Here is a 144,179-nt window from a genome sequence, read left to right on the forward strand (position 1 = left end):
AACTGACTCCAGCTCCCAAGGGCTACCCCATTTCTGCCTCCAACAGGGGCAACTTGCTGCCAGTCATGTCATGTCTTGGCTCTTGGAGGTGCAGCATCTTTTGGCTGCCTCTGCATTTGACTCATCTCTGGTCTGGGGAAGTCGTCATATGTACTCTTGTGTTAGCGGGTCTCCAGTCCTCCCTAAGGCAATGCCTGGACTTTCCACAAAAACAACCGGTGCAATGCGATGACTGACTTCTGTTAGTTCAACTAACTTGTTTTGTGATGCTTCTATGTATTTTTCACAAAAAAACACTACAGGAAGGGACATGTCCTAATAGCTGCCTGAAACAAACCCATGTTTGAGCATATCTGAATGTTTTTACTGTGCTTATGTTTTTAATGGTTTTAACCATTAAGCACAGGATGCTGCTTTGCTGGCTTATTTCTCAGATGGCTTTGTAACTCTCCAGAGATTTCACGGTTAGATCCCAGCCTTGCCCGAGAGTGACGGTGGACTCCAGCAGGAGCCGAGATGGCCACTGCACCAAAAGAGGCAGAAAATGCTATTGGCTTGGAGGAAATCCACGCAGAGAAACAGGAACCCCCAAAAGGTGGGTTTGTATTGGCAGGACTAGAAATTTGGGTCCCCATTTAGCCAGGGTAGAGGGAGGGTCCCCAGTCCTGTCACTCCAGCTACCTAAAACCTCTGTGCATGGAGCCACAAGCATCAGCTTCATACTGCTCCTCTCTCATCACAGCTACCAGACTGGTGGCTGCTACCTATGGCGGTGGGGAGAGCTGGCTGGCTTGGTTTTACTTAGGCCTCCGCTTTGTATAAACATTTTATTATACCTGTATTCAAGGATGCTTTCATTTTGTATAATTTATTTTTGAAAAGAAAAATGTATGCTATTTCAAAAGCATTTTAATGTGAAAGAAAATGTAGAAAAGCATAAAATGAAAAATTCTGCATCTGGAAAAAAAAAAATTCTCCTGAAATTCTGCATTTCTGTTCCATTTCAGATGTAATGCTGACAGGTTTGAGATTACTTAGTTGGGAGATAAATGGCCTGACAGAAAAATTTGTGCAGCTATGACTTTACCTAAATAAGAGCTTAAAAGTATACATATACTGAAAGCTTTCTGCCAGGTCTGTTTATAAAGCCACCCCAGCCCTGATCTTGAAATGCTTTGTTTGCTCCTGAAATGGGAGGAAAAGTCAGGAATAAAGGCTTAAGAGATGAAACTGAGCCCAGAGTCCCTGGTTGTGCCTGTCTTGAAGGGCTCAGACCTGGGACACCCCCCAGCTCACGCCGCCCATGCCGGGAACGGGTCCATACCCCTGGGGTGCAGAGGGGCTGAGCCTCACGGCAGTTTGTGCAGGAGAAGGGAGTAGACCATTGCCCAGACCACGGGTTTCTGAAGCAGCTGGGGTGACGCAGTACAAGGCTGCCCTTCCTCTATGCCCAGCCTTCCCCACTGGCTGCTGTTTCAGCAATCCCCTGGCATGTCCAGGGTCTGGTCAGTGGACACACAACTGGTAGATGTTTCCAGCCTTTTTCCTGGTGCAGTCCCACAGTAGCATGAAAAATGTTGACACTTCATAAAGAGGAGGCACAACTGACTGTTGACGTGTTTTTTGTCTCTGTCTTTCTTTCCCTTCGGTGTTCAGGGCAGAAGACATTTACAGTGGCAGAAGCTGTGGAAACCATTGGATTTGGGAGGTTCCACATCTTGCTTTTCCTGATCATGGGCAGCACTGGAGTAGGTGTCTGCAGCTATCTGGACTGGCCTAAAAAACCAGTCTTCTTATTTTCTTTATTACTGTGCAATAACAACCATTAAGCATCCTGGGCACATATTGCAGCCCATTTTTTTTGCATGTAACGTCTCAAGCAGGATTTCTGCTGTTGTCATCTTTGGCCAAAATCAATTATCAGCTAAAATTGATATCAGACTTATTTCAGGGCAAAGCTCAGCATGTTGGCCCAGAGCATCCTGGCCTGGCCCCTGCCCTGGTGCACTGATGGGGCACGTCTTCAATAGTGCCTGAGGGTTAGATTCAGCCTCCCAACTGCATTTTTCATGCCATGCCTGGGGCACCCAAACCCTGTGCAATCTGGCATGGGCAGGCTGATCTCCTCTCACCCTTGGCTACCTGAAAAATTTCCTAACTGCCAGGGTCTTGGGTTAATGGCGTATCATCTGGTCTGGGAACTGGGGCAAAAGCCTGAGGCCAAGCTGGGGTAAAGATGTGATGTGGACAAAGCCATGAGGATCACTGCAGCTGAGGGGTAAAAGCCTCTAGCTATGTGTGAGTGATAGGCTCATTTCTTAACTGAAGCCAGCTGCTGGGGCAAACAGCCAATGGAGCAATTAAGTTTGTAATCAAAAACAGCTTTAAGAGGTCATCTTTGTGTTAGATGCCCACATTCACAGCTGGGTACCTAACAAAGCAGCTTGGTTTCCAGAGATAGTTGAAGACCTTCCACTAGCACAGCTGGGTAAGAGTATGCTCTGCAAAAATGTCTTTCCAGCCTTTCTAGATACACAGTGTACCTAGATACCTGCTTTCTAGGTGTACCTTTTCCCCCTCCTCTCCTTGTTTCCAAATACTCACGTCTTCCAGATCAGGCACAGGGCTCAGACCACCATGGAGGCACCATGGCTTCACAGGGCTGTTTTGACATGGTGGGACTGCCATGGCTGCAGGCTTGGTAGAACTGAGGGACTTTCCCCTGTGGGCTCCTTGTGGCTTCCGTTCTTGCTAATGTGCATGCTCGTTCCCAAAGGTGGCTGAAGCCATGGAGATCATGCTAATAGCTGTTGTGTCCCCTCTCATCCGATGCGAGTGGCAGCTTCAAGACTGGCAGGTGGCTTTAGTGACCACGGTGAGTGACTTGTGTTCCCCCCATGCAGGTCACCCACTATGTGAGCATTGTCCAGGACACCACCATGAACTTTGTAAAGTATATTTCCCAGGGGACCAAATAAATTTCTAGGGCCTCCTCTCAGGGACAAGAACAGTACCACAACTGTTGAAAACCAGAAAGCAAGCTGATGTGAGCACATCCATGCCGAGAGCTGTAATGCCAGAACAAGCCCTCACTTCCCTATTTGTCTTTTGAAGTCCTTGCCATCCAGCTCTCAGCTTTGAGGGTTGAAGCAATGAGTGCCTACATGGAGGAAGACAGCCCCTGAAATCCACCTTGGTTATGGCTCTGGGCACTGCAGATCATCGTGCTGCTCGGAAAACATTCAACCCACCCACAGTTCAAAGAGCAGAGCTGCCTGCTGCTGCCGGGAGTGAGCCCTCCACAGCTGTGTTTCAATTCCCCTTAGATGGTGTTTTTTGGCTACATGGTGTTCAGCGTAGTGCTTGGGCTCCTGGCTGACAGGTATGGCCGCTGGAAGGTGAGTGAGTGCTGGGAGCTGCACGTCCTTTCCCTGAGTCCCACAGGAGCCATGCACCTGGTTGAGCCCTTGGTTTTATGACCCTAATTTTGACCCTTTTTCAGATTCTGCTGCTCTCATTCCTCTGGGCAGCCTATTTCTCCCTGCTGACCTCGTTTGCCCCATCCTACCCCTGGTTCGTGTTCCTGCGGGCCATGGTCGGCGGTGGCGTGTCAGGCCACGCACAAGGGTAAGGCCCATGCTTTGTGCCTCGTGGCACGGGCGGCGTCAAACCAACCTTCACGGGGAGGTTAGTGGAGGCACCCCTGGACATGGCGGGGCTGAGTGCCCGGGTTTACAGCAAGAAAGGAGCTTCAGCTCATTTTGGCTGACCCTGGCAGAGCGCCCTGTTTCCCTTGCGCGGGGCCTGATAAGCCATGGCCGTGCTGAGCTGGAGGAGACTGCGAGGAAGGGGCCTCTGCGAGGGCTGGAAGAAGAAAGGGGAGCAAATTCCCACATCGCCTTAAAACAAAATGCCGTTCTGTAATTTCACTGAATCCTGGTCGATCGACCTAAATTGCAGTTCCCAAGGACTCTCGAGCCCAGGAATAGAGGAGGCAGCTGGTTTACATTAAGCCAGTGACAGAGGGATTATTAAGCATATATATTATAAAAACAATTGGACAGGTAACAGATGAGCAAAGGCTGCTTCCTCGTAAAAAAGTCACAACAATTCTGCTTAAGTAGCAAATTCTTCTTGAACTGATGTAAAACATTCCCACTTAAATTAAACTTCTTGCCTTGTTGAGGCAGAAAGGGGGACGTGGAAGGGGAGAGGAGAAATTCACAATATTAATAACCACCTTACTAGGAACCTGGCAAAATAAATTATTTCTTGTGACTCAGGGAAACAAATGCAACATTTCAGCATCATAGAATCATAGAACCTTTGGGTTGGAAGGGACCTTTTAAGGCCATCTAGTCCAACCCCCCTGCAATGAGCAGGGACATCTTCAACCAGATCAGGTTGCTAAGAGCTGACCTTGAAGGTTTCCAGGGGTGGGGCATCTTCCACCTCTCTGGGCAACCTGGGCCAGTGTTTCACCACCCTCGTGAAAAATTTCTTCCTTATATCTAGTCTAAATCTACCCTCTTTTAGTTTAAAACCATTACCCCTTGTCCTATCACTACAGGCCCTGCTAAAAAGTCTATCCCCATCTCTCTTATAAGCCCCTTTAAGTACTGGAAGGCTGCAACAAGGTCTCCCTGGAGCCTTCTCTTCTCCAGGCTGAACAACCCCAACTCTCTCAGCCTGTCCTCACAGGAGAGGAGTTCCGTCGCTCTGAACATTTTGGTGGCCTCCTCTGGACCCTCTCCAACAAGTCCTTCCTGTGCTGAGGGCTCCAGAGCTGGATGCAGGACTCCAGGTGGAGTCTCAGCAGAGTGGAGGAGAGGGTCAAATCACCTCCCTCGACCTGCTGGGCACGCTGCTTTGGATGCAGCCCAGGATACGGTTGGCCTTCTGGGCTGCGAGCACACATTGCCAGCTCATGTCCAGCTTTTCATCCACCAGTACCCCTGAGTCCTTCTCAGCAGGGCTGCTCTCGATCCGTTCATCCCCCAGCCTGTACTGATACTGGGGGTTGCCCTGACCCAGGTGCATGGAGGCTGTCCATGGAGGCTGCTAATGAGCCTAATGAGGATGGAGGGAAGTTGCGCATTTTATAAAACACTTCAATAGCATAGATAGATAGATAGATAGATAGATAGATAGATAGATAGATAGATAGATAGATAGATAGATAGATAGAATGAGCCCATGTGGGTCTATCCCCACCACCCTCTCTTTCCAGCCAAGGAAGCACAATTCACACTTGTAAGCTTGAGAGATGCCAGTGCCAGGTCGTCCCCCAGGGGCTATCCAACCATTTGATAAAAAGTGGAACAGATCCTTTTCTTTATTTAATGAAAAAAAAATGATTCACTAGAAGTTGGTCATTTCTACAAACATACTCTATGCCTGTGCTGACACCTCAGTGACCCCATAGGACCTTCCCATAGGTTTCCTGCTGCACAGACTGCAGTGTTTACCTGCCTGTATCCTACAAGCTGTGGCCTGGAAAGGATTCATCTCCCTTGCATGTAATTTGGTGCCTGCTCGAGTGGAAGGCATACTGAGCAGGGATCCCCCACCTCTGGGTGCTCAGTGGTGGAGGAGGGACGGTCACTCTGTATACAGGCTGCAACATCCACCACTGACTGACTGAGCTGAGCTGAACTGCTACTTGATTAGTACAGAAATTCTCATTGTTGCTCTATTTCTGCATTTTCCCCCCTTTTTTGCCAGGCTTATCATAAAAACGGAATTTTTGCCCACCAAATACCGCGGATACATGTTGCCCTTATCTCAGGTGAGCATGTTACTGTTTCTTCTAGCCCCGAGTCCAGGGAGATTTGTCCTGCTGCTGTTTGGAAGCTGGATCCCCAGCTATTCACACTTGTCTGGGTCCAAGCGAGTGCCTCCTGCATGATGTACACAGGCAGCCCTTCTGCAGGAGAGCAGCAATTTCTTCTCAAACAATTGGACGCTCCAAACATTGCACTGGGACTTTGAGTGGTGGCTGACATCCAGTCTCTCGGTTGCCCTATCGATAACGGTGCTACCTGCTCTAATGGGGATGGTGCCAATGGGTCAGCAGGCACGGGGACTAGTGGCTCCACTGGCCCTCTCCGGGCCTGGGCTGTTCCCCTCCTCTCTTTGGACCCCCGGTGATAACAAGTGGTTAATGAGGTGATTCCCAGATGAGGTCCTAAATCTGTGCGTCTCTCTGTCCCTGCTCAGGGACAGCACAGGGCTTTGCACAGGGTAGGGCTAGCATAGATGGTCCCAAATTTGGCCTGAGACGTGCTGGGAGGGTTGTGACCACTTGCTGGGCAAAGACCACAGCAAGTGTGTCTGGGGTTGTTGCTTACACCAGATTTCTGCAATGGGCACTTGCTGCCTGTGCGAATGATCTGTGGAGGCCTCATCGAGCACACGAATTCATCTGTGTTGAATGAATTCATCTGACTGTCGAACGAAAAGTGTTTGTATATGGTCTGGGTGGCAGGGATAATTTGCTTTTCATTACTGCCTGTTTGATCCCAGGGCTTCATTACCAAAGTGTCATCAGAAACACAAAGGTTTATAAAAAAAGAACACTTGTATTTCTCCTCAGAAATTTGGTATTTCTGCCCACAGATTACTCATGAACTCGCTGTGGCTTTTATGTATTTGTGTTTTGTGTTGGCTGAGCTCCCTTGGGTGGTCCCCTGGAAAGGGATGTGTCTCCTCATGGCAACAAGTGAACTTTGAGGAGGAATGTACTTGTAGATCAGGGGCCAGATTCTCCATTGGTATAACTTGGCATTGAGTCTCCTGGAGACCAACCAACTTCCACCAGTGGAAATTTGGCCTGGTTTTGCCTTCAGTGCTTGTAAATCTGCTGCTTCCCTGCAGAGATTTAGACAAGAGGAAAATTCAAGGCTATGATCATTAGCAGAGAAGTGACTGGAAGGACAAAAGAAGTGGCTTTAAGTACAATGGTGGCCACAACAAGTTATCTGTTTTCATCTGGAGCTAATTAAGACTATCTTCAGCTCCCCAAATCCTTGTCTGTCTTTCCCTCTTCCTTCAACACAAGCTCAGCTTCTCAAACAGCCATGGCTCAGTTTGAACCACAGCACTCCCCAGCACAGATCCCCACCTATCCATGGAACCAGACCAGAAGAGAAGAAAATAAACAAATCATTGCCATGTGTTCATGTTTTAACCCCTTCCTTTCCCATGGAAAGGTGTTTTGGTTGGCAGGATCCTTGTTAATCATTGGCCTGGCGTCAGTGGTGAACCCAACCATCGGCTGGCGGTGGCTGATCAGAATCGCCTCCATCCCCGGCATCCTTCTCATCCTGGTGTTCAAGGTAGGAAGTGCTTCTCTCCCCACTCCCTGCCGCACTGTCTCCCTAGACATCAGGAGGCATCACCCTCCACCACCCACAAGCCTGGGGCTGTCCTTGTGTCCTCCTTTCACCACTGCAGCCCTCTCACCTGGGGCTCTTGGGAAAGTCCTGATGGCCTAGAGGGGGCTGCAGACCAGCTGCTGGAGAGGTGTCACCCTGCAGGACATGGCTTGGCTTTGCTTTGCTTTGCAAAGGATCTGGCTTTGCTGCCTTGCTGTAGCCCTCCAGCACCCCAGGCTCCAGTGTACAGGCTGCCAGCAGTTTCCCAGGAACCATGGTGATGGGCCACGCATCGAGAGGAAGACAGGTTAGGCACAGTATGCAAAAAGTTACAAGTAATGTCTTCAGTCTGGTGATGGCCACAACGCACCATCATCTTCAGTCTTTACATTTGCTAGGGCTGAGGATAGAAGCCTCAGTGAAGTGTTCACACAGCAAATCAGTGTCAGGGTCAACTGTGGTTTCCCCAGGTTGCCTCGTGCTTCAGAAAGATCAACCTTGGACATGAGGACCATCTTATTTGTGGGGAGTGATATGGAAAATCCTACTTACAGTGTTCGTGGGCACTGCAGTGCTAAGTTGTGGCTGATGCAAGTCGTGCAGATTTGAAATCCCTTCCTGCAGCTGAACAAATGCACAAGTCCACCTGGGGTGATACCTGGGCAGTAAAATAAAAGATTGCTGTGAATGCCCACTCGTATATCTTTGATGTTTGGTTTCCCTGATTAGTTTTGTCAGAAAAAAAAAGGTAGCAAAAGTTTTTAGTCCAGAAGAAAAAAAGACACAGTCAGCACACATACCTTTAAAAAAGAATGAGTCATTAATTCATATTTCAGTGATACACAGGTAGTTGTTTAGACCCATCATTTAATAAAACGGTATTTTGTTTTGGAAAGAGCACCAGGTATGGGTGAATGTTGCAAATACTAGTGATGAGTGAGTTTGTTCCTAAATTTCATCTATGTCTTCCTTTTTTTTAATGGACTTCTTGAGTCTTCCAAGACTTTCGCTCAAGTAAGTGACACATGCCTAATCCTGTTTTAGAATTTCAATTAATTAAGGGTTGTTTTTGTTAAACCTGTGTCTTTGGCTTCCACCTCTCATGAGCGCTTGCCACAGACTGCTCAGTAGCAGACCACTGGGAGCTGGACCAAGAAACAGGTTTGTTGAGTGAGCCCCCCAACATGGGATATGGGGAGCTGGGACACACAGGGGTGCCCCAGGGCACGGCTAGGGAGGAGAACAGGCAAAAGGCTGCTCCAGCACAGGCAGTGCCCTGTGCTAACCTGGCCGGGCTCCTGGGCACGGCGGGAAGCTGTGAGTAGGGTTGCATGGACAGAGCGGTGCGGAAAGGCTTTCTGACGCCGCTCCGCTTTCAGTTCATCCCAGAGTCAGCGCGGTACAACGTCTCCATGGGAAACATGGCGGCTGCCCTGGCCACGCTGAGGAGGATAGCCAAGACGAACGGGGCCGCGATGCCCGAGGGGGTGCTGAAGGAGTCCGCCAAGGTAAGCTGAGTCCGCGCCGCTGCCCAGCCCCTCTGTCCCAGGCCGGGCTGCCGGCATCTGGGGCTCGGGGAGGGAGCGGGACTGCCAAGCACCTCTCGCCCTTCCTCTCTCCCCCTCCAGGCCTGGTTTCTTTCCAAATGACTGTTGAATGTGATGATGAAGATGCCATTTTTCTTTTGGAGAGACAGTAATCTTGGCCTTCAAAACGGAATTGGGTTTCTTGCTTTTTTTCACATTCTTCCTGTACGGTCCGAAACATACAGTGCTGAGAAAAGATTTGCTTCTTTTACCACAAAAAGGCCTCCCAGCAAAGCACGTTCTTCCTTATTGCCCATCCACCCCCCAGGGGTGTCCCCTGTGCTGTGAGACCTGGGATCTGGCCCTCAGGGGGCTGAGGCCATTCAGGCTGTACGGGTCCTTGCCATGAGGTCACCCACTGCTCCCAGAGGCTTCTCCCAGGCCCTGGCCAGGCTTGTCTGCTGGGCCCCAGCACCCCAGGTCCTTGCGTGTGGAGCCACGGACCAGCAGAAGAGGGCCATAGCAGGAGAGCCATTTCAGAGCTACTGATGTTTCTACCTCTAAGCGGCTGAGCAGCTCAGGGGTCCATCACTGCTGGACCGAAGTGCCCAAAAGCATGTGTGGGTGCCGGAGAGGACCCCCAGTCGGGGCCCTGCTGACTGCAGGGTGGGAGGACTTATTCAGGTGGCTCCTTTGACTCTCAAGAGAGGAAGATTGGACAAAATTATTGTCCAAGGCCTCAAAATTATTATCCAGCTCCTTTAAGTCCCTTTCCTGGACCTCTTTGCTGCTTACTCAATCCCACAGGCACCAAGCATTGTCCTTAGCAATTCATGCAAGATGGTGCTATTGTATTGGAATTAATTAGGATTAAAGCTTCCCCGTAGTTTAATTGAATTTATGTAATGGACCCGCATTGGCTGTGGGAAGGGTTTTTGTTTGTTGTGCACCCTCTCAGGCTTAACCAATATTGAGGAAAATAAAAATCAAGGCAACCCAAACCATCCCTGTGAACTCGTCTCCCCTCAGTGGTGGGACATTGGGGCAGCTGCCGGCTCTTGGGGACCAGCGGGGTGGGCAGGGCCCCCAGTGCCCGCTTGTGTCTCTGCTCACTGGCATTTCAGGCCTCCTGGCAAGACACGTGTGGCCACAAACTTGCTCCACATGCAGAACTGTGGGCGCTGGGCCCCTCTCCCCAGCACGTGGGGCGACCGGAGCTGCCAGCAGCCCCAGCAGCGCTGGCCCCCAGCAGCAACCAGGTCCCCCTCCGGCACCGCGATGGTCGTGCTGGGCCCAGACTGCCAGGAGCTGTGGGGGGCCTGCGGGGGCCAGGAGTGCTCTTCTCTTTCCCCTCCATCCTTTGCAGCATGTCCTCCTGTGGGCATCCTTTGGGAAGAGGGGCTTTCCTCTCCGGAGGGCTGAGGAGGCTCTGTGCTGCATTGTCTGTCAGTCTGTCCGTGCCACCAGCAGCCTGGGGCGAGGGCAGGCGGGCCTGGGGTGCCAGCTGCTGCTGCAGAGCACTCACCCCTGCGTAAAGAAATGCCTTTTAAAAAACTCCTATTTCTATCAAACAATTTGCAGGAAAGGAGAGGAAGATTCAAGGACCTCATCCACCCAAAATACCTCAGAACCACTCTGCAGATATGGATCATATGGTAAAAAAAGTTGTGGGTTTTTTTTTTTCTTGCTTATCATCAGCTCAGTTGAACATGTGCAGGGAGCAGAAGTCTTGCGTTGACTCTGCCATCACAAGGCACCACTTCTGCCTCAGGAGGTGGCTGCAGATCCTTGGCAGCTGGAAGGGGGGGTATGTGGGCATGGGTCACCCCAGGCATGTCCTGATCTCAGACCATGCCTCAGACACCCTGTGTCAGTCGGTGATAACAGGCAGAAAAAGGCTGGACATCCAGGATGGTGCAGGGGGCCATGAGTCCTTCCTCGGGACAGGGCGGCTCAGGGGAGGTGGGGTGGGAGCCAGACGAGAGCCGCAGGAGAGAGCCCAGACCTGCCTGCTGCGTGCACCAGCAACGTGCCCCCGGCTCCGCTTCCCTTCTTGGTGTAAACTTGTTCTTCCCGAGAGGAGGAGAAATGCACCACCTTCGCAGGCCAGCCAAGGTATCGCCAGTGGTATCACGGTTGTATCACAGTTGGACTTGATGTTCTTAGAGGTCTTTTCCAACCTTAACGATTCTATGATTCGATGAAATAGGACTCCAGCAGAAACCCATTACCTCTTAGCAGTGCCACTGGCTGAGGAAAATTAAGATTGAAGAAAGACGGATTTCATATGTAAGGTTCCCAGTAGCTGTGTGCAAGGGTAATATATGTTTCCTTGACTTTGCTGTCTAGAATGGAAATGTATAAATAATGAGTCCGCGGGAACTCATTGACCCAAAATGATGCTAAGTCAGGCCTTGAATTTTTTATGTTTTTTCTCCTCAACTTGTATGAGTGTTATGAAATGTCTTCCTTTTTGTTTTTTAATCCTCCTTTCTCTCCTAGTCCCCCCAGCAGTCACTGGCGTGCTCTCAGGTTTGCATTCCCGCCCCCCCGTGCCCTGAGCATCCCCCGCCTCTCCAGGCAGCTTGTTTCCTAGCCCAGATTCTGCTGCTCGTTTCTGAAACTGCCAGGAGGGATAAAAAAGTGAAAATTACTTCTCGGCCTGCTTATGATTAGGCATATACTGAATTACTTGATAATGACACAGCCAGGCTGCCATCACCAACGCTGTGCTCTTGACAGCCAGCCAGGCTGCGATGTGAGCCTCTCCAGCCAGCTAATGAAAACTCCTTTTGAAAACCCCTGGGCAGAAAGTATAAGGACTAAAAAAAACCTGGACAGTTGCTTCATGTGAGCCGTGAACACCGGGGCCTGATGTTGAGACTCCCTGGTGCCCTGGGAAGGGGTGGTTTGGAAACGTCCCCACCTACAGCCCTGCGTGAGGAAAAGGACCGAAGGGGCATGCTCTCCCCAGCGTGACCACAGCAGATCATCTGCTGCAGAGCAAGAAACAGCACTAAGGGGCAAACAAAAAGACAAGCTATGAGCTGGGATGAGGTCCTCCAAGAAAGAGAGGTGCATGGACGTAGGTGGTAGTGGTGTGCTGTGGATGGGGTGACCAGTGAACTGGTGGGTGCCCAAGGCACTGCTAGGCTCAGGCTAAGGGGATCCATCATGCAGAGCTGGTGCAGGCAGCGGGTGTCCCAGGGCACCCAAAACCTGTTGCATTTCAGTTTTCTCGCCTTCCCTGTTGTGGCTGCTGCTCATTGCAGTGTTTTCCACCACAGGCTTGGCATAGCTTTTGCTTATTATGGCGTCATCTTGGCCAGCGCCGAGTTACTGGAGCGGGACCTCATCTGTGGCTCCGCGGCACCACCGGTGCAGGACCCTGGCGATGACTCTGAGGAGAGCCACAGCCCCTGCCACTGCCGCTTGTTTGGACCTGCTGCCTACCAGACCATGATCATCAGCACAGTTGGAGAGATCACACGTAACCTCTTCTTCCCTCCCTGCCCTGCCGTTCCCTTTTTACAGCCAGCCAATACTCGCTGCAAAGCTTTTAGCTTTGCAAGCATTTAGTGATGTACCAGAGGCCAAAATGTCCTCAGCATTGCTGGCAAATGCCAGGCACAGGCTCTTCAAATGAAGGGCTGGGACACAGCCCATGAGCTGGTGGCAAGGGGCAGGCAAGGGCATTGCTCCCCAGGTGAATTATTCAGCTTCAGCATGGGTCCTTCCAACAGCAGAGCCAAAGACCTCCTTTGTAGTTAGTACGTACTGGTAGCCTTAGTTTTCGATTCCAGAGGAAATTGCTCCTAGCTTACCAGAACCAGCCCTGGCTTCCCAAATTCTCAGACGTGTAGTTTTTGGAAAATTATAAATAGGCAAGGATTTCCCATAGCTGCATTGATGTAACTGAATGCACCACGCAAGTGCCCTACTTTCAAAGAGATGGTGACCTCAGGAGCAGGTCCTGTGCTCAGCGCTACGGTGAAGGACAGCTAAATGCCCGGGGATTCTGTAGCAAACCGAAATGCTTCCTGGTGCAGCCTGCCGGGGAACGCTGGGGGATGGCAGGACAGCCCAAAGGCACCCACACAGCACCCTTGGAAGAACTTGGCACTGTGTGTGGGACTACTGTTGCAACACTCCTGGGGGGTGAACTTTTTCCCTGGTTCAGCAACTGAGCTACACAGCGACCGGCTGTTGGATCCTGCAGGTGCAGCCAGGCTGGGACCAGTCCAGTGATGCATTCAGGTGCCTGCTTGGCTCCTGGCTCATGGGGGGACTCAATGGGCCACTCTCTGGGCCCCTGTGTTTGGCTGGGCTGTGACCAGAGGGAGCAAAACCACCCAGGCCAGCAGTGTTCACCCAGCGGGTGCCTTCCTTGTCAGTGCTACTCATGGCTCAGCACCAGCACTGCTGTCCTGCTGTAGTACAGCAAGGCAATTTCAGAGGACACGCTCCATCCTCTGAGAGGATGAACAAACAAGAAGGGGCATGGGGGCAAACTACAGGGTTTGGGTACAGGAAGGGCATTATAGGGTTTGTAGGGCGTTTGGTAGGTGCTGGAGAGGCAGAGGGGTATTTTTGATGCACACTGCGTAAGGTCTATCAAGACAGGCAATCATTGCAGTTATGTCATCTAATATTTTCTGGTTTTCCTTTTTATCTCCAGTAAACCCTTTAAACATTCTCGGCATCAATTTCCTCGGAAGACGCCTGAGCCTGTGTATCACCATGGGATGTACGGCGCTCTTCTTTCTTCTCCTTAACATCTGCACCTCGAGGTAGTCTCGCTCAGCGTGTGGGTGTTGTTGGGGGGGGTGCAATGCTGTGGGCAGAGGGCAGTACCTGTGGTAATCTCAGGTCACCAGTCAGGCCACTGATTCTTGTACACCTGAAAAACTCCTCTGACTGGTTCCCTGCACTTCCCGGGAAAGCTGTGGCAGCAGATCCTGTGGTGCAGGGGTATGCAGAGTCACTTGTGTCACTGAGCCCACATGACTTCCCCTAAGAGTACAACTGGTGCTTTCTAGCGCAGTCTGGAAAATTAAAAATTATGTGAAGAACATCCACTAGAAAGAAGTAGTATTTTTCTTTCAGTCTCTCTTTTTCCCCCCTTTCTATAATTTTTGGCAATGCTACATATATGTCTCCTGTAGTTTGTAGTTGGGCACTTCAAGAGGAGCTCAAGGCATCAAGGGAAAGGCTGCCATGAGTGCTGCCAGGTTGATTTGTCAGGATGTATAAGAAAGACCCCTCTCAAGCTGGCAGAGGTTAATGGTTACCGAAAATAAGATTGGCTTCAAGCTGAAGTCTCCTCTAAACTGGCTGGTAGCCTGATGGCTGCTCGCCAGCTATGTATTCCCTGCTGCCTGCCCCATGGGCCACTGGCCTCGGAGGCTGGCTGAAATACTTGGCAGCTGGTGTGGGGTGCTGCAAATAGTCATTAAGCCAAAATAAGTCCCTGGCAGAGGAAGCTTATGGTCAGGCATTCAGTAAGGCATTGGCCTCTCTATTGCTAGTATTATTTTCAGTCTTCCCTGAAACTGAGCCTGGCCATCATATTTGCTTGCAACAGTTTTATACAGGAACCAAAAGTGAGGGCTAGGCTGGAAGTCAGACTTGACCGTAATGCTGAAGGCACCAGCTGAGCCTTCTACGGTCCTGTTCAGATCATTCCCTCTAACACTGGCCTAAAGAAAATGTAATGTGCATAGCCTGTTGTCAAACATGCCTGGCCAGTGAACTAAAGAAAGATTATACTTGCCAGCAATCAAGCAACTTTTCCTTATGCTTCCCCTTATATTAAGCTGGTATAAAAGCCTTAGCACAGTGCACATATTAGGTTGCATCTCTGCTGATCACTGTTCAGTGATACTAACTTTGCTCCATGCAACTTTCTCTCTAGCACAGGCATGATTGCGTTTCTCTTCATGCTGCGTGCCTTGGTTTCGGCAAACTTCAACACCATCTACATTTACACAGCAGAGGTGGGTCCTTCCTGAAAGTATGTTAAGCTGCTCTGGGACATAAAAGACCATTTGCCTGTACTCAGGAATGCTGCCATATTTACTGACTAGTTAGAGTCATCTTCCTTGAACTAAGTATCTCTGGCTTCCCAGCCACACTGTTTTCATATGCAAGATCAGAAAAGGCATCAGAAAACTAGCTGGAGATGACAAGAGCAGGTGGAAGAGGAATGCCCTACTGAGCCACCTGTGGGTCAGCTACTACTAAATGTTATTTTTGAGGCTGTTGTATACCACCATCTTCCAAAACCCACAATCTTTTCCCTCACCAACCCCTGCAAAGTTAGAAAATAGCCTAACACTAAAAGGAACATTTTCCAGCATTTAAGGGACAGATGTAGCAGTATATGAGGTTATATATATGCTTATTTTTTCTTAATGGAAATTGCTGTGTTCTGTCTGCAAATAGTTTTAATCCTTCAGAGAGCTTGTCCTTTATACAACTTTGCAGCCATGAGTTCTGTGGGTTAAATATGCATTGTTGGGGTTTTTTGTTGTTCTTTTTTAAACAATTGTGTGGTTAAATGTATTGCCTTGCAGCTCAAGTGACAAAAAGCAAACAGAAGTATGTCCCTGTGTTGGCTTGATACTTCTTTTAATAGTACACTATATTATTTAAGCACACACCAGGCTTGAATAAATACTGACATTTTAATAGTCCTGAATTGGATGCTGTTGATGTAAAGACCGTTGCTGCAACAGCTGTATCATAAACCAATACTACTCACAATTTGATCAATCATCAAAACCAATCTTGGAGATCCCCTTTCCAGACACATGACTGGACTCTTCTTGAATTAACTTACTTACTTACCTCCATTCCCTTGGCCCAGTAAAGTATTTAAACAAAATCTTCCATGAGTATACTTCTTAAAATCTATCGGTATTAACAGGACTTAATTAAAGTCAAGCAAAATACATGCTGAAGTGTTTTATTGGCACAGGTTTTTGGGAGATGTGAAAAAGAAAATACATAAAGCACATTCATCTAAGCCTGGATGTTTCTTATTGGAATGTTTTTCTTCTCCTTCTAAACAGAGTCATTTTGATACAAATAAATAGGTAGCCTTGAAGGCTGCAGGCAATATCCTTTCTTCTTGCTTTCCTGATACTGGGCCTGGCAATATAAATTGAATTCTTCCTTTAGCACCCAGCCTTTCCTCTGTGACTTTGACTGACTTGCCCTAAAACTTCGCTTGGGGCAGAAGAATGGCGGATTCGTAATAGCACAAAAAAGACCCAAAGGAGCCTTTATTTCTTGTCATATCTTAACCCACTAGCTGCCCTTGATAACATAATGGGTCTCTCTGAAGAAAAATTTAAAAAAAGGGGGGGGGGGAATAAGGACACATGTCACAGATCACTGTTGCACTAATCCACTTTCTGGCCTGTTTTAGGTTTATCCAACCACAATGCGAGCCGTGGGGATGGGAACAAGTGGGTCATTGTGCCGTGTGGGAGCTATGGTGGCCCCATTTATATCACAAGTAAGAGCACGCTTGATCATGTTGGTAAACATTGTGCCAATCATTGCACCAATCATGGCTGTCAAATATACATCGAGATGCCCTTGAAGTTCACACACACACAAAAAAGATGTATTCTATTCCCCCCAGCTCACTAGTTCTTTATCTGATGTTTATACAGAGTACTTCTGTGATGTATGCCAGATGCAGATCTGCACAAAAATCTCTTCTCAGAGCTTGGCTTGCTAGTATTTCTTACTTTCTGAAAGCTTTTGGATTCACAAGACATTGTTTTTCTGTTATCAAGTCTCTCACATGTTGGTGACCCTTTGTCCACTCTTTAATTACTAATTAACTGCCAGCTCCACCCCGACCACTGAGCTGATGTTTGAACTGTTCATTTACCTGCAGGTTCTTATGAGTGCTTCTTTCCTTGGGGCCCTGTGTCTTTTCTCATCGGTGTGCGCCGTGTGTGCAATCTCTGCGTTCACACTGCCCATCGAGACCAAGGGCAGGGCACTGCAGGTTTGTGTTACTGCTCCAGGAGCTCCCGCGTATCCAAAAGCTATTTAGAAACTGGTAGATTACGATTCATCCAGAACCCAAACCAAACTGCCCTGAGGGTTCGTAAGCCAAAATAAGGCCTGACAGGCAAGCACAGGAACGTGCTGTTGCAGCAGCTTCACCCCAGCTGCCTAAAGCTCATTTCTCGTAAAAGAACAAACCAGAAGGCCTGCCCTAGCCCCAGCTCCCTCATGCCAGGATGCTAGCCTCAGCTAGTGGAAGCCCCTCTTTGCTAGTATCTCCAGTCCTGACTTGAAGTTGCTGCTTCACAGGCACATATGCTGTCCTGCCTGCGCTGTAGGAGGAGAGGACAGCAGATAAAAGTAATATCTTTAACTACTAAAGCCATTTCTTCATCAAATTCAAGTCATAGAATCCCAGAATCTTTGGGCTAGAAGGAACCTTTAACGGACATCTAGTCCAACCCCCCTGCAGTGAGCAGGGACATCTTCAACTAGATCAGGTTGCTCGGAGCCCCGTCCAACCTGACCTTGGAAACATCCCTCATGTTTCCAGGGATGGGGCATCTACCACCTCTCTGGGAAACATGTGCCAGTGTTTCACCACCCTCATTGTGAAAAATTTCTTCCTTAGACCTAAATCTGCCCTCTTTTAGTTCAAAACCGTTACCCCTTGTCCTATCACTACAGGTCCTGCTAGTCAAAAGCACCGACTGCATCAGTCTGTTAGCTAAGCCCTTGCTACTGTTTCCTATAAAGCCATCAGCAAAACCACTAAGTACAAAGATTAAGGGGGGGAGAAGTTTAAATTCAGACAGCCTCCCATGCACAAGTCGCACCAGTTTAATTACAGGAGGTGGTGAGCAGTTCTGTGACTCCAGTCAATTCAGCTATACCAGCATGGAAATTTTCACATCACGCATGCAGCATGCCCACATCACACTGCCTGTTATTCTGCAGTCTCACCTGTATAAACCAGAAGACCGTGGACTAAATAACCCACATTCTTTCACAGGCTAAAGCAAGACAGATGTTTGATCAAACTCTTTTATATGGGCTTCAGAACCAGACTTCAAAAAACCCCATATATACAAACACACATGTATTACATATATGCACACACTTAACTTCATTGGGTCACATCTTCTAAGTTTTCCCCAAGGTGCATGGGATAGTTAACCTTACAGTTTTCAGAAAAACAATATATTAATCATTGCCTGTTTCTTTAAATGCTTGCCTTTTGGAAATGTTTGCCTGTCTTTTGTGGTTTTATGCCATTTAAAATATCTATTATGATATTCTGTAAAAGACTGGGGGGAAAAAATAACCAAAGTTTAAGTAAGGAAGTGGACAAAACAACTTATTCTTTCCTTGTGGGTGAAATTCAACCCCATGCACAGAGAGCAGAGGCCACTTAGGTCCTCAAATCATTGGATTTACAATAATTACTAGGCCAAACACTTCATTAAAACTGCTTTAGACCTAAAAGGAAAGCTTTGATTCAGGTACAGTTGGATTAACTTTGGCTAACAGTGGCTGAGAGAAATTGGAGTGTAATGATTCCTTAACAGGATCCCCCCTTTTCCTGGGGATTTAACTCAATAGCATTATTATCCTCCTCGCCAAAATAAGAGTTATAAGCGCCAGCTGCTGGCCTTTACATGCACAAGTCAAAAGGACAGAAAAATAAAAATCTGCACAAAAAACTAGATTTGTACTCAGAGAAGCCACCATTAGATCTTAAATTCAACTTGCTAACTTGTATCTCATGGTCATTTCAGAGATTACATTTGTGTACGTAGTCGTTCAGGGATTGATGAATCATGACTGTTGAATGTATTGTCCAAGGGCCTCACACAGTACAGTGATCCAGTCCATACAAGAATTTAAATACATGATGTAAAAACTCTTTTAACATGTCAATATTTGGGCCTAAGGCTCCAGGCAATAGATGTGCTGCTTAAAGCTAGGTCTAAATGAATCAACTAAATAAAAAAAAAGTAACATTTTTTTGAAATCTAGACAATGACATTTAAAAAGCATATCTACTCTTGTTTCAGTTTATTAGGACAGCATTAGTCCATTCTTGAAGCAGTCATGGAGACTGCCTATCAATCAGAGGCGAGACCTTTTGAACATAACCAAATGCGTATTATTTTCCCCTGTATCCGTTTCTGTTGGTCTTCATGTGCATTTTATTAATTTTATGTGTTTTTTTTCTTTCTCCTTTTTAGCAAGTAAAATGAAAGCAAGTGTTTGATGTTGAATTGGGTAGGAAAGAGAAAATAAACCTTTGGAATCTGTCATTTCCTCTGAGCTGCATTTGATGTTGATTGCTTCTCCATGCCATTTCCATTATTAAAAATTGCAACTGAACAGTGTAAGAGCTATGATTTGTATAAACAAATGGCAAATTTCTCAAGGAATTTCCCTCTCTTATGATTCAATAAATAGATGCTTTCTACCTGTCCTGTGAAGTGAGATGAAGACTCTTTACTACTAGGGCTAAAAAAACAAAAAAAAACAAACAAAAAAAGAAAACAGCCACCTTTCAGGATTGAGCAAAGGGGGTAAAATACACAAAGTAGATACGGTCTTTGCCATAGCATCTTGAAAGAACACAGTACTTTCCTTTAAAAACAAAATAGCATTCCTCAACTATTTGTGTGTATACCATCTGCATTAAAGTAGTTAAATTTAACATCTCAAACCTCATTGCAGTGACAATTTCTGAAGATTCTTAGGGTGACGTTCAAAGCCACAAAATTACAGTTGAGTCAGAGTATTTAAACACAGACATTTTCAAACAGTTTACAGCAGACAGGGAAGTAACTGGACTGTAGGAGTACGCTCTTCACCCCAGTATTTTCCACTGGGAGAACAACTTAAGTGTGAAGCTGTGTTGGTGTCTAACTTCACCTCTAAATGCACTGAGCCTCCTAATAAACCTGTGCTTGCAACTTACAGTGCACAGAAACACACAGCACCTTCCTCTGGAAGCACTGTTATACTTGCTGACAGAATATCAAGAACTTCAAGGCATTGCTAGATCTTTACAACTTCAAATGTTGCAATGGCAGTGCCTCTTAATTTCCTAAGTCTGTGCTACCATAGTGTTGCACTGATCACACCTGTTTTGTTAGAATGATCTCCCTCACCTCCTGTTCTGCTCCTTCACCTCTCTTCCATTTTTTTATGGTACTCTGGGATGGTAAAACTCCTGCTAAAAGCAACTCTCTTCAGGCAATATAAACTTTCCACACACACACAAAAAACCCCAGACAAAAACCAAAAACGAAACAAAAAAATAAAAGAAGGAAAAAGGCAAATGGTTACTCCAGGTGGTTTAAAACTCAACCACATGATCATGGCATTTCAAAAGCTATGTCAAAGCCCTGCTGCAAACCTAACTGACTGTTCTTTTGAAGTGCCCACTACATTTAAGTGTGCAGTGCCACCCTATGACAAAGGCAGGTGGGCAGTATCTCACCTGGTGAGTGGCAAAGAAAGGACCTTTTTCTGAATGCCTACGTGTACGTGGCAGGGAGGCACAAGCAGCACTTGTATCTAGTCTCTTCAATGATCTGCCCACAGCACCACATCAGCGCTACACAGCAAGTCAAAAGCAGGCTTGTGTATGCTCGGATGTCTTCACAATTCCATCTGCAAAATTCTGGCACAATCTGAGCTCAGTTAATCCAAAAGACTGCCTGCTCTCCTGAACACTCAGTTTTCATTTAAGATGACATAAATGAAGAGTATAAACCAATAGCTGGAGCAACCATAGACAAATACTTCTCTAACTCTGCAATCTCTGAGGGCAGAAACAACCATCTACATTGTTGTCAGTGCTTCTGGAAAGTAGACAGGACAAAAAAAGGTAATTTGTCCTCATCTTCTGGTGATTTAAACAGGGACAGATGAAGAGTTGAAGGGCAGTACCTTTTTTTTTCTCTGCCTCTTCAAACTTGTGTATTTCCAAGTGAGTAACAATGCTGGTTGCATTCTGACAACAACCTATTTAGAAATTTGGAAAAACAACATGAGCTTGTGGACAGAAAGGATGCTTTTTTCCCCTCACTAAACATAAACAAAGACTGACTCACAGCTGCAAGCAAACGTGTTTCCCCTTGAGACTTTTCCATTGACTTCATTAAGCAGAGGTATGTCAAACTTGAGACACCTATTAAACAAAATAGCACAGGAATACCATTGTTTCTTGCTGGCAGTGAGAAAAATGGCGCAATACTAAGTATTTTGTCCTTTACTTCCTCCATTAAAAACTCTCAAACAAATTCTTTTTTTTTTGTTTAAGTTATTTTTAATACACTCTCCCTTACATTTTAAAATTACCAATAACTTCTTTGGGGGCAACTACGCTTTCATTGTACCAGTCAGTATTGCAGGACAATAATATTACACCATCTGTTTTCATGGCTTGTGTTAAATACAGTACAAAGAAATCAAATTATGGCCAGCCACATGCCTTTGGTAAAATTAAAAGTCTGGTGAGATCACATTTTCTTCAAACTCAGAAAGCCACATGTTGAACCCATGTAATGTTTTAAAGTTCAATCCTATACAAACTTCTTTTCTTCCTCAAAGTAAAGTTAAACAGCTGTCACTCCATGCAAATGGTAATTCCTGTGCTGTTCCAGAAGTACTATGAAAGTTTGGAACTTCAGAGCTCTCCACATGTCTTGACCTCCGTTAGATTTGTGTTTCAGAGAAGGGGTAGAAAGTCTAGTAAATATCCACAAACCTACAAGTCAAAGTAGTCATGATTTTTCCTCTTTTCACAATTAACAGTGATAAATATTCTTAGTTTTTAAAAAACGTTCCGTAGTAACACATGCAGCTCATTTAAGCAACTGACGGTCCTCTCCTTTGAGGCGTTTTTTCCGGGGCTGTACGAAGTCATCATCCGAGTCATCAGTAAGTTCTGGATTATCTTTTTCACTCTGGCAGTTGGGTTGTACAGGGAACTTTCTCTCAGGATAAAGGTTCCTTAGAAGTTCTTCAAAGTATGCTTCAAGTTTCATGCCAGCATCAGCCACTTCTGAATCAGGCTGTTGGGTGAATTAACAGAATTAACAACATCAGTGCATCATGAAATAGCTTTATACTTTGATCACATTAGGTCTTTTAGGTGCTTTTACAAGCTACACCAAAAAAAAAAAAAAAAAAAAATATCAATCAGCACTAAGAATGGCACCTGTGGGACACATGGTCCCAAAAAGCACAAACCTGCAAAACAGAGGGCTAAGATAGATCTTTTAGCCAACACTCCCAGTGACTTTTTTCTCTGATGGCAATTACAAAAGCTGTACTACCTGGGTTCTGAAAGCTATATATATTCTAAAAACTCTTTAATCCTGACTGAAAAAAAAAGTTGGGTTATGCTGTGAAATATATAGGTATGCCTTCAAGGTGTTGAGCTGTTTTGGAACAACTGCTTGAAATGGTAGAACTTCTCTAGCTTCTAGACCTTTTTTAATTACAGTGAAAATATTACTGGGATAGATGATGATCGTGACCTGGAAAACTAGGCAGTGCTAAAGTCATTCATATCCACCATAGCCAAGCAGTTTCCTGAAGCGGAGGTCACCATGGCAGTAAGTATTCCAAGCTACCAAGGGTGACTGGATGAGAACCCCACTGAGGCCACTTAAGAGAAGCCTTATTTCCAGTCTAATTCCCTCTCATTTTGTGGTCCACTCAGTACCTGCATCCCTTTTTCACCAAGTCTTCCTTTATGTGCAGTGAGGGATAATAACAATCACTCAACATGCAACTAGAAATCATAAAGGTGAGTACAGACCTCCCAGAATAAGAATCCCACTGAATTTAAGATTTGAGGCAAGGAGGATTAAACCAAATTTTAAATCAGATGTTCACCATTAACTTCTATGATAAACTGTGCTATTCTTTACCTGCTGTCCTGCCATTCAGCAAGCATGTTTGTTACAATCCTCTTTCCTTCTATGGAAGGATCTACACTGCATGCTCATCTAACACTGCAGTAGTTTCAAATGTGATCTGTATTTTCACTGCATTCTCATCATCAAAATACAATAAATTCTTGTGTTGTAAGATTTAACCCCACCACAGTTTTCCTGAAAGCAACTAAGCCTACAAAACCAGGTAAAGTATCTGCTTTTCTGACCTCATTAAATTCAGCACAGTTTTGGAAAATCAGTCTGAAATCAGCCACAAAATCTTCTGGTTTTGTGTAGAAGGAATTGGTCACTTCAAGTCTTTTCTTGATGGTTGACAAGTCCATAGGCTTTTTGATTATTTTGTAGTAATCAGGAACCTAAATGGAAAATAAAATTTTTTATTGAATACACTCATGTTCATTACTCATTGTTTTATAAACCTTTAGCTCTGAGGGAGAGGGCAAGATTTAGTCTCATCTTCAAAATACAATTCTAAGATATAAGAATTGTACTTTTAATATATATGCAGACAGTATGCTAGTTTTGCTGGCTAAAATACACTCCTCCCAATGCCTATTTTAAAAGAAAAGAAAAAAAAGTAAAACCCCACCTACATTGACTACATATGACAGAGCAAATGACTTAGACATTATTTTTGTATGTAGTCAAATGAGCCATCTATTTAGTTTCACTCTCAAGACCACCACATGATAACTTTGGCAACCCACTCAAATGGAGGCAGTACATGGGTTGCTTAAAATGAATTTTGGTTATGAAATAAGTCTTTGGAAATGGTGGCAAATAGCAGAGATATCAATAATTTTAGCATCTCAAACTGTGGTTGTAGCATTAAGATTTATTCTTTCTTTTAAAAATAAGATATGAAATCTAATGATAGTATTTTCATATTTTTCCTAACTAGATTCACATTTTAAGAGAAATACTATAATACCTGAATTTAGTAATACATGACCATCATATGATTAATCAATTAATCTCTTTTGCCCTTTCTTATTATTAAATTCTATGGAATGTTCTTCAAAAGAAGAATTCTTACTCAAATAGAATAGAAAGGGTGCATAGGAGCATATTACTTATTGATGAATTCTCTTCCCACTGACTTGTCTTGAACATAAAAGAGGTACTTTTCATCTGATTATGCTGGTAGCTCTTTTGTATATCCTTGGACTACAGTTTGATAGTTTTTGTTTTGTTTTTTTAAATGGTTACAGCACACAAGTAACTTTGTCCTCCTTCCATTGTCTCATGCACCCAGGTATTGTTTACCTTTTAAAACTACTAAACTTCAAGTTAATAATAAACAAGAAATTCAATTTCACATTAATACTGTGGAGTAGTCTAATTCTCAAAATCAGGTAGTTTTTTTAAAAAACATATCCCAATTCATCTTTTTAGTTAGTGACACCACTCAGCATTGTGAAACCAGCAGGCAGTGTTAGTACTTACTTTTTCTGTCTCTTTTTGAAATATTAAGTAAAATCAGTTCTCAGGGAATTCCCTGGAAATCCCCTTCCAACCCAATGCTTCAACTTTTAACTCCCCTTCAGACAGTTTTAATAAAATTAAACACTGTTAATACACTCAATGTCTGGGAAATTTGACTTCTGATAATGGACTGTAATTGAACGTAAAAACATCCTTAGAAACACACCAATTATAAAATGGAAAGAAGTGCAATACATACTGTGGGAGGAACTGGATCTTGAAAAGCAAGACTCATTTCATGACAGTAGAGGTATAGCAGCAGCCTTTCACACTTCTGTGTCAAGAAAAATAGATACTCAAGTAATTAGAGAATCTTATATAATTTGTTCTAAAATTACAAACTACAGAAAATACCAAACAGATGCTCAATACTCCCGGGCCCCTAAGCAGAAAAGTGAGCACAGAAACTTGCATTTGGGAGCAAGTTTAACTGTCATAACCAATGGCCTACAGTATTCCTTCTCTGCAATAGTTACATCATTATCAACTCTCAAATGCATGCTATGTAGCCTCATACAGTCACTAACAGTGTTATTCAGCATTTGCTGAGCCCAGCAGACATTTCAGGGAATAAAAAACCATACATGGCTTTTAGCGCTTCACAAATATTCAGAGATATCAGTAATATTTTTCCTGATCTGGGTATAACTGCTCTGTAACTGCAAAGCCTACAGTGCTTTTTGTTAGCAGTGCAAAGGAATATTTTTTCTTTGTGTATCCAAATATATTAAATTGGATCTTGAGCCTTGAAAGACATTCTAAAAACAGTTTTGTGTGATTTTATGCTTGCTGATCCTTTATCAGAATATTTACAGGACTCATAACTTACATTCTTATAACTTACATTTAAAGCAAAGATAGCAGCACATGTAAATAATGGTTCTACAGGTAGTCTAAGACCCCAAACAGAATATTAATTTCAGTGTATTTACACAAGTTGCCAACTGAAACCAAGTAAAACACTGCTGAAAGTTTCCAATAGAGCTCAAAATTATTTAAAAAGAGTTTTAAATAATAATAAAACAACTACAAAGAAATAAGAAAAATAAAAAAGGCAACCCCCCCCCCCAAATTTCCAAGAATCCAAAAGATTCTGTCAAGCAGTTCAACTGTCTGCTCAAAGGCACAATTTTTTTCTTTGAACTCTGAGGTTTAAGGGAAAAACAAAAGTTGGAGACCCACTGCTTGCTTTGTAGCTTTTCCACCAGAACACTTAAACCTGCAAAAGGGTAGCAGTTATTCCCAGAGAGTTAATCTCTGCAAGATCAGTATTGCATCTCTGTATATCTTCATTATGAATCACTGTAATTTTTTACAAGGACATTGACAAAGTGCTTTAAAGACTAAAACCATTAGTTATTAACATCAATTTATGCCAAACTTGGAAAGCACAAAGAAAAAAAAAAATCTCGGTGCAAGGTCACGGTGTACAAGAGCTCTGTTAGAAATGGCACTTGGTAATACCTAGAACACAATCCCAGTTCGGAACATCAGATCACAACCACTCTCATTCAGAATGTGTTGTGCAGCATGTTTACATGAAGGCTGCTATGATCTCAGAGCTTATTTAAAAAGTTAATTGTCCTTTTTTACCATCACTTTTTAAAGATGCATACATTTCAGAATAGCAGCAAGGCAGTGCTCTTTTTATCCTTACCCTACGGTCTATTGGTGTCAAACCCACAGTGTCTTCCAATTTTCTTTTTTCAGAGCTGAGAGCAGGTTTATCACAGTCATATTCAACTTCTGGCTTGGATAAATCCCGACAGAATGTACAAATCCACTCTCCACTAAAGAAGACAAACAGATGCATTGACCTCAGTGATGTAGCACACACTTGACAAAAGGCTTTCCACATATTTCTGGGTAAGTTCCTCATTTGTGGGGTGTTTTTTTCTGCATTGTGTGTAGTTTTGTTGGTAGTGGTTTTTTAAGCACTACAAAAGGCAGAGACTGCTGGCAAAAGTGCTTTATTAGAACTTCATTTCCTTTTTAATGGCACTGGTGTTTAGCAGGCATGTTGGTGTTGGGTTGATGGTTGGACTTGATGATCTTAGAGGTCTTTTCCAACCGGAATGATTCTATGATTCTATAATAGAACAATGGTTTGTCTAGTAGACAAATGGTGTCTACCATGGTTAGTACTGAAATTTTTCACTTGAGCTTACAGGATTCAAGCAAAACACTATGTAGTTAGGAAACAAGACTCTTAAGAGAGACTGAAGGAATTAGCCAAACAAGGAAAAGTGTTAGCGTTATAAGGCGAGAACTATATATTCTCTCTACAAGCTTGACCTACAACTTATTACTACTCTATATAGATTACCCTAGACAAGGTTTTTTGGAAAACTGCACATTCTTCACTCCCTAAAACTTTCAGATGTTCCAGATTTTATCAGTTAGTCTGGGAAAATCCTATGGATTTAAATGACAGCATAAGATTATGATAAAATTAGTTCTGGAAGCTATGTTCACTGATCCTCCAATACAATTTGTGAACCTCAAAGTTTTAAAAAACCTAGGAAGAATCTACGTTTCTAATACAGTTCTCCGCAAACGAAGAAACTTGCATATTTGCGGATAACCACAAGAGGGCTGAATTGTACTTCTTACATAATAGACAGAATTCAGCAATAACTTATTATGAGATCTGACTACATGTATTTACTCAAAGAAATGTTATAAGATCTTTGTAAATGGGAAACAGTTTCTGCAGCACCTTTTAAAGAATTTTGATAGTAAGGCAGAAGACTTTCCAAGTTAAAAAAAAAAATCTTACTGTTTTTTATTTGGAGTGATCCAAAGATTTACACCATGTGCTAGTTGTAGTATACAGTACTGAATAATGGGCATTTTCTTTCAGAGAGTCTTTTACCTTCTACTCTCTTAACTTGATGGAGTTAATTATATGATAGTGTCACCTCTGTGCCTGGACTAGCATCAGAGCAATGATGTGGTAGATATAAAAAAATAGATATAGGCCATGATCTAAAGAACTTACGATACAAGATGACAGAAAACACATGAAAGATGGAGGAATGATGCATTTAAATATCTAAGAATCAGGAAGTTTGCTGCATAGAATTTCCAAGTTGGAACATTGCAAAATTCCATTTATTCTAATCAAAGACATTAATTCCAGAAGCAAATACCAGTAATGCTTATAACACCAAACTACTTAAGACTGTATTTTGAAACTCAAGAAACTAAGTAGTTGTTTTGTAACAGCCAATCAAGAAAGCCTACTGCTTGTTCCAACACTGAACAAGATGTTATTAGAAGATGTCAGTCACTACATCCCATGCTTGGAATGTAGCCATGTTTAGCACTATAGTAAATAATATATTTAATACTATATTAGCTTAGATTTTTCTTTAAGTTGTTATTATTATTACTAAAATGTAAATATTTTCTGTCACCCTTAAAACATTTTATGACAGATTGGCAATTCTGTGGCCCAGTTTTACTAACAGATGCCTAGATGCAAGTAGTCTTGCTTAACTGCCAAATAAGCAAGGAGTTTTACTACAGATTTTGCAGCCACGATAAAGTTACACTGAAGTTTCAATGCAAATTCCAATTTTCAGCAATTAATAAAACTTCCAGATTCAAGACTTCAAAGATGACACTTCTTCCTTTGAGGCCAAAGCTTCTTGTACTGGGTTTCACAGTACAAAGCTTCTATCTTTTAATGCAAGTTTAGATGGAATTGAAGGGTTCATAATTACCTTGGAAAGCTCATCAATGTAGGGACATGACAAGAAAGATGGAATACTTTGGGGCACTTCTCACAGCAGAGGAGCTCTCCTCCGTTTTGACATACTGCACACCAGTCTTCATTGGGATCATCCTCTTTTCTGCCCTCCCCAGTGTGGGGGGGGCCTATCCATCCTGTCTTCCCACTGGAAGTGTTCTCCTGCAGTATCCCTGGTTGATCATCTGTGCTGTCTGGTGCATCTGTTCTTAAGACAGCTTCATCAGAACTGGAATTATGATTGCTATCTAACAGCAATGAAGTAAGTATGCTTCTTGAAAAAGTGGCCTGTAAGAAGAAACAAAGGAAACCAGATTATAATATTTATGTGAATTTACATGACTGTAACAACAAACTGACCAGAATAACAAATTTATATGCAGCCATACAACTTGCAACATGCACAAAAAAATTACTATTGTACTATAGCATCAGGCAACTAAACACAAGAAATTAGCTATGAAAGGCTATTTACTGCTCCACTAATAAAAAATAAAACTAATCTCTGATGCCCCAAAAGTCTAGCAACCTTATTTATGTATACTACTGCACTATGATTAGAAACACTTCCTAGCACTACATGAAAATTTAATATTTGTGTGGGAAAATAACATAGGACTGGTGAGGATTGTAGATGCACTCAGACTTGCAGCTGGGGTGTAGAAAAACACATATACATGGTACTAACTGTTGTTTACTCTTCTGTGTTTAACAAGTAGAATAGCTGTGATTAGATAATATAGGTCTGTGATAGACTTAGAGGCAGTTGATTGAACATGCCAGAGATTCCTGCCCTGCAGTGGGAAACATCAAAGCAGAGTGATAAACTATGCCTGCGTGAATCCCTGCTATACAGGCGAAAACAGCAGGTTCAGTGATCCTCTAGCATGGACCCAGCTTTGCAGTGCCCGCATCCCCGTTTGTGTGCCTCTGCCCAGGTGCTGCTTTGGGGATCCCCCAGTTGGCAAGGTAACAAAAATAAATTTACCCTTTCTATCCATGGTTTTGTGGTTGTTCCTCTGTCCTGCCTGTGCCAGCTCACACAGTTTGCATGCTATTTGTTTCCTGCCTTCCCAGGTTTTCATTGGATAAAATGGGGCCGGCCTGAGGACAGTCTTGTTTCCCATCTTTATTAATGATCTGGATGAGGGGATCAAGTGCTCCCTCAGTAAGTTTGCAGATGACACCAAGTTGGGTGGGAGTGTTGATCTGAGGGCAGGAGGGCTCTGCAGAGGGATCTGGACAGGCTGGATTCAGGGGCCGAGGCCAACTGTATGAGGTTTAACAAGGCCAAGTTGCCAGGTCCTGCACTTGGGTTACAACAACCCCATGCAACGCTACAGGCTTGGGGAGGAGTGGCTGGAGAGCTGCCCCACAGAAAAAGACCTGGGGGTGCTGGTTGACAGCCTGCTGAACATGAGCCAGCAGTGTGCCCAGGTGGCCAACAGCATCCTGCCCTGTATCAGAAATAGTGTGGCCAGCAGGAGTAGGGAAGTGATTGTGCCCCTGTACTTGGCACTGGTGAGCCTGCACCTCAAATACTGTGTTCAGTTTTGGGCCCCTCACTACAAGAAGGACATTTTGTTGCTGGACCGTGTCCAGAGAAGGGCAACAAAGCTAGTGAGGGGTCTGGAGAACAAGTCTTATGAAGAGGGGCTGAGGGAACTGGGGTTGTTCTGTCTGGAGAAGTGGAGGCTGAGGGGAGACCTTATCGCTCTCTACAAATACCTGAAAGGAGGCTGTAGTGAGGTGGGTGTTGGTCTCTTCTCCCAAGTAACTAGTGATAGGACGAGAGGAAATGGCCTCAAGTTGCACCAGTGGAGGATTAGACTGCGTATTAGGAAAAATGTCTTCACTGAAAGAGTGGTCAAACATTGGAACAGGATGCCCAGGGAGGTGGTGGAGTCACCATCACTGGAAGTATTCAAAAAACGTGTGGATGTGGCGCTTCAGGACATGGTTTAGGGGGCATGGTGGTGTTGGGTTGATGGTTGGACTTGATAATCTTAAAGGTCTTTTCCAACTTTAATGATTCTGTGATTCTATTCTATGATTCTAAAAGCAGTCTGATCACACCAGTTAATTGAATTGGCAGTAGAGCTAGTTTTTGACTGTCACCTCTTCCTTTTATTTAGCTTTTTAGTTTTCTCCTGAAAAAGTCCCCAACAGAATATTAGTATATTATTTTATTCCCCATAAATGCAAAATACCCTCCACCAAAGAGAAAGGAGATCTTTATAACTGTTAATATTACATTCCGAGGCCGGGATTCCTCCTCTGATTCTTGCTTCACTATAACAATTGGGAAATCAAAGTTCTCATTTGGTGCATTTGACTCCTGTTTAATTCTGATTGGCTCCAACATAACAACCGGGACTTTGTGTGTAGAATCAGCTCCTGGTGGCCTGCTGGAGGAGCCAGAACTGAAAATGACAGAAGCAGGAAAAAAGGCAAATTGAGTCAGAACTGGATGCCTTTTGTACACTGATGCTTTCCAAGACCTCAGGATGCTAATCCATTTTGCTGCTTTGAATCCTGAGCACTACAGTATTACTTTTATAGAATACAACATCCAAGTTCATTTCCTTTCATGTATATTGAAAAGGCACTATGAAAAGGGAAAATTTTAATGGTGCAGTTCCAGAACTAGATAATTACTCATGGTTTTATTTCCCATTACTGCAAGATTTTCAAATAACTCCATTTCTTCTAGGTTATACACAAAAAAAACCGCTTCCACTGAACATCATCCCACTTTGGAGGAGATGCTGCTGTATTTTGGAGAAGGCCGGTGTCTCCCCAGAGCTGAACTGATCATTGTAAACCACACAAATGAATAAGCCAAATAAAACACGTATTTACATTACCTTGCAAGAGTTTTACAGCCTTGCAGCTCTACCAAAACTGGGGCCCTACTTTCAGAACTAGATCTGTCTTTTTTCATGTGGTTAGTCATAACAGGATGAGAATGGACAATCAAACTCAAAAATACCAGCTTATGCTTATTTTTTAAATAATAATGAAGAATTTTAAATCCAACAAAATTAATTCAAGCAGCATTAGACAGAATCATGTTTTTTAAAATGCAAGTAAAAGTCTCTCCAGACAAACATTTAAACACTTCATAAGAGTCCTTCACAGAATTTACCACATAAATGGAATAGAGCAAAAGGTATTCTATATTAAAAAGCATCTGCATTTCCAACTCAGGTAGGATGAATGTCATCTGAGTTTTCTCTGCATAAAAAATTAATCATTAATCATCTGACATAATGTCAGATGTATGCTCAAACTTATTGGAACACATTAATGGATCTGCACTGTTCAAACAACACCGTGCGAATCTATTTGTTCATTAATATTTCATCACTATGGGATAAAAACATTTGTGTAGACTCTCAGTAGATATCTACTGCTCACTTAACTAACTGTATTATGGCAGAAAATTCTTAATAACCCTCTTTGTAACATCAGTTCCTTAAATCTAAAGTCATTTATAATTCCATAAGGACTGTCAACATGCAACTTTTTCCTTTAGTTGATTTTTCTGAATTTAAAACCTGATTTAGATTTGGCATTCTTTTAATAACGCCAACCTAGCCATCATTTACAGACTTAACACATTTTTAGGCGTGCTATTAATATATTACAAATGAAATTACTACTTTTAGAATGCAAAGAGTGCTGTAACAGCCGTCAGGCCTGGCCTGTTAATAGAGAAGGCAAGGCAAATCAACTTCATATAGTAGTTAATTTATTAATGCGAGAAGAGACTGAGGCATGTTCTATGGAGGTGGACATTACATTTTCTTCTGTCCCACTCTCCTTACCTCTCTCTGCTCCCAACACTGGAGGCACTGGGTGAACGAATTGGAGGGTGTATGTTTGTCACATTGACTCCTCCTAGGACAGAAGAATCAGATTAGAACAAAACACACATCTGTGCCAAGTCTGAGTTGTGACTCAGAGAAGTACGCAGGTTTGGGGGAAAATTTCTCCTGCAGTGTTATTCATTTAACCCATATCTCACTCAATACAAATTCATGAGAGGATGAGAAGCATCAGATAACAGAGGGAAGGAGGGCCCATTGCATGTAAGCAGGCTGATGGGTCAGTACCTTTGCCTGGATGACCCCTCCACCTGATAACTGCAGTTTGTTTTGTCTTATCTTATTAAATTCTAGCAGATGTCTAAGGAGATCTGCTTAGGAAACTTTAAGCCAGACGAGCTGGCGAATAGGAAGAAGTCTAGGGGCCAGATATGAGAGAGACCAAAGGTCTGGGGACCAGATAGCCAAAAGACTTGCGAAGGACATTTTTGCTGAGCATCGCTCCTGAGAAACCAGAGTGGGCCGTTTGTGCTGTCTGTGAATGCAAGTGCTTATTGGGAATTCACGCTCACATAGCCTCACTACAGGCCGGACTGAGAAGTGGGAGTAAGGAGCAACTGCTGATTGCCACCAGGCATGGTGACAGGAATCCCCTGGGTCCTTCAAGTCCACCACATTTAGCTACCCATAACAACAACAACCTCTCTGGTCAACCCATGTCAGTGCTGCACTACCCTCCTAGTGAAAAAGATATCCAAATTAAACTTCCCAAGTCACCATTTCTAGCCACTGTCTCCTGTTACATCCTATCCTGCTTTTTCAAATACTTGTCTCCTACCACAGTTTTTAGGTTTTAATTTGGTGTACACCTAAGACTGACATTTTTCTATGTATTGCTAGACAATTCGCTAAAATATATTGAGTTTTTCCCTCCATGTATTTAAGATCTGGCCACTTACTTTTGTTGACAATGCTAAAATTCAGTCTGGAGAAGAGCAGGCTGAGAGGAGACTTTATCGCTCTCTACAACTACCTGAAATGGGGTTGTGGCGACATGGGTGTTGGTCTCTTCTCCTAAGTAACTAGTGATAGGACAAGAGGAAATGGCCTCAAGTTGCACCATGGGAGGTTTAGATTGGATATTAGGAAAAATTTCTTTACCAAGAGAGTGGTCAAGCATTGGAACAGGCTGCCCAGGGAGGTGGTGGAGTCACCATCACTGGAAGTGTTCAAAAAACTTGTGGATGTGGCGCTTTGGGACATGGTTTAGGGGGCATGGTGGTGTTGGGTTAGCGGTTGGACTTGATGATCTCGAATGTCCCTTCCAACCTTAATGATTCTGTGATTCTGTGAAAATATTGTCTCAACTTTACCACCTACTAGGGTTTCTATGACTTTGCCTTCATTTTCATATTTCTCATCCTTGACAAAAAAATAGAAGTAACTAATTCTGATGCTAGTGTTAACAGTGTCACATTAGATTTTTCCATTACACCACTTAAACAGAAAATTGCACCACATTCCAATTACCTGAGAGGCCTGGGGATGGTACCGATGAATTTGGTGACTGAACAGTTCTATTTGAAGCCGGTTTTGGCTGATTCTGCTCTGCAGTGCCATCCTTCCTTACAACATTATCCAGTGTGATGTTTCCTGAACAATCAATCTAAAAGGTGTGGAAGAGAGGGGAAGCAGTTAGTGTTGTGAGGGGAAAAAAACCACCACAACAAAACCTCCAAAGAAACAACAACAAACAACTACCCCATGCCTCTGCCATAGGTTATTTTGAAGGTGAGGACTAAAATGCATTACACCTAACTTTAGCCATCCAAAAAGTAAGGTGGTTACTTTAAAACAGGTCACCTTGTTTTTTCTAAAAAGAAAAGAAATGGCCAAATCCAGACAGTGCTTCATTTTAAGATCAGATGATTCTGTAAGTGCCAATTTTCTCCATCAGCTACAGAGAAGGCCTACATCAGACAGGTAGCTTTCACACATTGAAGTAAGAGATGAATTTTTATCTCCATACCTTCTTTTGACATGCTCATGTTATATAGTCTAAAAAAGATAATAAGCAACACACAAACTACCCATTAATCCACCAGTGTTTAACAGGACTGGAAGAACCTCAAAGGACATTCAATTCCATCTGCCACACATACCTTCTGGGCAGCGGCCATGCTTATTGACTCAAAATGCAAATAGCAAACCAACACTTGTTCTTTCCACCCACAACTCAGACCAGACAAACTGAAACTGTTTTAGGGGCTCCCAGTTTACCATTCTAACCTTCTGTAAAAATTGCACATTCTGGTTTGATAAAGAGAAATGACCTTTTGAAATGTTAGGGGTTTTGCAATACATAAGATCACATTTGATAAGACAATAGGTCACCTTGGTATCAGTTTTCTCAGTTATCCAGCCACCTCACAAATCCACTGGTATCAACTGAAATTTCTATTTATAAGCTAGATTTATCCAAAGTGGATGCAGAAGCCTCTGCTAGGTCAGCATATTTACAGTGATTTGGGCCATACATCTTAATAGCATAAGCTTAACCATATACAAAAAGAGTTCATAATAATACTGTGGACAAAACTCAGTATGCTAAAACGTCTCACAGATGTAGTTTTATGATATTGTTGTGTAGTTCTCCTTTTAAGCCTGACAGATACTGTGATTCTGCACTACATGTACTCCATTTAAAAAATAGAACATTTTTATCTGAGAGTTTATTGATGGGAACAAAAGACATGTGGGAGAAACAGAGAGTAACAGCACGTTATGTCTAGAAAACCATGACATTTCAGGTATCTACAAACCTTAGACCACAAGAATATGTTCAGCAGTTATTTGAAAGAATAAAGGCAACTGACTAAAATTCAACAGCTCTAACGTGGACCTCTGACAAACACGTACCAATCAGAAGAAACTGTGACAGAGAAGCTTAGAAGCTTAAGAAAACATGATCTTGTAAGTGATGCTCCTTCTATCACCAGCTCACAGGCATGTTAGAGGATATATGAAGAAAAGAATCACAGAATCATTAAGGTTGGAAAAGACCTTTAAGATCAGCAAGTCCAACCATCAACTCAACACCACCATGCCCACTAAACCATGTTCTGAAGTGCCACGTATACATGTCTTCTATACATTTCCACTGATGGTGACTCCACCACCTCCCTGGGCAGCCTGTTCCAATGTTTGATCGCTATCTCAGTAAAGAATTTTTTCCTAATATCTAGTCTAAAGAAGTACCAAAAGGAAAAGATATAAGGAATATACCTAATATACCAACAAGATATATCTATACTTAAGATATATTTTTAACTCATTAAAAGGGTTATTTTAAAAAATGTTAAACATTTACCAGAAAGACCATCAGCAAACCAGTGGCATCTATGGACACTGGTAAATAAAAGCTAAGAAAACTCATTTTTGTATCATTGTGGGGACTGGGGGAAAAATATGCAGGATCCAGATAAACAAGTCCAATTACAATTACAACCTGCAATGCTATTTTTCTTAGTTGTCCTAACAGCTGTCTCCCAGAACAGTCCTAAGAATACTACTAGCAACATGCAGGCAAACCTGCATTGCTGTTTTCTGGAACTGTCTCATGTTTTGACAAACGAGGCAAGAGTTTCAGTATAAAAGGTTTCTACTTCTCTCAAACATAAAGACTTACTTCAGAATAGAATCCATAAAACATTGCTCTCATGTTACACTTACATCAGGAAGAGATGGTAGGTTGTAGGAGCTACCCACTGGAGAACTCAAATCTATCACAGGGGGACCGTATGTCTTCCCATCACATCCTACAGCACTAGTGACTGTGGGGCTGGATGGAGTAGATGTTGTGCTGCTGGCAGTTGAAAGGGCAGTTGAAGTTTGTCCACTACCGATCTGCCACTAAAAAGAAAAGATGATAATCCACAATTCAGCATTATTTTTTTCAACAGATCTCATCTACTGCATATACTGGTTCTAACTCAGCAGTTAAACAAGAGCTTAGTTCAGTAAGCTGAATTCAAACATAAAATCCTGATTTACTCTGAAGTTATCTAATTTCAAGAACCAATCTTACAAAGGAAGATGACAAGTAGTTGAAAACTATGAACAGAAAAAATGAATGTGAATTCTTAAATTCAAAGCTGTATCTTATTGTTAAGTATCTATTAATGTCTCATGCTCCTTTGACAGTGTTGTGGGAGACATGTAAGTGTTTTAGTGAAAAAAAGCATTACAGATAATAGGCTGAATGCACAACTCCAGTGTTTTGCACTGGAGTTGTGTGCAACTCCAATTGGAGTGTGCACTCCAATGCACAGCTCCAGTGCTTTATTAAGTAAATAGCTACAGTGTCACTTGGATGCCATCAAGTATTTGATGTTGTGCTTCCCTTAACAACTTAAAGTGATTAAGAATTTGAAATGCTGACTGGATCTCCACCCACATATATGTTTAACACCATGATATGAAGTGCACAGTCAAGTCAGACTAAATTTCTTTCTCATTTAGACATATGCAGTTTCCAATGACTTTAATGGAATTTCATGGCAACCGTAGGCAAAATTTGACTCTGCTCAATTCCCTTTCAGTCAGTCATTCTATTTACTGGTTTCTAGTTTCAGAAAGACATTACTAGATAATGAAAACACTTGAAAGAAAGGCTTGCAGACAGGCCAATCTTCTTTTCAGAGGCACAGAATAGAAGTGACTTAGTTTTTGTTACTACAGGTTCTCTTAGTTATTGTACAGCTTTCTTCAATTTAGTTGGAATTAGTTCTCTGACATCATAACCATTGCAAACATGAATGGTAATACTCCAATTCTCAGGTCACAGATCAGATTAATTTGATTCTTCCCTGCTTACCTCTAGTGGCGTTATTTTCTCTGTCCTTCCATATACCTAACAACTTATGTGTTAATATGCTTTTTAATAAGCATTTGCCTTCCTGAACATCCAGAAAATATCTGAAGTGTTTGTTTCTGCCTCAGTGCAACTGCTAAGTAGCTGGATATTGATCGGTCTTACTCAGCAGAAGTCCCAAAATTGTAGACTTTCTTTTCTCTCATCTGTAGAAGTCCAGATTTGGCATACTCTGGAGAATGGCGGCAGCTATAGCTTTTTAGTAAAGCTTTTACCTGGTTGCTAATGAAGTCACTAACATTAAGCTAAATAGTGGGATTTTCTGTTCTGCCTACTCACTGATTGTAGTGTGTAGACCATGGCCACATTAAGTTTTGCGTAAGTGGCCAGAAATCACGGTAATAGCAAACGAGAATGAAACACCCACATAGCACACACAGTGGCTCACTTCCGTAATGCTTCAGCTGCTTAGAACTGTCAAAATGAAAGAAACTTGACAGGTATCACATTAAGAAAACTGTGGGTATCTTGTCATAGAAAAAAATGCAGTCTCTGTTCTAACTGAAAAGCACTCTAGAAACATAATAATAAAAGTAAGATAATATAAAGCACATTTGATGTTTTATTTTTACATGGCGAGTAAAAAGGGAAAGAAACTACCTGTTTTATAGCTTGCTGTGCCAAGAATGCCATTTGCAACGGATTGGGCTTTATTGCTTGCCTTGGTAGGTTCTGATTTTGTGGGAATCTCATCTGTTGTGCAGGAAGAGCTGAACCATTGGACTTGGGGCTATGATTCTGAAAATGAATCAAACGTGGAGGTGCCTGCATGAAAACAAACAAACAAACAATTCTGCAAGTTATCTGGTATCTATCCACTGTTCCAGAATTTTTTATTGAGTAGTCCTTTAAACTTCTGAAACTCTTAACAAATTCGATGCAAACAAATAGTACTGTACCATTTATCTGAATGACCACACAAAACATTATTTTTCAATGTTAAAAACAAAACCTAGGATTTTAATTATTCTGATATAATAAATGCAGATACATCACAAGAGCCAGTTGAGAGTATTTCCAACTTTGGAAGTTATATGGGAGAATCACAGTTTTCTACAAAAAAGCCTGGGAAAAAAATTAATGACAGATTCACTTTTTAATCATTTGACAAAAATACAAAATGTGTAGCTCAGCACTATATATGGTTGGATACCATACGATTTTTTTTCCCCCCTGAATAAAAATAGGCTGAGTGCTTCCACACATTCTGCCAGACAATTTTAAAATGCGCATTCAATTCTCAGCAAAGAAGATGTTCCCTAATCCATTTACATAGCCATGTGCTAAAGATGAAGCTGTGTGAAGTTAGGCATCTAGACATAATTTCTTTCCTTTTTCTTAACTTTCTTTACTTTCTTCTTCAGCGCCACGGAAAAAAAGCCTCTCTTCTCTGGAAATAGTCATAACTTACCTGATGAGAAGCAGGAGGTTGTTGCATGGCTCCTGCCATTCTTGGATTTGGTAAACTTACTGGACCTGCTCTGCGTTGAGCTTGCTGTCTCTGAGCCATAACCTGTTGCTGCATGTGCTGAAGTCGGAGCTGAGCTAAGCTTATCTGCGTTGGGAACTTAGACAGCTGGTTTGAAGGTAAGCTGCCTGGTGGCTGTAAGTTTGTTTCCATGACAGGGCTCTTGGGAATGTGTGGTGGGGTTTCTTTATCTTCAATTACCAAAGAACCTGATTTAAACAAAATAAAATTAATACCACAATATTGCAGCTAGCAGAATTCCTTTTATACCACGAGGTCATCATTCATTATTGTAATGTAAAGAATAGAGAAACATGAGATAGAGGACTCCATTTATTTTGTTTGTTTTCATGCAATAAAATGTTTGCATTTTATAATGCAGAAAAGGAAAAACTAGCAAACTGTCTTGTGCTGTAGCCTCCTCTATATGGTGGATTCTCCTAGGAAGCTGTCCTGGCTTCTCCAGAAGAGCAAGGGAGCAAAGTTTCAATGGAAAAGAGTATCCTGATCCAATCGTCTGATAAAAAGATTTAACTGTCTCATAACACTTAAAGGTATTGAGATCCTTTCTGGCCTCTGAGTCAACATCATGGAATACTCAAATGATACTCAGTTGCTCCACAGCACCTGGGATGTGATGGGCACCTCCAGGAGATGTTTTATCTCTCTCCATTGACTTAGAATGAAATTTGACTAGACAGGTGACATTTAGACACTAATGCTGGGTAAGAGATCTTATCTGAAGAGATATACAGTGTGATTACATGAAACTCTTTACATGTAAAATTCTGGCTACCTCATCCAAGAAAGATGAATTCCAACTAGAACGGAGTTTGATTTGATTCAAGGGAATAGCACACTGTTTGTATAGGAAAAGACAAAGATGCTTTTTTAAATAAAAAAAAAAACCCACAAAACAAACAACAAAAACAGAGTGAAGTAGGGAAAGTTACGGTCCAAGACCAAGAATTTAAAAATTCCAAAATCTGTGGGAGGTTGCACAACAGCTTTTCAATACAAGTCGGGGATAGACACCTCATACTCCCTCTCCCAGAGGTGCAGGGCATCCTGCATTTTATATTACTCTTTTTCATCCCTAGAGCTGAGAAGCTATGCAAGTAGCACCATTCTAGTCCCCTATCTAGACACAGAGGGAGTCTAGGCCAGCTAACACACTGTAGTGTAGAGCAGGGCAGAAAGCTAACACGAACAATAATATTTTCATATTGACACTTGGTAATTTTGGTGTTGCATACATTTTAATTATGATTCTACCACATCAGTCATTAGCAAAAATGTTAGATATGCTAAACAAAATGGAAAAATACTACCAATCTATTGCCTAATACCCTTTATTACGTCCCTAACAGGTCTAGTCAATGTTTGCCATAAAGTGAGCAGAGAAAAATGCAGATGAATAATACTGTTTCTCATATATGGCTTTATCACACATTTCACTACAGTCAAAATAGATCTGTTTTACTTTCTTTCTCTAGAAAAGGAATTGCCTTGACAAAGAATAGTATTGTCTGTACTACAATAAACTGTCAAACCCATACCACATTTTTATTCTGTTCTTTCCAAGTCTAATTACGTCTTCAGAAGTCTTTCCAGACTTAACATCTGTGGTATAAAGCTACTTACCCAAAGGTACTACAGAGAATGATTCCCTTCCATTATTCTAGAAAACCATGGGTTATCATACAATTTGTGGAATTCAACCACTTAAAATACAACATTTAATTTCCTTAAATACATTCTCAAATCCGTAAGAAAGCTATCCTATTAGTGTACAGATGCTATCACACTGTCAGCAACATGCAGCCTGACTGGAATTCAAGCCATTCCCAGAGTAATTTGTTTCTTTACTTAGACTTTATTTTATTTTTCCTTCAGTGGTTCTTAAAGCTGGTTTACCTACAGAAATTGAACATGTCTGATCATAAACGTAACAGCCTAAAGGTTGTGACGTCTGAAACCAGATAAACGTGATCTGGTTTTATCTATCACTTAAATAGATAAACTGTTACAAGAACTCCTATGCTGATCTATACAGGTGCCATTTTTATTGTAGCACTTTTCAGAATTTAAGGGAACATATTTCAACAGTTCAGTGGCTCATTAAACAAACAAAAAAGACTTGCAAATACAAACACAAGAAAGAGCCCCCTCTTAACAAGCATCATCTCTGTTTAGCAGCAGTTCACATTTATCACCACACAGCTTGATAGTTCATATCTGGAAACAAGAGATTCACTTTCAACTCCTTTCCCAAAGAAAATTATTTACAAAGAAGGAACTTTAAGAATTTCCTTGCTACTATCCAATGTCCTGGTGTGTGGAGAAAGGTGATTGTGAGAATTTATTTTCTGAGAATTTCTCAGAATTGTGATTCTAAGAAAGGAGTTTGTTTGCCTTAAAGCACTGCCATAACAATTTCTTTCTCTGCCTTTGTAAAGAAACATAGATTTGCACCTCTCTGTACAGTTGTGGAGCTGACTGCACTTTCTGATGAGAGGCAGAAAAGGTCCCACAGGTATCTTGCAAAGCATTCTGCACATGAAAAAAAACCAAAATAGGTCTATCAAGCTAACAGTGGAGAAAGAAAGCATGACAGCAGTCAAAAATCATAAGACCACCTCTAAGCTCTAATTTCTGCTCATAAGCTGATGAGTTCCTTGGATGCTTATCTGCATTAAACTCAGACTTTCATGCAATCAGCCAAGTAGGGTACCTGCAAAGCTTCCAGGTTCTGGGATTCACCAGTATTAAAAAACCTTAGCAACTTATAGCTGTAAGAAAAAAAATGTAAAGACCAGTTTGGAGACTAGAGCAAAATCTATGAGGATAATGAAGATCAAGTACATTTGCAACTCTGTTAAAAACATGCTTTCCCCTGAATTCCACCCCACAACTTCAGGAAAGACAACCTAAAAGCCAGACAACTGTCAAAATGTGGTGTTCTCTTCCCTGTTCTTCTTTTTTTCTTTAGCATTCTGCCCTTATCTTCATTTCAGTTCTACAAGGCTTATTGTTCAGCATGACAAGGGAGCAAATAAAGATGTTCTCAAACATATTGTGCTACTGCTATGGATTTCAGCTTGGGAAGATGGGATTGAAGTAGAAGAAAGGGTTGGAAGATGCAGAATGAGACTGACTTCTGGAATCCTTTCTTAGGATGTGAAGTAGGGTTATAGATTGTGTTCCTTCCTCATTTCAGAAGCCAGAAGGCACGTGTGTTGCCCAGAAAACTGAAAGGTGCTATTTTCACCATCACACGTACCATTCAAATAAGGTAAATTATCATAAGTATTCATAAATCTCATACAACACACTCTAAATGTCTTCTACAGGTAAGGAAATAAACCTAACAAAGTAAACCAAAAAGTTAATAGTGCAGAGGCTATTTATCTTCACAAAAAGAAAGCTCCTTTCAAAATAGGATCCAGACGCCAAAGGGCTAATAAAACTTTATCATACCTAGATTGAAAATATTTTGAGCCCAGAAGCTAGGATCACAGTGAAACTGGATAGTATTGTTAGTCACTGGTGAAGCATCACATCTTGCTCGGAGAAGATACCGTAATCGATATGTAATCTAGAACAGGAAAAAAACCAAGATTTTTTTTTTTGTGGGGCCAAAGCCATGTATCTGAGCAGCACAACAGGTCTTAAAAAAAAAAAAAAACAACAAACACAACCAACCAACCAAACCCACTCCCTCAAACCAACAACAAAACCCTGAACAAGAGAGCTGAGGTGAAAGAAAAAGAAATTTGTCCAACCTAAAAATAAAAGAAGTATTCTTAACATCTTTCCCTTATTCCTAAAGTAGTTTTAAAAAATAATCTACAGCCTAAAATAATTTAATTCTTCTTCCCTATAGAAAGAGATATCCTTCCACAAACTTGCTCATTACATTCAGTGACTTGAACTACTTGCAAGTGAAGTACAGATTCATAACCACTGTTTGGTTTGTTTTCCCCAAGACCTATGTTAGCCCATTCATTTTTGTTTCAAAGAAAAATATCCCATCCTTTTGGCAACAAGTATCATCACAGGGAATTCTCCTTTGTAATGTTAAGCATTCTTCAGAGAGCTAAAGAACAGATTTTATAAACTTTGTCTTCGAAGACGCTCAGATTCCGATATATTCAGACTCGTACAACTCCTTGGTTCCAGTGGACTGGACTATGATTACATTACACAAGTGGAATACTCTATAAAATTCTCAGTATTTATCTAGTTCCTAGAAAATATTTTCTTGCAGTTGTTTCACTAGAATTATCTAACACAGGCAATAATTGTAGAATAACACACAGCAGATATAGAAAAAACACATGACTAGGATAGTTACCTCCCGTCAGTAATAGTGATGAGTACCATTGTTTTTTTTGTGCTAGAGGACTAGGCTGAGAAACTGATGTCTTCTTGAAAACTGTTTAGTGTGCTATTTCCCTAAGTACAGACACTGCCTCCTAGCTGTAACTCTGCCTTTAAGTCCGCTGGGCATTCCTACCTCCTAGTTTCAAATGGTTGGATATGCTGGAGCAGAAGTCTTCACATGCTCCTCTATGCATCACTGTTCAGGAACAGATTTTCCAGATGTCCACAGGCAAGTTAGCTACTCAACTCCCAAATAATACCAACTTTCAGCAAAAGTCAGGAGTCTAAAGCTCATCTGTTCTTTTGAAAAATATTTCTCATTTGCTGAGGCTTTATCGGCTAGATGATCTTTTTCTTCAATTGAATAATGTTTATAAGATTTAAGACTCCTGCAACGTAACTTGTTTTCTTACTCATATAGCAGACGTCTTTGTGGCAATACTAAGCAATTATAAACAACATGACTCAGTTTGATGCCCTTTTTTTCTATTCAATTAAAAAATATTACTTGCTGAGGCAGTATAAGGTGGGACAAATGAATTTAACCACTTGAAGTAAGATGATAAAACCCAGTAATATTCCACTATGTGCTATAGCCTGCAGCATTTTAATGGGTATCAAAAAAAAACGCCCATGACCAAATAACAACAACAAACCCAAAACCAAATGAAAAAAAAAAACCACAAAACCGCCCCGTAGGTTCTCAGCTAAGCAATGTGAAAATAAAGAAAAAAATCTGTGATCCAGTTATAGGAATTGAAAAAAGATCTAGCATCTTTGCTCAACATTGTCACAGGTTTCTATCACCAGGCTAGTACAATCTAGTAAACTCTGGACTAATTATGGTCAGTTTTTTGTTTGTTTTTTATCTCAAGTTTTTTAGGATTTCTATTCATCATGAGCAGTCAGCTTAGTGAGACCACGTGCACTCAGATCTTAAGTGCCATTTATAGCACTGAAATATTTAGCTTCATAACTGCTTGCATGGACAAGCAAAAGTCTCAGCTTCATTTTAACCAATTTTTGAAGACTTTTAATGGAAGATGAGTCTGACAGAACAAAGCAACACATTACTTTTTACACTAAAATACTGGATATCACACTCTACAACATATAAATACCATCCTTCTCTGAACTCAGAAGTTGTAACAGGTGCTGAAAAGAACCTCAGTGATGCCATACGACACACAACAATTTTCCCAGTGTTTCACAGCTTCATGGTTTTTACTCCAGAGAAAAGGAATTGTTCCTACTTCTGCATTGCTACAATAATTCTATGGTAGCGTAACAGGAGAGAATCATGACCAGAGAGCTAAATTATTAGAAACATTCTGTATTAGAAACATTCTGTAATATTCTATATTAGAAATACTCTGTATATGTATTCCATACATAAGTAAATGGAGAGAGCTATCTTCCTAACCTTACCAAGCGTTTGCTATACAGTAGTGCTGTGCTGCTCCCACTGGAAACTGCCCATTTGGAAAAATTCATGACATGTTCCAGCTGTTTAGAGAGACCTGCCACTTCCTGTTGTTGCTGCAGAAGTTTCATCCGGTGCTCTTTTGCCAGAGTCTGCAAGCAGAAAAGCAGTTCTAGTCCAACGGTTCAATTTACACTTAACAGGCATTAGCTTTCATATTTGTAATTCACAATGATCAAATGGTTTCACTTAGCTCTTCTAAAAAGCACCCCTACCCCCTGACTGCAGCTATCAAACAGAAAAGTCAGTATACATTTATTCAAGATATCAGGACTTTCTGTGCAGATTGCCATCTTCTCTTATGACATATTTTCATACACCTATGTCACTCTCTGTATGCACACAAACTTTTTAAACAGAACTGGAGGAAATATTTTTCCAGGTATCCATTCTACAGCATTCTCACCTTTGATTTGCTATTGGATTGCTGAATTTATGAAAAATTCTAATGGAAAGACTGTTCATGCATGATGCACATAATTATGACTTGCAAAAGCATGGAGAAAGAAACAGACACAGCCCTGATTCACAAAGCTGGGAACACAGATAATATTACAAACAAAACACCACCACCATCCCAAAAAACAAACCCTCCTCCCCTCCCCCACCAAAAACCCACTTGCTCAAATGGCTTGTGTGGGACATCTCTCCACTTTGGAACTGCGATAGGACATGCATAGGTGGCTAATGCTAGAAATGGATTTTATTTTAATGTGAATCCACACAAAAAATAGTAAGACTGACATTTTTGTTTCTTAGGATAGAAATGAAATTACCTCCAGCTGATGCAGCAGAGCTTTTCCCTTTTTATTTATTTCTACCATCAGTGTAAATATGGCAACTTTAATATCCTGTTCCACCTGCTTTTGATTCTGATTCACTTCAAGAATTCTGTAAGTAGACAGCATAGAAAATCATGTTCTTTAGCTCACAAACCCACCCTCCAAACAGTATAAAACCCCCCCCTTCTACTCTGTTGCTGAGACTACATTATTTCTTGGTCATATGCACCAATTAATACATATACCATCAGATACAGCAAAATTACTGGGAGAGATAGAAAAAGCAAGTGCCAGTGACCTACGATAAAATTAATTAACTGGTGGCAAATTCTAATGCCATTAAGTCTGTAAAATTACTGACATCTGCCACTGATAAAATTAAATGCTCACTGTAATTGAAATTCTTGATTTTTAACTGTTTGGCACATTTCTGGAACAGTCCATGGCAATCAAAACTGTTTAAGTCTGATTTCCATCTAAGGTGGAATGGCACTCCAGAAACAAAAACAATAAGTAGATTTTCTAATTCAGCTATTTCAACAAGAGTGCTCAAACTTGTAACAGCAAAGCATAATCTTGTATTGTGAAAACCACTACTGCTAAGATGCAAGGGAGAATAACCACTTAGATGCAGCAAAAGAAGAGAAGGGTGTCTACTGTTTTTTTCCACCTCCACCATCCTCAAAGACAGGCAAAGAGAGAGGAAGAGTTCAAGTTGCACTCAGCATCCTGTACTGTGTTGAATGTTCCTGGGTACGGCCTTTGAACTCTGCTGAAGGAGCAGTTACAAAGGGCTACTGCAGCACACATTTTACAAACTTATTTTTCTCCTAGGTTTGTAGTACCGAGTGAATAAAGCCCCAAGCATAAAAGTATTACATAAATCTTCAAATATGTGTCACAAGCATTATGAAAACATGAGTCATAGCATCTCACTTTCTAAGAGGGATCTACACTAAGAAAGTAAGTGTGCTGATGGTGGGGAAGAATACAAGACTGCCTTCTACAGTCTTCATTGCGTAAGTTGTTTTGTTGCACCCAAGATATTGCTGCCCATTAAGTCGACAGGCTGAGCAGAAGAGTTACCTAACACAACCAAGCACATTAAACAGGCAACAGTCGCTAAGGCAAACTGATGATTTTACAACTTCTCTTTCTGGAAGCACAAAACAAGAGAGGTACAAAATTGAATCTAAACATTTCAAGAAATTACAATGTATATAAAGATGCCTTCTGTATCAGTTTTAACCTCAAAATTTGATACATACCTGTTTTGGATCTGCTTCCCTGTATATTTTATGTACTTAGTCTTCTCCATCAATTTTGTGATTAGTGTCTCAATGATCACCTTCTGGTTTTGAAAAGCTTCTTCTATAAACTGGTACCTGTAGTAAATAAAACTGAGTATTTACACATGTAAAAGGTGTGGTATACTTGCTAAAAAGCAGAGTGCCTTACAAAAGACTTCTTTAATTGAAGAAAGATGCTGCTCAGATTCAGAATTTAACTGTCCTCATGGAAATATGTCAGCAAATGCTGATATATTTTATTTATAGACTATTTGAATTTATAGTCTATTTCCTTTAATTTTTATTTTGAGAATTATGATTTTCATAAATATGAAGGCATACTGCATGACCATATCCCAATTCTAGCAAAAGAAGAATTAATGTTGTGCTGTAGCCATCACTTTGTAAGTGAAAGTGCATGTAAGCTATTACTTCATGCAAGATAAAGATGTAGAAACAGAAGAAAGATTGTTGAGTCAGTAGAAGTCAGCAACATTTTAAAGCAAGGAACTGAAATAATCAACAATTTGGGGGGGGGGGGGGGAAGAAGTGTCACATTCTGAAAGGGGTATAAATCCTAAGAAAAGTAGAGTTGAAGAGGAACAGTACAACTCTGCACAAGCAAGGTTGAGCCTGTTCCAAGGAGCAACAGTGGTCAACACTTCTTCACCTACTGAGCATATGAATACTTAACCTGAGAGTACATCTGCCCCAGACTATTACTGTATACGTTAGGCAGCAAGATTATTGTATTGTACTCAGAAGTTGTATATAATACCACTTCTGTGGCCAGTAAGAGGCAACCAAAGAAAACAACCCAAAGATTTGAGCATTTGTAAACAGTGTTCTCAAAGTACAGGATATCCAAACTTTAGGTTTACTCTTCCTTTTAAAGGGCTCTTCACAGAAATAAATGCCCATTTACTTCATCCTGAAAATTGTTCAGTAATGTTCCATTATATAATGATCTTCTTGGAGGACAAATGGGGAAATTACACATAAGTGTACAGTTGCATTAACATAGCCCCTGTGCTTTCTAAGGACTCTCTGAAGAGCTGCATACAACATATTCTATCCAAATAACTTGACAGTAAAGAAGGGTCTTGTGCTTAAGTCACCAGATTAAAAAGTGGAAGAATTAGGTTTTATTCTAAACTATCACACACTCAGCCACACTCTTTTGGATACAACCTCTGTTTACTTGTGGGCTTCATTTCTGTGCAGAAAGTTTTATTTTGTACTTTTTTCACCTGACTGTATTCCACACAGCTAGAGTTACAATCAACTTCAAGTTATCTTCCTATAAGTGAGTAGCATAAAACATATACTTTGTTTTGATACCTGTGCTCTTTGTGTTCTAGTAACTGGCAGTCTCGACAGGTCAACTTGTCACAGGTTTCACAATACAACTTCAACTGCTCCTTTTTGTGGTAAGGGCAAAACACAGGTCGCTGACTGGTCACACCAACTGCCTCTGTTGAATAAAGGAAGATGTCAGTCCAGTCTCTTGAAATTATTAAAGATTTGCATTCTCCTGTTTTTCCTTACCATATTCCTCACCTAGATGCTGGAAGTGTGTATCAGGGCATGTTATCAAGAATATAACAGCTGTAAGCTCAAACTGCAATGTCTCGCTCTTGGTCAAACATGGAGTTAACACCCTCTCACGGAAAATGTCTAGAACATATTTTACCATAACTTATTAAGGCCCCACAAAATTATTTACAAAAGGAGTAGCCAGTACTGTTGCAGTTGCAAGACATTGCACAACCAGCAAGTTCTTTTCTTAAATTGAAACGAGATTGCTGACTTAGTTCGTTGCTCCGTCTTCTTTCTCAGTCAAATGGGTGAAAGGGGGTTTGAGGATATCAAGACATAGGCATTCAAAAGTGTAAAACGTACAAAATGTAATAACCAGAAGTTACTAATGTCCCTTCAGGACCCCATTCTTAATGGGTCAGAGGTCTCACTTCAGTTTCTCGTGAGCAAATACCAAAGAGCATAGGAACCACCACCAGATGGTAGAAATGAAATCTGTTCTTTAATCAATTTAACTGACAGAGCCTAATTTCTTATGAGTTAGGCTGGACACTGAGTTCATAAGGATTATATGGCCTGTAATGAAAACTGGTTTCACACTGCAGTCCATCCTTCACTGCAGATCAATAAGGTCTCTTTTCCATACCCATTTATTTACTTATTTTCATGAAACCTGGAAGAAGTTATTTTCAGATCTGTATCCTTCAGTTAAAATTCTCTGAAACTCATCCACGGACTTGGAGGAGGCCTGAATGCATAGACAGCATTTCTACCACCAAGTCATGTTCAGCGTTAACAGTCAGATGCTTTTACCTACTACTTTTGTCCTCTCCTGCAAGTACACTCAGTAGTCACTTCTGATTAACCACATCTGAAAGTGGGATATAGAATATAGTGTGTATCTCCCAAGTATCATACTGTAAGCTTTTGAGCAATAAATATTACAGAAGTGAAAGCCTGCATTATATATAAAATTCACATGACTAGATATAGTGGAATGAAAATAAATATATAATACATATATTTAGAGTAATACATAGTAATTTATAAAAATGTCTTTATATTTATATAAAAGTATTTTTTATATTTACAAGGTAAATCATGCAAGTCCAATGGACTTAGAAAAAATAGAATGTTTGTCAGCATCCTGTTTTTTCTATAATTGTCCTACAATGTCACTAAAAGACAAGACACAATGGGCATAAACTGAAACAAAAGAGGCTCTCAATGAATAAAAGTACAACCTTTTTTACCATGAGAATTGTCAAGATTTCTCAGAGAGGCTGTACTGTACACCACAACCATGGTTGTTGGTTCTCAAGGCCTAAATGGATAAAGCCCTGAGCAACTTGATCTGATCTCATAGCTGACTGCTTTAAGCAGGAGGCTGGACTAGATGATCTCCCGAGGTCACTACCAACCTGAATTATCACAGAACCTACTGAGGAAAACCATACTTCCTTTTAATTTCTAAGGCAAAACGTTTCAAACTTAAAATATGCTTAGCTAAAACGTGAATTCTGGCATGCTTTATTATCAGAATGCTGAGAAAATATGATCTAGTAGTGCTCCTTTTGCTGTGGTATACAACAATGAAGTTCATATAAACCATTTGGTAGACCTCTAGAAAAACTATAGGAGCCAAATGCATAAAGAAGTATTTTCTGCAGCTGATCTCTACAGTCCAGACAATAATTTGCAATCATTCCAGGTGAAAGATAAAATCTATGTGCATTCATTGGTTTAAAACACTTTGCATAAAAATCATATGAAATACCAGTCTGTAGGGTTTCTTACCCCTACGCAGCATATGTAACAGAAAAATGGCTATCATATTCCCAGCCATGACAAAGTCTCCCTTTTCAGTAGCTCATGCATCTAATGCTTAAAATAAAGTTTTCTCTTTTGTTAGCTGGATCATTTAAGAGGTCCACTTAGATGGAGAGCAGGCAAAGAAACATCAGAATTCGTTCAAATGGTTGCAGCCTTCAGCAATGAAATTGAAATAAGTGACTGGGAGAAAGGAAACTATTAAAACATATTCATTACCAACGAGAAAAATAACATAGTTCCACTAATTCATATGCACCAAAGGTTTATACCATAATGAGTCTGTCCTTTTACATTTACTAGGATTAAGGAATACAATTTTTAAAATTTATCACTTTAAAAAGAAATGTGGTGGTCTAATACAGTTTTCCAATGCAGACACACATTCTTTGTGAAATTATAAATCAAGTCTGTTACCTGGCGATACTTCCTCTTTCTGTCTTACTGTATGATCTTTTGTGAATTTAACCCTTTGATGAGCTCTGATGCAGGTCTTGCACAACCATTCTACACATTCCACACAAAACCCATTAGCTTCTGCATTGTCTTCACAGCTCGTGCAGACCTGACATGAGGAAGAAAAGGTAGCTATTAAAATACATATGGAATATACCTACAAGCTATTGTTCATATAAAATCAGTGCACTTTAGAGTTTTCCGAGAACTGTGAAATGAGAACGGAAAACTGCCTGAGGTACAGGAATACTATAAATAACGGCATAAAAGTAATTGAATGTGACTTTTCAAAGAAAGTGGTGATTTTGTCAGCGTTACTCTAAAACCTCCTCCTCACATGATAAAAGCCAAATCATTACTTTCTGCCTGACACTGCATGCTTAGAAGCCATGTAATGTTTACTATATACTATATGCTCTTGTGAAATATTTACTAAAGACAGAGCACAACCAGCACTGCTCTGATTTTAGAAGCCTTCCTCAGTTCACACAGAAGCTTTCATTTTAGTTTCTGTTCACCTGCTCAGAGTTTCAGAAAGTACACACAGTACTGAAGAGCAGGGTTCTTCTCAAGAATCTCTGCATCACCACTTAAAAGATAGCATTCCAGTTAAGCATATCAGTTAAGCACATCAGTAAAGCTACCCTAGAACAGATTTGCAACCAATGCATAATAATTTTCAAACTGTGGCCTGTTAATTCCTGGGGCTCTTGGGTATAGTCCAAAGACATCTAGAAAAAAAAAATTTAATTGAGGAAAACAAACCTGATAGCCGACCAAAACCTCTCTGGACAAAATCAATACATACACAAGAAAAAATTCCTACAGACTCACAATTTGAACAACAGATTATGAATTATGAATGATGGACACTACCATTTCACATGCTCATAACATTATTCCATTTTTAACTCCTCCTTTACAATACCTCTGTAGTCATACCTTCAAGGGTTTTTTCATGGTAAAAATAATGAATATGCTTATGCAGATACTTGTTTAGGTAACTACTATCCATTTCTATCAATGTTTAGTGCTGCTGCAAACAAAAGCCTCAAGACATCTGAAGACTGCTATAACCTACAGATCCCACTGATAGAATTCTGCTAGCAGGAGCATCAAGGAGAAAAGTTTAGATTTTAGTTTAGTTTTCAGTTTGATTAAAAAAAAAAAATCCAACTTCTCCACCCTCACAAGATAAATGTAGATTAAGTTAAAGAGGAAGTAAATATTTATATCCTATGCAGACAGATAATATACATGTAGAACCATGTCCCAGTTTCCCCTTCAAGAAAAAGAGGAAAATTAGCACAAAACTTGCCTTAGGCCACAAAGCAAGTTATTGACAGAAATGGAATTTGAACACAGGAGTTCCAGATTCCAAATGCTGTGCTTATTCTCTGGATCATGTTTCCTCTCAAAGTAAATATCTTTTGAGAAATGAAGTTACAACGCAAGGGTTGTTGACCCCTCTTGTTGTCACTTGGAGTTTGAAGCAGTTCATTTGCATTAAAGGTGACCTGCAAAGGAGAAAAAATTGGGCTTGTGCCCCTTTTTCTGTTTCTTTACAAAAAGATGGCCTAAAAGTTGTATTTTTAAAAATCTTCTTAAATGTTTTTATCTTCTGCTTGGTTTTTCTTTTTCTTCCCCTTCTCTTAACAACAAAAATTCTAGTTCTATCCAGACTAGTTGACTAGGGAGAAATATCAAAGACAGGACATCAGAAAAAAAGTCAAGAAAATGGAAGTAAAGCAATTAAAAGAAGTGAATTGTAATCATTCAAAGTTTTTACTTGCTCTTAACCTTTAATTTCAATGACATTTTACGAAAAAAAAAGTAGTATTCTTTAGGACTCTGCACTGCTTCTTGGAAAAAAAGAGTTTAGAACAAGCAAATATCACTGAGGCATTACTGCAACATTACATTTTCTCTGGCAGGAACTCCCATGAAAGAAATTCCCTCCCTTCTCCTTTGCCTCCTCAGGTGTGCCAATGCAACCCTCTGCAAGACTGTGGTGTAAAACTGGATTGATTACATCATTGTAGCCCAAGGATCAGTTACACCAGCACTGCTGACTGGGCAGTGAACTACTACAGGATGAGAAAGAAGTTTCCAAATCAGTCTTGTCACCAGACAGGTGTCATCATGCTATGCTCCCAGATACCCAGAGGTGTTTTTGCAAATTAGAGTAGAGAGTAAGAGATTGGGTATTTGTTCTTCTAGTGTAAAAAACCCAACAGTGAAAACCAAATAAGCAAAGGAAAAAACAACAACAAAAATGTGTTTCAGGCATTCTTTAGGTCAAAGAAGCAAAACAAAAACAAAAAAATAGAAAAAGTCAGTAACTCAACTTGAAAAAAAAAACCCCAAAAACCCCAAAAAACCCCAAACAAACCAAACCAAAACAACAACAAAACACACACAACATCCTTTCCAGGTCACCTTTAGCAAAACTAGGCAGATAAACTCGCAATGTGCCAGGGCATTTAAGTAAGTTCAAAAGATTTCAGAAATTATTCATGGCTTCTAGATTCCAAGATCTTAGCCTATTTTCTTTTTTCAATATGCTTCAGGTTTTCCTCAACTGCTTTGACCTACTATAGTTGGCATGAGATGAAGATTGTGATTCAATAACTGATAATCAGGTGCTGCCAAATGAACTGAATCTCCTCCTTTGTGGTCCAAAAATATATATTCCAACTTTATGCTCTTCAAAGCCACCAAGTGGAAGAGAGACAGATTTCTAAAATTTTTCATAGACATCATAACTCATGCTGTCAAAATAGTTATGCTTTCTAGGTAGAAACTAGATTTGCTTCTACCCACTTCTATTTGAAATACACATTTTCAGATACAGCTTGGATTTTGCTAGAACTCCTAGTTATTAGAATAAGTCATATAGCTAAAGTACATGGAAGTACAATAACTGCAAATGTTTGCTATACTCTTACAGAAGATAAAACTTCCTTCACTCTTATTTTTGTAACTCATACAAACAGCACTGCAGTGATTTCAAAGAAAACTCTCCCTAGTTAACCTGTAAGTCTTTATTCTGGTTAGACAGATATTAATTTTTAATTAGGTTTTCCTTGTAATTATATTTAATTCAGTTACTAGTTTTAGTACTTATAACCCCGGGAAGTGTTCATTCAGCCTTCATTCAAATTTAATGAAAGCTGAAATTACTCAGCATGTTTCAGGTAAGTACTATTTTTTTCTGTTGTAAAAGCTTGTTTATATACTTCGAAACGGATTTACATGCAAGAGTTGAGGCAATAGATCGGTCTTCTCAGCCACTATAGTAACTAACCACTCTTCCAATTAAATACACTTTGAGTATTACAGAGATTGCATAAGCAAGCAAAAGTTTCCAAGTTTTGATGGAAGAAAGCAAGGTAGTCCAGAGCAATATTCAGTGAAGTGATGTTCCAAACTTCAACAGTGTAAATTTGATGCAATGGTTTCCCCTATTGGATCCAAAAACCATCAATCCCTTGGCACGCACAAAATCACCAAAGACAGCACCTGTCTTTTGGGACATTCTCACCTATATGTAACTCTCAGTATGAACCACATGCTGATACCTCAAAATGCATAAACCCTAATTAACAAATCCTCCTTTCCCCAACATCCCATCAACAGCTGCATCTCTTTGAAGCACAACAAAACCATGTTGTGACTCTTCTTGAGCCTATTACCCACTGCCCTAAACCAGTGGCTTTCAAAGACATTTTGGCCACAGCTACAACTCTAATAAGCTGTTTAGCATATTAATTCTTTTTTTGAAGAATACATAGTGGCTACTCTGGCACGATACAGAACTAGAGAAACTTTTTGTTCTAAATTGACCTCATTAATCGCTCTATTATGCGATAGAGATAGCAAGTCAGACTTGCTGTCCTAGCATCCAGATTTAGTATCAGATCTAAACTCATACCTTTTGTTACTACATTCCCAATATCTCACACAAAGTCCAACTGTTCTTCATTCCTACTACAACATTTAAAACTCTCAGGTCAGTAACTGGCAAAGGTACAGAAAGTGTTCTTACTATCAAAAATATTTTTACACATGTTCTCTTCTGGACGCAAGCTATGAGAATTAGGACCTAGACTAAAATGCACAACAGGCTCAATATGCTGAAGCAACATCAACGTTATCACTATGATCTTCTGCATAAATCTCACACTTCTCATATTTACTTTCATGGCTTTGCACATGTGTTAAACAATTTTCTTCTGGTAAGTTCCTAAATTTCACTTCTCTACTCTTTAGTCTTATTCAAGTTTAGCATTTGCTTCAGTAACATCTTTTGGGTTTGAAGCTCCTTTCTGCTCACTCTTATGAATGAAGTATCATTAATTTTTATTTTCAAACTTCTCTTCAGCATCCAACAATTTTACCAAGTCTTCCAATAAAAAAATTTTAAAGGATCTGCTCTTCCAAAGTATTTATGTCCTAGTTGCCCACAACCTACAATGATTACCTTCAGGAAGATCACAACTTCATTTCCTATTAGTCTCTTTTCTTCTGGAAAGCTTCCTATGCTAATAGCCAGCACAAAATCCTTAACGTTCTCTTTAATGCTAGCCAGGAAAGCCCTTGTGGAATATATGCTATGGAGTTTTACACTTTCTTTATGCTTACTTCTCTTGCTCCTGAAGTTTTCAGTAGTAATTGTTAGAAAGCACAGCTATGTAAGTAGGGTACTGAACTGTCAAGATCAGATACGGTAAATATGATTTTAGATAGATGTCTGGCACTTCAATGAGTTCCAATTATTTTTCTCACCCCAAAATGACAGGCTCCATGATGTGCCATTCACTCCTACAGTTTTAATTCAATATGCTAAAAACTATTTTAGCATTATTACCATTTTAAATCTGAAACAACCAAACATTGCATTTGAAAGGGTTTTGCAGTCTCCAGTCCTTCCTGACAGCACACATATACAGGCTAGTCATAGATTCGGACCAGTGGTTCTAAGCCACAGCATCATCTGCACAGAACCTGTGGAGTATCAAGGCATGGACTCTGGCGGGGATTCAAGCCAAAGACCTTTATTGCTACAAGTGTCTGCTTTTTATACAATTACAGCGCTCTCACGCACCACAAAATGCGTCCTGATTGGTTACCACACACAGTCCATGCGCTTCTCACACAGTCAGGATTGGCTGCTTGCAGGTGTCCACGCGCTCTTCTCTAACCATTCTCCTTCCTTCTTCTGCTCCAGTACCTCCCCTTGGCCGCTCATAAAAATATCCAGTGCTTCTACTTCCTCCTTAGTTGTTTACCATCTTCTCAATGCCACAGCTCCTTCTCCTCAAGGTCGAGCCCTTGCAGGGTGATCCCAACAAGAACCCATGGCTTGCCTCTAATTTAAATTTCTTAAACATCCTGACAAAGCTGCTAAACTATCAAAGCCAAACTAACCATCTCAGTAGAAAATTTCTACAAAATAGCCAATGTTTTTGACAGAATTTGGATGGTCTCTGATCCAGTATTTCCTGCAAGTCTCAGTATCTTTTCCACTTGATCTCCTCTGATCTGTTGCCTTTCTTGCTACTGGCAATTTCTCTTTCTTTCGTCTTTGCTCTTTCAAAGGCAAAACAAGATAGGCTGATTATAAGGATGTATGATCCTTAAACCTCATAATATTCCCCAACAGGACACTGATCCATTTAACTATTATTGAGTTAACTTTGCTGTTCCACAACAGACAGCTTTATAGAATGGTGTAGCTTTTTTCTAGGGTTCCAATATCAAAGTGCAAAGGAATGTCCCAAAAGCTTCATGATGATACCAAAACAAATCTATTCAAACAAAACAGAACTGCACATCATTCATTTCCAAGAGGTAAGGTACACGCTCACTTAGCAGGCATCTAACAAAACATTTAGTTCGATTTAAAAAAAAAAAAAAAGTCAGCAGAAAAGCACATGAATGTACTACTATGCTGGTTCAGCAAAGTCTGCTGATTTGCCTTCAACTGCTGCAGAAAGTATGCTGTGTTCAGCCAGGGAACTTAGCTGAAGAACAGACATGCTTTCTGAACGGCAAGCCCGATGGTTTTTGTTAGGGAGAGAGAGACACAAGTGTGGAATGGAAGATTAAGATAGATGTCTGAGAAGGGAACTTAAGGAAACACAGATGCTTTGAAGAAACTCCCTGAAATCTGCTCACATCACTCAACAATGGATGATTTCAAATCAGCTGCTGAAATATGTGGAATTTCTCTGTATGTCTCTCCAGTAGATCAAGATCAGAAGGTAAACAAAAAAGACATCTCCCTCAATTCCCAGAAAGTGCCTGACTTAACCTGACATCACTGAGTTTGGTGGCTACTCCAACTTTTGATACCCTATGACCCAAAGTGCACCCAATGCTACATGATTATTACTAACCTCAAGAATATAAAGTACCTTTCTTAAATTTTGAGTCCCTTATCTGAGTCTCAAAGGCCTTCCTCACTTAACTTTCACAGAAAGCAGAAAAAAAAATGCGGGGAAAGAGGGCCTGAGGAGGCAACAAAACAAACAAACAAAAAGAGACTTTGTCACTAAACCCAGGAAAAATAAATCTACTTCTATCACTACTCCCCAAAGCAATATCTTAGAGGACTTGTTATATAACTAAGCAGAGGTTATGGCACAGGTCCAAAAAAATATTCAGGACTGCTTCTGCATAACAAAGTTTTTTGGTATCTTGTTTCTCTTCCTAATTTTAAAGTCAGTAAAAAAAATTATGACAAAATTTTCAGTGCAACAGGGACTATTCCTTTTCTCAGTCTTGCTGGTAGAGTATTGAGAGACTTTGTGTAAATCTCACAACCATGTCCAAAACTCAGATGTTTCCCTGCAACACCCAACGAGGAAACAAACAAAAAACCAAAAAAATCCTAAACTTCACACTGTTCTATGTTAAGGGAACACTGCTCATACTTCCAGAGACTCCCAACTAAATTTCAGTTTCTGGTAAGGTCTACCATTTCTCAGAAATCCAGTTTATTTATGTATGCAAAATTCCTTATAAGCTAAACACAGTTTAATGTTTTTTGAGACCCAAATTAATTCCTCATCCTCAGAGATGATACCAACATTTATGCCTTTAATAGTAAGTGAGCTGGTATCACAAACCTGGCTGGGTACTTTCATCCATTCCTGAGAGACATACCCATTCATACATGTAAGCACAAATTTCAGCTAAGCTTTGAAACAGACAGACTACATAATAAAAGATCTCCAAGAAGCTACTCCCAAAACAAATGTATGAAGAGCCAGTGATACAGGTCCCTAAAACAGGAATGCAAAAAAGACACCTTTTTAAAACTAAAGGAGACCACCATCCAAATGTTAGAGGGTGATTTAAAATGCAAGCCATATTGACATAGTAACCTTTTTGTACTGTTATTATGAAGAATGCAGCAACATATAAAGAGGCCGATTTATTTACAGTAAGTTCCTGGAGTTTAATAAAAAGTTTATGAGTTAAGAGATACTAGAGATACTCTCTTACTAGCTAAAAATGAAGACATGCAATATTTTGATACCAGAGATTGCTAAACTGTGGTCCTACACGGATGTGATTATTCATTTGGTACTGCTTCTGCACTAGTACTTTCCTCCTGAAAAACTATCAGAAGAAAACCCCAGTATTACCATTCTTCCAGATAAGCAGGTTTTGGTTTTATGAGATGGTTGTTATTTCATTGTAAAAGGAAGAAGCAGCAGCCTACGTAAGAAAAACAGACAAGAAGCCCCTACAACATACCACCTTCCTCAATTAGAAGTTTGAGTCTCTGGCTTGGTAACTGCACTGCAGGCATTTAATGCCATATTTCATCAGTGCTGAGATAAGAAAAATAAAGTAAAAGATTCCATTTTACATTGAGATGTCTTGACATAGCGTTGTTTGGGTCTCTGCTTCACAGAGTGCTTCCAGCACCCTGTCCAAAGTACAGAAGTTCGCATTTTAATGCCTATTCCTTACTTTTATCTTCTGCTATCATGATGAAATTTTATATCAACAATTAAAAATAGTTTAGAAAAAGACAACCACCTTCTTTACATGCATTTTCATCGGTTTTAACTGATTTTCTAGAGTAGCTATGCCATATGATGACTAAATGTTTGAAGTCTTTTTCTGCATATGAACAGCAAAAAGGCCACACAGCAAGAAGCCAAGGATATGCATACACATCCAAAAGGTGTTAACTTGATTACATGTTAATGCACTTACCTGATTTGATTTCTCTACTGTGCTACTGGGAACCTCTGTGGTATCCTTCACAAAAAAGTTATCTATGATGTGTCTCTCAGCACATTCCTGACCACAAATTGGACAGCGGATAACACCGACTAGGGGGAAAAAAAAAAGTCTGATTATGCTTGCGCAACTTAAGGTATATCAAACAACTTCAAAGACAGCTTGTTAGGACAAATACTTTGAAAGGATGTTTTAATATCTTCCTGTCAATAACTTGTGAGTAAAAAGAAGCTAACTCTCATTTATCGCTGAAGTAACCTTATTCGCTGATGACGTACTCTTTCCACCAAGGTCAAGCACCTTTTTATTTCAATCCTATAAAGAATTTGCCTTAGTCATGGAAAATGAATCCCTTTTCTCTAAAGCAAATGTATTCCCATTGACAACTTGTTGTTATAGAATGGATTCAAGCGAACATTTATTAGTGACATTGAGCGCTATTACAGACACACGCATACATGCCAGCAGTGTGTCGTGACTGACGTCCAACTATGTAATACAAGAAACTGGTATGTAATAAATTCCAAATTAATGAGGCAAGGTGTATAGAGGAAGAACACACCTGTATTAGTACTGTGACTACCTTCACACTAAACAAGGGAAAGCAAGTAAGAAAGACATAGGAATAAATAAGCAAGGTCCTCTCCCTCCTCTCCTCTGCAAGACACACAGGGGAACAATTCTAAGACAGTAACATACTTAGACTCGTGGTTGAAGAAAGAGCTGAGAACATATAAATCAAAGGCTTAAACAATAGTTTTCTCAAGAGAATAAAAAGGACAAACTCAAGTTCAGAACTTGGGGTTCAACAGAGAGTAGACTAGACTGAAATGGAAAAGATCTGTATAAGCATTTTAAAGTGTTCATAAGTGCAGAAAACAGAATGTCTTATTAACACTGAGGCTTGTTTATCATCCAAGAAAAATCTCTAGAATGCTAGGCATTAACATCTTGCTTTAAGAAAATTATCACACTCATTACCACCAAAAAAAGGATTGCAACTAAGCTAGGTTGAAATAATTACTCAGGATGTGGAAATCATCAGGCAAAGCCTACAGCAGAAGAGTCATGTGTGTCCATACTGAGAGAGAGTCTAGACCTACAGCTGCCATTTGAGACGAGGCATGATTTTAGGTCCTTAAAGAAGATCAGAGGCACCATTTAACCCAATGAATTTAACACCAATATATAATTCAGCACTTGCATATTTAACTAAACGAGCATGGGCTTAATTCTGTTCCTGTTTCACTTTTATGATAAAATGCAGAAGTACAGAAACTATTAAATATTTCATTTTCTGCAGAAGAACTTAATTCCGTATTGTAAGCGCTTCATACAAGATTTAGGTTAACTTTCCGTGTTCTTCCAATACACGCTAGCGATTTAACTGGCCAACCCACTATAATGCAGTTGTCTAATACAGGTCCACCAGTTTTACGAAATTAGCTCTTCATTTTGAAAATTTAGCTAGCTGTTTTCCACTTGTGTGCAAGGCATTTCACTTTCATCTAAAAGGCTATGACGTGAAGCCTGGTTTTATTATAATTGCCATTTTGCCAGTCTGCATTTCAATACATATTTGTGCAGCTTCCTTTGATATACAAATTCTATATTTTGGCTAAAACTTTTGTAATATTTTTTATACCATCATCATGAAGGATAATTAAGAAATCCAGTTCTGGTATGTCAGGTAGTTAATAGAAATCCAAGTACTGAATTTCTCCTTTTATTAAGCAAATCAACTTACCACAGTCAAGAGTTAACAAATTTCCTAATACTCAAGCTACATACTTGCTAAAAAAGACTATTTTTTTACATTTTTCAACAGTACTGATTACAAACCACCCTCTCTTCCCTCGCTGCTCATTCTTGACCCCGACAAAGTACAGTGGAAGCACTGAAACAGATTGGTTGTATTAAGCTGAGTTTATAAATTAGCTTGAATTGAAAACATGGTGGGCAAGGAAGGGGCAGGGAACAAGTTTAGGAACACACTAATGTAAACCAATCGTTTAATTTGCATTTGCACCAACAGAATACTGCCAACTACCTGTTCAAGAGATCACTTAGAAATTCTAGACTGAAGTGGGAGATGGAGAAAAGGAAAACTGCCAAACCTCTTGAAATCTTCTTGAAACTTTTCCTAGAATTCCTTATGCTGCCTAGCCTTAAATCAAGATTTTCTTCTGCAACTGTGTGTGGCAAAGTTTGCTTTTGTTCTAATCCTGGATTGACGACTGCTATACAGTTTTAACCCAGGTTTAATAAATTTCAGGACCATGGATTTAAGCAAAAATACCTAATATCATGATCTCAGTGTAACTCTTATACCCAGGTTACACTTGCTACACACACAGCTGGCAACATACGCCTTTTTGCCACAAAACGCAAAACACAAATTAGCCAGGCAGTATTCCTTTCAGGTCATTATCTACTACTCTTAATGTATCCAAGGCTCATTCAGTATATTACTGAACAATATTAACCTCATGTGGTCTCTTCCTCTCTACTCTCCAAGTGGGAAATGGAAGGTGCAAGCAGAGCGCTCTGTGCACGTCTCTTCACGCGTGTTGCATTTGAAACAAAAGGGTCACAGCAAATAACATTACCTAACGAATTCATGCAGGTTCATTTCAGAACTTCAATCCAGCCACCTCAAGGAGACACTCTCACACAGATATGCTGCACATCAGCACTGGAATTTCTACCTGCGCTCCTTACCAGTAAACAAATAGCACAGCAGAGTACACCATATAATCGCCACGCAGTCCTGCAGAACATGGTAAGAAGCTGGCAGTTCACCAGAACCCACATAACTAAGAGAGACACTGAGTTACTGAGAAGGAAAAGTGGTTTACAATGAACCCATAATTCCAAGCTTTCTACAGGAAAACAGATGCAGAAGAGGAAAGACAATGACCATTTTGGAAGGAAATGGAAAACATGGATAAATACAAAACCAATGTACTCAAAGTTTTAAAAAAATAACACTGTTATATTCAAGTAAAGACACGCTTTAATTTAGCAAAGCTCATGGACAAACGTATCTGTTTCAACATCAGCACTTCTACTGACATTATCAGGGTTACCTATAATAATTAAGTACTAAAGTTTTATGTGGAGATAGTAATTTTCAAGTAAATTCTTACTTTGCAATACTAGTTACAGAACATGGCTTTTTGTATAAAATGATAAAACTACACATAGGCCAAGCAAAATTTTCATCCACTCATCCAACACAAATTATATAGTTGTCAGTTATCACAGATCTGATGAGATTTAAGTCAGTTCATGTTATTTATGCTACTTGCAGCCCAAAACACATCAAGCACATCCCTAAGAAGCACGCACTCTTAAAGGACAGGCTGCAGAGAGTTATAAACAAGAAATATTGGGAACAGGAGAAGGAAAGTTACTGGATTTGTTCAGTATCTGTTTCTGAAGGTAACACACAACATTGAATTTTTTTCATGTGCAGAGTCGTCTTTTACAATAAGATTTGGTCCAGTAACATGATGCATTGGGTTTACATGTCCAGATTTTGGTAGCAGGGGGGGCAAGGGGGAGCTGCAGGGCTGTCCTCTGTGAGAAGACACCAGGGGCTGCCCGCATGCAGAATCACTTTCAGCCAACTCCAAGCTGAACCCATCAACAATGCTGGTGGCACCTCTGTGTTTAAGAAAGGGTATAAAATGCTCTGCAACAGCAGCTGGGAGAGAATAAGAAAAAAGTGAAAGAAACAGCCCTGAAGACACCAAGGTCAGTGAAGAAGGAAGGGGGAAGAGGTAATCCAGGCACTGGAACAGAGATTGCCCTGCAGCCCATGGAGAAACAGATTGTCATCCTGCAGCCTGTGGAAGACCACATTAGAGCAGATATCCACACTGCAGCCTGTGGATGACCCCATGCTGCAGCCAGTGGGTATGCCCTGAAGGAAGGTGCAGTCTGTGGAAAGCGCAAGCCAGAGCAGATTCCTTGTAGAAGCTACATCCCACCGTGGCCTATGGGGGACTATACTGGAGCATGAAGGACTGTAGCCCATGGACAGGGCCCATGTTGGAACAGGTCTTGAAGGACTGTATCCCATGGGAGGGACCCCACGCTGAGGCAGGGAACAAGTGAGTGGAGGATGGACCAGCAGAGAGGAACTGTTATGAACTGACCACAACCCCCATTCCCCATCCCCACTCTAGCTCTTGAGGAGAAAAAGAGGTAAAGTTAGGAGTGAAGGAGTAAAGTTGAAAAGGTGTGTGAGGGAGAAGGGTGGGGGAGTTTTTTTGTGTGTGTGTTTGTTACTCACCCTCCACATCTGTTTAATTGTCAATAAATCTTCCTCACATTGAATCTGTTTTGCCCATGACTATTTCATAAGCCATCTCCCTGTCTTTGTATGTCCTGTTGAGGGGGAGGAGAGAGAGCAGCTTGGTGGGCATCTGGCAGCCAGCCAAGGTTATTCCACCACACATAGGTCTTAGAAACAGACTTTAACAGTTCTAGGCCTTTTTTTTGTTTGTTTATTTTTAAAGCTAATGCTTTAAACTAGAGTTTTATCTTAGTTGATAAGAGAAGTGAAGTAGATCTGAAAGAGATGCTGGTTTGTCTATAACTTTGCAGGTTTTATATGGAGAAGACAGCGCTCTGTCATGTTGCAGCTTAGATGTGGAAGATGCACAACCTCATGCTAATTATGATATCTGTGCCACTTTGGAGGTGTAATGCAGTTTAGAATATTGCTAACCATAGAGATCTTATGCTTCTTCCTTTTCCAAAGTAAAAAGCATCAGAAGAGTACTGAGACAGTGTCATTGTCCTCAATCTAGTTTACTAGATACCACCATATGGTGTAGTATACACTACAGTAGTTTAAAAGAAATTTTATTGAAAAGATAGGAGGAAAACTCAGATAAATGACTGCTAGAGTAGTCTTTTGGTGTCAACAATAAAAATGGAAACAGTGTACAATAAATATCAGCATATTAATGACTTGATAGTTTTAATAGATTATTCCGACCATCTCATATCACATTATTTATAATACATTTCGTATGTACAGTGATGATTTGCTAAAGGAGTCACAGGCATGGTTTGAAATCCTTTTTTCCTCATCCAGTTTTCCAGTACAAAGGCTTAACTCAGACCACGGACAAGTATCCCCTCCTTGGTCCTGCAGTAATAACGAAAAAACACAATATTGCACACTAAGGATTACTGCTGTCGCCAGCCTACTAATAGACCTCATAGAGGTGTTTGACTTCTTTTGGTGCATAAAGAGTCAGGTTGGCTTAAAGTCATAATTGACAAATATTATTAAGACAGGTGGCTGAAGCAAACATACAAGCTTTTTGCTAACAAGCCAATAGGTGCTGTAGCAAGCTATTAACCCCAAATTTTTTGAACAACCAAAAAGGACAATGATATTTTCCAAAGACATTTATGCTTGTATTTTATCAAAGAGTTACAATAATATACACGAAGGAGGAATGCAATATAAAGGCAAATGAATATAGTCCCAGCATTTTCTTACTGCATTCCATGTATGTATTTGCTTTTAGTGTTCATCGGTTCACCTTTTTTCCTCATAAACATTTAATTACATTTTAAACTGTTCCTTAAGCATAAATAAAATGCAATTCCTAAATTAACCTCTGAATTAATTAACATTTCTTCCACCGAGTCCCTCTGCAAGACACTTTCCTAGTGCTACAATGAATCAAACTTTCTTTTTTTAAAGTGTTAAAGTTTGGAAGCAATCATGCAATAGCTTTCTAACTATGCTTAATCTTATTGCCAACACTTACTTCCTCTTGTTTCAAGACACCTGCTTCCTGCATTGTGCCGCAGTTTACTTCAGTACGTTCAAGGCTAGGAACCCTAGCTATTATACTATGGTCTGTTCAAGAAGATTCACATTCTGAATAGCAAGATATTAAAAGCCATTTCGTTGATTTCTTTATATAAATTGGTAAGGAAAATAATTCATCCTCACTATGTCATCAAAACAAGAACCACATTATTGCTTTAAAGGGGGAAAAAAGATCCCCAAACTATTTTGCTGCTCGTTCCTCCCCCCAAATACCCACAGTTTTGATAAAAGGAATGAGGGCAAAAGAGAAGAAAAATCTGGAAAGCTGCACCACAGACCATTATATTATCCCACACTGTGTGGGTTAATGAAATGCCACTAATCCAAAAATTATTTCTGCAATTGATATTTGCTATACCAAGTATACATTCTTCAAGTACACTACCAGGTCAGCCCAAACCTAGTATTTTCACAAAACACACACACAAAAAAAAAGCATCTTTAAATAAACATTGTCAGCGCAATTATAATGCAGCAGCATCAAAAGCAGCATCAGATTCAGGTTAGCATTTTGGCTAACACTGTTCAGGTTAAGCACGTTCCTGGATGGTGAGGCTCTACTGTTTATCTTAGAGGTAAGAAGGATCTCGAATCCCACATTAACATTCTGATGCTCAACTAATTCTTGACCCAATCAACTCTAAAGAGCTTTGAGATACTTGTGTGTGAATTGAACAATATAGTTAGGAGACTTCCAAGACCAAGTTATTTTTTAGTGAACAAAGTGATTTTCCTTCCTGAAGATTCCCTGAAAGAAGACTTGCTACGATAGCAAATTTCCAGAAATAAAGGGTTGACACTTGGTATTTTTAATGTAATTTCCTTTCAGAATGCCTGATATTGCACTACACTCTAGAGACACAGGGAATATATGAGAAAAGCAGATCTAGTATTACTTAGAAGAAACAAGTTGAGATCAAGCTACCTTCCCTATTCCTCCTTAGACTATGGGGGGGATGGGCAATTGGGCAAGGGTGACCTTACATTTTCCTAAAATTGCCTGAATTAGCATCACCTACCATCATCTACATCCTGCAGTTTAAAGGAAACAAACACCAGAGAGGACCCAGCAGTGACTCCAACACGCCAAATCAGCTCCAGGAGTAGTTAACCAGGGACCTTCAGCCAGTTGTTCCATTTTTGACTGGCCTTACCCTTCCCTGATTGCCTATTTGTTTGAAACCCTATGTTTCCCTCTCAGCCTTTTGTCAAGCTTCAGGCAGTTACCAGCTGATTTGCCATCCTTCCTTCCAATTTAGGATATTTACTCCTACAGAACCTCATTTTTTCTAGGGATAACAAGAAACCTGTTTTCTGGTTCTAACCGTCATCTGTATTATTCACATCAAATGCAATCTACTGCTTCCAGCCTTGTAGTGCCCATTACAATGGGGCAAATGCAGAGGGGAAGACAACCAAGAAAAATCCACAGGATTCATCTGTAAAATAATTGAAAATTTCAGTGTGTTTGGGCCTGAAGCACTGCAAGGTTTAGTGGATATGAACCAAAAGAAAAAACAGCCAAGGAGCACAAAAAACCCTCATGTATTGTTACAAATACATAAGGTTCCTCCATAGTTTTAGCACTTTGAATCTTCAAAAGAGCAACACTGCAAGGTGTAAGATAACACACATCAGAATACCTTTCACTGAGAACTGTCCCATTTTACATGGGCTTAAAATTTTCAAATTTAAGAATCCTAACAAGAATTGCACAGTTTGCTCTCTATTAATAACCAATTATTACATAAGTATCTTTATTCAAAGGTACAGAACAAAGAAATCCATTGTCTATCACGAAGGAAGAGAGGCTTGAAACGGTTTCTTCTCCTGTCTCTGTGCACTGATGCAAGCTAAGGGAGAATCTAACTCTACGTTGGCAGTCCACTGAGCTTTGACTGCAGTAAGTATTTCCAGTGTGTCAATTTGTAACTGTACTTACCTGCTTGTTCTTGCTCAGAAGAATGAAGTTCTCAAGTGTCAGGGTTTATTTTTGTCAAAATAATCCTGTAAGTTTTTTTTTTTTTTTTTTTTTTAAATCAAGCAAGCATTTCCAGAGTGCTCCAGTGGGCAGGTTCCACAATGACCATCATGATTATCATGAAGATGGTAAGTGATAAAATCCCACATTTTCATCTACTCCTTTGTGCCAGGATAGTTGTTCATGTAGCTGTACGGTTAGCTGGATCAAGAGCACATGGCTCTTGAGAAGGAGAAGCAGAAGGGAAGACCCCCACCCTTTTTAGCAGCAGCATCTATTTGTATAAAAATTAAGTAGCTGTGGAACCTTACATTCAGACTTCGCTTGAACCAGCCCTGGAAACCACATTGCTAACAAAAGTAACAACGCTGGCTCCCCTGCCCATTCATTTTTATCCCATACCAACACAAAGATTTATGCTGTCATGCAATGAGCCAGATTAGGGAATACGACATGGATTACACGGACTTGTGCCAGGAGAGAAGAGTTTATTTCCCCTGTAATAGTTCCCACTGACTACAGGCTCACAATGCATACGCCTCTTCAAGGAATGCGAGCCTGCATCTTAAACACGTAGGGGAAACCATGACACATTCTTTTTCTTCTTCACAGGTTACACGCTGCATCCACAGCAATGCCATCTCAAGCCGTTCAGCAGAATGGATTTATGGCATATACTGTATTATTTCCAACTCAGTTCTCGATTTCCTGGGAGTACATTCCAGGCTACTGAAGCATCCTGAGACAATAAGAGGAGACTGCTCTGGTCTGCCCCAGTTTTGGCTCATTTGCTTCTTCACTGTAGCGAACAGGTTTCAGAGCCAATTTAATAAAGCTACTGGATAATCATTTATAGATCCAAAAGGGTCTTTTTGTTTGTAGATGCAAAGTGTTTCACTAAAAAAAGGAGGACTTCAGGGCTCCCCTTCTCCAGTATAGATCAGTCAAAAAAAAACCACAAACCTAATTTTGTGAAAGGGAGCTCTCTTTATTAAATAGAGTGCTTGGAATCAACTGGTAACTGATTTTCCCTAAAATGACATAGTCATTACAGAATAAATTAATTAGGCTTGTGTAAGGCAATTTTCCTTGGTTTTACAGGAGTCTTGTTTGAAATTTTAATTATACAGATTTCAGCACAGAAAATACTAACAGCGAGTCACACATACAGTTAAAATTTTTGAAAAATGGACAAGCTGGTTAACATTAATAGAAGGTGTTAGAGATTGAAGACAGTGCCAACTATAAGATTATCAGCATAACTACACAGAAAATTAGGGCATTTCAATTGTGACCCACAGAATCTTTTCTCCTCTCACTGTGTATATAGACACCATTAATATTTGCAAGGTTTTTCATTAAAATGCATGGGGTTGAGGGTAAACTGATTATATTTACATAGGTCATGTTTTTCTGTTAAAAACAAACACTTTGAAAACTTGATTCAAGAGACAATATCATGTGCAATAATGTCTGAATCAATTTTAAAAATAATTACTGCTTTCCTCTTGTTTCTCATTAAGCCAATACTGGTGCTGCAAAATTGGCAACTTCTTCAAACCAGTTTGTTCCAGAAAAAGCTGCTCCTATCTAGTTCCGACAGCCTGCTGCTGCTGCTGCTAGTGGAGGGGAGATAGGTTAAACCAACAAGCAAGCACATCTCAAGGGGAAACTGGCACCTACTGCCAAAATATAAACATTCCAAGCAACCACGAATCTAGCAGATAAGTTTATTAAAATCTGAATGCTTTATTTGCCACCCTTTAAAATGTAAATAGATGAAAACCAGACAAAGACTACTAGCTGTAATCCCCCCTCTGGAAGAGTGTTACAGGCCAGTTTTTATGCTGCAGTGCATTGACTTTCTTGGAAAGCACTGCGGAGATGAATTAAAATATTTCAGCTGCTCTGTGAAACGGTTCATTGTTTTTGCTATACGTGCCCAATCTTCAAACACTTCAAATATCACGTATTAGACTTCATAAATTGTAAATTTTGAAAGGGCTGACTTTCCAGCCACTTCTGAATACCTTAAGAAATTCTGAAGGAAGAGTTTATGTTCACAGACAAGGCTGTCCAGTGCATTTCCTTCAACAACACAATTATAAGAAGTGTCATAATGGTAACAAAGGGAAATACTGCTATTGTGGGATAGATGAATAGACGATGAATAAAAAACCTCACTGCCTTGCAATGAACATGCTTAAACGACGATGCAGAAGCTGCCAACAATTATGCCACTTGTCACTGCCGACTGCAATGAGCATTTCTTTCACCAAAATTAAAACACATTCTTTCAAGTCCTGAAATTGTCAAGTATTTCCAACTTACATGTAATAAATTCAAGCATACAAGACACAAGGATTTTTAAGATTCAGTGACATTCTTGCACCGTTTTCTCTGAGCAGCCTAGTATTTAATTTTTCAAGTTGCTAACATTTTGAAAGCAGGTTTAATGCTGTCTAGATTCATACATTCTGCCAGAATACCATTTTGCAGACACTCTAGATTCCTGTCAACAGTACTCAAGTCCACTCTGTCCATATGCTTCTGGAACAAGGAAATTAATACCTTCTCCCTGAATAGCAACATCTTAGCATGTTGTTATTTCTATTTAAAAAAAGTTCACTAGGGTAGAAAAAAATTTCTGTTGCCAGAAACTCTGGTAAGGAGATGAACGCCACCTTAAAGTTGTGAGCACGACACAGCTAGTAGTCATTTCTTTGTAGCAAGAAATTTCATAGTCTGTTCTTCATCTTTGAGTTCTCACCTACTACCAGCTGATGGTTCAGTAGCTGCAGTGCAGTTCAATGCATGGTGATGCGTTATATAACATTATAGTTATAAAAACTATAGAAATTATAGTTATAGAAAAGTAGGTAAGCAGATTATCAATTCGGCAGTTGGAGCCAGTCACAAGCCAAAGAACCAAGCCTTTCTGGAAGACACTGAGAGTTGGTTCTTTTGAACCATTTACTGAAAAGATGAAAACTATACCCCGACATGTGACACTCTTCACTGTTTCACCCACTTCCTCTGTTTAGCCCCAGATACCATAATGTTCCCATCAACACTGAGCAGATGTGAAAGAAAAAAAGCCTCGAAAAATAACTTCTAAGTATTTAGACCACATTAAGGGAACCAAGTTGGAAGCAGTAGTGGGAACAACAGTAGGTAACAGGCTTTAGTCTGAGTATTTCAGGAGAAATGTCATCCAAAACAGGAACACTAATGCAATTCAAGGCCTTTGGCTAGCTCATGTTACTTCCTCTCTTCAAGTGTTCAGATGCACCCTTGCAATCTGTTCTTTCACAAGTCTTCTCTCATTCTCAGTACGATCACCACTCAAAAACTGGAAACCACCTATCAGGACTTGGGAGACTAGCCTTTTGGCCCTCATTTTTCAAGCCACTAGCGTCAGGGGAGCAATTCAGGTGCCTAAATAGACATACCTAATTTGAGAAGGCTATCCTGCCTGGCTTCCAGCTACTATTGCAGAAGGAAATAGATCTCCTCTGGATTGTGCAGTACATCTGTCAGCCCTTTTTTGACTATCACAGGTATCCCAGAAATTTAGAAGTGGCAAAAGATATTTCAGTTTGGACAGCTGAATCTCAACTTACCCATCTACTCTATTCCACGTACCTTTGCTATTGTGATTTCAAATTCCTGGTAGAAAATACAGCTGAGAGGCACAGAAGATCTCTTATGTAGTAAACAAACAAACTGTAGTCTGCAGCTCCAAAGGAGAACTTGGTTAAAGTCACTTAAGTGTCAATATCAGAGCCATCTACTTGTTAACTGCAGCGTTTGCTGCATCCATCTGTATTCTGCTATAGAGATACCTATTTTGAAGTTCTCCAAGGACAGACCTTAGAGTTCAGAAGTCATCAATCTCTATTATGTTTCCTTCAAGCTATCTCAAAATATATATTACAGTGATGTAACAAATATAGTGGAAGACTTCAACTTTATCCACAAATTGTATAAGCAGGGAATAAATGTACAAAAGTACATAGAAATAAGATGTTAATTTAGAGTAATAGGTTCTGCCTTTGTTTAGGTTATTTTGTTTGGTGAGGAAGTGGAGAGAAGTAAAAGAAAGGGCAGGTTGATATTAAAAATAGTTTTTCTAATTAGTATCTCTTCAATGACAATATGATAATAGTACTAGGACTATCCTAGGACTTAGATCTCTAGCAGTGAGAAAGAGGAACTTAATATGTATTTATTGATGAAGTCTGAATATTTATAAAGGTACATTTTTAATCTATGCTGAAATTAAGTCCATTATATAACAAACACTTTCATTATTAACCTGGTAATATTTTAAGGATTTCTAGATTTTTAAAAGCTTGCTGTTGGCAGGGACAGAGACAATAAAAGACACAAACAATATTTGATGAAAATTCCCACTCTGATAAATGTAGTCAATAAGACAAAAAAATAAAGATACTTCTTATTTCCTGCAGTTTCCATCAGATAGGTCTGAGTGCTCTGCAGTACATTATTATTGGAATAAAAACAACCCAAATATTCAAGCAATTTAATTTATTTGAGGAAAAACACACCCTCAAGATTCCCAAACACAGTCTATTCTGACTACTTGTTATATTCAAAAGCTGTTTCAGACTAAAGCTTGACACATGCAGAATTCTTGCATCTATGAAAGATTAACTCTTAACAGCAGCACAGAAATGCTACTGATTTATTATACCAAAGTGACTACATAAAGTTAAACTTTGCACTTCAAAGATGGATAAAGTTTCTTTGCAGTGTTGCCAAATTTTAATACCTTAAGTGGGTTTCATATAAGCATTGATTTACATGAAGTTCCCTTCATAGTCAATGCAGATCTAGGTAATACAGTTAGGTCATGATACAGTTGTCCCATCCTAAAAGAGATGACCACTCGGTCAGATGAAGCCTACCTTTAAAACATCCATTTCTTTCCAGTAACTATACTAATATTCCTATCCACTACTGGGTATCCAGTTCAATAGCAAAAATTCCCCCCGCCCTGCAAATCCTAAAACCAGTAACTAGAGAGGAGAATATCCTCCAAGTTATCTGCAAGTTACAAGCATTGCACTTTTGGGTGTAGATGTACAGGAATAAAAAGCCAACTCACTTTATATTCTTGCATTATATGTGCCCACTATCCCACAACACTGTTGTAGGGGTTCAAAAAGCAAGGGGACCAGCTTCTTCCCGTTCCCACATAACTTAAAGACTACAAAGCCGGAGCAATATATGCATTGTGAGATCCATGCAGACTATAGAGCCTGAAAAACCAGCATTGTTCCTTCTACTCTGACGATGCATTACTATGAGAATTACTGAATGTAACTAATAAAATGTATTCCTTCTGGGTTGAAGAGATGCGCTGACTGATCAAGTAAGAACAACAGTGATTTCAAATAGCTGCCCTACAGCGCTCAGGAAACAGCGGGTTACAGAGGCAGCAGTGATACTACTTGTGTTCCCAGTGCATATCTCCCGATATTCTCTCTTGTAATCTGCAGTAGATGACTGAACCATGAACTAGACCCTGTTGGCTCATGTGAACATCCACATCGACTGAAGAAATCTAGTCTTCCCATGGTTTCCCCCATTTTCCCAACACCAGAGAAGAGCTCCTTCAAAGGCTCCTCCCAGCATCACACACTCTGTACTAAGAACAAAGCTTAGTGAAATTAATCTTCTACCAAAACTGGTCTTCACAAATGCCATTTACCCACCCTTTAGATTCACTTGATCTATTTCCACTTTCTTGTGCCATACAGCCTGAAAGCATTGATCCTATAAGTTTAGATAATAAAGTTTCTGGAAACAGCACACTTTGCCTCCAGTACCAGTTTGGCAGCGAACTAGGATTATACTTCTATTCCTACTTTATTTTTAAGGAATATTCATAAGAGTTCAACCATAGTGGTTCTTAACCTACCCAGCTGGCATAATGACAAATGAAAAAGACAACCAACCACAGCTTTAAGGCAGAACAAAAGCCATTCTGGCAAGGATTTGAAGTCAGACATCCAGCAGCTCGTAGCACCTTTACTATATTCTCAGTAATTTAAATCAGTCAAAAGGCAGCCAGAGAAAACCTTATTAAATCTGATCTCATCCCAGTAGAACTAGAAGCAGGGAAAAAGGAAAAAAAATACACAATAAATACAACCAGATTGGAACACAGTACAATAATACTGTTGCTAAATGGACTTTAAAAAGATGCAAAATTAGCATTTAGCTTCTTAAAGAGTCCAGACTACATTCAGCTCTTGCACAAAGGGTAGAACAGAGGGAAGAGGACTGTCTGTTCAATCCATTTCTGATGCCTATATATAAAGTCTTCTTCATTCTGCCAAAACAGCTTCTAGAATGATTATTTTGAGAAGACATCTTTAGCCTCATTGAATTTAAACATCAGTGATAATAATCTAGAAGACATACGACCTACCATAAACTGTGGCTTCGCTTCTAAGTTGTACCTGGTCCCAGTTATAAGGCCATTTCTAAGAAGAAAAAGACTGTCTCCTGATCTGCAGTTGAACCTGCTCAGTCCACCAAGATGCACAGAATTTTACTGATGGTGCCAGCCCCAACAGTTTATACAACAAATACTTATTTATTTAGTGGTAACAGCAATTCTGGCAGGTCATTCTTATGATACAAAATAAGCTCCTATTGATAGGGGGTTTTTTTTGTTTCATCTTCACTGCTAGAAGATGCAGGATGACCACAAGCCCTCCCATACATTCCATCCCAGGCTCTTCTGAACACTCTCACAACACTAGACTCTGCCTTTGCTATGAAGCAGGGAATAACCATTCTATTTTACAGCTTGGTGTGTAGTACCTGAAGAAAGGGCTGCTAGCATCTCTGAACTCACATTCAGGTAGACTATGGGAGGCAAACTACACCTATGTATCTATTCTTACTCAGGCAAGGTTTAAAGCATGAACTTTGAATCCACATCTGAGTTTCTTCCATAGAGAAGGGACTGAGGAAACATTAAGTACAGCTTCTCAAAGGAGATCAAGTGCCTTTAACTTTTGAGTAAACTAAAAGTATTCTAAATTATTTTGTGGGTTTTAAAGAAAGATTTGCTAGTCAGCAGGTTATACCCTCATAGTCCCCACTCACTACCAGCAATGGGAAAACAACTACTGAAGGCCCAGTAGTCTAGTAGTCTATAGTTGGTAATGTGAAATATGTTCATCTGATTCGTGTGATGAAGTGTAACCTTCTGTACTTTTATGGATTTCTCCTGCACCATAAAAAGGGGTAACCCGTTCGGCCTTTCCCACCAAAACTTTTATTTTACAGGAGAAACTTAAACTACTTTGCTGGTGTATCAGCTCAAATCAGTTTGACCACTGACCGCATAGTATTGTGTAAAGAGAAACTTGTAAAGTGCATGCATAAAGTTTGGGGTCATCCTGGGGGCACGCTGAGGAAGATTCAAGAAGACTCTAGAAGGAGAAGAGGGCATGTGCCGAAGAAGACACGCCTATTCATGAATATGCATTAGCAGACAGGATATAAACCAAGAACAGGAACTGTACAGTGTGCATCTTGGTGGAACGGAGACTCCCGGTGCACCCAGCGCTGTTTGCTTGCCTCTATTCGCTTAATAAATTGTAAACTTAAATTGGAATCCTGTTTGGGACTCAATCATTTATCTCAGTAAGATCAACAATTCATAGGCCAAACCAGCTAAGAACAATAGCTGCTAATGTGTGATGAAAGACCCCTAAACAAGACAAAAGCAATTATCGAACAGAACTACTGAGGACATAAACCAGCTGCTTAAGCAGAGGTACTACTGGAACTGGGAAGCTGGAAACACTCAAAAGAGCTAGATCTAACCCTGAAGTATGCTACCTCCACGATTTCAACGTTGTGCAGACATTTAGCCATTACTGAGGTCCTGCTATCAGACACTACATACCATTACACATCTCTATATTCATTCAAAGTTTGTCTGCTAAACAGACTGTCTTTATCTCAGCTTCTGACTGAGCAATTGCCCACTACCCTAATTTATCACTTTGGGAATGCTATGAATTTCAACTTTTAGTTGAAAACTATTGAAACAATAGTTACAAGTCTCAGAACTTTTCCAAAAGGCAGATGATTCAAAGCTATTTCCACCTCTTTTTAAAGAAATTGACTAGGAGGGCAGGTAATTTACATGCCTACATTACTTTAGCAAGTAGTTAACTCATTTTAAAGCAGAGTCCGGGTTGAAAAAAAGTATGTTTCAATTCACACTTTTGCTGTTTAGGCCAATCTTGCATACTACTCATTTCTAGTAACAGGCCTGGTGGTGCTGGGCTGTTTTATCAAGGCACTATACCTTGCATTTAAAATTAGAACCTTGCTCCTACTTTAAAATACCTTGTTCTCCAGCCCCAGCAGAGCACTGCAGCTCTCTACCTCTCTTTCTTCCCACCTACTCATTCCCTGCACAGCTGCCAGTGTTCCCTCCCCTAACCAGCATCACCAGTGTTACAAGTATCCTGACATAGCAAGTCCAGCAGCAGACTGAGCGTAACAGGAACTTCTGTTAGGCTGGCTTACAGCATTAGTTCAACAAACTTCAACTCTGCACATCCTTGAGCATGTTGCAACTCTATAGCAGCTGCCTAGAAACAAATGAAGTGGATTAAGTGAACTTTTAAGTTTATTACATGCTTTCTGAACTCAAGATCCTAAAAAATACATGGGGTTTTCCAAGTCAGCATTTATGTAAAAATAGTCCTGTTTCTTTTTTACTATGTACAGTACAGACAGATGTGTCAGCTCACTGGGAAAATATACAGGCACTTTTCAAGTTAGGTAATCATTTTAGTTCAAAGGGTATTTCAGCTAGTCTTGTTTTATTCAAATTGCACTATATTCACTTGAGAGACTACAGTAGAAAGGGGAACTCACCACTTAAAAAAAAAGTTGCCTGTGGCAACATACTTATTAATCAGAAGCAGGAATCTTTCTACAGTCAGAAAGCAAATGGCTCAGTTCTCTTGTCCATGTACTCCCACTTACAGAGGGTTTCACACTGGAGCCGCAGATTTCTTTTCTGAAATGAGGATGTACCCATGACCCAAATCCACTTTAGAAACAAGGGCCCTCAAAACCCATGAGTGTAATTCAAACGGCTGAGCCTTGCTTACTGTCATCTCTTTTTCCATAGCCCATTGATAAACTTCAAAAATAACTAGAAAGCTTATTTAACATCAGTCCTCTATCATAAGTTAGTAATGTATGCGCAATTTTCTCCCACATAAAAGCTTCAAATAAGCATTTACTTGAAGCACTGGAGAGACAGTATCAAGTAATTAGCAACATTCTTTTGCTCAACCTTCGGTTCATACCTGACTTTGCAAGACTTTCTTGTTAAGAATGGCATGATTTTCTTAGTTACTTCACACAACTGTTTCACACTTTCTTTGATGGTAAACATTTATGTTTGTATACATGCTCTCTGGCCACTAGAGTAAAAAAAGTAGGTATTTAGTTAGTTCAACTACAACACTGACAACTTCAAAGCACATTTGAGCTGCAAGTACATAGTTTAAACAGTAAATGACTCCATAGCTACCTAATTACTGAGGTAAACTTCTAACAGCATCACTGGAATTTTTCTATGAAAACAATTTTTAAATTGTTTAAAACATCATTAAACTGTTACAGTGAATTAAAATTACATAAGAAATATTAAGTCCAGTTCCACAGCTGGACCATCCGTATAGGTCCACAATGCAAGCTACAGGGCCACATTCACCTGAAGAACCCTGCCTGACCAGCATATTATTGTTAGGAAATTAGCAAAAACTACTGTATTGAAGTATTACAAGATTTTTTACAATAAGATGAGAAAGTCTAAATTTCCAATTTCAGAAATAACAGATTTTTCATAAACAGTCAGTTATTCATACTGAAATACAGTCACATTAAAATTCATTTTAAATTCTTTTTGGTTTTCCCCTGTCTTGTTTTTAGATTAGATATAATGGGCAAAACACTAGCTTCACATGTTTTCTGTTACTGTGAAATTCCACTAAATAATATGGAAAATCCACCTACAGCATCTTAATACAAACTCGCATAAACCCCAGCATAAAGCTCTTCCCGGGCAAAAGACCAGCTTCTTTAACACCACTACATTCAGAATCAAGAGTTTCAACAAAATTCCTTTCTTAAATTTAACAAGCTGGGTAAAGTTGAGCGAACATGGCCACTTTGCAGGACTCATGTAAGCCAGCAGGCCAACCTAAATGCCTGCTGCATGGCCTACTAGCTCTTCAGTACTTTTCTTCTGCGAACGAGCTAGCCCACAAAGAGCACCCTGTGTCCTCAACTTGCCTCTTAATAACATAGGCACCATTATTTTCCCTTGCTCTTCAGACAATTCCTTTCCTTAAGGGGTATCTTTATCATATGCATTAAAACAACCCAATATACTTTCAACTAGATACACATCTGATAATTTTTAATACATTAGTATATATTTCATCTCCTGTTACCTTACGATCTAGCTTTCCTTTCCATTCTTAAAGGTACTAATTGCTTACCAGAGACACAAGCCCATTTTGTATTGGAACAGAGCTAGATTGGTGCCTGAGGATTTAAATCTTTGCTCAAAAAAGATTCACACAACAGTTCAGCTATTTTGATAACTTCTGCAGCCTAACTTTTAAAAGGCTTCTAATTCAAATGAACCTGGCTACATCACCGCAGTTGTTTTAACACTCATCGGTTTCCAATAGCTTCAGCTTTCCGCTTTCTATCAGTGAAAGAACCAAGACTGCATGTGCATCTAATCTACCCTCAAAATACTGTTCTGTAGACATACATAAGGGGATATCAAGGGTTAGGTCTTCATTCCATGCCTTAGAGACCTCCAAATTGTATTGGTAAACAAATATTTCTGGGCATTAATAAGCTGAAATATGAAACATGAACATCACTGAAATCCTTGTTTAATAGTTCTGAAGTATTTATTCCTTAATTAACAGCAAGTATGGAACATATTTGAGTTGTTAGCCTGGACACTCCCCAAGAATTTATATCCTGGGAGTGTCCAAACATTACATGTTTTTAACAGCTTCATACAGATTTGTTTGCTAATAGGTTTGTCTATTGAAAAAAACATAGGATTTTTGGTATTGACACTAGTAAGACTTAATCATGACACCTGCATAAAACTTTGCTATGCATTTCCATTCACAAGTTTTTCCCCACATGAGTTTCCAACCTATTTCATGTACAGATTGATGATAAAGAACAAACAAGGATGTTCACAACTTAAATAGTTTTGAAAAGGAATAGAATCTCAGTCTAGAACTTTGCAGCTTTCACATACCTCTTTCACATTTAAAAATTCCACACGAGTTTTATGACATCCAGATACTCCCCACATTACAAACGCTGTCCTTTAATTAAGTATAGACTACTACTCAAGTAGTCATTGAAGCGTCATCCAGCACAAAATTTGGGCAAATGGCAGATTTCTAACAACAGCCTTCTTGTATGCACCAGTTATAACTTGCACAAACAGTAAAGAATGGCTATTTGAGAAACAAAAAGAAAACACACATGAAGTTAGCCAAGATATTTAGTAGCAGTGTCTGTAGGCATTTGCTCACAAGCTAGTAACACATTCACAGGCCCACTCTCGCAGCATTCCCCACAGTTCATGAGGTTCGGTGCCTGGCAACCCGGTTTTTGGCAATGCAACAACAAAAACATCAGCTACATCAAATAAGTTGCCATTGGACAGTCAGAAAACAAGCACTGAGTTCTTCAGTGCTTAGACCATTGAAGTCTGACACACAGCTGATTCTGCAACACCTTAAACTTCAGGAACAGTACAGAGATCAGAAACTCCAGTTTTTCTTTTCTGTAGAAATTATTTTATTTCAAAACTGAATGCATGCAGCACTATAGAGTATATCCATGCCAAATGGCCTTGCCACCAGCCTACCTTTACAGGAGCAATACTGATTAACATCCACCGCACAAAACTCCTTCCCATGTCTTGACTCTTGTCTTTGCTGTTACCCATGCTGAACCTCATATTCAAGTGAGCAACACCAGAATTATTTATTCACTCTAGATCCTTAAGTTTGAATTTTTTTTTTTCACACCACTCCTTTATTAGTTGTTAGTATCTTTACATACAAAGAGCCAACATTCTCCCAGGTAAACTTGTCTGTATGTTGGAAGTTAAGGTACACGTTAAAGGTACGCCTAGCGAAGTGAAGGACTGTTTCTGCTTGGAAACAGTTTACCAAAGACAAAAAAGCATATCCAGATCATCCTTGAAACTCAGTTCCTCTTTAGCTGTTCCTCAACTAATTTGGATATTAGCACAATGCTCCATCTCAAGGCTGGCTCAGTGAACCACTCTCCAAATCACATCCTCTCCTTTGCTCAAGACAGACTCCCTTCTACCAATCTTTCTTCAGGCTTCCTTTTGTGCAACATCTTACTGCTCAGCACATGTGCATAAGCAGTCTGTCTACTTATCTTTCAGGAGCTTTTCATAGTTTGTAATTCTATTGTGTTCCTTACCTAGGACATTATTTCCAACCCAAATAGCTTCCCTGCTGTTTATTTCCTCAGTTTAGTCACAGTAATCTCATAATTTACATCAGGAAAGGCATTTACTATACAATTTTCTAAGCTTACACTTTCCAGTTTTTTTCTTCAGGTCACTCCTCATAAACCTTTTGCACAACGTATTACCAGGAGGGGTGACAGATTTGCACTGTTTTGTCCTTCCTTCCATCTTCTGAGAATTTAAGAACTCCTCTAACCATAACATTTTTTCCTCAATGTAATCAGCTTTAGACACCAACTTTTTTTTTTTTAAATCCTAACTTAAGTTTGCAACTTTTTTATATCAGTTGGAAAACAGAAAGCAGCTAATGCACATCATCTTGGCTATGTAGTATACAGCCACTGTCATTTTAACTAGGTCAAAACCATGACAAGAAAAAAAATGTTAAAGAATGCATCAAGGAGAGTGGGAGATATATACAAATTTCTTCTTCCTATTGGACAATGAACGGTAGTGTGGAAGCATGAAAATAACTTGAAAGAAGAGTAAAAAGGTAAAAATAACATCACCACAAAATAGTATGTCTGTAAATTTTTAGAACTGGGAGGAATATATACTGTATCATTCATTCATACACAACCAACTCACATAGTCAAAAGGAGGGAATAGAGCTACAAGTTTACTGTTGCTACAGTTCATTATTTCATTTATCATTTGTCCTCTCAAGCAGATGTTTGAATAGCACTGATCTTTTCATTCTTATGATGCATCTCATTTCTTACTCAACTACAGACCCTATTTCTGCTATATTTAAATAGAACATCTGGGAATTGAGCTATGCTGTTCATGACCTCAAAACTCAGAAGATGATGATTACATTGTCTCTCAGCCCATGTTGCAAGCCCTGAGCTAGCTGCATCTCTGCCCTCTTTCTCATTTCCAAGTATCTCATCTCAAAATATCTCATCATACACTAAAGATTGTGCCTTTTCTGCTCCTCCCATGCAGAACTTCACAGTTCTACTCGTAGATGTACGAGCAATAACACCTCCTGGATAAACCAAGCTTAAATGTACCAGCTTTGGATCTCACAGATTCTCCCATTCTGGAACTTCTGACGAGGCAGTCTGACTACTACATAAATTACATGCCAAAATTAAAGACTGAATGAATACACTAACACAGACATCCGTGTAGATGAAGAGGCTCAGCACATCCTGTTAATAGCATACTTGGGACTTTCTCAGATACTCTGAAGCAACACTGCCTCTCCAACTGTCCCAAATATTCCTTTCTCTCAAGGCTGTTCCTTTACGAATTGCTGCAAACATTTTGCATATTCAAGTTGTAACCCTTCTGGTCAGAACTGCTGGCAGGATGGTAAAGGTTTCCTAAATGCACTTAAAGGACTATGGCCATTAGTTACTTAAGAATGGCCAATCTGGAGTTACTACTTCTTTGATCATGCAGAACTTTCCAGTTGAGCCCCCACCGCACATCCCAATAAGCACAACCTCCACTAATACCTACAGAGAAGCTCAATTTCCATCACATTTCCTCTTTCCTATTCGAGTTGCTCCAGAATCTTCACCCATTTCCACTAGAGGATGCTTGTTTGCACCTTTTTCTAAGATGAAGTTGCCTTTAACAAAACTGACAGGCTAGACCTAAGGGGGGGGAACATTGGGAAAGGACTTTCAGATTGTAGTTTATTGCATATCTCCTACAGCACCAACAATAAGCTACTACGTCAGTCAGTACACCAGCCTCCCAAAACTTCCTCGCGGCATTCTCCCTTCAGTACGACAATTAAACAAGCAAGTTTTACACGAAGGCACTACGAGACCCACGCGGGGTGCCCATCGCGCGGGCAAGCGCTGCCGCCGGTCCCAGCTCCTTGCCGCCCGGGCGCTCCCGGGCCGGCCGCCGCCTGAGGAGCACGGCACCTGCGGGGCTTCCCTCCAGGCGAGCTCCACACTGCTGGCCGAGAAACATCACTCAAAAAAGTCTGTTTTCTCGCTACGTTTTTCTGCCCTCGTATGACCTCGTATTAAGGTTTTGTTTGTTTGTTTTTTTCTCCCCCCCGGCAAGAGGCAAAAAAGCGAACCCTTCTGAAGCCCCCTCGGCGGGAGAGGAGGGGGACGGCTCTCGCCGCTCCTCTCTATCCACACGGAGAGGTCCTGGGAAAGTACAATTACTGCCTTCCCTCCCGAAGGGGAAAAATTAAAGAAAAATAATAATAGGTGGGAAAAACAACAACAAAAAAAGCCCCAAACCAAGTGCCCACAACCCCACCGCCATCCCAGGCGCCGGCGAGCAGCGAGCACAGCCCGCCCCGAGGCCGAGCCCGCCCCGACAGGTCCGTGCCCCGGCAGCCCCGCGGCCGGGCACCTGCACCCCGCCCACGGCACCCGCTCCTTCCCGAGCTCCCGTCGCGACGGCTCCCCGCCCCCCATGTCTGTCCCGACACACAGGCCTCCCGGGGGGCGGGGGCAGCACCCCCAACTACGGGGGCCGTGGGCCAGGCGGGGGGAAGGGGTCGGCGGCGGAAGGGCCACTTACCGGGCGTGCAGTGCAGGGGTGAGGCCGGCGAAGAGACGGGCGAGGAGGGGGGCGCCGGCGGCTGCGGCTCCTTGGGGGTGCCAGCGGCCGAGGAGGGGATGGCGGGGGGCAGCATGAGGTAGCGGTCGGGCTGCGGCAGGCAGCGGAGGCAGACCGAGTGGAGGCAGGGCAGCAGCTTGGGCCGCCGGCTCTGGATGGGCTGCCCGCACACGCCGCAAGTGTCCAACAGGTTGAGCGGGGCCACCTCCCCGCCGCGCTCCGCCGGGCCCTGCCGGCTCTCGGCCTCGTTCTCCCCGCTCAGTGCCACCGCCCCCGTTCGCTCCGCCGGGCAGGGCCCCCCCGCCGCCGCCGTCGCCGCCGCCGCCGTCGCCGCCGCTACTACCGCCGCTGCCGCTTCTTCCATTGTCCTGCGCCGGCCGCCGCCGGAGCGCCGAAGGGAGGCGGGGCGGCCCCGCTGCCCCCACCGCTTCCCGCCCGCGCCGCTGCCGCCGCCGCCGCGCCGACCCCCACCCCGCGCGGCCGGCGGTGTTTGTGTGCCTGCCCCGGGAGGAGGCTGCCCCGCCGCGCGACACGGCCAACGGCTGCCCGCGCCCCGCCCTTCGCCACGCTGCGCCCCGCCCCTCCCCCCGCCTGCCCCGCCCGCAGTCCCGGCCCCGGTGCCCCGCCCCGCCTGCGCCGCGCCACACCCCTTCTGAGACCACGCCCCCATCGCCTACGTGCGGTGAGCGCTTCTCCCGCCCCCACAGGAACCAGCCCGGCCGCCGGGGAAGCCCCTCCCCTATAGGCCCCGCCCCCGAGATGCCCCGCCCCGCCGTCTCCTCAGGCGGCTGGTGGGGCTCTGCTTTCGGCGGCCGCGCCGCCGCTGCCCATGGCGCCGGTCGCCCACCGGCACACACCCGCCACCTCTCCGGGGCTCTGCGCCGCGCCAGCCCACACACGCTGCCTGAAAGGCTTCCTACCGGCCCAGATGGAGCCCATAGTCCTCTCAACACCAGCCCAAATGGCCACCCTCTCGTCTGGGTAGAAGGCCTGGCCTGTGGCTGCCAGCACCTGGGCAGCCTGGCGCTGGCTGGATGAAAAGTCTTCGCCCCTTTGAGAGGTCGTTGAAGAGGTGGTCCTTCTACCCTGCTTTTGTGTGCGGGTGTCTCTAGATTTTGGCCGCGCATTTGGTTTGGCGGATCACATCTACGCTGCTGTGCGCGGGCACGTTACCTGACTGAAGCTACTTGGCAGTTGGTAAAATTAAAAAATTATGATGGAAAAGTACAATTCTGGTTTGGACGCAACATTTTATTGAATCGAATGCTTTAACTTAATTACGCATGCAGATGTGAAGCATTGCTTACGCATTGGTCACAGGTCAATCGCAGCGGATCCAAGCGCCTCGGAATATTCCAGATGTCTATGCTTAAAATCCCAGAGCGTCCAGTGCACGTTCCACTTCCTTGCAATCCCATCAAGACCCTAACATCGGACCCGTAATAAATAGGAGCATTAAAAAGCTGTACATGACAAACGACTAATTTCTTTAGCGCACAGAGCAATTGCGTACTGGAGTGTTGTCATGATTCAGCATGTCTCGCACCCATAATTTACCATGATAACAGGAGAACACTACAGGTTGTTTTGGGGTGGGGGGGAGGAAGCAGATTTGGCTTTACAATGAGGAACTGTTAAGAGAGAGATGTCATTCCCTGCTTAAGAATACCAACTGAGGGGACAAGCCATACCTTCTCAACTCTTGACCTGCCAACACATAGGGAAAAAATGTCATCAGAAGCTGTTTCCTGAAGCACACCTTCTGCCTCCCATTCCAGCTGCCTGTCTCCCTTTGCTGAGACACAACAAGTGGTAGCGTAGAGCTCTGTCATCTTCTTTTTCTGGTCCCACACACACTGGCTTGGCTATCCAACACCTTGCGATGATGTTGTAACAATTCCTTGTGACGGGAGCTAACACGCTGAGAGAGTGCATTAATGATGAAACGGGTTCAGGAATTAAAGCTAAGGATGATGTACAGGTTCTGTAGGGTGAAAAAGTATCAAAAATGCCATTAGAGTGGGTCTGTTAGGAAGCAAATAGGTGATAACTGAATTATGTTTGATTAGTTTTAACAGCAAACATGATCAGAAAGTCAATGAATAATATATTTGTGAGGGATGATAGAAAGTCATAAGATCATCGGACTAGGTTGTTTCTGTAACTCGTATAAGCTGTTTCTCCAATAGGTGTCAACAGAAGAAAATAGAGATATTATGAAGCAGTACGAAGATCACTCTACAAAGGATCTGAGCAGACACTTCGTTGGAAATGATGATCCCCATGAGCCAGTGACCCAGAGATTAGTAAAATGATACGATTATGTTTTATGCAAAGCTTGTTTGCTTGGGATGTTTGCAAAGCTCACACAAACTGTGCTGTAAAATCTGTAGTCACATGGCATCTGAACAGTGTCTGATTTAAAACAAATGTTTGAACTTTATTATTTGAATTTGATGGTAGAGCCCTGCGCTCTCTCTTGTTACTGGTGCCAACATATTAGGAGTACTCAGGACAGGAGCAAAAAGCATTAGGGAGGAACAGAAATAACCATCCTGAGATAACCAGCTGTGCAGTATAGGAACATGAGAAAGAATGAAAAAGCTTTTAAGAGTAACTGCATTGCTCAGACGAAATGTGGAAACAATTAGTGAAAGATGCTGCATGCCATTATGCTCACCTGGGTGCACTGCTTTTGGACCACAGGCACACTGCATCTAGCCAACAGGGACCCCAGGCAGAGCTGTACAAGGCGATGTAGACAAACCCACCATGGGACAATACGTGCTATACTGTTTTCAGTCTGAAAACAGTGGCCAGTTTTGTCTAGTTTCTGTTAGAAGCAGGCTATGACTTCTTGGGTTCTCCAGTGTTTCACTGAGATGAGACAAACCAACGGAGAAAAAATTTAAATGGTGACAAGCTGGTAGAGACAGCTTAGCAAGCATGGAAATCATGCTGACTAGGTGCAGGAAACAACTAGAAGCTGAGATTACTTCATCTCTCCTTCCCTCTTCCATGGTCGTAGAAGAGCTTGAGACCTTGCTATGCTACTTGTTACTTCTGTTCACAATATGTAAGTTTTATTAAATCCTCGGCTTCTTCTGGACATCCCAATTAAAACAAATTCCAGAAGCAGTATTATTGCTCCAGTATTTTTCCTTCTGTTTAGATATATGCTTTGTGATCACAATCTAGACCTCTGCCATTTGTAATCTAGATTCTTGCAACGTACTCCACAAAAGGTTATCATTCAGAAACTTCATTGGCAGAAGGAAATGGCTGCTGACTACCCAGCAGAACTTCTCAATGGAGGGCTTGTAACTAGATGCTCCTTGTATTCAGAATTTACTTTCTGGCTCTGATTTCTTCCTTTTGTCTCTGGTTCAGTTGCCCTCCTCCCTGTATTTCTAGATTTTCTAGCAGCCAGTCATTCGGCCTTACAAAACACAACCCTTCCTGGATTACCCCTAAATATCAGCATGTACATTTCCTCCTCCTAAAACAGCCATGTTACACTAAACAGTCTCTTTCCAAAGTTTTTTCATAGACCAAAATAAAGCCATGGGGCTTGCAGTGTGATCTGGGCAGCTCAGGTTTATCCTTTATGTGGCAACAGTGAAGGAAGTGGCGGAGGAGACTCAGCACTCTGTCTGCATCATTAAAAAATGCTTTTGCCACTGTGGTCATCCAAGAGGTGGATATAGCAGCTTTTTGGCCAAACTCCACTACCAGAAACATGAAGCAATCACTTGGAGGATCTGCCCCAGAATATACAACATTTTCTAGTCTGGCTTCTCTTGACAAATGCATGTCTTAATGTATGGTTGGTTTTGCTGTTGAGCGAAATCCATAAAATACGAAAGATGTTCACCAGGGGCGAGATGAGTGCATCAGAAATTCACAGTTATGGAGATATAATATATTAACCTTTCCAGCAACAGTGAAGAAGGAGAACTTTCCATACCAAACCAGCAGGAATAAGCAGTGAATGAACATCGTGCCTCCCTAGCTACGATGGCTGAATTAGGAATTAATCTAGAATGTGGCTTGGCCCTGTAGGCTGCCTTTTCAAACTCCACAACAAAAAACCCATAAAGGGATAGTAAAACTACCTACCTGTCCTCTCAGCCAGGAGAGAATGAGAGAAACCTGGTTTGGGTAATTTTCTTAGGATTTTCAACTTTCTTTTTTCTATACTTCACTCACCCAACATATATACACACAGAAAAATTTTTTTCTTCCAAATTGAGGGGTGATTTCTTAGAAACCTTCTTTGTGTCCTATTATATATGCTATTTACCCAAGTCAAATATTTCTTCAGCACCTGGCAAGTAACCACTGGCACTCTTCTTTCACAACAGAGAAGAGATTCACTTCACCAGCTTGGTCTCAGCTGGAAGCTCACCGCAGATGAAGCTGGGTCCAACACCCTGGAGTGGGCCAGCTGCCCTGTAATGTTTCCTGTGCTCCATCCAACATGCCACCACTGTAAACTATGGAATAACACCACCACTGCACAGCTTCCCATTAGTTTCATGTTCAGAGAAGTCACTATGCTTTTGTAAATTAATCCTGGGGTTAATTTTTACATGGTTCCCTTTCATGTAAAAGGGTCTTGCCTAAGGGGAGAGGCAAGGTGCCAGTTCTGAACACCCAGTATTAGAGAAAAACTGCTAAAAATGACCATGGTATTCACAAACATTTTTTCTTCCAAAATTTTTTGGGGGGTTAACCTTCTTTTCCATAGAAAATTCCACAAACACATGGAATCAGCATGGCTAAACATGAACACATCCCAGGTAATGTCCCCTCACAATGCTCTGTCAAGTTCTTTTATCAAAGTTAACAGGTCCCATCTCTAATCCCCAGTGGACCTTTGGAGACCTATGTCTCTTCTAGGAATGAGCAGCATGCTAGGAGTGCCCATGCAGAGATGCTGTCGTTCAAACCCAAATCCCTTCCCCCTTCCAAGTCCCCGTGCTCCCTGGCTGTGCAGCCTCAATGGCAGTGGGGCATCCCAGGGTTGCAAGTACAGCCCAGCCCAGCGATTATTTAAGAGTGCAGTCGCAAGCCAAACCCTGATGAGTTAAATTCAGACAATCATCCAAATAATCAGGCCAACAGACCATATTTCTAAATTATCACAGGGCAGCTCCAAATCCGTCACATCCAGTTTCTTTTCTGACATGTAAAAGGCCAGAAATAGCTTTCTGCAGCGGCACAAGTAACCCTGTTGGGTATTAGACTCATTTCAAGGAACTCGGGAATTATCCAGTGGGGGCCACAGCTTCAATTGATAAATCTCAGTAATCTCAGGAATTATAAGGTAGAGGGTACAGCTGTAGCGCGTGTGAATTCAAAATTCAGTAATAATTGAGTGCTTGGCGCCTTACCTGCCTAAGCATTTCGCTTGCCCCTGTCTCTTTATCTGATCAGGGTTTCCTACTCAGGTTCTTGTTAGCATTACTGCTGCTGTTAGAAAAAAATGAAGCATTGCAAACTCCTGTTAATGTATGATTCTGGGAAGGTCCAAAGAGAATTTGGACCTACAGAACAGTGTTTCTCAAGTCACCTGGATCCATTGGGAGACTGTAACCTACCAGGATGAGGTTCTGCCCTGGCTTCATTCCTGAAAAGGGACTTCTTAGACTTCCTTTTCTTTTTTAGGGAGGGTGGGGGAGGAAAAATGCTGCTTTAACAGTCACTTTTGGCATCAGTAGTGGTGGTGGTAGTAGGTGAATACACATGGAGTGGAAACCCTGTATGACATCTTTTTTCACTTCCCGAGTGTGAGTGTAAGGAGAATCAAAATTACATTTAACGAAAGATTCCCAGGTTTCAGAATGTGCTTCCATTCAGACTAGGAAAAAGTTTCCCCAATTTTAAAATACTTTCTAAAGAAAAGCTTTTGAGACGTAGCCTGGATTTGATTAAACACTATGTTTTCAATAAAAATATTTTGTTTGGGTTTTGGTCTTTCATTTATTACTATGTTAAATAAATTATATATTGCAACATAAAGTATTCGGACTTTTTTTTCCCAAAAACATCTAGAAGACATTTACCAAATTACCAGAACATTTGCTCCAACTTCACAATTTTCTGAGGTATTTTTATTTTAAAAAAAACACTAAAAAAAAAAAAATCCCCAAACCTCTGCAGACAGCAAAGGAAAATGGTCATTATCTCATTGCTGGTATTCCTACTGCCACTTCACTTGTTGACCCCACCTGGTTTTCAGTAATGCCTTCACAGGCTGTGCCATTTTTGGTCCATAGATCTTTGGCTGAATCCCCACAGTATGTTCTCTTCTTATTCTTATTGAGTGACAGAGATTTGTTTTCCTTCTTGTTGACAACAGATCACATTAAATTACTAAGAACAGCCCAGGGCCAAAGATATATTAATTTTCACTTCTGTTCCAAAAAGTGACCATACAATGGAGTTATGCAGTCACATATTTATTTTCCCAGTGATTTTAAGGTCAAATATGCTCAGTTTAAATGTAAAGGGTGTTTTTTAAAGTATTAATCTATCTGTTAAGCTACTGCAACTTGCAATCTAAAGGTCATGGTATTCCTTTAAGACCAACAGTACTCCAAATGAACGCTTTTTTTTGACCAGAAAGTCCCTTTCTTTCAACTTACACTTTCAGGGGCATCCATATGAATCACATTAAGGAATCAGCTGGGAGGAATAGAATCTCTCTCTTTCACTTCATTTTAAATATTGCGTATATTCAGAAATGCCCTAGTTTGCACACAGGCATTACATCTGTATGAGGGATTTGCATCAGTGTGACTAAATCGATTTTGCTGCATCATTGCACATTTGCTTAATGTAAACAAGGCCTTTACTCTGGGCTATGCTGGAACTAACAAGCAAAAAAATAGCAACAAAAACTTTCTCTAAGGTACTTTGCAGATAGGATTCTGAATACACATACAGGGAAAATAAGAAGTGTTGGTTTGCTTTTACATGTTGGTACTTTTACAGAGTCGATTTTCAGTGAAGCAAAACTTATTTAGAAAATTCAAAATCCATCAAAGCCTCTGAGCTTTTTAGAGTTTCCCTCTCATTGTGTCCCAAGTCTCATCCATACAACTAAACCGAACCCACAGTGGACAACAGGCACCTGGACCAGCTGGAGCCAAACCAACTCCTCTGTTTTATTATGCAACTTCTCTGAACAGCCTTGAATAGAGGGTGGGACAATAAAATAGAGGGTAAAGAAGTCACAATCCTGGCTAAAAGCCACAGTGGATAGACATGGGACTGCGTTAACTGGAATAACACCGTCTAAGCCCTCTGGCCATCTGTGTTGGGACAGACGTCAAGACTGTTGCACGCAATGTTCAAGGCTCTCACCTGGCCTCTCGGCTCTGAAAGCCTTCTTTGCGATGGCAGACACAGCACTCTGACTTGTTTAAGCCCCAAGACTTAAGGGATGAGATATCCCAAGCCTCTCTCCATTTTTTTCATCTGTCGTCACTATTTATGGTATTATAACAAAATTAAAGGGAATAGATTATATATGTAGGAACTTTAGATAGACAATATCTAAACCCCGCACATTTTACTCTCAATTAGCACAAAACATTTATGGATCTAGGCAAATACAGAACATTGAAGAGCATTTCCTACTCAAAGTCTTTGTGTTTGGTTAGCATCTGGGGGAGAATGGTGTGAGATAGGAAAAGTTCATTTTGCCTTTACTTTTCCACATGTGATTTCCAGTTGTAGAGAAATTCCTTCCTGGGGTTACAACTTGACATACAACTCTTTTGGCAACTGTGCCAGTGATAAAGCGGTGCCACCTTAGCTGCGCATGGCCTACAAAGACATGGCACTGACAAATCCGACATTTTTTGTGTTCCATTTTTTTGGCGGGGCAGGTGGTTAACATCCTTCTGTTGACTGCTGGAAAGAAACTCCTTTTAAAAAGTCAATGACTATACCAGTGACAACTCTACTGTCCTCACAACAGAGTTCTAGAGCGTTGATGATACCCTGATGCCCATGTTACAGCTTCCCAGGCATACTCTCATCTTGCTTTAAAATAAGGGGGTGATTCTTAATTACGTTTATGATCAGGAACAGTATTTTACAAAATAAAAAAGAATACATAAAGTGACAGAAATATTCCTCTCTAATTATTACGAGCTGAGATGCACATCTGTGGTTGTTGGTTCCGTCCAGTCTCTCTCTTATTAAATACCCCAACAGGGTGGCAATTGCTGGAGGAACCCTGCAGTATCCCAACCAACTCCTTCGGTAGCAACTGGATAAAGAAGCATTAGCCATAAGATCAGAGGCCTGTGATTCGCATAGATCAATGAATGACTATTGATTTAGGGTGTTAACGTGACTTTGGGGCAGGCCATTCTATGTCCCTCTGATAGATTTGAAGGGAAAGTTTACATGCTAAAAATTTCACTTTCTGCTCCTTTACACTGGTGTAGCAAACAGTAGGACTGGAAGTTTGCATAATCCAAAATAGTGGGTGCTGGTGTACAGGCAAAATTGAAGAGGTTAAGACTGACGTCAGCTTTTGTGTATGTTGACTTGCTTTATCTAAAACTCATAATACTAATAGAGGAGTCAAAATGAGGCTTTGACTGCAGTGGTATGAACCTTCAGAAATACTGGTAAGGAGAGAAAAACCATCGTATATCAGTTATATTTCCTATGAAACCATGCAAGCGCTGTTACACCTCTTAGAAATGTTCCTACCAAACACTGTCATATTCTCTTAGATCAGTACCTTAGTACATATTCGTGTTTATATTTGGAGCAATGTCAGCACTGTACAGCCATATAACATTATGACAAAACCTGCTCCTTCACTCACATGTGTATTTCCATCCTAAATCAAACATGAGTAAAGCAAGCAGAGTTTGACCCTAAATTGGAGAGCTTGACAAGCAGAAGCTATGTATTACAGTCACAGAAATCTGACCTCCAGGTCTGTGGAGCTGCATATTTATGATTTTCCAATGCTTGAATAGGTTTTAAAACAAAACAGTCTGTAAATACAAGGGAAAATTTAACTGCAGCATTATGAAGTTGTGCAATGCAGCACTCCAGATTTGTTTTCTTCACAACTCCGTAGAACTGTGGGCAATATGTAACTAAATGCCTAATTTATTTCTTTTACTTCTTTTCAAACAAGCCATACCCCAAAGGAATATCTTAGTAATCTACAGTATCGTGAATTTTAATGTATTTTTTGAAGGTATCATTTGACTTTTCACCTAGGATCAAGGGTGACAGTTCATCCATTAGAGACATACTCTGGGATTAAAGACAACTGGATTGACTTTTTTTATATGTATCACATACTTCCCTGGGCAAATTAGTGAGTCTATAGCTCTATTTGCATTTGCACAAAAATAGCATTTTCCTGTCCCACAGGCATGTTGTGAGGGACCTCAAAGACTGAGATGTCTCACATGTTTTTGTAATTGGAAGTCATATCAAATGTGCAGCAGGCACATATCCTAAATGTTAAAATGAAGTTGGAACTCAGAAGTAATTTCTGATTTGACATTATTGCCATCCACTAAAAGATTAAAATAAGAGTATTGCAGATTTTTTCTTGGTCTCGAGTAATGACTGGGTGCATTTTGCTCCATCTTGGGACACAACTTACAGCTAATTATATAGTTTTCATTTCAGATATGGAGCAAAACAAAGGTATTCCAAGTTATTACTCTTACTGAGATTATACTGTATTAAAAAGAACATAACAAGGATGCCAAATATTCAGATTATCAGCAAATATGGTTCAGCGTAACTCCATTGAAGTAGCCAGAACTAGACCAAGTTGGACTTCCTGGCAATCTGTGCTAGTGACTCACAGTTTTGCAGTGACTGACACGGTAGTTCACCTTTACAAAATACATACTTTTATTTCTTAGTTTCTACTTGATTAATCACAGGTAAGGGACTAACTGGGAAGGTTTAATGTAAAAATGGACCTGAATAGTATCAGTGTCAAGCAATGAACATTACAATTTTTTTTTGCCTTGGGAAAATTAAACCACCAAAATAGGAGTGGTTTAAAAAAATGTACATTTGCTTAAAAGAAACTCCATTTTCTGCTAAAAGGAGATAGCTATGATAGAACTACGTAACAGCAGAGACGGTTGTCCAGTGAATTGTGGAAGACAAAATAGAAGTGACTTTAAATTATTTACGGCTATTCCAATAGGCTAGTGCAGAATTTTTCTGTTCTGTAGTTTTCTACATATTTGCCCAGATACGAATGCTAAATAGCTCAAGTTAACGATTCCCCCTCTTGCCACTGGAATGTGATGCCACAATCCAACACCTTTCACTGTTTTGGATGCATTTATTAACTTTTTTCTTTCATTTCCCTACCTCATTTTTCCTATGCACATTCTTCTCTATCAAAAAAAAAAAAAAAATTATCTTCTCATTGTCAATATCTGCATTTCCAGTATCTGCAGACGGTAGGAGTCTTCACCCTCCAATATTTTTTCTTGAATGTATTTACGGTTAATATTCCCTTCCATTTCAGTCTTTCCATTCCTTTGCTCACATTTTGCCACAATTGACTGCCTTCTTCCCCGTTTTGCGGCATTTCTGTTGCAGCTTTTACGCTTTCCCACCAGCGCTGTGCCAGCTCTGTGCTGACTGCAATGTAGCAATCACGTCCCAACAGCCTTACCACGAGATCGTGTCAGATCAGAGTCATGCAGTAGTCAGATATACCGCACTCTTCTTACATGATTACCTATAATGCGCTGTAGCCAAGGCACAGGGTTGTATTAAGAAAAACACCTAAGGACTTTCAGAGGAAATATAGGGAGCTGAAGAAAAACGATATTTCAAATAAAAGGGAAGGGCCTCTTCCCCTTCCCCAAGGTAGAGGAAAAAAGAAACTCTGAAAATCTGTTAGTGATATTGCAAGCCGCTAAAAATTGAGTGATTCAGACTTAAGCAACCAACGACTACGTCTCATACGTCGGTCTTGATAAAAGCAGTATTTTCAGTCTTTCCTGCTTCAGGCTGCAGTTCTGTGGCCATCACCAGCTTGGCGGAGCCTGGAAAAGCTGTAATTAGGCAGTGTGAGGGAAATGAGGTGGGTGTGCGACCATGTTTTGGGTACATGGTGCGTTGGTGCTTTGGAACCTGAGAATACTGAGAACTTTGAGTAACCTGCTCTGCCAAAGACCTTGCTGTATGTTGGGTTACAAGCCCTTCCTCTCCGGTTGCATGGGGAGCATGGTTTAGATCAATGGGGAGAGAGGAAAAGAAAATAATAGGCCAGGTAGAAACATCTCAGTCTGTTTGGCCAGACCAGGAGGCTGGAGATCAAAAGGGTTGGACACATACCAGGCAGATTTCACTGAAACAGGGAAAGAACTGGTTTATGGCTTAAGGTAATAGGCTGTCTTGCACAAATTCTAATGCTTAACACAAAATGGGGAAGAAGGGGAAAAAAACGAAAAGAAAAGCCTTGCTTGACCAACCTTTAATCCTTTTCCAATGGACTTACAATGATTAAGTGAAAAGAGGCATCCCCCAGCTAGACTTCCATAGCCTGAACATGGAAATAAATCTCATTTTCCTATAGGGATTCACTCCAGTACATCCTTAAACAGCTGATTTCTCTGTTTTGCTTGTTAATAAATATACATAAATATAAAAAATAAAGACACACCAAAATCTGCACACAAGAGTCTATAGCAAGGCAGAAGAGCAAACCATGTTGACTGGAGAATATGGAGTAATTGGAGTGACTGGAGAATAAGATGCTTCCATAACTTTTCTTATTTACCATCGTATGGAGAAACCTTTCAAACATGGAAAATACCCTGTCTTTTAGATTTTGTTCCAGAGCTTGTCATTGCAGAACAGTTTCTCAAATACCAAGTAAAAACAAACTTCTTAAAGAAGGGGTTATTTCCTGGTGTCCATTCAAGAATGTTGCTTAATACAATGAAATTAGGCTGCCATCCCCTTACATAAAAATATTACCTAAGCCAAGGAAAAAGAATGTTGGTAGACATAGTAGTTAATACACTGCCTATTGTTCTGATACCCATGAAGCATCCCATAGAAATTAAGTGCGTTTTTATAAAGCCATCACAATTTCTTTTTCCATTCAGCTGCACTAGTGCTAACTGGCATGTTAGGGCGGGAGTTGATTCTGCAGCTTAGGAGGTGAATTGGTTTGTATCCAGACATAAAATGAGTTGTCTTGCAGAATGATATAAGGGGATTTAACTTCGCTGAGTCAAATTTCAGTAAAATAAATAGACCCAGAGGGTCAAATATATTAAAGGTACTGTGTCACTGTAACAAAACTATATTGCTAAACATGCTTTGGGATAGGGTTTGAGGTTTCAAATGCATAAATCTTAGCTTGTTTATTCCCGTGACAATGCAAACCACACCAAATCTTTTAAACCCTTTATTAAAGATAGCTAAAAATAGAGGGAAAAAAGGACAAAAATATTTGGAATGCAGAAAAGTAAGGCTTTCATTTTAAAAATCTCCCAGTTTACATTTGCTGTTAAGAATCTGCATAAAGAAAACACCATTGTTTAACAGGCTTAAAGATATAGTAAGAAAGACAGTTTATTGTTGTTTTTATTTTAGAAAAGAGAGTTACTCAGTTCACTGAGACGGGCTGGAACTGCTACAGGAGCTGTTGTCAGAGCCTGGTCCTTCCCCGGAGAGGCTGGCAGTACGAACAAGGGACAAAGACGGCACAAGAGCTGCAGGGGAAGAGAACTTGGCCTCTCACTCCGGTGTTGGCTCTGGACAGCAAGTTCATTGCTAGAAAAACTCCAGCACACCATATTGTCTGTTGGTCACACGGAAACGTGGAAGTTGCAGCAGTGCCCTGCTGTCTCTAACACAGCTTTTTGGAAGCTGTCTGTCAACAGCATCGCGGCAGCTCTCCAAAGGACGTAGCGTTAACATCTCAAGCAGACCCTTCTTAAACAGAAAGCGAAGGGAAACACCTGTGAAGAAGGAAAGGACAATGGAGGGAAGGCAAAGCACAAAGCAGGGGGCTATGGCAGTCTCATGCCAGGTGTTGCTCGGGATTTAGCCAAAGCAAGTGGAGGTGTGAGGCCACCTGGATTCCTCCTGCTGGCCCAATCCTGTCTGTACACCCTTCATGTTGATAATAAATGCCCAGTGCCAAGGAGCCATGGAGGACTGGCTGCAGAGGATGGGGCAGATGACTGCAACTATGCTGGGCTGTGCTCCTGCTGTCTACCTGTCTTCCTGCACTTTGGGTCAAATTAAGCATCCTTGCAGGTTAGGGGCACCAGAGAGGCAGGATAGCCCATCCACTCATGATTTTGCTTATCAGCTAGTCTTACTCTACAGCATATCAATTTTGTCACCCTAAATCTAGTCTCACACTTTTCTTCTTTACTGGACATGATTTCACCACAGTCCTTGGGGCTTATCACCGGGTCGTTTTTTCTTGAAAAGACTGTCATTTTGTCTTTAATTTTTACTGACCTTTGCAAATTATTTTATGTAACAGGCTGAGCTGTACATTGGTCACCTTGAACTACTTAGAGCGTAGGCCTTGGCACAGCAGGATCTAATTTTTCTTGTTTGCAAGGACATTTTTTATCTTCTCTAAGGAATGAACGTCTGTATAGTGGTCATTAAAGATATTAGAATGCTTTTTATGAGATTAAATGTATCAACCCTATTGTCCTATCTAAACAATATGAAATAGTATAATTCAAGACTTTTTACTTGACATACATTCTCAAGGGGAACTAGTGTAAAACAATTCAGACATGTCTGACGTGTCTGACAGGCTGTAGGGGAAAATGTGCTGTGCTTAAAAATTCTGGTGTCTTCTGTGACAAAGCCTACATCTCGCAAGTTTGGTGCAAGGACTTGCAATCTGATAGAAGATTTGTGTCAGGGACATGCTGTTTTTATCTTCATGAAAGAAGTGTATGAAAAGTCATGGTGCATGTTTGATAAAGATGACTTTGATTTTAACAGCAATCTTTCCCAAAGGTCCCATTTGCTATGGGTAGGCATCTGCTACCGTGAACTGTAAGAGGTGTAGGGACCCAAATGGAAAGCAGGGGGTCTGCCTTCCTCTGGTCCCAGCGGCCCCATTGTTCAAATCAAGAGCACGGAGGACCAAGTTGTTCAAATGCACCATGGAGAAAATCCCAGACAGGTATACTGGATCCCAGAGCTGTGCTAGATGAGGAGCGGGCTCAGGAGGAGGGATTGGGGAGTTAGGGTGGTCCAACCAAGTAGACGGAGCAAAGAATGTCATACTGGGAGTGAGCAAAGAGCTAATCAGATTGGGAGATCAGGAGCTGGGATGCACTGTGACTTGCTGTATGAGGAGAAGGGGTCTGGGATGAAGCAGGGAAGACAAGGATGATGAGAGGCCGCAGGAGACGTGGCAGGTTAGCTTACACCTGGAGTATTCGTCTACCCAAGTCCTTGTCACCCCAGCCGCGAAGCAAATCCTCAGTTCATGTTTCTCACCAGTGCCCATCAGCAATCCTCTTCTGGGAGTGCTTTACTCAGAGGATGACAACCCGTGACTGGCAGTGGCACTCCATTAGCTCAAGTAGCAGAAATCTGTGCTAATTCTGCAGTTCTCATTCTGCTGAGGAAAATGAGGTATGTATCGTGGTGGAATTCATCTCTTTTCAGCTTGTTTTCATTTTTCTCTTTTTTTCTGTTTAAGAAAATAAATAAAGAATTTGTTAAAGGACATTACTGAGATTGCGAAGTTGAGCAATTGAAATAGGAAATAGCAAAATCAAATAAATTATGTTTATTCTGTTTAATTAATTTTTCCTAATGTGATATTAGGAGCTTATCTCTCCCTTTTATCCCTGTGTGGCCTGATAAGTAATTAACCCAAACTCATTTACAGCAGAGAATATGCTAATACAACGTAAATATTTCTTCCATTATGTCTCTTTTCATATGTCTTTGCTACACAGGCTTATTTTGTGCTCTCTGTGAGTTAGCACAGTGGAAAAACAAGAACGCAACTACGCAGTCATCCTGATTTATCTGTTTTGCACATTGTGCCTGCTGCCCTCGCATTTAATCTTGGTTGTTTCTAGGCTGTGTGCTCTGGTCACAGACTGTCTTTCCATCTCTGTGTGGTGTCTAGAACATTTCGAAAGTGACTTATGGAACAATAATGCTGAGATAATGCCCCCAAATATCTACAAAATATAAAGGACCCGTTGCTCACTCAGGGGAGTAGCCTAACGCTGCCTAGGAGGAAAATTAAAAGCCAGTCATATTTTTCAAAGGAAAATAGGGGCCCATGTTTGTGTCTTGGCTCACATTCTCTCTTCGAAACAAGCCTTAACGTTCCAGCTTATGTGAGCTATGGCTGAACCTGCCAGATCAGCCTAGAGAGACAAGGTCTCGTATCAAAAGTCATTGTTTTCACAGAGATGAAACTAGTCCAATATTAATCCAAGAAAATTACTGAAATTGTTGAAGAGTCTTCGCTGTTCCTAAGGCATGCGGCTGCCCCACCCAGCCTGCACAAGAGCAGAGCTGCAGCGGGAATCCCAAGAGGAAATCGTGCGTTAGCAGGTAACAACCGAAAGCGCGAGTCGCCCCGTTGGTCTCTGCCGAGGGGCTCTCTGTGCGGAGCCGGCGGTAGTGGCCGCAGGACCAGGGTGCGGGAGCTGGCGGGGCAGGGGGGCAAGCACACCACTTGTTTAATTTTGTCCCCAGTCGGTGCTGGGAGCTTATCTCCACCTCTTATCGCTGCCTGGCCTATTTGTTAGGGAATTAACCCAACCTCATTTACAGCAGAGCATATTCTGATACTGTGTAAGTATGTCTTCCAGTCTATAATTGAATGCTCCAATTACATAACAAAATTGAATGTCACAACGTAGATATTGCTTCGTCACGGCTGCGTTCTGGGACCCACAGCCTTCGTCTTGATGCTTCCGCTGCGTAAAGGCGGGACACCTTGCATCATGATCTCACCCGAGGAACTGCTTTGTGATCACGTGCGGCGTGCACCATGCACACTTCCGTTGCTGGTGAGGCGAGTGTGAGCTATGGTTTACATCCCCTTGCTGCTGTCAGCCTTGCAAGCAGCAAGTGATCCAGGCAGGGACATTTCAGTCACGGTTTTGACTCCAGGAGACAAGTCTGTTCTTCGGTGCACCCCCATTCAGGAGAGCGCGCAAGCGCGCACAAAACTTGTCTTCAGTAGGTACTTGAAAAGGCGGCACACATTTAAGAGCTTCTCCTGAATAAGGCTCTTTACTTCAACTGCTCTCTACATATATGGACTTTGGTGGGCAGACTCCCAAATTTAAAAAAAATATATATTTAGTTTTTTAACTTGGAGAACAAGAGCAACCTCATTTTGGAAATGAGGTTAAACCTCTGTGAAAATAGTGAATAAATTCTCACTATGGATACATGTAAGAAACACTGATGCTCCTTTATGAAGACAGAGATCTAAAATAAAAGCAGTCTGTACTCAAAACACAGACACATGCTGCTGCTCAGGACATAGGAATATATATAGCACAAGAAGGTGGAAAAATTTCACCAGATACCATTGAGGAATCTGGGCTATGTGTGGATCTGATTTTACGAGAAAAGTAGAAGAAAGCCGAGAACAGACTGCAGAGTTTGGCTTTTAAAAGATACAAAAGCATAGAAATAGTGATTTTGTGTTAAAACTTGGCTAGAAAATGGCTGGGAATTGTAGCAGAGATGATGTATCTGGAAAGTCTCTGTGTTCAGGGCGTCTGTGTGCCCTCTTACATCAACACCATCACCTCAAAAAGCACACTCAGTTCTAAGCTCGAACTTAGTAAGCTGAAGCTGACAACAACTTGGTAGATCACTCAAATAAAAAAGGACTACTTATTTTATAGATATTAGTAACCTTGCAGATCAACACCAGGTTGCGCACCCAAATATTTACAGTTAAACAGCTGAACTGTCTCTAATGCAACAGTTTGATTAAAGATCTCTCATTCAGTCTAGGTAATAAAAAAATAAACCATCCTTGCTTATGATGCCAGTCGGCTCCAGATACCTTTGAAGATGAACAAAAGGCAAAATCCCTTTAATCAGGGATCATGTAATTTCCACTGTGGCATGACCACCTGAGTCCCACACCTGCCAACTCTTCTTGGCATGGACTTTCTCCCCAGTCTATCATGACTGCAGCAATCACATGGCAGTGCCTTGGCAACAGGCCCGCAGCTCCTTGAAGCATTTGGCATTGATGTCTGGACATCAGCTACTCCCTGCACCTCTGGAGCAAGAGCTTTATTTTCCTTCCCTTCAGTAAGGTTCACAACTATTACCTCCAGTGACAGCTAATAAAACAAGCTAGCTAATGCAAGTTTTGTTTCACAGAGAAAGCAAAGTAATTAGAGGGAATATATTTGATTTTCTAGTAACCCTTAGGTTATTCTTACTGTCTTCTTCCTATAGCAAGACTGGGACATACAGTGGAAGCTAGTGTCTTCCATTCCTCTCTGTCATTCACGGTTGATATTGACCACTGTCGTTCCTGTGAGGTGGGTCTTCTTGAGATCTCTAATGAGACTCATCTTCTTCAAACATGCTGGTCTCCACTTGAGAGCCTCTATTTTGGGGGGGGGGGGGGGGGGGGGGGCTGCCATTCAGAGAGCACACACCAAAATACCTCCTGCATTCCCTGCTGAGTCTGTTGAAAGATGAGCTGGTGGGCTGTTCAACTCTATGCTGAGGTTAGAGCTCAATGTTCAGACTTTTTCATAGGCACTTTTCCTTTCAAGGCGTCTAGTTTTCTAGCACCTCTGATGTCTCTACTTTCCAGGGTCTATTTTAGCATTGTAATTACATGTAAACAATAATTTTTAAAAAATTATTTTTTCATTCTGTGAATGAATATCTTGGATTTCCATGTGTTGAAATGAGTGTGAATGGTGGAAGACTCTCCTGTTCTTGCTGTCAGTTCCTTCCTAATTACTCAGGAGTGGGATATGGACAGGACAGGCAAGCTGTTCCACTTTCACAGGATTTGTGTTTTCCAACATGACTTTGACGATTCCTATTAGGCTTTCAGGGATGTTTGCTTTGGTGGCTGATTTTGAATCCTGTTCGGCTTACTTTTTTTGCTAGGTTATGTACCTTCACAGCTTTTTTCAAGTCTATGGCTCAGTAACACAATGCTACTAACACAATTTACACCTCCAAGATCTATGTAATACACCCCATGGTATGCTGCTACTTGCGCTGCCTACACAATAGCTATGTGTGATAATGCAAAACAGCAACAGAAAGCAAGCCTGCCCTTGTTTTACACCAGTGTTCAAAGTGAACTGGTCTGTTACTTAGGTACATTCCCAGATGCAGCCATCCATCCCTCTCTGCAAGGCCGTGACGATGGAGGACAAGCGGAGTGCTGTAGTTCCAGAAGGTGTTCCCGAGGCTGCTCTCAAGTAACCTTAAAAAAATTAGTGAAACTGGTGCTGAGCAAAGCCTCTCATTGCACGTGTTCTTTCAGGATGCTCTTTCATGTGAATATCCGGTTTTCTGGGCCTGAGTCCAGACGCTGTTCTCCTCCAGTTCTGCATCCATCATCTGTGTCATCTTGCACAGCATTCCACTGCAAATGACCTCCCCTATAGCATAGGGCAGAGAGACACTTTCTCGGTCTCATTTTCAAATATTTAACAACCCTATGCTCCACCTCAAAAGTTGTTTTTTTCCCAGATTTTATTCAACAACTTTTTAAATTTTACTTCTGCAGTGATGTCGTGCGCTCTTATAATTTCTGCTATGATTAAATCATCTTTCATTGCACTGTTGCTGCTACCTACTGGACTACAGCTTGCTTTTCTGATACCACTACTGAGCCAGTGGCAATCTCCTGTTGTTTGAAGTCACATCATCTCATGGCACAGAATCTCATGTTAAGGTAGGGTTGAGATTTTGCTGCTGACTTCTTTAAAATGCTTTGCCCATCTATTTTATCTCTGTTGTACGCATTTCCCTATCTTTGCTTCTGATCAGCCCATTTCCTGTTTAAACTAGCCACACAGGATTTTTGTAACTTGGTAAACAAGATCTGTGGTTTCCTACCCTGGCAGGAGCTTCAGTTTCAAGTGTTAGATCTTTAATATATCTCTGTTCATCTTTCCTTGAACATGATTTTTCACTGATTTTTCCTTTTTGTCATTCCACACTTTTCATTGGTCTTAGCATTAAAGAATTTTTATTTCTGAGTTTTTATTTTCCTTATGATGCATCCTTTTGGGACTTACCCAATTTGTTGTTATGCCCATGTTGAAGCTGTTGCAGATATATCACATTGTTTCATGAGGCAGCAAGGCAAATTTAATGGCTCACTCCCACTGAGAGGGCCCTGCCCAACCTTAACTCCTTCCAATCTTAACCACATGTTCCCACCTCCTCCTCAAGCTGTGGTGCTCCTCTGTCTCTTATTGAAATAGTTCAGCTAACTAAATCAACAGAAAGTCAACCAATTTAAAAAAACTAGTCAGCTTCTGCCAGGTCGCTGAGCTGAAACAGCTCACATAGATGTTGGACAAAGGCCAATGCTAGCTCAAGAGAGAGACTAGGAATAGCAGGACAGGAGCTGGAGAGAGACAGGATCACCTTACACAAATGGCAGCAGCTAGGTTTCACAGAGACTTAGTCATACTGGGAAATGTCATGCTAAGCATTCTCCCTTTGTAACACCATTTCTCCACCTCACCTACCCTTGGCTCCAACAGTAACTTAAATCACAGAATCACCAAATGATCCAAGTTGGCGGGGGACTCAGGAAGTCCCTAGCCCATCCACCTCACTCAATGCAGGGTCAACGCTGAGTTGAGACCAGGCTGCTCAGGGTTTTATCCAGTCATGTCTGGAAAACCTCCAAGGATGGGGACTGCCAAACCACTCTGAGCAACCTGTGCCAGTGATTAATTATCATCACAGTGAATTTTTTTTTTCTTATAAATCAATGCATGGTCAAAGTCAGAATATCATGCAGCACTGTTTCATTTTCAGCTTCATATTGCTGATTTCTAAGTCATTTTCCCTTTGAAGCCCATCCTTCCCAGACATTGCCACTTGGCGTTACAAAGACCATCACTGATACCACCAGTTACATAGCACATCTGACCCCAGGTGGTGTTCATGTCACTATCTATTTCTCAGAGTCTTTTTGCCATCTGGCAAGGTCCACATTTTTAAGCCAGAAAGGTGCTTAGAAATATGTCAGACAACGAGCATAGATCAGTCTCTCTCCCACCATTTTGATAGATCTTTCACACAGTCTTACTATTTTAACACAAGGCCTAGGCCAGCCATATAACCCCAGCTCTGCTTTACTAAAAAAAGGGTTGCTAAGCTATGAGTGACAACACATAAACTTAAGCCCAGCGAGATATATAAAAAAATTAGAAACGAGGACAGAAATTAAGTTGTTGAGTTGGTAGCAGTCACTCAAGGACTGAAGGAAAAAATATTAACTGAAAAAGCTCTAAAACTCTGAGAAAAAAAATCAAAATAGAAGGTAATAACTCAGCAAAACTGAGGATCAGCCTATTGCAAGAAGCAATGGAGACTGGCACTTCCCCATGTGATTACCATCTGCCTGACCAGCAGAAATCCAGTGGGTACCTGCATCAGAGGTGGTGAGGACATTAGTGCTTAGGCTAATAGCACATTGGCCCCAGCCATTTATTGCGTGTACAATCCAACAAATAGCATAATTGTTGCATACTCATAAATTGTGTTTGTGATCCTACTTTCGAGCCTCCATGCACAGGAAAAGACATCCAAATAAAAGTGAACAAAAATGCTGAGAGGGTTATACTATACCACTGCTCTGTCCGTTTCTTGATTCTTATGTTCACCTTTGGTATTAAAATGGTCCTTGAAAAGAAATAGGCTAAGTTTTGGTATTTCTTTAATTCCTACTTTGAAGGCCATTTTGGAAATGCATGCTTGTGCTCTTCTCCACATTTCTGTGTCATGGCACAGCATTGTGCAATATCCATTTTGGCATGTGGGGTGCAATGCATTGCTCAGATCACCTGTTTTGCTGGCACACTTCCTTCTTCTCCATCCTAATTGCCAGATGACACTCTACCTTCCAGGAGTGACTCACCATGCAGGCTGGCTGGCTCACCCGTCATTCTCCCCGTCATCCGTACACGGATGTGTGTCAAGGCAGGATATGGGCGGAGATGGTAGCACAGCCCAATTACAGAATCAAGAATGCACGAGGGAATGCGTGAAATTAATATTGGTATAGTGCAAACGCTGGCTTTCTTCCTGAAATCTTAAACTCTACCCACCTCATGGTAGCTTCCAGCAGAGCCAAAGAATTGGGCTGATGTTGCAGTCTAGGGAAATGGTATTCACAGACATGTAATAGATCCAGGCAATTCACTCCATCATCCGTTAGCCAAAGAAGCTAGGCACTGATGCTGAAAAAAAAGGAAAAATTAAAAAAAAAGAAAAGAACTAGGAACAAATGTAAGGAAAAGTTATTTTTTGAAGTTGAAATAAACTACCAGTGTATTTCAGATAAACAAGATTATTTAAAAAAAAATGAAACAGTGGTGGGAATGTCAAGGTTTGGTAGAAGATGCTGAAGAAGATGGAGGGAGGAGAAGAAGTGGCAATTTGGCGTATGAAGCCCCATGCTGTCCTGTAGCGAGGTCAGCTGTAATCCTACACGCTCATCAAGGAGATAGTTGTCTGGCGTCTGGGGAAGGAAGGAAGGGTGGGTCTGCTGCCCCATACATTTTTGCTGTGTGAGCAGCTGGTAATCGGCGCGGTAGCCTTCAATGACAGGCCAACACCTGGTGATCTGCCCAGCAACAGGACCCCGGCACCTTGCCAGCACTCGGTGATTTAGTCCAAGAGCAGCTATGAAAGATTTCTTTTTCCACTGGTGGATCCGTACAGATGTGTGGCCCCACGAGGCTCAATGCAGTCAACAACATTTTTTTGGCACATGCACAGTTGTTTATCAAGGCATGCAAACATGCAGTGCCGCTATCGCCTCAAATCAGCAGTTAATTTTAACATTCACTAAAGTTTTCTGGAAGCCAAAGGAAATCAAGTTCTAACTGAAAATTTGGCATGTGTGTAAATGTATGCCAAACTGCAGCCTGTATACATGAACTGATGCCTGGTGTTATATGTTTTCTGGTCTACAAATGTTTAAAAAATCCTTCAGATCTGAAACTACCCAAACTTCCTTGTAACACAAGCAGGACCTTTTTCTTCTCAGGTGTAAAGGAAAATATTTGAAAGAAAATGCATAAGTTATGAATAGGTGACTACATACAGCTTTTCAGAATTCAAAAAAGATTACTTTTCCATGTTCACTATTAAACTTAATTAACCTCATTAATTACCATCATTAATCATTGGTGTAAATCAGCAGCTGCCTAGAGGAGAATAAGACCCAAATCACTGTTGGAGCTGAGGGAATGGTGGGTGCAGCTCACCTTCTCCAGCCTGAGAGCTGCCTGGACACCGAGCAGCTAACATGGTCCCACTGACCACAAAGCCCACACACAGCCCAGACAACCTGCCCTTTCTCCTACCAAACTGGCTGGAGCTTGAGAAGGAGCTGGGGCTACCAGAAGGATGCTGTAGACATAAGGCATGAACCCAAGGAAACCATGCTCCAATGGTTCCAATACTCCACTACAAATACATCTGTTAACTACCACTGGTGTCACCTGATGGGAGCATATCAAATCAATATTTAAGAAACAGAAATAATTAAATCACTTACAAGCTAGTGAATCCTACTGGCATCATATGTAGAGTTCTAGAACACATTTTGAAGGGAGAAATAATTGATAGCTAGATAAATGGAAAAAGGGATTAAAATGCATTGATTGCTTGAAAAGAACAGATCATGCTAGAAATCATTTTCTTCAGTAAGAATGGAGACAAACATGCTTTCAGGCTGCTGGAAAAACAAATAGCATTTGGTACAAATAAAGCCTCAATGAAAGCGTTAAGTGATGCTTGTATAAATATGCCACATGGGACATGCTGTGCATGCAACACACACGGGGGTGATATGCAACATCGTTTAGGAACGCATAACAGATAATCAGCAAAAACCAGAGCAGTGAGTAAGGCTGACCATGATCCCTCTTCCTCCTTACAGCCTCAAGTCTTTAGAACACTTTTTTGGAGTATGATAAGTTTTACAGTTACATTTCACAGCCAAATTGTAATTAGAGTGTGTGATATATACAAAGTCGCCTGTCATGGGACTTCATAAGCCTGTGAAAAATATGAGGCTAGTTAAATTGAGGACTCTGGAGAGAGAACACCTGAGAAGTTAGGATATGAACCCAGGAAGTAAGTGAAAGGTAAGAAGGAGAAGAGCAGAATGTTCCTACCAAAGGAGCAGGAAACGGAATTCCAACATGAGAAAAGCAAGATGATGCAGGCCTGAGCAGACCCACAGCAGCAAGGAGGTCACATCCAGCACAGGCACTCCAGTACAGCGTGACCACAGCGCCAGTGACTAACAGTGCCGTCCAGAGTGACTTGTCACTAAGTGTGGCCACTGTCACTCAACTGAGCGGCCGTGCAGTTGCACGCTGCTGACTTGTATGCGGGGGGGGGGGCGGGGGGGGACGTGTTACATCCTTTGGTAAGAGCAGAATGACTTCTGGTTTGCGCAGCACCCCCCAAATCCAGAGAGGCGGAGCGAAAACTGAATACAAAGTCCTTTCAGCCCTAAGAGATGACCGATGTAGGAAGACACATTTACCTGTTTTCCTGGACAACTGTCCCCAAACTTCCTCTTCCTACATCCTTTCTCAAACCTCCAAAATGCCAGGAAATGCGATGCAGATTTGGCGCGTTGTATTCCTTCTTCTGAACGATGCTAGCCCACCTGGGTACCTGCTTTTGTAGGTGACACTCTAACGGCTGCCACCGGTACTTTCTGGGATTACGCAGTTGGGTTTTTTCACATTGCTTCTGTCACCTCATGCTCTTCTCTTGAGGAAAAAAAAGTTCTAGGTTTCGGTTAAACCACAGCGATATAAATGAATGGTTGCCCCTGTTGTCCCAAAAGTGGGATTGTATACCCGGTGTGCAACACTCCAATATACACACAGAGTAGATGTATTTTATTTAAAGCACATTTGTGCAGATATGGGTGCTAGGTGGTATTCCACGCGGCTAGCACACCACACAAAGGAATCACCACGTATTTATCTCGTTACACGATGAGTGAAAACAGTACAGAACCCCCCAAATTTACATTCATTGGCTAGTAATTACCACATTGATTATTATCGGTTATACATGTTTAAATTATCGCACATGGTCCTAGAAAGAGTGAGGGGGTAATTTGCATAGTCCCTCAGTTGAGTCGGTGGTCGCGATCTCCCCTTGCCGCCTTTACTTTCCCCCCGTTACTGTGGATTCTGCTTGTCTTAGACAGTTACATTTTTCAAGAGTGAAAGAACAACTCAGTCTTCATGGTTTACTGCTTAAGTACAACTACTTCTTCATCTTTGTGAAATATGTTCATCTGATTCGTGTGATGAAGTGTAACCTTCTGTACTTTTATGGATTTCTCCTGCACCATAAAAAGGGGTATTTTACAGGAGAAACTTAAACTACTTTGCTGGTGTATCAGCTCAAACCAGTTTGACCACTGACCGCATAGTATTGTGTAAAGAGAAACTTGTAAAGTGCATGCATAAAGTTTGGGGTCATCCTGGGGGCACGCTGAGGAAGATTTGAGAAGACTCTGGAAGGAGAAGAGGGCATGCGCCGAAGAAGAGAGGCCTGTTTATTAATATGTATTAACAGACAGGATATAAACCAAGAACAGGAACTGTACCGCGTGTGTCTTGGTGGAGCGGAGACTCCCGGCGCACCCAGCGCTGTTTGCTTGCCTCTATTCGCTTAATAAATTGTAAACTTAAATTGGAATCCTGTTTGGGACTCAATCATTTATCTCATCTTCTTGACCACTGTCTTACAATTGTGTCTCCTACTGACCTGCCCCCCCTAGAACCTTTCATTTGCCTCCAACATCACCCCCAGCATAGTTCTATGGACTGAATGGGCTGAATCGAGACATGTTTTCTTCATGAGAGTATATCACTGCAGTAGAAGCATCTCTTTAGGAAGAATTAATTAGAGAGAAAATAGATACCGAAAGAGCCTGAGCAAAATAGGCGAAAATAGAAAAAGAGAAGGAGGCAGCTGGGGAAGGGAAGTAGCTACAAAAGAGGAAGAAACATGAGCTAATCAAGGGAAGGGAGTATACTTTTCATTATTTCATACAATATCATTGCCAAAACATGTCAATATCGGTTGTTTGCATTTGCGCAGACTTCTGACTGGGTCTCTGGCAACCCCATAGCTCCTTCCTTCCAGGCGATGGCGGGGGAGCCGTGGCACACAGACGGCTTCTCTTCGCTCGCCTGGCGAGGAGCAGCATCGGGGGCCCTTGTTAAAGTCCTAGAGCAGTTTAAGCAGCTTAAACTGCTTTATAAGCTTAAAGCATCCAAGTCTTCAAAGCTGCTTAAAGCTATTTAAGCTGCTTAAGACACTTGAGATTGTTGGCACGCGCTATGGGGCTGTATGCAACATCCTGGCCGGCAAACCAAACACTCCACCTTCGGGTTTACGGGTCCCAACAACGACACTGCCTCACCAGGGCTGCCCTCAGCAAGCTCAGTTTGAGCTGAGATTTGTTCTCTTGGGTCTAATTGTCCCCCTGTACTTTGGGATTAAGGCTGTCCTTGACACCTGACAGGTTTGTCCCGGGATCTTTGAACTTCTGCAGTTTTTTACTGTTGTTCAACAAGGGTAGGGTGTCTGATGGTAGACCTGAAGCTAACCAGATTCATTAGGTCAGTGTTCATCCATTTGCACAGCAAAATTCACAAGCTCCAGTGTTTGTTTATAAGAGAGAAGGTTCTCATGCAGTATGAAATCATTATTCTGGTGTCTGAGTCATGAATACTTTTAAAAGAACAAAAGGACCAGCAAACATTCACTGAAGTATGGCCTAACCAATAAACACCAAACCTAAATATTTCTGAATTTCTGGAAAGTAGTATTTGGTCCAGACCCTGATCTTATCTTTGAGGATTATGACCATCTTTTACTAGACTAAGATAACAATGATGACTGCAAATACTTCCAGTGTTTACAATCATATTTGGATCAACACCACGGTGCACTGTGATGAGCACAGATTTCTCTAGAAAACATTTTTGAGGCAGGTTTTTTTTATATTAGGTAGTGATTAGAGTTTGTCAGAAGTTTTACACTGGTTTGAATTTCTAACAAAGAGCACATTTTCTGAAAAACTTACTTTTGCTCAGTTTTTCTTTGTGAGTACAATTTTAAAAAGATTTATTTTGAGCTAACACAAAAAATATCATATTGCAGAATGCTACTTTATTTGCACTGTAATTCTGGTTGGCATTTTCTTGTGTATACTAGGGTCCCTGGAGGACTGTGGCGCCTGTAATGTTCACTGTGCTCCCCTACCTAAGATACGTATGTGGTACACCATGACTCCAATATTTTGGTTTTTGAATGTTGAAATGTTCAGTTGTAATTCAAGCCCTCAAACTTGAATTTCCAAATTTCTTAAATTTCCAAAACACTTACATTTTTTTCTCATTCCCATGTTCCATTCCCTTTTTTCCAAATTTAGTTTTTCCAAAACTAATTTTCTGAGTTAAAAAAAATTGGTAGCATTTTGAAAAAAAACGATTACTAAAATTCAGAATTTCTCACAGATTGAGAAGTCCTCACTTGTTAGGTTTACTGAGGTCTGTATCTGTGCTTTTGTTTTGCAGACCCACTGGCATGAAAACAAGATTTTGTCCTTTTCCATTGGCGAAGATGATTTGATCTGTGTTTATTTTGGATATGTTTGTTTAATTCCTCATTTGAGCACTATCATAAATGATTAGGTCACTACTGCCCTGGGAAAAGAGCTAGTTTAATAATTAACTTGTGCTTGCAAAGCTCTTCAAGAACTCAGAAAAAATACAATAGATTGCACATGAGTCATAGAAACGTAGACTTGGATGGGATCTCAAGGGGTTATGTAGTCTGTTATTCCTCAATATTTTTACTCAAAGTTGTTCCTAACCTTCCTGAAGTAAAATAAAAACAAACCAAAAAACCCCACAATACAAAATGAAAGAAAAGCAAGCCTTTTTTTAAAAAAAGTCCAGAGAACAAGCTGTGCAATCTTGCATAATGGCTAATGAATATGCCTAGGACCACACATGGAATTTTCAAATGCTTTCTTAGTGAAAATGTGTTACGGATTACCTTGCAATAACTTGCATGTTCTGTCATGGTTCCAGGGTTCTCAGCCACCTACTACAAAACATTCATCTGGTCCATCTCCTAACTTCGAAGAAAGACCACAACTGTCTTAATAATTGTAGATGGCAGTCCCTCTGATTTGTACCTTAAAACATTAATGGCAGGGATTATACAACCTTCTTGGGTGATATGTTCTAGTACTAATATTTTCTTCTAGTTACAACATGTTACTGTAATATTACTACCTATTATAGCATAGCTAAAAAAGTTGCTTTCACATTCCACCCATATCTTTAGTGGGCACGGAAGAACATATCACTACCCTCTTTATTATAAACTTTTATGTACTTGAAGACTGTTGAACCCCATATAGCCTTATATTTTCTAGATTAATACAAAAACAAAACTTGCAACCTTGCTTTATGGATCTGATTTTCCAAACTTGTCCTTGTTGATATTCTCTGGATTGTTTCCAGCTTATCTACACTTTTCTTAAATTATGGTGCTGCAGACTAAAATGCAATATTTTAGCTGAGGCCTTTCCAGTGCCAAGAAGAGCACGCTAATTATCTCTTGTCTTACATATACTGTTGTGAGCAGACAATTCAAGAGAATCTAGAATTACATTTATCTCTTTTCCTCAACAGCATCACACTGTTGACTCATTCATGGCCCTCATTAATCACTAGATCTTTATCTGCAGTGGCATTCTGTGGTTGTGCTTTTGATTTTGTCCTCCCAAATGTAGTCCTCTGCGATTGTCTTTGTTCAAATTTTTAATGCTGGATTTCAGAACCTTTCAAAACCTAATGAGATACTTTTGAATTCTAATTCTGTCCTTGAGCACATTTTGCAAATCTTTACATGGTGTCACCTACCAAGCTTGTAAGTATATAATTATTTCTAATTCTGTCATCTAAGACTTTATTGAAACGTTGAACAGAAGCCTATGCGTTAGGAGCTGTGCAAGAATCCTCTTCAACATCCTCCTAGAGCAACTAACAACAGTCATGTGTAAGGTTTACATTTAACAGTGGATTGAATTAGGAGTGATTTCAAATGGGACAGCTTTCCCCAGTTCATTTATGAGCATACAGGACAGTGTCAAAAATCTTACGTAGGTCAAGATACATCTTAGGCCAACATATGGTCATTTCTACTGCTTTTCCTTATCTATTGGACCAGTTGCCTTGTTCAAGAGGGAAATTAGATTAGTTTGACAAATTCACATCGGCTGTTTCTTATCACCTTATTATTCTTATGGTGTGTATGCATTTACTTCTCAATAATTTGTCCCCGCTATCTTTTTCAGTATTGAAGTTAGGGAAAGTACTCTGTAATTCTCTAGGCTCTTCATTTCCCCTTTTTAAAAGCAGAAATGGTTATAACCCTGCAAATCAGGGCTGCAGCCAACAACTTCTTAATAGTACCCAAATCTGAGCATTCTGTGAATGCCATGTTTAAGAAACCTTATTAAATTTTTCCTTGCTCTTCTTTTTTTTTTTTTTTAAACCGTGTGCTATGATGGCAAGAATTAAGGAAGAGCAAGTCTTTAAACTGAGTGGGTGGTTTGTTTAAAATAATTGCAAAATGTATATTGCAATGTCAGACCTCTGATCATTACCAAAAATCAGAAGTGTGATCCCGACTGTATTGCCATCTTCGGCTACATAATTGCTGCAGGCTCCAGTGACTTACCCACTCTTCCAGGATCTCTAAGAGGTAAATTGAGAGCCCAGTATGTATTAAGTGAATTTCAGCAAGCTCTAGAGATTTGTGTACATCTGATTTATTCAAACATTCTTTTACTTGTTTTTTCCCCTATTCTGGCATACGTCCTTCGCCTTGTTAAAAAAAAAAAAAAAGTGTTGTTACGTACTTATCATTAACGTTCACGTGCACGTGAAGAAAGTAGCAAAATAAATAACAAAACATTTCACTCTACTCTGGGTGCCTGTTATTTCTGCTTCTGCCTTTTTCTTCCTCTAACTTCTTGGTATTTATAGAACCTTTTTTTCTTCCATTTTATGCTCCAGGAAAGTTGTAACTCATTTTGTGACTTAGTCTTCCTAGTTTTATCCCTAGATGTTTATGCTACTGCTTTATTACTCATCTCTCTTATATGCCCTTGCTTTCACTCTTTGTAGGATTTCCTTTTTGATATTCAGGTCACTGGAGAATTCCTGATGCAGCTATACTGGTCTCTTACTACTTATCAGTCTTCCACATCAGGATGGTTTGCTAGTGCACGTACAGCGCTGCTTCATTTTCTCACACGTTTATTTTCCTTGTAATTTCTTCACATGGGACAATTCCTAGCAGCACCCTGAATTGCTGTGGTATATAGTGGTCATTTTTTATACTAGCTTCATTTAAAAACAAAACAAAGCTGGTATGTTTCATCTGACATTTTTCACATGAGAAAAATAACAGGTTTAAAATTGATAATATGTGGCTCGAAGCAACTTAATTATATCCCATTTTAAAGAACTACTTTGCCAATGAAAAAAAGGCATGTCAGGATTTCAGCACGATGATTTATGATTCTGTCATAGTGACAGATGTTCTTCATGTATCTCTAACATCGTAATCTGGAATCAATGTACTCTTTTACATGTTTGCTGGTAAAAAGAAATGCACTGTATAAATACGTTGTTATTTGTCTTCAAGGTCTTGCCCTGCATTAGCTTGGAAAACTGGTCTGGTTTTGAGCTGAGGTCTGTAGTAAAACCACTTTAATAGTGATACTGTACCACAAAACCAGCATTGCAGACCCACTTGGGCCCCCTTACTGGCCACTTACCAGGCCGAGATGTTCAAATCCAGCGAGGATCTGGCACGCTGCTGTGCTCCTCTGAGTCCTGGCAGACTTCAGCCATCTCCATCTTCGGCTTCTCGCTTCATCCTGCAGGCTGAGATTCCCCATCTTAAGCACCCCTTGTCTGAGTTCAGGATTTATTACCTGTACCTCTTGGCTGCTGAGATGCAGAATTTAAGTCTAGTGGGAGAGAGAATCACTGAAGCATGAACAGAGAGAGGCATTGACTCATGGAGGAGGAGAGGCATCAAACCGTACCGATGCAGAGCTTCTTTCTACCAGTCACCACCTCGCTCTCTGCGGTTCAACAGCCCTCCTCCATCTCCAGCCCTTTCTTATATACAAGAACTGTTCCTGGCACCTGTGTTTCTGCTTAAAGGACTGCTTAGAGAAGCTGAAGGACCAAGTTGTTATTCCGATGAAGTGGTGGAGTGACACAGACACATGAATATCTATATACATCCCTCTTGAAGTTTTGCTGATGTAGTGGTATTACACTAAATGTTTCTACCAGCACAGCTCTTATCCACCGGGGATTGCACTTCTTCACAGCACAGCCACGTTGGCGATGGCCGTGGGATAAACACAGCTAAGGTTCAAAGGTTCCCCAAAACTCATCTCATATTGTTGTAACAGGGAGCTTCCTAACAAAACTTCCACTCCTAGAGATTTACTATGAGGTTAAGTAGGACTTAACTTACTATGAGGTTAAGTAAGACTACTCTGCAGTCCAGATCTCTGCTACAGTTACGTTTACTGGTTAGTCTTGTTCAGCTCTGAGTTCTCAGAAAAAGGTGCAGAGAGCCATCATACCACAAAAGGAAGAAGCTGTAGGAAAACCACTTTTGTCAGATACAGCTTATAATCTATCATCACTAGGAAAAAAGTGTGACCAGATATTAGTTCGCATTGAATTCTAGAAGACTTGGCAGACTGTAGATCTTACAGCTTCCAGTAACCTGGCAAAAGCATGCTACATGGGTATAATCTCCTTCCCAAATCAGTTATTTAATGGCTTTTATTCAACACTGCTCTAGACTTTGGTGGCTGTGCCTTGAATATTTTACAAATGCCACTGTTTTCTGTCACTCTGTCTTGTGTGTTTTATACACAGAGATCCAAACCTAAAGTCTTCAACCACATAGGGGTTTTTTTTCTTTTTTCATCTCTGTTATGGTGATTTTTCCAGGGCATAGTTCTCTCTCTTTTTCCAGCTGTCACAATCAGCAGAGGAATGGACTTTTGGTATCCTGTCTAGCTTGAAAGAGATACCTTCTTGTAGTCTATTGACCCATTACAAAGTAATAAGTGAAATAAATGCGGTGGTCTTAGCTCTTTCCCTGCTGGGTAAGATTCCACATCACAAACACTACACTGTAATTGAGAAGCTTCAGAAGCCTTTCAAAAGGGTTCAGCTGTGGAACGGTATAGGGCAACAGAGTTAAAACTAAAGCGTGCAGGCTTGCATGTTCACTTTTCTCTCTCTGCTCTGCCTTAGTCAGCCCTGATATTAGCCCAATGATTTTGCAAGCTATAGATCCACTCATAAAAATGTAATGAAATATTGCAACAAGGAATATTTGTTAACAGTGAACCCTCCAGACTGGTGCTATTTTCTTGTTAACATCTTGAAAAGCACTGAAAACTAGGCTAGGCTAAGATTCAGAGAGAATGGTTCTGCACTGAGAGATGCATGAATGTCTTTTGCTCCTTCTCTTCTCTCATTTCTATGAATGAGCTCGCAAATAGGTGCAATCATCAACAGGCAATCCAAATGCTGAATTTAAAGACTGACTTCCTGATTATTATCAACAGAGGATAACATTGCTGCATTCTGGGGTTTCCTGAATACTGCATCACAGATTGAACTAAACCAAGTCTGCCCTGCTTATTTCTACCGCATGACTAATAGTGAAGATGCCTGATAAGTAAAAGGACGTCTTCTACTGTATAAGATGTCTGAAACCTTCATGGAGGTGGAGTTTCGTTAAGAAAGTGGAAAAAACCTCAACTGGATGTGCTCAGGAATGCTGGGATTCAGGCCAGTCTGGGAGATAGAGAGGCAGAGTGGCTCTCCACCACTGCTGATAACCCCTGACCCTCATCCAAAACAGTCACACGACTTCCAGACCACAGCTGGTGCACAGGACACAGGTGCAGAGCAAGGGCGGAGAAGTTTGGTTCTAGCCATAACTGCCCATGTGGCCATGGTTTGAGATACTCAACCACAAGCTAAACTTAGCAAAACTAGGACATGAAAGGAAATTACTTTTAGGAAAGCTACAAAAGGGCTTATTTTCAAGATGGTAGAGCTTATCAACATCAGTTTTGTAGAGCTTCAGACATCTGCAAAGTTGAAGGCTTCGGACTATTTTTTAGGGTTTAGGAAAACAACAGAAGTTAACCTTCAGGCAATAGACATGCAAATAATTCACTATTGTGGTGCAAATACAGAAATCAAGTTTCACAGATGGTTACTATTTCTTCTCTTCCTCAGGGCTGCAGACCTTTCAATTTATTTGGTCTTTAAAAAAAAAATACAAGTGACATTGTTCAAAGATGTATACTTGCAAAATCAATATATCTATCAGCTACTACACAAACTTATTTGAGTTTGAAATATTTACAACATGGCAGAAAAGCAAAGTATGAGTGGAGTTCTTTGTGTTATCACAAAGCTGTCCTGTTCAGAAAATGTCCTTTTTAGTTTACTCCATTTTGCAGAAAGCCAGAAACTATAAACAGTAATCATATTATTTCCTTTTAAACATATAACTTTAATTAGAAGCTTTAAGGAAAAAATAATAACACAGCATCTGATAAAAATACTTGATCATGGTCATGAACAGACATATTCATGTACTTTTAAGTCACAACTATTCTGTTTACCTTAGCAATTTCGTTCATAGCAATAGGGTAGCTAAATCCCCAGAGTGTCCTCACTTGTCACATGTTAGCTGGTTTCTCAAAGTGATGCTGTTAGGTATAAAAGAGATTCCTGTTGGATGAAACCAAACCAGGAGCTCTGCTCCACAGCACTCCAACACTCAATGGAGTAGGGGGTCATAAATCCTTGTGTGGACTTTACATTACAAGGACCACCAGCATGTAACTATGGTACACAGGTTCCTGGAAGGCTCTCAGACCTTGAGGAGTGGCCTCAAAGCCTGAGGGAGGTTGCAGAGTCAAGTACTGCATATATCTTCCTATTTACTGTCAACTGCCAGTTCTCAACTGCTTTAGCAGTGTCTACCTATCTGCTGCTTTATGCTCATTCATCCAGACTTCAGATCTGAAACCTTTCCTTTCTCATTTTTCCTGCCTTCTGTTGTTGAACCCCATTGCTTACCCCATCTTTCATTATCCTCCTTTTTGTATTACCTCTTCTCCACACTTCTACTCTCCTCTGCCACACTGGAAGCTCCCTCTTCCACCTGCAGATTCAGATAACTGCAGCCTGCAGCCCTGAAGATATGGCATCTCCCCGAAACCTGTGCCATGAGAGAAAGAGGAGTTTGCCAAGGGGCAAGATAAGCCAGTGGCAATCTTAGAGGGTTGAGAAGCTCCCACCAGCTGCCACCTACAAGTGGTAAACAAAGCTGCCTTAAAAAGGCAAAGATGAAGATAGTCTTCTTGCAGACCAGTGACTATAATCAGCAGTCAGGCCTGTGCCAGCTTGAGAAAGTCTTTGGGAGAGAACATGCCACTGAGCCAGCATCTACCTTGGATTTCCACACCATGAGTCTCAGTGTCTCTATGTAGGAGAGTCTAGAGGAATGTGAGCCCCTGGACATCCCGCTTGGCACCCTGGACACAAGTCCCACAGCAGACCCCTGGGAAGGCACATCCAGGGACACTTCTTCAGCTCCCTCCCCTACAGAGAGGATGCCAGCCACCTCCTCTGCCATCAGCCCCATTTCTGACCCCAGCAGGTGTGTACCCCATTTCTACAATGTCTCTGAAGTGGAAGGATGGGGACAAGGGAGCTGTAAGATTTCTCGTGGAGTTACAGCACTGGCCTCAAAGCTGTGGAGAAGGGATGTACTTTGCGAGGTTGCCCATGGGGACTATTGTATTTTGAAATGCACTGGAGCCATAAGCTATAGGAAAAGTCTCCTGCAGAGGAACTGCATGCACCAGAAAACTCATGACCCAGCCCCACCCCGTACAAGGGCCTGGTTCATTGCCAGGGCCTGGGTGAGCTGCACATGGGGACATGTTGTGATAACGCAGTTATCTGAGGCCAGACAGTGAGCTGCTGCCCGGCTTCTTCTCCTTGCTGAGCAGAGCCAGCTGTGGGCTTGTGACAGTCACAGGTTTTGTCATTTGAATGCTTGAACGCCTGTTTCTGTCAGCTGCACCTCTTCTTCTCATACCTATCCTGGGCCTTTCCTTCAAGCCTTGCCTAGTGTCTGCTTTGCATATGTCCCACTTGGGCAGGGGCATGGCAAGAGCGGGGCCCACAGGCATCGATGGCCCATTGCAGGAGGAAGGAGGGGAAAAGCTCTTGCCTCCCACTAAGGAAAGAGTGGGAAGAAAGGTTACCTTGCTTAAGGACTCCTTTCTCTTCCTCCAGGACCTAATCAGCCCAGTTCCCCGTTTCCTTATCAAGCATAGCTGCTGCCTTCACAGCCTTTATTGAGCTTCCCCACCCCTGACGCTTTTTCTCACCACTGCTTCTTGCAGATATATTAGTAGGCAAACTGCTGCTGTTTAAGCACACACCCTTCGCTCTGCTCCATGTGCCCCCATGTGCAGTGCAGATACGTCCAGGACACTACTGCTTTCCTGGTCCCTCTGTGCCCACAGAGAGGAGGAGGGGCCATGCATGCAGCCACCATGGGAACTGGTGGTCAATCCAGATGGAAGGGCTCACCTGCATCCCCATGGGCTTTGTGCAGGGCTCAGAAAACACTCAAGAGTGGAGGTTGTTGGGAGCGCTGACATCAAGATTGTTTGCTGCACAAAGCTCGTCATCTGGTAGCGAGATGACCAAAAGGTTATCCTACTTCCAGCCTATGTGCAGAAAAGGAAGATTTAAGCCTTGCTGGCAGGATATGGCCTTATGATCAAACAACATAGGGTATGTGGCATTTCCCACAAAACATAAACACCATGAACTTTTCCCTTTTGGAAAGGAGGTAGCCATATCCCTACCGAGACTGAGGCTGGAGTTGTGGAAAATGCCACATCATAAGACCCTGCACTGAAATCTGCTGAGAAATTCTTAAATCTCCTTTAGAGGTTGATCAAAGCCTTACAATGCATGTAGGCTGGGAACAGAAGGATAATATGAATTTTGTCAAAGGCCCCCCCTCAATTTGGGAAATGCTGAAGACCAAAGGCTTGGGGAGTTTCACAGATGTCACCCACAGCACTTCTGGAATAAAGAAGATTCAGAGGATAAAATCTCTACCACCTCTTTGCCCATGGTGGATCTGCCTGTGAAATATGTTTATCTGATTCATGTGATGAAGTGTAATCTTCTGTACTTTCATGGATTTCTCCTGCACCATAAAAAGGGGTATTTTACAGGAGAAAGTTAAACTACTTTGCTGGTATATCAGCTCAAACCAGTTTGACCACTGACTGGTCTTGGTTCCTGAATTCTGACTTGATCTAGGAGGGGCGCCCCACCTTTTGGTGGCTCCTGATCGGGTCGGGTCAGGACTAACGCCATCCTGAACCTGAATAGGGGCAAGCAAAGAATTTGATTTTTTATGAGCTCCCTTGCCGGCTGCAGCAGTTTATTTTGCCCGTAATTCTGCGTGCGAAGATCCGAACGAAGATGATGGAGTCGTAAGTATTTAAGGTGTATACCGTTCGGTTGGGTAGGATTCGGTTGCCTGTGTGTGTAAGAGTGTGACTGAGACGGAACCTAGTTCCGAAGCGATTGTGGAGGTCTTCTAACCGCGGTTCCAATCTCCCGCGAGGGACTTGGCCGGTGAAGGACCGAAGCGATTCTTAGAGGATTCGTGGGTGGGTGATAGGTCCTAAACCCCCTGCAAGACACTCTTACTGGTAGCCAAGGGCTGTAGGAATTGCCACAGTAAAAATTTCTAGATGGGTCAGACGAAATCGAGAACCCAGGACCAGAAGAAAGGGAGCGAATTACTAGAAATACCTCCAGAGAGTCCACTAGGAATAATGATTGAAAATTGGAATGATAGGGGCCCCAGAAAAGGAAAAAGTAAATTAAAATTAGTTCAATATTGTATGGTAGAATGGCCAAAAGAACCTTTGAGACCACATGTCTTTTGGCCCGTTTTTGGATCTTTTGAAGACTAGGTCTGCCAGGCCTTAAATATATATGTTAATTCAAAGGAACCTTTTAGTCAGGAGGAAAGTGATTATGCAGGATTATGGGACAGAAACTTTACGTTCTTTTCCAGCCTCAATACTTACATTAAAAACAGATGAAAAGTTTGAGGAAGAAGAAGAGGGGAAAAGTGAAAAGGAAAAAGATGATAAATGGGAGCCACTGGATAACCTACCGCCTCCATATTCTAATAATCCATCTCCGGCGGTGGCTCCCCCTCCGGTGGCCGTAGTACCTCTATCTGTACCACCGTTGCCCCTATCTCCACCACCAACAGCACCGGAATTAGATCAACCTCCGGCTGCATGTACGAGAAGTAGGACTGCTGTATCTGAGGGAGCTTCTCTATATCCCTTACGAGAAGTAACCCCTCGGAGGCAATCAGGGAGGTATCGGGTTTGTGGCAGTCCCATTAAATACCACAGATGTAAGAAATTTCAAGAAAGAAATGGGGACCCTATTAGATGATCCCCTCGGAGTAGCTGAAAAATTGGACCAATTCCTAGGCCCCAATACTTATACCTGGGAAGAAATACAGTCCATTTTAGGGATCCTATTCACTGTTGAGGAAAGGGGAATGATTAGACAAGCTGGAATGAGAATTTGGGAAAGACAGAATCAGGCAGGACCCCTGGGAGATCAGAAATGGCCAAATGTGGATCCCCTCTGGGATCAGCAACAACCCCAAGGAAAACAAAATATGAGAGATTTGAGAACGTTAATCATACAGGGAATAAGGGAAGCGGTTCCCCGAGGGCAAAACATTACTAAAGCATTTAATGAACAACAAGGGAAAGACGAATCTCCAACAGAATGGTTGGAGAGGTTGAGGAAAAACCTACAAATGTATTCTGGAATTGATCCGAATACAGTGGCTGGGACCGCACTCCTTAAAACACAATTTGTAGCTAAATCCTGGGGGAATATAAGAAGGAAATTAGAAAAATTGGAAGATTGGCAAGAAAGAGGATTAGAGGAGTTACTTAGAGAAGCCCAGAAAGTCTATGTTAGGAGGGACGAAGAAAAACAAAAAGCAAAAGCAAAAATTTTTGTAGCAGCAGTAAGGGAAAGTCAGAAAAATAAGACGACTCCTGGGGAGAAAAGGGAAAAAAGAATAGAGCAGACACCCCGGGGACAGCCTTATTGAGAAAGATTTACAATTCCCGTCTGTTACTACTGTAACAAGAGGGGACATGCTCAGAAGAACTGCCGTAAGCGGGAACAAGATGAGAAGATGTTCAAAGAAGACTAGGGGTGTCAGGGGCTCTATCTTCTGGGGACTTCAACATCAACAGAGCCCTTGATAAAATTATTAATTGGTCCCCATAAAGAGGAAGTTTTATTTTTAGTGGATACAGGGGCCGAAAAGTCAACCATTCAAAAACTTCCAAAAGGAATAGAAAAAGGGAAGAGTTATGTGTCAGTAGTAGGAGCAAAAGGAGAGCCTTTTAAAGTAAATATATTGAAAGATGTAGAAGTAGAAACAGAAAAGAAAATTTGTCTTAATGATTTACTTTTGCTCCCTGAAGCGGAATACAATTTATTAGGACGGGATTTGATTTTGAAGTTAAACTTGAGCATTCAGAGTCAAGGGGACAAATTGCAGATTAAATTATACACTTTAACACAAGAGGATGAAGAAGCTATTAACCCCTCAGTGTGGTATAAGGAAGGGGAAACTGGAAAGATAAAAACGGACCCCATAAGGGTTCAAATAATAGATCCGCACCGCCCAATTAGAATCAAGCAATACCCTATACCTATGGAGGGTCGAAAAGGATTAAAACCTGTAGTTGACAGACTTTTGGAAAAAGGAACCATGTATGTCACCTCATAACACGCCCATTCTTCCTGTAAAGAAACCGGATGGGTCATACAGGATGGTGCAGGACTTAAGAGCTGTAAATCAGCGAACAATCACTAAATTCCCTGTGGTGGCAAATCCTTATACTTTATTGAGTCATATATCTCCCAAACATACTTGGTATAGTGTAATAGATTTGAAAGATGCTTTTTGGGCCTGTCCTCTGGATGAGGGATCCAGAGATTATTTTGCCTTTGAGTGAGAGGACCCCGAAACAGGACGAAAACAACAATTAAGATGGACTGTGTTACCACAAGGGTTTACAGAGTCATCAAATCTATTTGGACAAACTTTAGAAAAAATTCTACAAGATTTCACAATACCTAAGGAGGTAAAATTATTGCAATATGTGGACGATTTATTAGTAGCAGGAGAGACTGAAGAGGGGATCCGAAAAGCCACCATTAAATTGTTAAATTTTCTAGGGGAAAAGGGATTAAAGGTGTCCCGATCAAAGCTACATTGGCTGAGTAAGGGAAGGAAGAAGTTAGATCACAGAATCACAGAATCACTAGGTTGGAAAGGACCTTTAAGATCATCAAGTCCAACCATTAATCCAAAACCACCATGTCCCCTAAACCATGTCCTGAAGTGCCACATCCACACGTTTTTTGAACACTTCCAGGCATGGCGACTCCACCACCTCCCTGGGCAGCCTGTTCCAATGCCTGACCACCCTCTCAGTGAAGAAATTTTTCCTAATATCCAATCTAAACCTCCCCTGGCGCAACTTGAGGCCATTTCCTCTTGTCCTATCACTAGTTACTTGGGAGAAGAGACCAACACCCTCATCGCCACAACCCCCTTTCAGGTAGTTGTAGAGAGCGATAAGGTCTCCCCTCAGCCTCCTCTTCTCCAGACTAAACAACCCCAGTTCCCTCAGCCGCTCCTCATAAGACATGTGCTCCAGACCCCTCACCAGCTTCGTTGCCCTTCTCTGGACACGCTCCAGCACCTCAGCATCCTTCTTGTAGTGAGGGGCCCAAAACTGAACACAGTATTCAAGGTGCGGCCTCACCAGTGCCGAGTACAGGGGCACAATCACTTCCCTGCTCCTGCTGGCCACACTATTCCTGATACAGGCCAGGACGCTGTTGGCCTTCTTGGCCACCTGGGCACACTGCCGGCTCATGTTCAGCCGGCTGTCAACCAGCACCCCCAGGTCCCTTTCCGCCGGGCTGCTCTCCAGCCACTCCTCCCCAAGCCTGTAGCATTGCATGGGGTTGTTGTGGCCAAAGTGCAGGACCCGGCACTTGGCCTTATTAAACCTCATACAGTTGGCCTCTGCCCATCGATCCAGCCTGTCCAGGTCCCTCTGCAGAGCCCTCCTACCCTCCAGCAGATCAACACTCCCACTCAGCTTGGTGTCATCTGCAAACTTACTGAGGGAGCACTCAATTCCCTCATCCAGATCATCTATAAAGGTATTGAACAAGACTGGTCCCAGAACCGAGCCCTGGGGAACACCACTCGTGACCGGCCGCCAGCCGGATTTAACGCCATTCACCACAACTCTCTGGGCTCGGCCATCCAGCCAGTTCCTCACCCAGCGAAGAGTAAACCCGTCTAAGCCTCGAGCCGCCAGTTTCTCCAGGAGAATGCTGTGGGAGACGCTGTCAAAGGCTTTACTAAAGTCCAGGTAGACAACATCCACAGCCTTTCCCTCATCCACTAGGCGGGTCACCTGGTCATAGAAGGAGATCAGGTTGGTCAAGCAGGACCTGCCTTTCATGAACCCATGCTGGCTGGGCCTGATCCTTTGGCTGTTCTGCAGATGCCCTGTGAGCACTCTCAAAACCAACCGCTCCATAATCTTCCCTGGAACAGAGGTCAGGCTGACAGGCCTGTAGTTCCCAGGATCCTCCTTCCGGCCTTTCTTGTAGACGGGCGTCACATTGGCAAGCCTCCAGTCTTCTGGGACCTCCCCTGTTAACCAGGACTGCTGATAAACGATGGAGAGTGGCTTGGCAAGCTCCTCCGCCAGCTCTCTCAGTACTCTCGGGTGGATCCCATCAGGCCCCATAGACTTGTGGGTGTCCAGGTGGCTTAGCATGTCCTTGACTGCTTCCTCCTGGATTATGAGGAGTACATTGTGCTCTCCATCCCCGTCTTCCAGCTCAGGGGGCTGAATATCCTGTGGATACCTGGACTGGCTATTAAAGACTGAGGCAAAGAAGGCATTAAGTACCTCAGCCTTGTCCTCGTCCTTGGAGACAATGTTCCCCGCCATATCCAGTAGGGGATGGAGATTCTCCTTGCCTCTCTTTTTGTTGTTAATGTATTTGTAAAAACATTTTTTATTATCCTTTACGACTGTGGCCAGACTGAGCTCTAGCTGGGCTTTTGCCTTTCTAATTTTGTCCCTGCTTGACCTAACGAGATCTTTGTACTCTTCATGAGTTGCCTTCCCCTTCTTCCAGAGGTGATAAACTCTCCTCTTTTCCCTGAGTCCCAGCAAAATCTCCCTGTTCAGCCAGGCCGGTCGCCTTCCCCGCCAGCTCTTCTTACAGCACATGGGGACCGCCTGCTCCTGCGCCTTTAAGATTTCCTTCTTGAAGACTGTCCAGCCTTCCTGGACCCCTTTGTCCTTCAGGACTGTCTCCCAAGGGACTCTCTCAACCAGTGACCTGAACAGGCCAAAGTCTGCCCTCCGGAAGTCCATGATAGCAGTTTTGCTGAGTCGTCTCCTTACTTCACTCACAACTGAGAATTCTATCATGTCATGGTCGCTAAGCCCAAGATGGCCTCCGACCACCACATCTCTCACCAGTCCTTCTCTGTTTGTAAACAGCAGGTCCAGCAAGGCACCTCCCCTGGTGGGCTCACTCACCAGCTGCATCAGGAAGTTATCCTCCACACACTCCAGGAACCTCCTAGACTGTTTCCTCTCTGCCGTGTTATACTTCCAGCAGATGTCCGGTAGGTTGAAGTCCCCCACAAGAACAAGGGCCAGCGAATGCGAGACCTCCGCCAGTCGCTTATAGAATGTCTCATCCGTCTCTTCATCCTGGTTGGGTGGCCTGTAACAGACTCCCAGCAGGATGTCTGCCTCATTGGCCTTCCCCCTCATCCTTACCCACAAGCACTCTACTTGGTCTTCACAATCTTCGATTTCTATGCAATCAAAACACTCCCTAACATACAGAGCCACCCCACCGCCTCTCCTTCCCATTCTATCCCTTCGGAAGAGCTTATAGCCATCCATTGCAGCACTCCAGTCATGAGAAGCATCCCACCATGTTTCTGTGATGGCAACTACGTCATAGCTGTCGCGCTGCACAATGGCTTCCAGCTCCTCCTGTTTGGTGCCCATGCTGCGTGCATTGGTGTAGATGCACCTGAGCCGGGCTATCGATTTCAACTCTGGCACATTGAACCTACCCCTAGGTTCAACTCTAGTGAGCGATCTAGTGAGATCCTGATAGGGTATCTGGGATTCTATCCTTAAGATCCCCACAAACTAAAATGGAAATTAGGCAAATACTGCGATTATTAGGATATTGTAGACCATGGCTTGAAAATTATAGTGATAAAGTAAAATTCTTATATGAAAAATTAACTAATGACCAACTTAAATGGTTTATTGAAGATGATCAGAGATTTGAGGAAGTAAAAAAGGCATTAATACAAGCACCTGTACTGAGCCTCCCAGATCTAGAAAAACCTTTCTATCTCTTTGTGAATACATCAAGCCAGACAGCATATGGAGTTCTTACTCAAGACTGGGCAGGAATCAAAAAACCCGTGGGGTATTGTTCTAAGTTACTTGATCCAGTAAGCAAAGGATGGCCTGCTTGTCTCCAAGCTTTGGTTGCTACAGCATTATTAATAGAAGAAGTTAGGAAGATTACCTTTAGTTCTCCTTTAAAAGTGTATACCCCACACAATGTCAGAAATGTTTTACAACAAAAAATGGAAAAATGGTTAACGGACAGCCGAATCCTAAAGTATGAAGCAATACTAATAGACTCCCCTGACTCTGCTCAGAGTCCAGCACAATTTTTGTTTGGAGAACCATCAGAGGTATTACAACATAACTGTTTAGAGGTAATTGAGACCCAGACAAAGGTGAGACCAGATTTAAGAGATGCTGAGTTGGAAAATGGAGAAGCGCTGTTTATAGATGGCTCCTCCAGAGTGGTAGAAGGGAAGAGAAAATCAGGTTATGCAGTAATTAATAAGGACTTGGAACTTGTGGAATCAGGACCTCTGAGTCCATCATGGTCAGCTCAGGCTTGTGAGCTGTATGCCCTATGTAGGGCCCTGGAATTATTAAAAGGAAGAAGTGGGACTATATTTACAGATTCTAAATACGCATATGGGGTGGTCCACACTTTTGGAAAAATTTGGGAAGAAAGAGGTTTGATTAATACTCAAGGGAGGAATTTAATACATCAAGAATTAATAGTAAAGATTTTGAAGGCGTTAAGAGAACCAAAGGAGATAGTGGTACATGTGAGGGGACACCAAAAGGGATTAGATTACCGAACTAGAGGAAATAACTTAGCAGATAAAGAGGCCCAGGAAGCAGCCTTGAGGACTAAAGTTGCCAAAATTAATGTAATACAAACAAAGGAGGACACCAGCAAAGAAGAACGAGAGGAAAGAGAGAAGAAGTTTACGCCAGAAGAACAAACAAAATTGGAGAAAATAGGAGCTAAATTAGAACAAGGAAAATGGACACTGCCTGATGGGCGAGAAATGTTGCCAAAAGCCTACACCAGGCGAATATTAGAACGTTTGCATGCGCAAACACATTGGGGTACAAAAGCGTTAAGTGATCATTTTCTTAAACAATTTGGTGGTATCGGAATTTTTGAAATAGCAAAGCAAATTACACAAGGTTGCTTAACCTGTCAAAAGGTAAATAAGACAGTGTTTTGACAAACAGCCACGGGAGGGAGAAAAACAGCTTACAGACCTTTTGAGAAAGTACAAGTCGATTTCACTGAATTGCCTAAGGTAGGGAGGATAAAATATTTATTGGTAATAGTAGATCATTTAACACAGTGGGTAGAAGTGTACCCTGTAGCACGAGCTACGGCACAGATGGTGGTAAAAATTTTATTGGAACATTTGATACCTAGATATGGGATAATCCAGTACATTGATTCTGACCAGGGCACACATTTTACTTCTAAAATAATAAAACTATTATGTCAATCATTCGGTATACAGTGGGAATACCACACTCCGTGGCACCCACAAAGCTCGGGGAAGGTAGAAAGAATGAATCAAACAATAAAACAACAATTGGCTAAATTAATGATTGAGACGCAAATGCCCTGGACGAAATGGTTACCATTGGCACTTCTAAACATAAGAACGAAACCATACAGTGAGACTGGATTATCGCCATATGAAATATTATATGGCATGCCTTATTTTCAAGGAATGCCTCTGGGGAACAATGTAATTGAGGATCATAGTATCCAACAATATATAATTACCATTGGAAAAAGATTAAAAGAATTAAGAGAGATTGGGATGGTGGCCCAAACACCACCTTTAGGATTTGCAATTCATCAGTTAGAACCAGGAGATAAAATTCTGATAAAAACATGGAAAGAAGGAAACTTATCTCCCCTCTGGGAAGGACCTTTCCTTGTTTTATTAACTACAGAAACAGCTGTGAGAACTGCTGAAAAAGGATGGACACATGTGTCGCGAGTGAAAGGTCCAGTGAAGGAGTGGAAGGTCACATCTGACTAAATTGCTGTGGGAATTTTATTGCGGCTACTCCTGTAATAAAACAGGAGTGAAACATGAAATTCCCACAGTTGCTAAAAATCTATTTGTAAAGTCATTGAATATAACTAATTGTTACGTTTGTGGTGGAACAAATCAAGGTGAACGATGGCCATGGGAAGCAATGGAGAGAAATGTAAGTAATCCCCAAGTTTGGAAAACAATGGGAAAGGGTAATAGGAAACAACAATGGGTACTCCAAACGAGTATAATCGGAAGGAGTTGTTGGCAAAAGAAGAACAGGAAAAAGGAGCTGGAACTAGAATTTGTCCTTTGTGTAGAAGATTAGTGTTGCAGGCTAACTGGCAGTTTTCTGTAGCCATAAAGCCTTGCAAATAAAGAGGCTCGCCAGGCTCGGGCAACTGCTCAGGTCTGGACAAACCACTGATCTAGCAAAGCTCTGGCCTTCACAAGCAGTGCTCAATTAATCTGGGTACTAAGAAAGCACCCCCTTAAAGGAAAGAAGAGAGCAAGACCGGAGGGGAACTGGTGTTGCGGCGTAAAAAGGGTCTGCCAAGGGCTGCAACCCCTTCGGGCTGTGACCGCCGATCACTATGGCCCTGACCGGACCTCTTCTAGTTCTACTTGGGGGTGAGTTCCTTGGACTCTGACTATGGCAAATAACTGTAGTCAATATTGGAACAAGTCCAGCTGGGGTTTACCCCAGAAAAATGGAAAAAGTGAGGACCTTTTCTAATTGTACAGCGCATACCTGTAATCAACAATAAAACCTAGTTTTTTCCTGTTACCCGTAAATTAGGGAGAACGAATGGCCTCCTGAGAGACAAACTTGGAATGGAATCAATCTAGGAGGATTTTGGGGAGATTTTATGGGTGGTGATCGGCTTACTAAAATGGGGATAGTTGTATTGAGGATATGTGGGGGATTGTTACTAGATTAATCTACTCGGTTATACTCAATTGGAAATGACAACACGAATCAATACTATAAAGAAAAAGTTGGGGATTGTGAAATATGTTTATCTGATTCGTGTGATGAAGTGTAATCTTCTGTACTTTCATGGATTTCTCCTGCACCATAAAAAGGGGTATTTTACAGGAGAAAGTTAAACTACTTTGCTGGTATATCAGCTCAAACCAGTTTGACCACTGACCGCATAGTATTGTGTAAAGAAAGTGCATGCATAAGGTTTGGGGTCATCCTGGGGGCACGCCGAGGAAGATTTGAGAAGACTCTAGCAGGAGAAGAGGGCATGCGCTGAAGAAGACACGCCTGATCATTAATATGTATTAGAAGACACGCCTATTCATGAATATGTATTAGCGAACAGGATCACGCTGAGGAAGATTCGAGAAGATTCTAGAAGGAGAAGAGGGCATGCGCCGAAGAAGACACGCCTATTCATGAATATGTATTAACAGACAGGATATAAACCAGGAACAGGAACTGTACCGTGTGCGTCTTGGTGGAGCAGAGATTCCCGGCGCACCCAGCGCTGTTTGCTTGCCTCTATTCGCTTAATAAATTGTAAATTTGAATTGGAATCCTGTTTGGGACTAAATCATTTATAACATGCTCACCACAAAGGGATTAGTCACCAAGGAGGAAAGGTCAGAGGCTGTGAGACACTACAGGATGGCAGTCACTCACTTGGGCTATGGGCTCTGAAATCTCATGTGAGGATGGTGAAAATATGGCAGCAACTCACAGAAGAGGGCCTTGATGAGGCCCTTCAGCATCCAGAAATCTTGCACCTGCCACTGGTTATCCTATCTGCCACATTCAACATAATCCCGTTCGCTAAATTTAGTGTAATATTCATATCCTCAGAAAACACTGCAATATTTGAGCCTCAACAATGCATTATGGAAGGACAGTGGCATTTTTATACTATTCCAGACTGAGGATATCCAACTGCTCAAAAAAGATCTTCTCAGTGCATTGCGAACTTTCCTAGGAAAACAGAGCTTAAAACATTACCATTACAGTACTGGATCAGCCCCCTGATTGATCTAGTCCAATAGGTAGTCTCAGATAAGTGTAATACCAAATATCCATGAGCAAGTCTTGTGACTCAGATGCTATTTGGACAATTGGAGGTGGCTGAATATACATTATGGGAAATTTGCCAGGTAGTGATGACCTTTTAGCATGTCTCCATAAAGTTGTCAGTTCTGGCACAATTAAAAATGTTAACAGTGTTATGTCAAATCATTCTTTCAGCAGCAACAGCTCAAATGTGTTACTTCACTGAAGTCCTGATGTCTTCCTTTTTAATTACATGTTTAACTTATCTACAGCTTACTGGTAACAAAAACGGAGAAAATGTCTAAACATTTTTTTTTTTTTTTTTAACTCAAAGGATGCTAGCTTAAGAAGATAACAGCCATCAGCTTGCCTGCCACCTTCTTTGATCACTTCTATGTTTGCTTGTTGCCTGGAGAAGTAGATGTAAACACTCTGGAATTGCTACAGCCTACTCCAGTCCTGCTCTAAAAGAACCTTCTAGCGTGACTTTGCTACAAATGCAAACAATTCAGACAGAAGACGTGTAACTGTGAGGCAATATTATGATTTTTGTTTCACTCCAGATTGAGGAGAAATCAGGTGCCTTTTACTTTCAGTTAGATCTAAATCTGAGATACGGGAAAAGGGAAAACAGTTGTTATCATTTCTGTCATTTTAAGAATTTTAATGCGGGCCTCAGCTCTCTTTTTCTCTCTTCATCATTTTGTGATTGCGAAGAACAGCTCATCGTATACTAGTGGAAATATAAACATTTCATTTTGAGATAATTGATGTCATTTTCCAGACTGGCTTCCTTTTCAGATCTCTTCATTCCCCCATTAGCCGCAGCCAGCCTCTGCACATCCCGTGCCTCTCATCAAAATGTATTTTTTTCTGCCTACAGCCCTGTGCCTAAAGCGCGTTTGCCCTTCGATCGGGGTGTTGCGCATGGCCTCAGCAACCTCTCCTGTATGGGCTGCCCACATCCAGGCCAAGCCCACCGCTCCCTCTGTATCCTTTTCTTTCTTATCTTTTGTTGAAGCCTGCGTTTATTTTCAAAGACTCCTCTACTCAGCCTTTTATGTGCTGTGCTTTAAACCCTTTCATTCCCCTGAGCATTCCCAGCTATCCATTCTTTCCCTGAGAGGGAGGTGGATCTTCCTTGAAGTCGTTATTCAGGGAAAGGAGACTAGGCCCCATTATTTGAGAGTCTCTGTTTGATTTCACAAGTCATTTAAATGAATGGTACGTATGCAGAACTAGCAAATGCTTGTTAAAATCATTAATTCGATCATTTCTTTTCAGCGATAGTGGGTGAACATAAAAAAAAAATCACAAAGTGAGTAACTGCGCAAAATGGCAAGAATTACATTTTGTCCGGCTTTCTTTGAAGTAATATTAAATGACAATATAAATCCTATAGAAATACTTATGGGGTATTACTATATCTACCAAGAGTTCATTATGTCTTACATTATTAGAATGAAAGGCAAAGAAATGAGTGATTAGATGATGTTAAAGCTGCACCATTTTTATTTAAGCAATTGCATTACTCGCAATGCAGCATGCCAGCAAAATGACTGGTTTGGTGACAGATCTCCTTTTCTATTACAAAGCCCCTTCTAAAATAATTAGCAATAGGACAGAAAGTAAGATACAAAATATCCTTAAATGTAGGAAAAATGAGAAATCATTCTGATGATCTAAATTAGCCTAAAGCACTTGCTTGTATGACAAAATCACGGCAATAATTTGTCTTAGTGGTCTTCACGCAGGGAATGTTGAACACTTAAATAGGGTAACGGTTAGGACAGGAAGGACAGTGACAAAGCTCTTCAAACAAAATCTTGCCATGATCTGCCTCATGCATTGCTTCAATCAATATCAGAAGTTTTTTACTTTATTGGGAAAAAAAGGAGTTTTTTCTTAAAAATAAAACTGTGTACTGTCAACTTATTAAATACATAAGCAGCAAATTTCTAATTGATTAGAGTTCAATTAAAAGACTTTGAAAAATGCTACATTGGCTTCAAGTGAACAATGGCTAAGTTTCTGTTGCCAAATATTTGGGTATGGTTACCACTGGCTTTATCAAGAATTGCACCTGTAATCATTTAATAGAGAGAAAAATATTGCCATGAAAATAAAGACACCAGATTCATGTCTGACAGCCTCTCCAAATAAGCCTGTGACAATTGCTGGAGGTATGGTTGGAAACCACACCACTAAATTTTGCCAAGCACGTGTACTGATGACAGGCATCCTGTGCTTGGAGACCTCATTTAGGCACAAACATATTCCTTAATACCAGAGCCTTAGTCTTAATGCTGTAATTTCCTATAGGCTCAGCATTTGTTAACCTCCAGCCCTGGTCCCAAGCTTGCCTCCCTTCACTCAAAATAGAGGAGAGGAGCTGCAATAACTCACCACTTCTTCCTGGCCGTGGGCTTCTCAGCAGCACATCCCCAGAAGCATTACAGCCAGCACAGTGCCAAACCCTTTGCCATCACCTTTTGCAGCTCTGGTCCTCGGGGTCTCTCAGGGATGGCTTCTGTGCAGAAATCCCCAGGTGCCAAAAGTCCCCTAGAAGCCACGAGCAGAAGGTACAATGTTAGTTTAAGGACTAAATTAAAACGTTTCTGCAGTCATACTGCAGTTGGCTGTTGGACTAAATTGCCATAAGGCACTCGCTTCACTACTGTAACCTTGATTCCCCTGAGGGACCGTTTCTCCTTGGTGGTTAATCCTTCAATTGTGTTTTCTCTATGTCAATAACTTTATTACACTCTTAACAAGAACAGACTCATATTTCATGCATCTCTTTCTAGCAGTCATTGGGAAGCACCTTGACACTGATTGTTACTATTAAGCTTGCCTATGCTTATGTACACTTTGCTAACATTTCCCAGACCAGACAGCAATGACCCTTTGTTCCATGTTAAGCCTTGAGCTTGTCAGGGCTGTGGCAGTGTGTCCATCTTTATCGGAGATATGCTTGTTTCTGGGTTGAAATTCCTTCGCTCTTTCTAAAATCAGCCGGAAATAGTGTGTGAAATGAACGGTCACTCTTACTGAAGTCTATGCAAAGCAGTGATTCCAGCGAAGCAAGTATCCTTCAGGATGTATAGTGCCTTCCATACACTGAAAAACACCAGCCTCTTCTATGCATGCAGAGATATGCTTGCATAACTTGTATTATTTATGCTCTAGACTTCATCAGTTTTCCATATTAAAATGTGATGATTTCATATTCACTCTGTGGCAGCATATGCTGATCATCCTGGAAAATATTAATCATTTTTCTACGGTTTCAATTCTACAGAGTCAGTGTTCTGCCATTTATATCTTCGCACTGGATGAAGGCTGACCCACTGGTGTCATTGTGAGATGATAGACTGTTACAAGCTCCTTACTAGAGGCATAAAGCATGTGTTCAAAGAATTAAGTTAATAAAGAAATAGGAACTCAATGGCAGGAAATAGCATTATAGACTTTAGAACACCAGGAGCGTAATTAGTACTGTGGCATAATGATGAAAGAAGGCAATAAAATAATTTTACTTCATTCTGTGATTCTTAGAGCAATGCAAATTAGCTTGTCAGCAGGGAAGAGTTGGTTTCTTTTCTTTAAATTTCATCTGTCTTAATGTTATTTCCTTTTAAAAAGATTTTGCAGAACACAGTGAATACCATACAACCGAATTTTGAATTCACATGGTACATGAATGATTGTCCTTTTTCAGGTTGAGGATCTCATCTACAACACAATTAGGAGAGTTTGTAGCAGCTGGAGAATCAGCAGTTCTCTGGTCCCAGGAAAAAACGAAAGATGTGAGTGTTTGATCTGTGATCTTTGCAAAGCCATAGAGGCTCAGGAGGGCGGAGATAATAGCATCACCGTACCAACCTTATTCAAAGCAAAGAGAAATCATGTTGGAGACAATTTGAAAAATTCAGACTGACAAGAAGAACCAACATGCTTGATTATTTAAATTTTCTGGAAAACAAACCCAAATATTATTTCATAAAATAATGGTGGAGAAAAGTTGTGAAGTGATAAACCAATAGTTTATTATAGAGTAAAAGCATATTAGAAGCAGAAGCACAAGGCAAATGACACTATGTGCCATCTCCACTTCCTGCTGATGCCCATGTCAAAACTTCCCTGTGCTACTTGTTATTTCTAACATATATTAAACAGTAATTATTTAAATTACTGATCAGAGAGATCATTTTGCCACTGTTTTATTCCAAATTCTTACGTTTTTTTGTTTCGCAGACAGAACATGTTGGGCCAAATTCAGCTGGTATATGTTAAATGACTGCAAAGGCATGGAAATCAATGCTCTTCCAGTATCGGTACTGCATTTGCTATGTAACCATTTTACTGTTGAATACTGATTTCCTGTTGACCATATTTATAATACATTTGCAATACAAAACTGAAACATACTAATTTGCTCTTTAGTTCTGGATGATAATTGAATGTGATCGGATTTTCTGCTTTTTATTTACTTTTACTGTTTCAGCAGGGTACTAAAATTCAGATTTCTTTAGAAAGAGAACAGTCAGTCTGAGTTTCCATATATAGCAAGTCAGTTTGCTACTTACTTCATTAAAACCTAATTTAGACTGAACTAAACACTTCTCTGAACTAATTAATCTGACATGGAAAACTTCAGAATACTCAATTACTAATGTTCTCATTTTATATTAATAAATGTAGGCAGATATACTGATCTATACTACTATACTAATCTTATAGATTCATGTCTATGTGGTATAAAACCACAGAAGAAAAGAGAAGGAAAGGCAAGACCTGACAGGGACATATGTTTAATGGAGCCAAGCTTGGTCAAGAAATGGGACCGGGTTCTTTTATGAGAAAGATGGACAGGAATTATAGACCCAGAAGATGGGATTTGGTGATGGGATTTAAGGCAACTCAGGAAGCCATTTAGTCTGTTCCAGATGGCAAAGGCAGCATGGGAGAAGGAGCTCACTGCCAGCTGTGGTGAGAGAAGCAGGGAAAACACAGTATCTAAATGATTTCTATTGAATTACATAAAAAGCCTACATTCAAAGAATGTTAGGGTTGCAAAGTTGGGTACTCAGAGGATAGGAAATGTCTGATTTGAAGTTTCCCAGGCAAATGAAACTTGTAACTCTTATATGCACTGTAACGTCTTTAATTACAGGATAACATATACCTTTTTACACAGAACCTTTGGCTTTTCTGTGCACATGGAGGGAATACATTTAATGAGCAACTATTCGTTAGCTTGTTTTATCCTCATTGTTAAGTGCATGGCCTCATGCCTTATTTACTATATCCTATTCAAACTCTGCCCTGAATACACAATCAGTAATATCCCCATAGGATCACCCATGTAATTTATTGCTAGAGTACTTAGCGCTTCAGAAACATTAACTAATGTCTCTAATCTCCTTGTAAGGACAGGTCATTTTTCTTATTTTTATGGTCAGGAATAGTGTGAGATAACAAAGGACCGACTTTTTTCAGGCAACCTGCATCCCTATGTCTCTTCTTGAAGAAATGACTGATCACCATTTTCTTTTTCCATCCTGGTGTGAAGCTGGGGCCCCTTCCCCTCCTTATGCAGTAATACCATGCCAGATGTTTGACAAGCCAATTAATCTCTGCACCGGCTGTCCAACCAACTGCTTGAAAGAGAGAAGACTATTGTGTGAGATTACTGTGTAACCAGAGCCAGGGAAGTGGTGCTTCAAAAGGAACCAGGAGCCCTGTGGAGATGCTGTTCCCATAGCTCCTCACGTGCGAGTGAGGGAGGGTTTGGGTGGCTGCTCCACTTGGCTGCGGCACACAACAGGGGAGCAATGCCGCTGGCCAGAGCTGGCAGCTCTCACCAGAAGATGCCTAACTTCGTTCCTTGCCTCGTGCAACCACAGGAGTATGGCCATTATATAAAGGTCCAGCACTTCCAGCCTGTCATGCTGTGGTCTTGCCTGCACGGAGCGTACGGCCATCCCATGCAGCCAGCCTGCTATTCCTGCTCCTCCTGTAGCCATAGCTATGGCATCCCATTAGGCCCTGCCTCCTTGCTGATACAGAGGGAGCCTCTCCCCTGTGCCAGCCAAAACGTGTCCCTTGAGCAGAGCCTGTTTACTGTAGCTTTCCTAGGTTCCTAGCCCACAGCCCATCTCCTGACAAAGTGAATTTCCACACTGATACACGCAGTAGGACGTTGCTCCTGGCCTGGAGGAGATACAGGTTGTCCAGCTGATTCTCCCACACTTCTAGAAAGGTGGGTAGCTGTACAGTGGGCAAAGTTTGACTTCATCCATGGCTCCCTCCCTAGCACCCATGGCCACCCCAGTGCCTGTAGACACTAGCTCATAGGAGTTACAAGGCTGCCCTAGATCTTACAAAAATGTGCACTTCTAAAGTTGCTCTGGTGGATTCTTCTGTACAAATCCCAAGGTGATCACCCTAAAAGACACAGGTGTACTGAGCTTCTCTTATCGTGGTCCTGTACATTCACATGAGCTACCTTTAATTTTAGAAGTTTATATTTGCATTGCTCCGTGTGCAGCTGAAACAAGACTGAGTTACTGCTGTAGCGGGCAGGAAATTTTTCCAGTAGGAAATGGTGTCAAGCACATTCCTCAGTCCTCTGCCTTCACAGACCCATTAGATCCCAGCCTAGCAGAAGCAGAAGTGCTGCACATAGTTCTCTTAAGAGCTGTAATGGAAATGTCAGCCTTGCTATGGATGAAGCACAAGTGGGAAATGCCTGGGTGTGGGAGAACAGGAAGAAGTGGAAGAAGAAGGGATGAAAGAATAGCGTGTGTTAATGGCACCTAAATTAGTAGGTCATCAAACCCCCAGCACAACTATCTGCAGCTTCTCTAAACACCCAGACTGAAAAAACAAAGGGCAACCTAAATACAACAGCCTACACCCAGAAAGAGAGACAAAAGAACAATGAGCTAATCGGCAATTTGGCCTAATGACTCATAGAGGTGGGACAGCAGGAGAGACAAACGATTCACAGTCATGGTGAACTTTTAAAAGGTGCAAGAGACACATTCAAAAACCAGCCATGTGGTTGCCAATAATAAGAACAACCCAGGAGACACGATCAGAACTAAATAACTAGCTTCCCTCATCCTCTGCCACCGCAAATAATCCTGGACAGACCACGTGCAGAAACATCTTCAAGCTTCTGAGTACAAAAGAATGAGTGAGTGAAATCTATGAGAGAATGACTGTGCAGGAGTGATACTTGGTTTGTACAAAACCAAATTACCTTACCTCCTTATGCTGTCTCTTGTTGAGGGTTCCTCCGTTAGCTGAGCTTTGCAGAACAATTCTGGATGCCAGATGCGTCTCCGTGGCTTCTTTCCCACCAGGTGAGTGAAGCCGCTCGTGCCAGGACTCTGCATTGTCTTGGCCTCAATGTGCACTGGCTAAGAAGCAGCACATGCTCCCAGGTGCGATTTCCCGGTGGGAATCAGATTTGATTTGAGCCCCAGGTCAGATGATGAGGAGTGACTGGTGTAGACTGAGTACAGTCATGTTTGGTTTAGTGCCTAGATAATGGTGACACACAATTTAGGTCTGATTACTTTGTATGCCTTACTAATCATGAACCTCCAGAGGAGGAATTGAGAAGAGAGACTTCAAGGAGACATCTTGTTACAAGGAAGGTAACAAGGATAGAAGAATGCCACTGGCGTGAAGTCAGCAAAATCCACAGTAACTGGGGAAAGGTGAAGGTGGCAGAGGGAGATCACAACCACCGACCCAACTGGGGGACTATGCAAATTGCCCCCCCACGCCTGCCCAGAGCATGCGTGCTGATTTACATGGCAAGCAAAGCTAATTTAAATATAACAAACCAATAGCAAGTGGTATGGTAATCACTAACCAATGAAAGTAAATTCGGGTGGGTTTTCCATTGTTTTTGCTAATCTTGTAACAGGATAAATACGTTGTAATTCCTCGGTGTGGTGCACTAGCTTTGTGCAATTACCACCTAGCACCCACCTTTGCACAAATACGAAATAAATAAATGTCTCGGCTCTGTGTGTAAGATTGGCCTATTCACCGGTACCGGACCCCGTTTGCGGGCCACCACCAGCGCACGGCGAAGGGTTGAGCACGGGCGTATGGCTCTGGCTCTCGTGCGGGGACACAGCGTACTCTGCTTCCTGCAAGCCAGCATCCAAGTGTGGCACCACGATTTGCAGAAAAGGATCTCACCCAACCGAAGGTGACATCTATCTCCACTCCCATATGCCTGCCTGATTGCAACAATTTTAGGTCACCAGTCTACTGAGGCATCCACTAAACTTCACAGATGGGGAGGGGATCTTAAATACCAAAGTCTGCACAGTCTTTACAAGCAAGTCACTCCTCCCTTGCCTACTAATGGCTTTGCAAAGTCCTGTAGCACCTAGCTAGAGTACACATCTTTGAACGTTTTACGAGCTTGTGATAGTCACTCATTCATCATTTATGGCTGAGCACTAAGATATTTTACAGTATCTAACACTTTCTAGTGTTAATAAATATCAGTTACGTTGTAACAAAAATTACAACTTTCTTATATGTAAGAAAGTTGTGACATCAGCATAATTAGTATTTTAATTTTCAAAGCGCTTTAAACAAGAATGAATCCGTATAGGATCCTCGTTACAGAGTTAGTCACTGAAGAGAAATTCAAACTACTTAATTTCCATGCAGCACTGGGAATGCGAGCCTGGGTTACAGTCATGCCATCAGGGATGGAAGCTCTGCTTACATGTGAATAAGTAGCACATACTGTAGTTGTATTTTCTTGTATACCATAGTCTGCTTTCCTTACAGGTGAGGTTTTAGTTTGGGGTCCATGAAGTTACTGCTGAACAGGCTGCATTCAGACATGGCAGCATTTTGGTTATTGCCAGGCAAAATGAACTGCTTCAGTGCATGGATACCATGCTTGGTCATAGCCAACATCCACATAGGTTTAAAGTTACTTTCTATACCTAAAAACTAATCCTTTATTGTAAAACAGATCCACACCATCATAAGCAAACAGAAAATAACTGTACAGTAAATAATAAAGGACTAGTTTGCTTTTTCTGCATCACTTCAGCAGTGCAAAGGGACACCAGTGAGAATGGTAATCATGTGGCCAAATGACTACCAAAAAAATGGCCAAAGCCATTACACAACATAAAATCAGTCTAACAGGCTGAAGCAGCAGCTACACATTAGGTTCAGGGCTCCTTAAATAGTTTTTTTCCAGCCAAATCAACTCCCTGATCTCGTTCATCGCAAAAATAATCATACTGGAACAAAAGGCAGAAAAGAGTGGTGGAAAACAGGGTGGCAAAAGAGCGGGAGGGTAAAGCGCATCTTAAGCCCTCACCGCTGGGCAGGTGAAGATGCTCAGAGCTACAGCCTTATGCACACAGTCCCATGGAGTTCATCATCATCTCTCTTAGGGACATGGTTTAATGGTGGATTTGGCAGTGTTAGGTTTACGGTTGGACTTGATGGTCTTAAAGGTTTTTTCCAACCTAAATGATTGTATGATTCAATGATCTTTCTGTAGTAGTTTGTGGTGTCCTTCCTTGTGGTCATTAGGATGCAATATTTTTAGAACTAAGCAGTCATGGGCCTGTGGTAGTACATTCAGGAGAAAGTCCAATCCTATGACATGGTCAACAAAATGTAAACATTAGGTAACAGCTGATCAAATAATGAGTCCACACAGATCTAGCAGCAATTTGGCTGTGATGTGATAAAATAATACAGAAACAGCTTTATAGCAGTATATAGCCACAGCCATCAACTACTTTCTACAGATGTATAATAAATGCACAAAAAACCCGAAAACTGCTCATGTTATTCAGACTTGAAGTGAAAACTGAGAATTGGTTTTTCCAATCCTGAATGTGACTATAGTAACAATGGCTTCAAAAAGGACTTTGGTCTGATCAGATATTGCAAAATGGTGGCTATAATTTTCTCAGACAGAGTTTTGGTCTGGTTGCAAGAGAGGGAATTATCTTCTTTGCTTCTGTGATAAACTGTGAACTGTTTTGTTCATCAAACTTTGTGTAAACCGCAGAGTGACAAAATATCCTTTTGAGCTGGCTGCAATCTATCTTGAATCTTGCGTAACCATGTTTGCTAAAGTTCGCTAAAATTTCCTTAGAGCATTAAAGTTTGGATGTTAATGCTAAGAACAAAGGAGCTATGTAATAAGATGGAACGGCGTGATAAGAAATCGTTGCTTAACACCTTGAATACCCCTGGCAACAAGACAGAACATGCCTGGACATGTCTGGGAACAAGACAGAACCCGCCTGGCAACAAGACAGGAGGGAGGCGGAGTAGATTGCAATTGGGAGATTCAAAAGAAAACGGGAAGTGAAACGGATTATGATTGGAGAAACTGACCACCGACGAGGAGACGAGAAGTATAAAGAGAGGACTGAAAGACTGTTAAGTGGTCAGCCGTTGGTGGAGCAGGAGACTCCCCGGCCGCCCCAGCGCTGTTTTGCTTACTTGTCGCTTGCTTTAATAAATCAAATTTTCTAATTGACTAATCTCTGTCAATCAATTGGACAGGTAAATTATAACACTTCCAAAACCAGCTGAAACTCAGTTGATGTTTTCTCAGAGTTTGGGACTCACCAACCCGAAGATTCCTGGCAAAGTTTAATATTAACAGTAGTGACCGTTCATTCAACTCCTGCTCAGATTTTGGCTTACACAGCTTGATGTGTACTGGGAGCAGGGCCATTAGGTCAAAGCCAGGGTGGGCAGGACAGGAAGAGGTAAAGCGCCATCATGCAGCCATTATCACCTGCAGACTGCTGTCTTCTCCTGCAGCCATCAGCTTTGCATGTCGATTGTCTGGCAGTTTCAGAATCCGCTAACTCATGGAAATGGCAGAGGCCAAACACCCAAGCTGGAAGGTATGAAAACGTCAGCTTAACCAAAGCTGCTTCCAAAGCTCTGGAAGCAGATCCAACAGCAGCGGGATGGCTGAGGCTTTTGGGCTTCCCTGTGCGATACAGGGGACACCCGCACGGCGATGGAGGAGGAAGGATGAGCACATTCAACGCTAGGTAACTATTTTGCTCATAGGTGCATGAGTGGAGTCACAAGTTATAAGTTGTAAGTTATGAATTAGAGAACTTGCAAGTGAGAAACCTCATTACTTTGTTGATGAATTGGTGAATTCACATGATAGATTAGTCCGTGCAAAGGGGATTGAGCCCTTGTTTGTTGTGTTTGTTTTTTAATGAGCTCATAAAATGAAGTTTAATTCACAGAATATGCTGTCCTGTAAATTTGAGAGATCCAAACGGACTGTGACAACAGTCTTTGAAAGTTCAGTTTATTTCAACATGGCTTGGTCTGTTTCAGCACAGAAGAGTGAAAAGTTGAATTAATTTACTTCAACTTATTTTGAAAAAGTAAATAATTTAAAAAAAAACCCCACAGCTGAGGCCTGATACGTATGAAAGTTTGCCCACAGCTAGCCAGGCAGGTGAGCCTAGGAAGCCATATTCACTCATTTGACTACGTAAAAGTGAAGCCAGGGAGATACAGACAGACCTCAAATGAACTTACTTAAAACCAGATTGGACTAACGATTTTGCTTTCTCCCAATCTACTATGCATCTGCCTTTGAAGTCTGGAATGTAATAATTTCTGCTCTGTTTCACTATAGGGTTTCCCACATTAACATTAGTACACTTCTATCGTGTATTTCTAGAGATGTCAGAACTTCGTACAATGGAGCTCTGATGCTTGTAGAGACTTTGAATTTAATTATACCACTTTGTACTTTATATGATTTGACCAGGATGAACTGTCTCAATTAACCTCTTCACCACCTTTCTAGACTACTTCATTTGTCTGTCAACAGCTTCCCTTATGATCACAATAATTATCATTGCAACACCCTAGGAGTGCTTTTTTAAGGAGACTCGGCTCCTTATTTACAAACATGGTCTCATACCAAGAATTTGCAGAAAATTGTATGGTCTCTGTTTAACCATATAGCCTGTGAGTATTACTAATTCCCTGTAAAATGCTTAAGAAAAAAACCCAAGTTTGAGCCAGTTCAGTGAATTTTTACTGAAACAGTAAAGAAAAGGGAGGAAACAGAACTGGGATCTGCCTCACCAATACTCGATCGTGGAACAGACAACTTTTACACCAAATGGTCCCTGAGAGCTACCAGAGAGTGTGCGGGTGCTGGGTTAGGGTGATTTTCTTCTCAATGCTGTGTCAATATCCCTGATTATTTCTGACGTGCTTTGTGACAGTTCTCAGCAGTGGACCAAGAGAGTAGGTGCTGTGTTTTCAGAAAAGGAAAAGGTCCTGGCCCTCAAAGCTTCCTGCATCCCTCCACAGTTCAGGCAGGGTGAGACCAAAATCCTGGCCGGGCACGCTGGTGCCAACAGCCACAGCCACAGCCCTGGATCCGTGGTTTGAACATTGGCGGTCTGCTGTGCACCCCGCCTGCCTTGGGGTGGAAGAAGAGTGCTGTCAGGCCTGGTGAAGTTAGACAGCCAAGAAAGTGGCAGCTAATGTGGTAGTGTACGGGCCAGGGGACGGCCCTTCTCCTCTGCCAAGGGATGGAGCCGTGGCACGGAGGCGGTCGCTCACAGAGAAGACACCAGGGATGGCAACCGCACTGTTTGCAGGAACGCTGCCTGGTGGCACGTAAATGGAACTGGATGAAATGTGGCAAGAGAAAACTAAACAGAAGGTCTGTCGCATGACTTGTAATAATAAATATTGTGTTGTATAACCCCATCCCAGGTCTCCTTCTGGTGGGCAACAGAAGCAAACAGTCCCTGGCAAGGTAAGGCAGACACAGACAGACACCAACGAGGGAGCAGAAGCACCTCTCTGTCTATAGCTAGTAATAACCTTTTTCTCATGGGTGGACAAGACGCAAATCTGTGCATATTCACACACGTGTTACCATGCCCACACACTTACAAAGCTCCATCTCTGAAAACAACTTTGTTGTGCAGTCTTTTGTTTAAAACAAGTAGAATGGGTGACCCAAACACAGCCTGCTGACCAAGCACACACGCCTTCGTTCAGATAGGTTGTGCCATGCCACTCACCCAGAGCAGCACTCAGAGATGGGATAGATGGGACCTACAGGTTTCCCAGCACCACCATGACAGAGGTTGGCCAACACTTGTCTCCTCATGCTTCTTATGTAGCATTTTCGTCTCTGCAAAATAATATAAAATCTCCCCTAATTTAGCAACATTTTTATAGAGGTTCTGCTACTAAATTTCTTGTCTGGGAGGGTTTGGCTCGTTTTGCACTTCCAAGACAGTAAGTCAACAGCCAGTGTTGCCTTCTCAGACAAAAGTTACTCATCAGGCACCTCTAGCTCTGAGTTGCTATTGTGTTTTTGCTTGGACTGTAATATTCTTTCCTCTGTTGCAGCATTAATAAATACATTCTCCACTATAGATACATTACAAATCCCTGACAGCCAAAAATCAATGGAGGCATTTGCCAAATAGGTGGCAGGTCTTGTGTATCTGTTGAGACTGACTCCATTCCTCACCAGAGAAAATCAGTCCCAATTTATGTTCTTTGCGGAGAATGTTGCATCACTGTAAAATCCCAAAGCAATTTGGCTAAAAACTGTCTGCTACATTCAGCTTTTATTACTGGCAGTCTTGAACCCTCAAAGAAAAAGGTTTCTGAAATGTGTGGTAGGTGGGCTCGTTCCACACCCCCAGGCAACACGAAACCTCTGCCACAGATTCATCTGGGGCCCCTTCCTCTCCAGTGGTTCTCCGGCACCTCAGGGGCCAGAGTTTACTGACTGGTGAAAGCTCGTGTCATGGTTCCACTTAATTTCAGCTGTAACCTGCGTGCAGTCCTGGTCAATGTGTCCCAGCTTCCAGAATTTCCCACTGCCCAAAGCATTTTCAAATTTCATGTAATCCTCAGTAATTCCTATCAAACCTTGGTCAGAGCATTGCTCTGATCTTTCTAAACAAAACAGCTACACAGCTCCCCCCAACACCCCCGGCTGCGGAGGAGCACCCGCTGCCGTTCCCACGAAAGCCCCTGCACCCAGCTGGCACGTTCCCTGCCTCCTGCGGCACGCGTCCCTCCCTCCTTGCGTTGCCGATCCTGAGCTCCCCAGCTCAGGATCTGCCACTTTCCGACTACGGATTAGTGCTGGTTTGAGGTCCAGCGCAACGCTCTGCACTGCTACCCCCAGGACCCCGGGGGGCTCAGCCAGCCCATCCCCTGTGGCTGTTTATATCCCCGGACGGGCTTTTGCTGCTAATCGGGCTGACCTGATTCCCATAGTCTCTGCTTCCAGTGGCTTTTCTGCCCCAGGCCAATCGCCAAGGCCGGCGGCGGGGAGCTCACACCACAGCTCCAGTGCAGCTGGTAGGGCACAGACAGGCACACACGAGCCCAAAATCCCTCCCTTCCAAGGGCAATAGCCTGTAATCTGCCTTTTCTCCTTCAAACAAGACTCCTCCTTGCAGCTTAATGCACAGCCTTGTGCATTTTCTAGCAGCTTTTACTTCCTCAACCACTAAAAGTATTTCAGGTGTAGAACGCAAGCAGAGAGGTCTGCAGCTTCCCCATCCCTGGACCTTGTAGCACGCCGGTGCACAGGGATGCAGGCGCACGCTCAGCCTGGGATGCAGATGGTGCTGCTGGAAGTGTGAACACAGGTGGCTGAGCAGCCGACTCCCAGGGACACAGGCTTTCTCCGGGTGTGAAGTGTTTCCTTGGTCCTGGGCAAAGGCTGAGTTACAATAGCTGAGCTCTCTCTGGTTCCTGAGCTCTCTCTGGTTGCGGGAACCCTCATCCGTCAAATCTGAAGTCTACAGAAGTAGCCAAGTGGAAATAATAATTTTCAAAGAAAACAAGAAAATAAGAGGGTTCTGATGACCTAGGAACCCAGGATGCATCTTGTTACCTGGCTCACTCTTTCTCCCAGCCTTGCAACATCACCCCCACTGCTTTGAATTAAAAGTTCAAAGATTTTTTGGGAATTCAGGTTTTAAAGATGCCCAAGAAACCTGCATCAGGTTGTTCAGAAGATCTGCAAGAGATGGTTCTGTCAGTCCATCCCGAAGGATCAGGCTGAGCTCTGCAGGAGGCCTGCTGAGGGATGCGGACATGTTTATCCTGGACATAAACACAGATGAAAGGAGACTGCCATAAAAAAATAAAACATGAAAAGCCATAAAGGATGTAGCTACAACCAAAACGCATCAGAGATGAAGAAACTTTTAAGTTTGTTAAGCTACAGAGGAAGGTTTCATCCAACCAAAAGCCTGCTGTACTTGGCCAACAGATCAAGTTCAGAGAGGTCCAGCAGGCTGCTCCAGGCTAGCCACGTGGGACTACCCATCCTGGCCCTTTTCGTCTTCTTCTGAGCTGCCAGGGAGGGGCCCAACCACCAGGCACAAGTAGAGACCCTCAGCCCAGTAGGAGGTTTCATCCCTGGCAGCAGCGAGGGTTCAGAGGTGGGCTCTAGTCTCAGTGTCACATCAATCCCCAGTGGTGGCCACCAGGATGACATGCCAGCCATGACTTGTATTCCAGCTGCCTCTGAGAACATCAGTACAACCACAGATAGGATTGGCGGGGACATTCTCCCCGTTAGAAGGAAAGCATTAGCCATAGTAATGAGGAATGAACCTATAAAAGAGTCTCGCCATCAAGGGACCCATCTGGCTCTCACCAGCGAGCATTTGCATGGCTCCCAAGCATTCAAAAGTAGAATTAATAAGAACCTTTTTCTTTCATCAGTTCTAGCCAGTAGGAGGAACAGTTGATTAGTTTGCTTGTTAAAGTATTAGTGACATACCATACTGTAGTTTTCAAACAATCAGACCTTGATTAATTTTGGTCATGTAAATAAAATTCTTACAAGAATTATTTTCAAGCCTATTTAACTCTATATATAAACACAGCATTATTTTCAAACCCCAACTTCCCTTGCCCCCACAAATGAAACAGTATGTTTTCATGCCCATGGCACAGGAAATGAGGAGCTTTTATGGGAATATTTAAAACTCACTTTTGCAGACAAAGCAGACTTAGAAAACCTCATTCAAAAGGGTCACTTTTTCAAGGTTGGAAGGGGTAAATCATGAGCCTTGGAAACAGCATTCATCCTCCCAAAATAATTTCATTTTAATCACACTGTTTACTGGATACTTATAACACACATGCAGAAGGTTAAAGGTGGATGGATGGAAGGATATCAGTTGTGCAGAGCTTGCAAAATAACCCCAGATTCCAGCTTTGGAGAGGAGTTCATTGGAAATTCTTGGTGAGAATTCTTATTTCCATAACAAAACCGGAAAACAGACATCTTCCAAAGGCACTGTATCCACTAGAGTGGCCTATGCCCACAAGTACATGTATTTTGGGAAAAGCCCAGATTACCAAGCTTCTGGGCCAAGGAACAAACAAATAACAACAGAAATGTTTCTGGGCAGAGATGGACTCTTGCCTGGAGGACTGCAGGCTTCCCTGGCAGAGCCAAGCATCCTCAAGGCAAGATGTGTTTCAAGAGCATGCAACATGCCAATCTAAATATAAATCTTCGATTCATCTCTCCTTGCACAGTTTCACACTTTGTGCTTTAACTGAATGTTCCTTAATGAAAAGGGAAAGGTGGGGCAGTGGAGGGAGGAG

The 144,179-nt window shown here is 41.7% G+C and overlaps 2 protein-coding genes across 2 annotated transcripts; one reads left to right on the top strand and one right to left on the bottom strand.

Moving 5' to 3' along the window:
* Positions 1 to 516: 516 nt before the first annotated feature.
* SVOPL (SVOP like) lies at positions 517 to 19,173 on the top strand (the record flags this gene model as incomplete). Its single annotated transcript, XM_081996974.1, has 15 exons — positions 517 to 595; positions 1,657 to 1,748; positions 2,777 to 2,875; positions 3,327 to 3,398; positions 3,503 to 3,627; positions 5,725 to 5,788; positions 7,212 to 7,337; positions 8,756 to 8,884; positions 10,484 to 10,557; positions 12,190 to 12,392; positions 13,581 to 13,692; positions 14,817 to 14,898; positions 16,335 to 16,424; positions 16,815 to 16,928; positions 19,162 to 19,173. 15 exons carry the CDS (start codon positions 517 to 519, stop codon positions 19,171 to 19,173), a joined length of 1,473 nt encoding a protein of 490 aa, XP_081853100.1.
* Positions 19,174 to 21,655: 2,482 nt separating this feature from the next.
* TRIM24 (tripartite motif containing 24) lies at positions 21,656 to 81,764 on the bottom strand (the record flags this gene model as incomplete). The annotated part of the gene is made up of 19 exons (XM_082011514.1): positions 21,656 to 21,996; positions 23,094 to 23,243; positions 24,572 to 24,646; positions 26,030 to 26,162; positions 28,101 to 28,414; positions 30,381 to 30,549; positions 31,957 to 32,029; positions 33,487 to 33,622; positions 35,689 to 35,868; positions 37,490 to 37,654; positions 38,301 to 38,566; positions 41,838 to 41,955; positions 44,172 to 44,318; positions 45,003 to 45,117; positions 46,277 to 46,393; positions 47,639 to 47,771; positions 50,084 to 50,231; positions 58,358 to 58,476; positions 81,362 to 81,764. 19 exons carry the CDS (start codon positions 81,762 to 81,764, stop codon positions 21,787 to 21,789), a joined length of 3,171 nt encoding a protein of 1,056 aa, XP_081867640.1. The 3' UTR covers positions 21,656 to 21,786.
* Positions 81,765 to 144,179: the final 62,415 nt, after the last annotated feature.

The sequence above is a fragment of the Phaethon aethereus genome (assembly GCF_964289735.1).
Source record: "Phaethon aethereus genome assembly, chromosome: 1".
In the NCBI taxonomy this organism is placed as follows: domain Eukaryota; kingdom Metazoa; phylum Chordata; class Aves; order Phaethontiformes; family Phaethontidae; genus Phaethon; species Phaethon aethereus.